This window comes from Sceloporus occidentalis, unplaced genomic scaffold (genome assembly GCF_023333645.1).
Source record: "Sceloporus occidentalis isolate IW3139 unplaced genomic scaffold, rSceOcc1.0.p SCAF_2, whole genome shotgun sequence".
Lineage (NCBI taxonomy): Eukaryota > Metazoa > Chordata > Lepidosauria > Squamata > Phrynosomatidae > Sceloporus > Sceloporus occidentalis.
The window spans coordinates 167851710-167995888 of record NW_028316982.1 but is presented as its reverse complement, the minus strand read 5'-3'; the positions used below and the strand labels follow the sequence as shown (position 1 = coordinate 167995888).

Here is a 144179-nt window from a genome sequence, read left to right as displayed (position 1 = left end):
GCATACAGTGGAGCCTTTGTATCCAGCCATCCCCCTCTCCCTGATACCAAAATTTATGGATGCTCAAGTCCCATTATATACAATGGTGTAGTAAAATAGGATCCCAAAATGGCAAAGTCAAGGTTTGCTTTTTGGAATTCTTTTCAAGTATAAGCTGTGGATGGTTGACTGTCTGCATGCAGAATCTGTGGATACAGCATGCTGACTGTAAATAGATAGCACTGAAAGTTCAGAACCAGGGTCTCTTTGTTCAGTGGTCAAGCTGATAAATAAATATGCTTACATTTGGGCAGCTTGTTTAATATTACAGTCATGTTTATTCCAATATTGGCATCTATTAGTACAAAGCCAGTATTCTGGTAAGCGGATGGGCATCAACATTTAATAATATCCATTTCTAAACCCTGACATACTGTTACCAAAGTCAGCAGTCTGAGTTTGAGGTTTGAGAAATCAATGTACTTTGCTAACTGGCTCATTGACTAATTAGGACAGTGGAAAAAGGGGAGAAACAATGTTTTTCAAATGGTGAAGGAAGATAGGCAATAGCAAAAGCAATAGCAGCTACATTTCTATACTGCTTCATACTTAACTAAGCAGTCTCTAAATGGGTTACAATGTGAAAGCTCATTGCCCCCAACAAGCTGGGTATTCATTTTCATGATCTCAGAAGGATGCCAGGTCAAGTCAGCCCTGGAGTCCCTGGCTGGAATTGAACTCACAACCTTGTGGCTTTGAATGAATGGCTGCAGCACCACCATTTAAACACTGCACCACCAGGACTCTCTTGGGTCCTGTCAATAGGTTCTCCAATGAAGAAGATCAGTAATGACTGAAAAACAGGTTTTCCTATCCTGATCTCTCCCTACAGTACGCGAAGGATATGATAGGAACATTTGATAATAACATTCTTTATTAATACAACAATTTTGCTCCACAAATCTTGAGCCCTTTCTCACTATACAGTTATAATGCTATTATTCTACTTTAACTGTCTTAGTTTCATAGTTATTAATAATCAAGTTGCCATGACTTGTTTGCTTATTTCCTCTTATCATTGTCTTTGCATGGTTTAGGGAGGAGGATACGTAGAATTCTTGGACAGTGAGTTTTAGTGTCTCATCAGGATTTCATAGGTTGACGTCATGACAGTTAAAGTGCAATTATAGTGCTGTAATAGTAGGGCCCCTGGATCATGCTCCCCCAGGCACAGGATGTAGTATAGAACACACAGTTGTTGTTATTGTGTGCCTTCAAGTTGTTTCTGACTTACGGCAACCCTATCATGGGTGTTTCTTGGCAAGATTTCTTCACCATTGCCTTCCCCTTATACCTTTTGTAATGCATAGTATTCCATGGCTCTGGGATTCCTTAGTAGGCTTTGTAAGGATTTTCTTTCTTTTTTTTTTAAGTAAGAGCTATCAAAAATTTGCACATTTCTTCACAAATATGATCAAAAGGACATTTGAAAATGTGAATGTTTATACAACACTAATGAGATTCTGTGGGAAAATTAGAGTTAAACTAGGTTTAAACCAAAAAAACTCCCAGAAATGCCCAAAATTTATCACACAACGTCGCAATTAACATGAAATAACGTGGTTAATCTGAACGCAAAGCAGAGAAAACCACAAGATTTTTCCTTTCGGAACAACCCAAAATTTTCTCTACTTCACGTTCAGATTTACTTCACATTATTTCACTTTGGTTAGTGTGATAAACTAACCAAATTTGCAAGTTTGGTTTAAATTTGGATATACTTTAAATCGTGTTTAACTCCTGTTTTCCCTCAGGATCTCCCCTAATGTGATAAAGGCCTATGAAAGGGTCAGCTAGCCCCTTCCCTGCTCTCTTTCTATCAGCAGGCTAAGACCGTTCTATTTAGGAAGGCCTTAGACTTTTAATCATATGGCAGTATTTGATCAGACATACTGGATCCAAGTTGTATAGGGGCATTGAGGTCATAACTCGCACTCTAAATTGTGCTATGAAATAGACCAGTAACCAGTGAAACTGGCATAACAAGGAATCCACTTGCTCCCTATATTAAAGTAACAAAAAGCCTAGATTTGTAATTTACCAAACTAGCTCACAGAGCATTATTCAGGAGACTGAGGCGGGTTATAGACTGCCCATTTGGGGTGGGCTGCACCCGCCCCTTTCCCCGGTGTATCGGGGCCTCAGTGTGCAGAGCAGCAGCCGCTGAGGCCCCGATCCGCCACTTTTCAGGCTGTGGGGAAGCAGCAAAATGCCGCTTCCCAGCAGCCTGAAAAGGGGTGTCCCTGGGGCTTCAAGCCCCAAGGACATCCCGCGGTGGTGGGGAGAAGGAGAAAGGGGCCGCTTGGCCCCTTTCTCCATTGCTTTGCTGGGCGCAGCCGTCTGAAGGCTGCGCCCAGCGAAGCAAAGCGCCGTCGCAAACCAGGAAGGAGCTCCGAAACGGAGCTCCTTCCTGGTTCGTGGAAAGGGCGCCCTGGCGCGGACCGACGACGTCACGTCCACGCTGCCCCATGTAGAGGCAGCGCGGTCATGACGTCGTCATGGCGGCCCCCTTGTGGAAGGGGAGCCGCCATTTTGTACGGACTCAGTCCGTACTAGGGTTAGGGGGGTGCAGAAGCACCGCACCTTTCTAACCCTAGTACGGACTGAGTCCGTACTTTAATGGCGGTTTGTAACCCGCCAATGAAATAAACAGTCTCTCAGTATTTGTTAGTAGCCACTCAAAACATTTATTTATTAGTTATTTGACTCATTGCAAATCTGTGTTAGCAATAAAAAAAATTATGGGTATGTGTACCATAGTGGTATCTTCAAATTATTATAGGGGAGCAGTTGACCTGAAATTAATTTTTGGCAAGCTCTGAACCTGAATTATTTTATTGCTCATCTAGGTCAGTTATAATGAATATAAAAAGTTAGTGTGATAACAGTTCTTCCACTTAAAGCAAAAGTGAGCATCAGTGGGTTTGCAGATATTCTTTTGCCTGCAGCTCTGAACAACAGCTTCCAAAAACTGGGTGTCACACTCTCAAAACATTTGGAGATCTACAGTTGTCTACTTGTTACTTTAATGGGTAACTTACCTTCCTTATCATGAGCTGAAACTTATCACAAAGTGCAAGTGACCAGTTAAAACATCCACTCTATCATGGGTTGGCTGAACATTTAAACATTAAATGTGAGTCAAAAGAAAACCAACCAGAGAATTTTTTTTTAAAAAGCCCTTATTACTATGCAAATGTAACATAGCATATGCTTAAATTCAGCATATGCTAATATGTTTAACAAAATGTTGATATTTTTCCAAAAGAACTGCTTACAGCAGGAACTCATGTGATTTTGTTTTTAGTAAGTGATTTTTTTTTATTTTGTCCTCCTGAAGGGAAAAAGAAGAATTCCTCCAGATAAATCACAAGGTTTATTTGTCTGAGTTTTGTTTTGTTTTGCTTTTGCTTTTTTAAAATCCAAGGGGAACATGACTGAATACTTCTTATAAGCACTGGTGTCAGTTTTCTGCATTTGAGTACAGTCCTTGGAGATTATTGATCAGAGGTTTAGGGAGGAAAGTTGGAGGCTTTCAGCTTGTAGATTCATTACTGAAAGCATGTGAGACTCCACAAGAAACATAGCTCTACCTGAACTACTGTACAACACTCAGTGTTTCCACTGGGATTCAGTCCCTTTTATTATCAAAAAACAGTAGGCATTTCCTCAATTGATAGGAAGGCTAAGGCTTGTAGGTAATGGAGCTTCAAATTGAATTCTGGATTTAATCCATGCTGAGTTGCCAATCCAACTCTTTGTATCCTTTGCCAATAGCTTTGGCACAAGTGAAAGAAACAAGCTTTGTTCTAAACTGGTGCAAATTCCTTGGTTGCTGTGATTGTAGCTTGTTCAAAGTCAGTGATCACATATGTGAGTCTTAAGTAGTGCTGTGCAGAACTTGGCAGACTCTGTTCACAAGGGGTTTACAGAAACTTTCTTTGGCTTCAGTTTGTGGATTTGGATTAGGGATACAAAACTTCAGCAATGTCAAGGAAGATATCATATGCATATATACATACTCTTTCTCTCCCTCTCACTGTCTAGTGTTCTCTCTATGAACCCTCTTTAATTTTGATATTCCTCAAGTTGCAGATTAAGTTCATAATACTAAAAATGAATGTACCATGAAACACATTATTTCAAAACGTTTGTACCCCAAGATTACATCCTTACTGTTTCTCCTTTCTGTCTTTTAGCCTTCTGACCCTACATTGCCATTTCATTTAATCAGATGAGTGGGCCTGTATGGAATTTACTACTAGTTGTAATATAATGCCAAGAAAGAGGGTCATGACATAATTGACAAGATCACATGGGGTGCCACAGCCAATAAGAGATAATGGTGGTGTGGCTGAATTTGTTGAGTGATTCTGACACCACTCTGTGGTATACACAGAAGCTGGGGAAGAGCCAGAAGAGGTGTCCACAGTATGTGGAACACTCCAAAGAGGGTCTGGGCAGCAGGTAAGATTTCTGTTGCCCTCACCCTTCTCCCTAGCAATTGTAAAAGAGAAAAAACATGGGCATGCTGGGGAATATCTGGTCCTCACATACTGTGTCTGGGCTTCACAAACACAACTGGTTGGCCATTAAAGAAACAGAATGGTGGTCTAAATTGACCTTTGATCTGATCCAATATGGTTTTCCTTATGCACTCCAGGATTCAAGCAATTATATGTGTACACTTCTACTGCTATTGCTCAGCTTCATGTCATTTCTCCTAACACAATATCTTCTTCCTCCTCCTTTTCAGCCTCTTCATTATTATTATTTGCAGGCATAGGAAAGAGGGCTGCTAAGTAAAAGTAAAATATATTTGTCTCTAATGTTTCTAGTGCACAAAGAATTCAGAGGAAGCTTGAGGTCAGTTCTGCAAATATGCTCCTTAGGTTCATGACTTGAGAGCTCTCTCATGACTGGGTCTTTACTGAGGATCTCACACCATCATCATGCCATGGAGCTTACTATAACAGCACATACCTATGTAAACACGAATGGGGTGGTGAACAAGATAACATGTAGACATCTCTGTTCCACCAGCAGTCACCCCTAGTGTCAGTTTTAAAAGCATTCATCTATCTCATATGCCCTGGCCCTGACTCTTGCAGCTCAAATTATGAACTACAAATTATAGTGAAAGTCACTCATGCAATGAGTAACTCAAGTGTGTGGATTCATGTTAATACAGAGAAATCAGTTAAATGATGATCACCTCCAACTAATGAATACACTGTCTTGCTAGATGGAACAGTGCATGCAACATCTACATCCACTAAAAAGTGAAAAAAAAGAGAAAGGGATCAATCATCATCACAACATACGTGCTGATAGTGAGTGTGTTCTGAGCTATGACAACGGTGTAACCCAAATGGCTATAAAAATGAACAGGAACCTTGACAGAACCCTGGCATTTGCAGAAGTGAAGGGGGATTTAGAGATTCAACCAACAACAGCCCAGAAGCAGCTCAATGATGACTCTGATTCAATGATGACTGAGCATGCCCAGTGCCCACAGGATTCTGAGTATCTGTTAGTGGAGGGACAGGAAGACCAGGGAGAGGATGAATGTAACAGAGCATCCTGAGAAAAGGAATTATTCACTGGCACACTGAACAAGGATTATCTGTGTTGCAACATAATAACCATCTCATGTGCATTAGTTAGCTCTCTGATTCTCCCAGGAGTTATTTGCAGTTCAGAGAAGTAATCAGTTCACTTTATTTTTAATTCACCATACTGTGTAATCATTCCATTGATATTTGTTCTACTTATAAACAGCAATGAGCTGCATCACAGTGGATAACTGATTCTTTTTTTTTTTTTAAAGAAAATATACTTGTTTATTGGCAGTGGCATCACTAGGGCTGGTGTCACTCCGTGCGTGACTTATGGTGTCATTTCTCCCATTAACTTCTTCCCATACAATACCATTCAGAATCATCTGGAATGTTTTTTTTCTCCTAATGTTACCCATAAATTGTAATTCCCATATATCACTGATTGTAAAGGCAATAGTTGTGACATAAACAATCAGCAAAATTAAAATTATACCTTTAAAATACAATATCATACACACAATGTATTTACATACACCTTGCTTTCTGTAGTTAAAGAGAAAATTTGGTGAGATGTGATATTTTTAAGGAAAAATTTAAATTATTTTTTAAAAAACTGGAGCCGATCTCTTCCCAGTGCTCCTCACACCACTCACACCACCTCTTCAATGTTTTAAAGGCACACAGGTAAACTCCACAGTCCATTTCTTCCCAAAGGCAGATGTTTGCAGAGCAGTGGTTATCACATACCCCTTAGGGCAGTGATGGCAAACCTATGGCACGCATGTCAGAGGTGGCACTCAGAGCCCTCTCTGTGGCACACGCACCATCGTTCCAACACAGACTTCACTAGAGTTTGTCATTAGAAATCCAGAGGGACGTGGCACTTTGCAATAAATAAGTGGGGTTTGGGTTGCAGTTTGGGCACTCGGTGCCTAAGGTGTCATCTGGTGTGGCCCACACTATTCACACACCCCAATGATGTCCTTGTTTATTGGAGGGGGATTCCAACCATGTAGTAAAAAATGGATGTAAACATCTCAAAGGACTGTTATTTTATGAAGAGACTTAGAAGATTTCAGAACACAACTATTACTCTGTTGCACTAGACTGAGCTCTATCTATCTAGTCCAGTCTTCTTCTGTTACTAATAGTAGACTAGTAACTTGGAAATGTTACTTTTGGACTATAACTCCCAGAATCCACTGGCCATGCTAGCTGCATGACATGGACGATGTATAACAGAAAGTATTTCTTCTTTATCCAGATGCCTCTGGAAACTCAAGCAGAAGGCCAATATTTTAAATAACGCATCATCAGGAGCAGCTTTCCAAAATCCACAAAACAGTGATACCTTTATTGAACCAACCAAATTGCACAAAATACACCATGCAAGTTATTGAAGTTTTGAGATAAAATATAGACCTGTGAAAAGCGACTCCATTTGAGAATATGCTGTCATTTCTTTGCATCTCCCAAGCTGAGACCAACTGCTTCTCTATGGTCTGATTACTTCTCCCTTTCTTCCCTTGCCTGGGGCTCATTTAGGTTTGTGTAAGTATTACACAATACCACAAAGAAAGAAAGAAAGAAAGAAAGAAAGAAAGAAAAATGCACATTTTTTTTCATGGTGGAAAAAATAGTTTTGTTTTTTTTTAAAAAAAAATTAAATGTGAATGTGGGAAAAAGCAAAACAGGCAGATATTTCCAAGCCTATTTGCAGCTGCTACCCATGCATTTCCTCCAGTGATGGTTGGATAGGATGCCGGCCATGAAAGCCTTCAACTTCACATTGTAAAAAGATTGTTTGCGTGTGGACTTGAACTACCTGCTCTTAGTGCATATGTATCTGTTCTTTGAGAGACTGAACCATGGGGTTCCCATGGCTTTGAATTCTTCTTTTGTCTATTTCCTGGGATTTCTTGTGTGTGTTGAGGCCCTAGTACTATGACTAACTTAGCCCAGCTCAGACTGAATGGAATGTCTGCCTCTATCTTTTTTAATTAATGCTTTTAGTAAATTAGAACTTTCTATGTACGTACTGTGAAAGACAACGAAGAAAGCAGATAGGAAAAAATTGTGAAATGTGGTGCTGGACATTAGTTCTATGGATCCTGTAGACTGCTAAAAATCCAGATAAATGGGTCCTAGATCAAACCAAGCATAATTTTGCCCTTGAAGCTCAGATGACTTTCATACTTGGGACATATTACAGTATATGAACACATGACTCAGTACAAAAGACAATAATGCTAGGCAAGACAGAAAACAGAAGGAAAAGAGGAAGACCACATTCTAGATGGATAGACTCTATCAAGGAAGCCATGGCTCTGAGTTTGCAAGACCTGATCAGGGTCTTACAAAAAAACAAACAAGGGGACTTGAGGTGTCTCATTCAAAGGGTTGCCATAAGTCAACATCAACTTGATGGCACTTAATAACAACAAAGCTGCCAGATGAAAATGTTATTAGATATTTATCATAAGTAGGCTTTTAAAAATGCAGTATAGTACAAATAATACTTTTTGGGTCTGGTTTAAATGGAATTATTTGAGAAATATAGAATCTAGAAATCTTGCTCTATTGTTAGGGAAATGTTTTAATTGAGTAAAAATTAAGCCAGCCTTAATCATTTTAATTCACTAGTCTCTGATGGTGTATTCCTATGATATTGCTAAGCAGTTTGATAGGTTGCTGGAAAATGTTCTATTAAATAAGTAATATTTACAAAAAAATATCCGAATCCCTGCAGGGATAATAGAACATTATAACAGTTTCCACACAGGAGAAAGCTTTCTATTTTTGAACTCCTGTTTCTGTCAAATCTAAATATCATTTTGCCTCTCTAGAAATATCAGTGTATTTATTCAGTACCAAGTGGTTATGAAACCAAGGAGGTACTCTGAGTGCTCAAAACCTGGGGTGAAGAATTGAAAGAGGAGGTAAAACTCTTTCAAGAGCCCTCATAGAACTTTCTAGACAGCATTTCTCAAGGCAATGAGGTTTATCTGCCAATTATAAAGACAGTGATACTTTTACTTTGCACTTATCATTTGAATATAGCTTAGGAAGTGTCCTAAACCACAATAGATAAAGAAGGGGGACAGATTTCAGTTAAATGCTTGGGAGGCACCTTCTATTTTATGCTATTTTAGCTTATTTGTAAAAGTATGTAAACTGGTATCACATTAGTGACTGCCAATTTATAGAGACATAGCTGGTACAAACAGCCCTAAAGGGGTGGCTTGATGCTGCCTGTTTCAGCACCGGATCGGGACTGTGGCAACCACATGCCATAGCTCTGATCTGGCATTTTTCTGGACCAGAAAATCCTTTTTGGGAAGGATAAGGGGCGGCTTTTCCGAAGCAGCGGCAGTTCTTCTGCACTCCTGCAGTGTGCGATGTATGAACACTGCACTGCTGGAGTGCTGCAACACTCCCTGCCATCTGGTCTGGTGGGCTGCGTGACACCAGCTTGGGAGTGGCATCAGGGTGTGTGTCATCTAAACATCATCACCCCATGCTGCTCCCAAGCTGGCACCTATTGCCGGTCTCTTTTGGTCCACAATCTAACATGACATTTTTAAAAAATCTACAGATGAAGATAAAAATTGAGAGATTTTCAGCTCTTCAGTGATTTGTGCACTTTGTACTTTTAAACTGAAGCACCAAACTGAACTACTTGCACGCTCCATGCTCTCCCAGCACCATTTTGGGTGCGGGTGCGTTCAAAGTTAACATCAAAAAGTTTGGTATTGTATTTATACAGAATTAGCACTCGCAACCAAAGAAGGTAGTGATGAACCACAATACAGTCTGATTTTTTTAGCAATATGTTTTCTCCATACTTGTCTCCAAATAAAAATATAGAAACAGGGTGAAAATAGATCTAATATATAAGGATAGTTGGGAAAGTGTCCTGCCTCAAATTAGCTACAGTTTAGCCTTCATTTATAGGAGGAACAAAGGCATGAAAACAGTGGAACACATTCCCTTAGAGGGTGGTGGAGTCTCCTTCTTTTGAGGTCTTTAAACAGAGCCTGGATGGCATCTGTCAAGGGTGCTTTGATTGTGAGTTCCTGCATGGCAGGGGATTGAATTGTGGTCTCTTCCAGCTCTGTGATGCTAGCCATATGCACATCATTTTTTTAATTAATCCAAGTTACCATCTTTTTTGTTCTGACTGTGCTGTTGTTGCACAACATACAGCTATATGGCAGGAGGTTGTACGTTTTCCTTCACATTGTCTATGCAGCATGAAAATCCATTTGCAGAATTTACATGTCTTACACAGTAGCTTTAAAATAAAATAGTAACTTTAACTGGAAACATTTATAATAATAATAATAATAATAATAATAATAATATGTTTTATTTATAGACCGCTATTCCGCGATGATCATAGCGGTGTACAGTAAAATCGTAATACAATACAAAATACAGTTAAAGGAGGGAGAAGTCTCGTCCTTCAGGCAGTCCCCGATGTTCCTGGGTCTGCCTGATGGCTCCCTCTGAGGCCGAGATGACAGTTGAGGAGGGAGGGGCCTCTTCCTTCAGGCAGTCCCTGATGTTGCTGGTCTGCCTGATGGCTCCCTCTGAGGCCGAGATGACAGTTGAAGAGGGAGGGGCCTCTTCCTTCAGGCAGTCCCCGATGTTGCTGGGTCTGCCTGATCTCTCCCTCTGAGGCCGAGATGACAGTTGAAGAGGGAGGGGCCTCTTCCTTCAGGCAGTCCCCGATGTTGCTGGGTCTGCCTGATGGCTCCCTCTGAGGCCGAGATGACAGTTGAGGAGGGAGGGGCCTCTTCCTTCAGGCAGTCCAAGATGTTGCTGGGTCTGCCTGATGGCTCCCTCTGAGGCCGAGATGACAGTTGAGGAGGGAGGGGCCTCTTCCTTCAGGCAGTCCAAGATGTTGCTGGGTCTGCCTGATGGCTCCCTCTGAGGCCGAGATGACAGTTGAGGAGGGAGGGGCCTCTTCCTTCAGGCAGTCCAAGATGTTGCTGGGTCTGCCTGATGGCTCCCTCTGAGGCCGAGATGACAGTTGAGGAGGGAGGGGCCTCTTCCTTCAGGCAGTCCAAGATGTTGCTGGGTCTGCCTGATGGCTCCCTCTGAGGCCGAGATGACAGTTGAGGAGGGAGGGGCCTCTTCCTTCAGGCAGTCCAAGATGTTGCTGGGTCTGCCTGATCGCTCCCTCTGAGGCCGAGATGACAGTTGAGGAGGGAGGGGCCTCTTCCTTCAGGCAGTCCAAGATGTTGCTGGGTCTGCCTGATCGCTCCCTCTGAGGCCGAGATGACAGTTGAGGAGGGAGGGGCCTCTTCCTTCAGGCAGTCCCTGATGTTGCTGGGTCTGCCTGATGGCTCCCTCTGAGGCCGAGATGACAGTTTAGGAGGGAGGGGCCTCTTCCTTTTTTTTTCACCAGTCAGAAATGATGTGAAGGTACACTACTACAGCTGCTGCTGCTACTACTAATGCTATTACCATTACTACTAGTACACATATAGTACTTTACCTGCCACAGGTCAGCCCTATGGAATCCTGGGATTTCTAGTTTGATAAGGCACTGGAGTGCTCTGACTGAGAATTCTAAATGCCCCTCCCTTAATTTCCAATCCCAGGCTTCCATAGGACAGAATCATGGCAGTTAGGGTAAAGTAATAGCACTACTGTAATGTGAGCGGGGCCCTTGCAAAGTTAATTGAAATAAGAACTATAAAGCATTTTGCATTCTAAAAAAATAATTCCTGAAATGTCTATTAATAAAAAGGAGTACAGTTGTTGTACTATCAAAGAAGATGTTAATTGTATGAATTATAGTTGTTTAACCGAAACAATCTGCCCAAATCATAGGAATAAAATCATTATGAGAAGATATATAGAAAAAATGTATATATTACCATATAATACATGCAAAGAATATGTGCATTAGATTATACATATTACAGCAGGCAATGTTTTCCTGATATTCTCTTCCATTTGTAAGACAGAATTGTATACTTCTAAGATGAATAAATTTCTGAGCTATTTTTAAAATAATACACTGTATGATTCCCGAGGGATCCCTTGATTAGAATCAAGTTATTTATTGGGTTAAATGTAAAAAAAAAAAAAAAAAAAAAAAATCAACCTGCAAGCATGTTTTGGTGACAGAGAGTAGAGCTATCAATTCACAACATGAGAAGTAGGAATCTGGATGCATACATATGCACACAAAGGGGCTGTACACACAGCCCTGAAGGGATGGACTGGAGCCATACCTGTTACAGCTGGATTGGGGCCACGGCAACCGCACGCTGTGGCTCCAATTTGGCCTTTGCAGAGTGCAAAAAGGGGGCACAAAATTGGCTCCTTTTTGCGCCCTGCAAAGGGTGTGACTGCCGTGTTACTACAGCTTGGTGGTGCTCCTTCAGTGCTGCATCATCTTTACACAGTGCTGGAGGAATGTCATTACACTGCATGCCGTGTGGTGTGTGGCGTCATGCCAGCTTGGGGGTGGAGCCAGGGCATGCATTATGGAGATGCTATGCCCCAACTCTGACCCCAAGCTGGCCCAAACTGGGGCTGGTCTGCACAGTCCCAAAGCCTCAAAGGTAGTTAAAGAATGCCCACCTTCCCCTCTAGATGGTTAGTCCTAGGTCCGAAAAAGTGCTTCCTCCATGAATACAAACCACCACAGGGAAAGAATAGGACAAATGGCCAACTGCATCCCCTAGAGCAGGGGTCGGCAATCTCCGGCCTGCGGGCCGGATGCAGGCCCGCGGAGGCCTGGCGACCGGCCCAGGCTGCTGTTGCTGCCACCGCCACGGCGGCAGCTGCCCATCACGGCTTTTTGCCGCTCTGGGCATTGAAGTAGGTCGCGCGAGAAGGTCGGGTGAAAAAATGGCGGCGCCCATAGCCCCAGAGGCCGCTATGGGCGCTGCCATTTTTTCGCCCAAAATGGCAGCGCCCAGAGCGGCGAAAAGCTGCGATGGGCGGCCGCGGCGGCAGCGGCGGCAGGCCTCTAGCAGGCCCGCTGCCGTCTCCGGAGCCCTCCAGGAGGGCTTCGAGGGCGGCAGGGGGCCTCTGGGGGGCCCGCTGCCGTCTCTGGGGCCCTCCAGGAGGGCTCCGAGGGCGGCAGGGGGCCTCTGGGGGGCCCTTTGTCGTCGCTGGGGCCCTCCAGGAGGGCTCCGAGGGTGGCAGGGGGCCTCTGGGGGGCCCGCTGCCAGCAAAGATGGGGAGGCCTCGCCCCCGGAGGGTGGAAGCTCCGCCCCTGGCATGCGGCCCCGCCCCTGGAGGGTGGAAGCTCCACCCCCTGGCACACGGCCCCGCCCCAGAGGGTGGAAGCTCCACCCCTGGCACGTGGCCCCGCCCCGGAGGGTGGAAGCTCCACCCCGGCAGGTGGCCCCGCCCCGGAGGGCCTGAGGGACAGCAACCCGGCCCCCGGCTCAAAAAGGTTGCCTACCCCTGCCCTAGAGGGTTTGATTGGATGTTTAGGGCCAACAAATGCAGTTAGGGTTCTGTAGTGGGAGCTTTGGGATTTGGATATGGCCAAGGGGCTTATTTTGTCTCCCATTTTTGAACAGTTCACATCTGGTTGAAAGACAAAAACCTAAGAGAGATCAAGGGCCTTGAGGCAGCAGTTAGTACCTGTGACCCTTTCACACTGCACAATTATAGTATTGTCATTACACATACTGCTTTATCGCACTAGGGGGCAAACAGGATTTAAATGAGAGTTAGAGTTAAACAAGAGTTAAACAGGAAATGCCGTGTGATAAACACCAGGCATTTCCTGTTTAACTCTTCTTTAACTCTAGTTTAAATCCTGTTTGCCCCCTAGTGTGATAAAGCAGTTTAACTGCTATGGCTGTATCCTGTGGAATCCTGGGATACATAACAGAGGATAGTTCTATACATTTGGTAGTTTGGTTAGAGGCACTGGAACACTGGCTGAAAATTCTAAGTATGATTCCCTAAAGCACTATTACCAGTATTCGATCAGATAGAACCATGGAAGTTAAAGTCGAATAATAGTGCTATAATTGTATTGTGTGATGAGGCTCTTGGTCAACTGGCATACAAATTACCTGCCCACAGTCTTCTTTACTAAGGTGAGATGTATGTTTCCATTTGAATTACAGTGATTTTAAAAAATCACATTTATGCTGGGGTAAGACTCACATGACCTTTCAGATGTTGCTGGAGTGCAAGTCCCAGCAGTTCTGTCCTGCATAACCAATGGTGAAGAATGTTGGAAGCTGTCATCCAACAAAATCTGGAGGGCCTCAAGCTATCTAATTGCCCATACTATGTATATGGGTATATTAGAAGATAAAATGCTCTGCAAATTCACATCTGCTTTTGTTCTCTTCTTTGATCATTAATTCCCTCTTATGTGTTGAAGTGTAGAGCAGCACTCTGTGCAGCTGGCAACCCAATGATGGAGAACGGAAACACATTTCACAAGTACTTCAGGTCTCCTACCTCGACCAAAGATCACTGGCAGGTAGAATGCATGCCTTGCTTATTGAAGTTCCCAGATTCAGTCCCATGTATAGCCAGATAAAAGAATATTAGCTTGCGCAACTGGACTAAATGGCAGGGCAGCTTCATTTTTATTATTTTGCTTATTTTGTTGTGGTGATAGCCATGGCATAGATGGCAAATTGTTTTTGTCTGTTCTGTTGACAGAATCTATTAAACTCTGTGGCACACAGCTGCCATTTAAAACAGAGAAGGCAGCTGATAAATTTTGAAAGAGAAACAACCAGTAAAACTGATGAGGCAAATTCATAGAATAGATTTTATTTTATTTTATTTTATTTTTATTTTTTATTTTTTTATTTTAGTATGAATGTGGGAGAGGGCAGTTATGTTAGTCTGTTGCAGGAAAACCAACAAAGAGCTTTATGGAACTGTACGGATCAGCAAGTTTGAGCCTGTATAAACTTTTATGAATCCCCTCCCTCCATTGGCAGAGTATTGTACTCATGCTGGAATAGGTGAGTGGGTCTGAAATACAATCTGTGGGGTGAGAAGGAATTTGTTGTTGTTGTTGTTGTTGTTGTTGAGTGCCTTGAAGTCATTTTTTTTACCAATGGCGACCCCAAGTGAACCTATTGCAGGGTTTTCTGAAACTGAGAGTGTGCAACTTGCCCAAGATCACCCAGTGGTAGGGTTGCCATAATTGTCCACTAAAACCCAGGACAAAATGTGGAACAAACTGTAGACCAAACTGTAGGACAAAACTCAGCCCAAAATGTAGGACATTTAAGGAAAATGGAGGACCTTAAACGTCCTACATTTTGGGCTGAGTTTTGTCCTGCAGTTGTCCTACAGTTTGGTCTAGAGTTTGTCCTACATTTTGTCCTGGGTTTTAGTGGACAGTTATGGCAACCCTACGCCAGTGGGTTTCCATGGCTGAGTGGGAAATTGAACCCTAGTATCCAGTTCAGTGTTCAAACTGCTTCACCACACTGATATAAACGTTCAATTTGAACAGACATCCCAAAAGTGAAAATATTCAATCAATGTTTGCACCTTTTGCTTTTCTATTCCCCTAACCTTCTACATCCCCAGTTATAACACAAATGATCTGGCATAGCGGTCAGCTACCTGCTAAAGAAAGATGCTCTCCACAAGCATCCCCCTTCTCCAAAATGGTAGTTTGTAATGTACCCTCAAGACCCTCTATTGTTCTTCACAGTGGATAGTTCTATACATTATTATAACCAAAAGGAATCTTTATGGAGAAAGTAAATAGCTCTCTGAATATAAGTCTTTGGGAACAAACATGGGGAGCTTTTGTCTTCATGCCTTTCCTTAAGCTTTCAAAAAGCAGCTGTCTGTGTACCTTTGGAATCAGATTTTTAGACTAGATGAAACATGGTCAAGCCATCCAAGGTTCTTCTGTAGGATGTGTATCTAACTTCCTAAATGCATTGAATCAGTCTGATTAAATTTTTGGAAAGGCTTTACCTGTTGTGAAAGTTAGGGATTCATGTATTGTTCTGCAAATCAAGCCACTGTCTACTGGATCACCTCTATCTTGCAGACACTTGTTGGCATGTACCTGGTGAACTTTAAAGGGCTAGTGAGGTAGTGTATTCACACTAAAAGGCACATTTCAATATATAGGCTCAATCCCAGAGCATTGAAAAGTTACTTTTCCAAGTTACTTTTTCCAAGAGAAGCTATAACACTCTGAATCTCTCAGTCAGCACAAGCACTAGACATGCTTTCTAGGAATAAATAACAAAAACAACAACACTTTTCCAGTTCTGTGCTCAAAATTACCCAGATCCCAGTATGTGGTTTCTGAATGTCTCAATATGCAGCTATCTTTTTAATTTTAAAAAAATCTGTTTTCTTCCTATTTTCTTTTGTCCTTCCTGGTCTCCTTGTTTGTCAGCTTTTTTCCCAAGTTGTGTTTGTCACTGCAGCAAGTGGGTGACATCTCCCCTTCTGCCAGTGCTTTGCTTTCTTTGAGTCTTCTGGAACATGTTTCATTCCTTCCCTCTTTCTTGTTTAGGCTAAATTAGCCAATGAACAACCTGACCCAGCTGCTCAGCTGTTCCCTGATCTGCATTTTACTTCTTAATGAGCTCAGAGTGACAAGCTATTTAGGCTGCTTGTTCCAGCATCAGTTCTGACTCCATCTGTAACTTTAGTGCCACTTCTTTGTCAGCAATGCCAATTACAAATATGTGTCTTTCTAATTTACATCATTTGCGCTATAACACCCACACTACACGCTGTATGTTCTTCCTTGCCTTGTGCTGCTTGTAGTCACTGTTGTCTCCCTTTTGGTTGTCAGTGCAAGCATCTGTTGTAGCTTTGACATTGACCATGTACTCTAGAAAGTGAGGTCCAGTTTAGGTAGTCAACTGCAAACCCTAAGAGCCTTCTGTTTTCAGTTACCCTTGATATATCTGATATAGACTTACAGTCATTTGACCAGTCGCCCTTTATACTCTGCCTCTACCTCATCATAATCCTGGAACATTTTGTGTTTTTTCCCCCTCACATTTTCTAAAGTAGTTAAAAACATGCACAGTGCTTTAGAATACATATCTCTTTAGTATCATAGAATCTGAGTTTTGGAAGAGATCACTAAGGCTATCCAGTCCAACCCTCTCCCATGCAGGAATACACAATCAAAGCACCTCCAACAGATGGCAAACTAGCCTCTGTTTAAAATCCTCCAAAGAAGGCTGCTCCTCCACACCCTGGGGCAGCATATTCCACTGTCTAACAGATCTTACTGCCAGGAAGTCCCTTCTCATGTTTAGGTGGAATCTCTTTTCCTGTAATTTAAGTCCACTGCTCCATGTCCTAGTCTCTGAAGCAGTAAAAAAACAAGCTTATTCCATATTCAGTATGAAGATATCCTTCAATCAAAACAATACTATGGAGTTTATCAGACATATAATCCAATGGCAATCTGAACGCAATCATGGGGTTTAACGTTATTGCGTGATAACCCACTACATGCAAATCCGGGCAATGGGAAGTCAGTCCAAGCGCAATCATGGGGTTTCATGTTATTGCGTGATAGACTACCACACGCAAATTCAGGCAATGGCATGTTATTTTCAGGCAATGGGAAGCCAGTTTGAACATAATTCGCATTCATGTAAATTCTCTGAACTAGCGAATTCACGTGAATGCGTTCTTGTTAGGGAAGCACCCTCAAAAGTTCATTTGAAAGGGGAACCCTTAAGTGAAGACACAGAAGACCAAAGATGTCCGAAGCAAAAAACACAGTTTATTCAGCTGAGGCGACAGCACACCAAAATAATATTAAACAAACTGCCGCCCCCTTTGGCACAGGCACAAGCATTTTATAGTCCTTTTGTTTCACAATGCCTACAGTCTACGTGTAACTTTTCTGATTAGTCTGTCCTGCTTATCAGTCCTGTCAGCAGGTAATTGGCTGCATGCAGTGTGCACACTCTGTTCCTCTTCTTACCATATATGGTGTTACCCTAAAAGCAGAAGCAATTGTACAAAAGCGGAAGGCAAAGGTTATGCCATATGTCCCTCTCATTCTGGCCCCACTTTCTTTTCATTCGAAATTAAGAGAAATTCCTCACGTGTGATAAAGTCCATTGTAATTATTCATATTTATTCTTATATCCACAGCAACATGAGCTCATCCAAGGCCACTAATTTATTAATGGTTGAGAAAATAGATGAACCAATGCAAACATGAAATACACTACATCTCTGAACTGACCACCTTTGCTACTAGACTAATATTATGGCTGACCCTTATAGGCCTGGTCCCAACATTAGGCAGAGTGAACCAGCTCCCAAGGCAGCTGATTTTGTGTAGCATGAAAAGGAAACAATGGTCCAAAACACACTGCAGAAATAATCCAGTTTGAGACCGCTTTAACTGCCCTGGCTCAGTGCTAGGGAATCCCAGGGATTGTAGTTTATCGTGACAGCCAGAGCTCACTGACAGAGAAGGCTAAATGCCTCACAGAACTACAATTCCCAGAATTACCTAACAATGAGCCAGGGCAGTTAAAGTGGTCTCAAACTGTATTATTGCTGCAGTGTGTTTTGGACCAATGTTTAATTGTATGTCTCTGGATTCTCCACTCCAACATGCATCTGAGGAAGTCGGCGTAAGTCTATGAAAGCTCGTGCTACTAGTTTCTTTCTTTCAGTTAGTCTCAAAGGTACTACCAGATCTTTTTACATAATGTTTAATTATCTAATTCATTTTTGTTGTGTTTTCATTCTCAGAGGAATAGATATTTGTAGTATTTTCTACTGCAGGTACCAAAATATGGTTAGCAATAAAGATTACTTTGAAATGCATGAGGAGCTTGTGGGATTTTGCTGCCTCAGGCAGAAAAATGTCTTGAGTTACCCATGGACCCTAACTTTAAGAAATGACTGGCCTGATTTTCTTTTTACAAAAATGACTAGCCTTGCTGTGAAATTGCTTCAATATGATGAATGGGGCAGATGAATAGAGATACATCACTTTGGCTTATGGGGAACAGAGTTTAGTTGATGAGGCTGGCCAAGAAGGGCATGTAGTCTTTGTTTTTAAATGATAATAATAAACTCATATGTTCCGTGCTTAGCTCCTCCTCCTCCTCCTCCTCCTCCTCCTCCTCTTCTTCTTCTTTGCTCTTGAATTTTTCTACTCTCACTTCCATGTCACATGGCATGCCACATGTACACCTCATGAAAAAATAGGATAGCCCTGTGTAAAATCTGAACTGATTTCTTGACTGGATATTTCACTGTGCATAAGGGCTTTTTCTTTCAAAATACTCATTCTTGGTAGTTGCTGCTTTCCACACTAGAATGTCTTGTTTCTGGGATTACCATCCATTCACTGATTTTTTACATCGAGCTGTGATTATATTCTTGCCAACCTACTCTACAGGTTCCTATTCCAGATGTGCTTGCCAACTTATTTTCTGTCATACACCTTTCTATTTCAAGATGTGTTCTGCTAATAGTCTTTCAACCTATCTTTGTCCAGTGTTGACTAGTGAACGGTCAACAGTTCGGCTTGTGGGGAAGCTCAGTTTCTTTCATCACACAAACATGTGCTGCTGCCTCCACCATCACTCTACTAACCTGAATGTACCCAATTTTATCTAATTTCAGAAGATTAGTGGGGTTAGAACAGATTAGTACTTGGATGGGGAAACAGCCAGAGAATGCCAGGCATCTCTCAATATGGATAGGAAAGACTTGTGCCTGAGAATCTGGAGAGCTATGGCTGCATGAGATATAGCTGCAAGTCAGAAATGAGAATGCTGAACCAGGAACATCTGGCAGCTTTCTATGTTACTATTCAAATGTCATTATCCAGTGACCCCTTTAAATATTTTAATAATAAAAACTGTACTACAACTACAGCTATAACTACACTTCCTCTTGTTAGTGGAGGAGCCAGTGACACATGTGCCTGTGACTAAAGGAATGCAGCCCATTTGTTAAAGTAAGATATGGTCAAAAGTACAATCTATGAAGCATCTACCAAACACTGAAATGTGCAGCCAGGTGATTGGTTGTTTAATTCAATCAGTTTGTGAAATTAACTCCTCATCCATTTATTTTAACTTTGTTTCTTCTCCTTTGTATCTTTACTCAAGGTTGTGAGGTCATAATGCCATATTGATAGTAGAAATCTTGATTGACAATTACATTGAGTGCCTTTTGCTAGTATTCTCTTCTTGGAGAAAGAATCTTAAATATGTGTTGGTGGAGAGCCTGTAGGATCTGGGAAGATGTAGAGTTGGATACTTGCTTGGAAAATGTTGCATTTTTGTGTCCTTCAGCCTCTGCAACTGTATGTTCCACCTCAATCTTAATCCTTGTCCTGTTGCAGTTCCTGTAACTTTATTTTTACTTGAACAGAAAACGAGGAAGTCTGAAACTATTCTTTGCTAGTCATATCTCCCTAGATATGTATTCCTTGAAAAGTTGGTACATTTCATGACTAGAGATTTGTCTTAGACTTGTGGTGGAGTCTCCTTCCTTGGAGGTTTTTTTAGCAGAGGCAAGATGGCCATCTGTCAGAGTGCTTTGAGTTCTTGCATGGCAGGGGGTTGGACTGAATGGCCTTTGTGGTCTCTTCCAACTCTATGATTCTATGATATGCCATTTTCATACAAATCTCCTCTCCAAACAAAAACAGAGATGGGAGTCTCAGGAAACAATTTACATATCTGTACATAGCTGACATATGCTGATGTCCCAGCTTGAACAAAACATATTTTCAACAGTGAGATACAAAACATGTTTCTTACAAAATTTGTACAAGACTAATGAGAATAAGGCAGCAACCAAAATGAAAAGAGCACTTTGCATCCTATATCCAAGACCTCCCAGTTTGAATTGTCATCCTCACATTTTACTTCCTAACACTCTGACAGAAGCCACCACAAAGGGTTGCAGTACAGCTTTAGACCAAGGTACAAGAAAAGATGTATAGAAGCCAACTGTTCACATTGTGGCAGATTTTAACTTGCTCTCCTTTGATCAGTCTTCGGTCTAAGTGTGAAAAAAAACTGTTCAGCTATTTTCCTAGACTCTCAAAAGTTGAGCAGAATTTTTTTTAAAAAAATGGTCAGGATGCCTAAAAGAAGTACAGTAAAAGAAGTATAGTTATTCACTGTCTAACTAAACTGGACTGAAGAGTACAGTGGAGCCTTGCCTTATGCGGGGATCCAATCCGGAGGGCTCTCCCTCAGGTAAGGCAAATACCGCATAAGCTCAAGCCCCATTCAATAGAACAAGGATTGTGCTTGTGGTGGTGCGGTGCGTTCGTGCCATGGGCGCACTCACCATTCAATGGGTTGCAACGTGGCTTCCACATAAACCAGAAGCCGCGTATGGTGTGCCCATGTACGGAGCAGGTGCACTGTATTCATGAGACTTCCACAAACATACCACTTGCAGTATGGGCTTGTCATGATTTCAGAAGAAGACATTATTCCACAATTGGCCTTAAGAGGAAATGGGGAGAGTTGGTTCACTCAAGAGTTTGGGGGGGAAATTAGCCCTCCTTAATTGGTAGACTTCAGGTTGGAAATATGGTCTGCTAAATACACACACATGAAATGAACAGATAGTGCTTTCCTTGGATCAAAGGACATAAAGTTGGAAAAGAGGAGCTAGGAAATGAATGGATGCATCAAACCCTTCCAAACAAACAGAGCTACTAGGGAGCTTTTCCTGCCAGTGTGTTTAGCAGGCTTAAGGCCTGTGACACATGAAGGGTATATCAGTGTGAAATGATACATCCAAACTTTTGCTGACAAGTATAATGCATGCTCAATGACAGAGAGTATAGGCAAAAAGCTGCTTTTCTCCACAATGACCACTTGAGCATATTGAATGTGCATTAGGATAAACGCAATCCTAATGTAAATCTTTGTGCTAGATGGTTTTAGAAAATAGCCAGAAATTCCTAAGAAAGCTAAAATGTATGTGGATGTAAACAAAAACATAATTTTGCCACCACTCTACTGACTGCAGCGAAGACTCCTTTGGGCCTTCATGTGCATTATATCTCTAATTTATTTTTATAATTTATGGACCACCTTCCAGCACACTCAATATACAACAGTAGAACGACAAGCTACCATCATAACCAGTCCATCATCTTTCCCTGTACTGCAATAAGCCATAACTTTTCTTTGCATAGAAAAGCACCTACATTCTCTTGTAGAAATGAAGACCCTCGACAAGTTTTCTAGAATAACCTCAAAATGGAATGTAAATAAAAGCACAAACTGTGTTCAAGTTATTAAATATATTCTAAAATCTTTAGTAGATGATTGAGGTGGTGACAAGAAGATATGAATATTTCAGTGTTAGCACGTTTAGTAACACTAATCATTAGCATTAAAAAGATCATGCCAGAAGAAAATGAATGCTCAGAGAGAGGCCAGTACATCACTGACAATATGTTGCTTACTGCCATGGCTGCTCTTGTTGCTGTCTGTTGTGATGTGAAGTGTTGTAGTAGTGTACCAGAACAGCACAGCAACATGCAGTAATAATATATAGAAAGCCACTCTATATTCTGATTTAGAGATGGGTCCATGGATATATTTTCTGAGGCTCTACCCCCGCAAATCCATGGCCTCAGGCAACATGGTACATTGCTGAGAATTTAAAAGCTGCATATTCTGATAAACTTGCAGGAATCATCTGTGGATTTAGTTGATTTGCATAGCAGAATGTTTCAGTGTTAGCGAGGCATTAGGTTCCACATTCATTCAACATCATTTTCACTACTAAATGTTTCATCTCCCCAATTGATGGCCCGGTACAGATGGGCAGGGAGCGGTGTGCCCATGCCAATTCTAGGGTCCTGGAGCATGCACCAACCACATGCTCCAGAATCTTAGTCCGTACAGACTCCATCATCATGGCAGCCTCTTGTCCACACTGCAGCTGCCATGATGACATCGCCGCAGCACAGCATCCGGATGTCACTTCCAGGAAGTGGTGTCATGGTGGCATGCTTTCCCCTTTATGGCACCGCAAAAAAGAAGCTGCTTAGAGTGGCTTCTTTTTGGCAGTGCGTCGGTGCTGCACGGTGTGGCTGCTGCAGCACTGACGAAGGAGAAAGATGGGTGGCACAGAGCTGACCATCTGTACCGGGCCGATCTCTCACAATGAAGGACTAAACCAGACAAACACTAGTATCAAAATGATATATCTGTCTAGGCAGGAAAAGAGACAGAGATGTGAGAACAGGAAATAAACAGTATTTTAAAGTTAGGTCATCATTCTTATTTTTTCTTCTTCTTGCAGGAAACAACAAGTAATTTTAGCAATTTTATTCCTGCTGGGAGAGAGACCTGAAAAACCAGTTTTCAAAGCCTATTAGCAATCTGGGATTTGTACTGTCTAAAATTCAGACATAGAATCATAGAGTTGGAAGAGACCACAAGGGCCACCCAGTCCAACCCTCTGCCATGCAGGAACTCTCCATCAAAACATACCCAACAGATGGCCATCCAGCCTCTGCTTAAAGACCTCCAAGGAAGGAGGCTCCACCACACTCCGAGGGTGGAGTGTGTTCCACTGTCGAACAGCCCTTACTGTCAGGAAGTTCCTCCAAATGTTTAGGTGGAATCTCTTTTCTTGTAACTTGCATCCATTGTTCCGGGTCCTAGTCTCTGGAGCAGCAGAAAACAAATTTGCACCATTCGTCAGTATGACATCCCTTCAAATATTTGAGGGATGGTTGAGAGTTTCTTGCACAGGAAACTATTTTTTTTCAGTGCAAAAATTATGTATGGAAATATTATTTTCTGCACAAAAAACCTTGTTTCCAGAGAGAGTGCTGTTTCCTATGTAGAAAAATCTGTGTTCAGTGTAAATCAAATATGTGAAATTTGCACAGAATAAGTCACAAACTTATTCTTATCAGAGCAGGAGTCTTCTCATCAGGGTTTCTCCATACTAAACAAACAAATAAAACATGTTTTTCAGTAATTTTGAATATTTTAAAATATGGCTTCCATCTCTAAAAATTACATACCATGGCCAACATCTAGTTAATGACTTATGGGTGAGTAAATGCAGTTTGTGTGCACATAAATGCAATTGGTATGACTCATACCAATAGAATTGGAAGGGTCCCTATGGGCATCAACTTCAACACCCTGCTCATAGAAACACAATAAATTAACTTCTGAATATTCTGTTCTTTTATGCTTCACAAAATCAGTCAGTTCTCCTTTCTAATTGGCTATCCTATCTCTCTTCAGTCCAAACTCTATCTCTGCCAAATCCAAACCCTTATCTCTCTCAGAATCCACACACACACTATCTCTCTCAAGGCCAAACCCTATCTCTGTGTCATCTTCTTCCTATCTGCTCCCTATCTGATTTCTTTCAGAAACAAGCCTATTTTGTTACAACTCTTTTCCCCAGAATCTCCCAACCTCACAGCATCCCTGAGCCATGAGTGGCTGCACTCTAGCCATGTTTGTGCAGTGTCTCCTGTACAAATACCAAGTTTCTTTAATACTTGGGATGCAGTCTGTCTGAACTAATTTCGGCTAACTAGGTGATTCCTGACTAAGAACATTGACACATGAGCCTCAAGGTGTATCCACACTGCAGTATATAATGTTATAATATAACATTATTTTAACAGCCATGGCTGAAAGCTATGGAATTCTGGGAATTGTAGTTTTATGAGTCATTTATCCTTCTCTGTCAGACAGCTCTGGTGCCACAGCTACAAGTCCCAGAATTCCATCGCATTGAGCTATGGCAGTTAAAATGGTTCAGCTTGGATCATTTTTCCAGTGCAAATGCAGCCACAGTCTCACTGCAATCTCTTTAGAAAATGTAAACATACCTTTTTAGGAGCATTCCTTATCGCACATCTCTGCAATAACATGCAAGTACTATTTTTGCCATCGATAGTACTGTAGCTCACTCTTTCTTCTTCATTCCTTCTAAACACTGCCTATGCCCTACCCAACATACCTTTCATTTTTTAAATTTAACACAATTCTGAAGTTATTCTAATTTAATTAAATTTTCAAAAGAAAAGAAAAGAAATGGAGAGGGGAGTAAAACAGCCTTCATGGGAAAAGTGAACTAAAGGGAATCATAGAATCATAGTTGGAAGAGACCACAAGGGCCATCAAGTCCAACCCCCTGCCATGCAGGAAGTCACAATCAAAGCATGCCCAACAGTATGCAAAGGAATCTTGCAGCACCATGGGACCACTAAAAGAAAGAGATTGGCAGCATGAACCTTCATGGCCTTGAGCCCAATTCATCATATGCATGATAGACCTTGTCACAATAGGCCTACCAAACCAGGGAGCAGTTGAATGGCAAGCCCATCAGCAGGCATTCTTATTTAAAAAGTAACTATCTAGACAAGGTAAGAGGTAATTGTGTTGTTATTTGTGACAGATCGCTCAAGGCTCTACAGGATGCCTGTATGGGATTTGAAGCAACCCCTTAGCAGGGGAGGACAGGGGGAAAGGAGGAGAAAATGACACCATGTGACTGCCAACATTGGAACTGCTGTGGAGTAATGGAGGAAACGGTGTGATTGGGAGCTTATTGACAGGTTTTTCCCATCAATGAAGAGAGGGATGCTCTAACGATGCTTCACAGTCACATCAGTGACGAGACAGAAATGATGATGTGCAATAACTGTTTTTGAAAGTGCTATTCTCCAATTTTGATTGCGGTTAAATAGCCTTGTGTGATAATGTCCTAACTCCTTATTAATCTTGACTTCAAATCCAGATTCCTTGCCAGATTTTTTAAGGAAAAAATTGAAGCAAAATATATATTTAGCAGATTTGCCTTTTTGTTGTGATCTATTAGTATTTTACCATCCTTGCTGGACAACACTCTAGAGAGTAAATCCTTTTTTGGATTAGGTGCATGGGACTTCTCTGTTGCCTTTGCCCCCAGACCTCTCACCACCTAGTAACTGTCAAACCCTGGAAGGAGTCCCTGCCACTTTTTCTTACTGGTGGTTTGGGGCAGGAGGAAATTTAGACTATGAAGAACTGAATGGTCTGGGCTCCTGGAGGAATGAAAAAGCACACCCTCATGTTTTCCTCCTTGATCAAACTGAGACCAGCTGCTTCTTCATGGTCTGAAAATCCTCCCCCACCTTCCCTCTCCCACAGCAGCAGGGACCCCTTCTGGAGTTTGGCTGCTGCTAAGCAATTGAGGATGTGGAACTGTATGTGTGGAACCACACACAGGTGTAGGATCTCAACCCATGTATGTATCATTTTCCTGAAATTGTCTTAGGCCCTTTCATACTACATAGTTATAGTGCTATGATTCCACTAAATGCCATAGCAACATCCTATGGAACTGCAGTTCGGGGGGGGGGGGGTTCTTGTGGAGTAGTGCCTCATCAAACTACAAACCCTATGATTGCGTAGGGTACAGCAACAATAGTTACAGAGCAATCTTAGCACTATAATCCTATAGTGTGAAAGATCTATCAATTCTGAAGGGGTGATTTATGATGGCCAAAATACTGCTGTAGTTGATGTTTTTGGGTACAAACATTATTAAAGATAGTATGGAACAATGTTGAGCATCTCTTTCTAGTAGTTGGAGTTTTCAGTGATGCCACATTAAATGGAAGCATTTAATTTATATGGGAAGGAGACAATTCCTTCTCAATTAAAGTTAGAAAATCTCAAAACAGTGCCACAGTCAAGCCAAATGTACAGACTCCTTTTTTGCTCTTCCCAATATCAAACCTCACCAGTGTTTTCTTTTAAAGACTGAAGATTGTTTCTCTTACCCCTCAGGTTTCAAACCAAGTTCCAAAAGCCACAGTCAAAACTACAGTAAGTACCAGAAACATGGATGGGAATAGGGACAGGATGGGGAATATTGCAAACATATTTTACTACAAATGAAAGTGCCTTTGGTTTTTCAGCCAGCTCTCAAAAAATAACAGTTCTTTGCATGCTAAAAGCTGGTTAAAAAACCTATTGCTTCTCAAAGAGTCTTCAATTATTTTCTATTTTGTCTCTTCTTTCTTATGTAATGCAAATGGAGAAGACAGAAGGAAGAGATTGTTTTCAAATGTGAAATACACGGTAATATATTTCTAGGACTAAAGTTAATATAGGATTTAGACTTTTTGCTTGTTAGAATCATAGAGTTGGAAGAGACTACAAGGGCCATCCAGTCCAACCCCCTGCCATGCAGGAACTCACCAGCAAAGCATCTCCGACAGCCTCTGTTTAAAGACCTTCAAAGAATGAGACTCCACCACACTCCAAGTAAGTATGTTCTACTGTTGAATAGCTCTTACTGTCAGGAAGCTCCTCCTAAGGTTAAGGTGGAATATCTTTTCCTGTAGATTGTTCTGTGTTCTAGTCTCTGGAGCAGCAGAAGACAAGCTTGCTCCATCTTCAATGTGACACCCCTTCAAATACTTAAACAGGGCTATCATATCACTTCTTAACCATCTCTTTTCCAGGCTAAACATACCCAGCTCCCTAAGTCTTTTCTCATAAGGTATGGTTTACAGGCCCTTCACCATTTTGGTGGCTCTCCTTTTGACATGCTTCAATTTGTCAACATACTTTTTGAACTGTGGTGCCCAGAACAATGAGGCCTGACCAAGGCAGAATAGAGTGGCACTCTTACTTCCCTTGATCTAGACACTATACTTCTATTGATGCAGCCTAAAATAGCATTGGCCTTTTTAGCTGCCACATCACACTTTTGACTCATGTTCAACATGTGTTCTAATAGGACTCCTAGATCCCTTTCACACATAGTCTCCTTAAGCCAGGGGTCCCCCATCCTATATCTATGCATTTCATTTTTTCTACCTAAGTGCAGTTACTTACATTTCTCCCTATTGAAGTTCATTATGTTAGTTTTAGCCCAGTTTGCTAATCTATTAAGGTCATTTTGACTTTTGATCCTGTCCTGTGGGGCATTAGCTATTCCTCCTAATTTGGTGTCATCTGCAAATTTGACAAGCATGCCCTCTATTCCTTATCCAAATCACTGATAAAGATGTTGAATAGTACTGGGCCCAGGACAGAACGCTGTGGGACTCCACAGGTCACTTCTCTCCAGGATGAAGAGGAGCCAGTTACAAATGGGTTCGGCCAGTCAGCCAATTACAAATCCACCTAACCGTTGCATTGTCAAGCCCTCTTTTACTAGTTTGTTCATAAGAATATTATGGGGGACATTGTCAAAGGTCTTATTGAAATCCAGATATGCTATATCTACAACATTTCCTTTATCTACCAAGCTGGTAATTTTATCAAAAAAGGAGATCAGAGTAGTCTGGCATGACTTGTTTCTCAGAAAACTATGTTGACTTTTGGGATTATGTACTTGTTTTCTAAATTTTCACATACTCTCTGTTTAATGATCTACTCTAGAATCTTTCCTTGTATTGATGTCAGACTAACTGGACGATAATTGTTGAGGTCATCTTTTTTTCTCTTTTTGAAGATGAGGACAATGTTTGCCCTCCTCCAGTCTGTTTGTACTACTCCTGTTCTCCAGGAGTTTTCAAAAATTATTGCCAATGGCTCTGAGATTACATTTGCCAATTCTTTTAATACTCTTGGGTGTAGGTCATCTGGTCCTGGAGACTTAAATTTGTTTAGATTAACCAGGTAGTCCTGTAATTCCTCCTTATTGTGTGCTGCATTTCTCCTGTTGTGTCCTCTGTTCCATTTTCCTCCAGCTGAACACCCTTTGGAAAATGGAGCAGAGGACAAAGAGAAACTTCAGGCAGAGTACAGGACACACAAATGCTACATATCTTAGGGGAAAGATGGGAAATGTACACACAATCCAAACTATATTTTGCATTATTTTCCAGAATCCTATGTTTGCATTAGACTCTCTGGTTTCAATGTCTTACCTGCCAGCTGATGAAATCCATAAAGTGGTAACAGCAGCCACAGAAATTAACAGCTACTGTCATAAATTGTGTGAAAGATCTGTTTTAGTTTTTTTGTGTGAAAGATCTGTTTTAGTTTTGTGCAAAACAGATCAAGGCTAGGATAATCCACAAGTTATATGAACTGAGTTATGACAGTATATCTGCAACTTGGACAGGAGGGAGGCTATAAAGGATGTAGCTACATCATTTCCTGTTGCTACCCTCCCAAGTCCTAGCTTTGAAGACTTGTATTCCTCCACCTGAATATACCAATTTCTGAGGATCTAGAGAACAGAGCCCGGAATAATGCTGTGCTCAGTCCTCTTTCAACCATGGAGTGAACTGAAACAGAAAGCCACAGAAATTTCTGCAGAATCAGCTGCCTATGTCCAGCAACCAGGAGATCACTAGACACTCATTGCTCACCTCTTTGCTCTTTAGAGCCTCAGAAATAGCAAAAGGGAGCATGAGGCTGCAAAGGTGAGGTTTGGGGGGCAAATTTAGTCACTGGGATCATGTAACAGCCATAAATGTGAAAATGCCATCCTTGAAAAGCCACAGGATAAGCCCAGGCTACAGATGGGTGAATGCGTTAAGACTCATCTTTAAAGTTAAATGCACATTTATCCCATCAGAAAAACAACAGGATAAAAGCTCGTATGATAATCTCCTTTAAATGTTGACTTTCACAAGCAACTTAAAATTTTGAATATTTTTGGAGCTGTGGTTCTTTGAATGATTATCCCAAATCATCAATTTCCAAGTTAATAAAATCAAAACATTCTCTTTCTGGCCTTAAAATTGTGCTTTTCAACTGAGCAAAGGGGGATGAATCGGAGATTGTAGAGAGGTGTAGTTAATTTCTTATTTGTGCTGTGTTTTATTTTATAAATTTAAGATTCTCAAAGTTGTTTGCAGGTCATGTACTATTGGGTGGTCTTACAATAAATTAAATAGATAAGTAGCACTTAGAAACGGAAATTAATTTTAAAAACTAGTTATTCCTATTTTGGTGAACATGGGCAAAGTCAAATAGGAAGAGGTAAGATATAGCCTCCCACAGATATAGTTGTGTTAGTCTGGTGTAGCAAAAACAACAAAGTGTCCTGTGGTGATTTCATCCATGTGTTTGGTGAACTGAGGTGCAGTTCACAAAACACTATGCCAAGTAAGATTTGTTTGTCTTTAAGGCACCACAAGACTCTTTAAGCTATAGTGTGTGCTCACCAATTATAGGGTAGTCACTTAGGCTTTAAAAAAAAGAAAAGAAAGAAAGTCAAAAGAGGTTACAACACCATAAGAATGTTATATACTAATTCATATTCCTAGATACAAATTTAGAAATAATTACATATTATAATTCAAATAGAAATAGAGCGCATTTCACCACAGTGGAGTTGGTGGTGTCTAGAAGACCTGGTTTCCTGCTCAGACAGCTGTTGTCACACTAACTGTTAGTGGAAAACGTCATGGCCCCTGCTGTCTTCTTAAGGTCCTCTGTCTTGAAAACAAACTTGAACCAGGTAGCCCTTCAAATAGAAGGATGGCACCAAATGGAAAGCTATCCTTTGTAGGGTAAAACACAGAGCCATCCTGAGCAATTTTCCAGTTGAACAAACTTTTATCTCAGATTTCAGTGATAGAGCTCTGAGGTCATGTGATGGAGATTCAGGATGTTAAAACATTTAGTTACTTTGTAGTTAGGACTACTAAATCACTGAACTATCAAAAGTTGTGCTAGAGATATCTATTTCATCACCCAGTGCTTGTTACAGTTAGCATGAGCTTAGTTTTAATTAATGGATGCACAGCATTGCTTTATTTTTATATGACCCTTTTATATTATCTGTGACAACATATATTCTTCTCTCTGGGATCACATTCTGAAAAGAGTCTTCAGAAAGAAGAAGGAAATGGAGGAGGAGGAGGAAGAGGAGGAGAAAAAGAAGGCTAGGAAGAAATTGAACGCTAGCTTAATTTGGTTTCATGCAATCAGTTTTGAAGACATGCACTCTATTAACTGTTAATTTTTAACTACACTGTTTTAATGTTCTGATCTATATTATGTTTTCTTAAATAAGAAGAATCATGGAGCAAGTATCTTAAATGTCTCTATATATGATGCATTCATTTGGCTGGCCTTCTCTTCTACTTTTCCCAAACTGTATATTATTACAGTCAGCAAGCTTTGAGGAATGTCTTTTGTGTTGTTTATAGTCCTCTTGCATTAGTCAGCTGTTCTAATAAATCAGATACAAGTTGTGACATGTTGCTAATTCGATCACTAATAACCTGCTCAAATTGCAAATCTATGTCAGCAGGTTGGTGTTGATTAAGTTGTAGTCCTCACAAGCATATTGTTTTAAATGACTGATAATTTTTATTTGCTGCTGCAATGGGCTGCCTGGCCTATTCTCTCCTCTCTCTTTCTCTCTCTCTCTTTTTCTCTTGTAAGCTTAGAAATTACACAAATGCCCCTGAGGTGGTCTGCTCTAGGCCTTTTGCTTTCTGCATTGCTGCAAATAGAGCCAGTAACCACTAGAGGGGAGGAGACTGCTGGCTTTCCCTGAGTGCCTCACGGTAGAGCGTGAAGGTGAAGAAGCTGTCACAGCACTGGTTGCCCAAGGAAAAGGTTTAAAATGTGGTATGAAGGTTAGTACAGAAAAAAGAAGTGCTTTTCTTAATGCATTCATCTATTTCTTCCTCTTAACATAGCCTCTTTTCAATAAATCCTAACACAGTACTTGCCGTAAACGTACAGCCTATAAACATTTCTTGGGGAGAAAAAAGCTCTTTGTAAGGAAATGTTTGTGTGTGTGTGTGTGTATTATATATAAGCATGTGTGTGTGTGTGTGTATATATATATATATATATATATATATACGCATGCTTCTTTCTCTGTACATATAAAACATTAAATTGAAGGGTATTTGCTTAACAGGCTGCAGTGTTTGCATTTTGGTGTGAAATGAGAACTCTTTTCCAACTGTTCATTTATATCCTCATGTCCCTCACCCAAAGCAATGGAGGAAGGGAGAATTTTGAAGCTGTGCAAAAGTAATAACTTGAAGCTGGTTAAAACTTCAGTGTCTTTTCTCAGGAATCTGATTAATCTTCTGACCTGGAGTATGCAAGACCTATCCTAAAACAGCCCAAAGATATTTTCCCCTCACTCCTGAATAGATAATTGATCTATATTTGACATTTTATATCTTTATTTGGGGGGGGGGGAGAATGTTTGTTGTTGTTGTTGCTGTTGCATTGTTAAGGAGCTATAATGTAGAACTGTGGCTTGTTACATTTACTCTCTTGAGTGTAATTGCACTAAGATCATTCCGTTTCCATTTGGAAAGCCAGTGGCAATTACTGGAATACAATGTATCATGCATTTGCTCACTGGATATAAAACGTATATACTAATTCGCAATAAAATGTAACAGCTGTCAGTGCATTTTCTGCTCTGTTACTTCAATAAATTGGAACTCTGACTAGAAAATGGGAATATTGCATTTTTACACACTCCGTAATGTGTTTGCTTTTTGCAAATACAATTTATTTTTTTCCCCTGCAACAGGGAAAAAATGTGGCTTTGTTATTACAGCTAGTGGATAAATATTCTTATATCAGAATGAATTACACATAGAATCTGTAAAGAAGTGATAATATTTTCTGTATTTTATTTCACTCTGTCTCCAGTAAACAATGCACACTTAACCCACTTCTGTCATCTGCTAGGTTTATTATGTTTATACAAAGTGACAGTGTAGAGAAAAAGTTTATTTTACCCTACTTTCACAGGTGTTATGAATAGCTAGCTAACATTTATTATATGATGTTATACTGTGTGTGTGTGTCCCTATCCATTTCTGTATAATATTTAATGTATACAATACTTAAGTACCCTAACATTAGTGTGTATATATACACCACATACATATGTATATGTAACTAGTGATACAAGTGAACCAACTACAAGACTTCAGACTCTGAAACAGTCTGAGCCTTATAGAAAATAAGGATTCCTACACATTTGTGTGATTTGGTTACTTGAGGTCAGACTTTTCACAGATAATTAGCCTTTTACACACTGTGAAATCAACCTGCATTGGTTTATTTGGCTAGACTCTTTGCTTCTGTTCTTTATTTCCTAGAAGGTTAACATGCTTAAAATCTAGCTGCAAGCTCAGAGTACTATCTCTTTGTTTTGTTAATTATCATGTTGCATAATTATTAATATCAGGAATAGGTAGAGGAGACGAGTATACCAATAGTCATGAATGCTTGTGTTCTGGCAGGAAGCAATCCCTGCATTCATAAAATGTGCTGTGCCAATATCAGAGAAGATAGGGAGTGTTCCTTGTTAAGGATCATTTATTAACTGAGATCATCTTTTAGTTCGCCTTGGGGTAATGACTAATGTCAATGGCAAATTTCACAGTTGTCTAGAGAAATGAATTAAATTTGTAATAAAAAGCCCTTCGGCTTGTTGTACATGTTCATTTATTGGAGTAGTTGAACTAGGAGAACTGTAAAGCAACCAAGAACATCGGCTAATTTTCCTTACACATAATAGTGACCTTTCCCTCTATATTGAGGGGGGGAGTTGCCTATTATTGGGTGGTAAATTAAATGAGGAGTTCCCTCTAATGCAAGATAAACTAAGTAACTGTGGTTAAGTTATACACCCCTTCAGCTTAAGATGTTGGTGCTTTGTTTTTTGTTTGTTTTTGTTTAAAACAAAATTCTCATCTTTATGTGCTTCTTTTCTCGTCTGCTAAAGTATCTTTGACATCAGGCCAAGCCAAGGGAGATCACAAAAGTATAGCTAGGGGCACATAGAAAAAAAATAGCCAATATGGATTATTTCCATTTTGTCCTAGTTTGTACACACAGACATATGTTCCTATTTCCATGTGAGGGTGTCTGTATATGTAAGAAAATAAGAGTTTCTGTATTACAGTATAGCAGAGAAAATGGTATAGCCCCATACTAATATATACAAAATGGCGATTTCACTCACTGAAGAAGTAAACATTTAATATGTGTTAAAAGGTATTCATTTAACAGGCAAATCTGTTCAGTGGAGAGTTCAGAGACAATAAAGGCAGTTCTGTAGTTACTGTAAGGTTAAAAAAAAAACCCACCATATCCCATATTTCCAATATGATTAAGGGTGAGTGACATGAGTTTTGTTTCTGATGTACATTGCAGGGGGCAGTACCATTCTATGCATGTCTACTCACTGGCACATCCCATTGTGTTTAATAGGACTTTATCTCAGGAACATGTATATAGCGTGCACAACCATAAGGCTTATGCTGCTTCTGAGAACTGTACATCAAAAGATCACTTATGTGCTGCATAGCAATGTAACAAGGATAGCAACCTTTATATTTTAAGGTTATCCATCATGATGATATACCACACCTGAATTATACGATGCTGAAAGAAGCCTATGGATTATCCTCCTAAGCAGACCAAGAAAATCTCATGGTTATGTTTAAGGGGAGAAAAGGGAGGAATTTATTTGTACTAATGTCAATACTGAAACAGATTATGATCACAGTGATTGCAAGGGTCAGGATCCAGACTATCAAACTATGCATTTTGCTCATTCCTTGAAATCTTTAAAAGCATAATGTTACATTCTGTACTTGAAAAATGCACAGTCAATTTTCCAGCACCAATGTCTTTTAATTCATTTAAATCTATTAACATTGGCAAGCAGCTGGCATCCAATAAAAGAGGCACAGAAATTTGTTAGGGTGGATTTTTAAAAAGAGTTTGTATAATGTTGCAGTCATGTATTAACTTTTTATTATTTGTACATTTTTGAGGAACTTTGACTTTAAATATCAACTACTGGTACATTCACAAAACACTTTCAGATAGTAGAGACATTCAATATTTTTCCTTTTTTTGAATATCTATAAAAGCTACATCATTTATTTAAAAATCTGTGTGGAAAACAATTTTTGTCTAAGGTAAACGGTGAGCAGGGTTGATTTTGTACTTCTTCTGAAGGTCTTTAAAAATGTAATTGTATTTGCCATTCAGGTAAAGCAGGGCAGAAGTTAATGGACCTAAAAATGCCCTGATTTTGTGTACTGAAATAAGATATTTAATGGAAAAAAAGGCAAAATAAAAGGGCAAAGTTTGCTAATGGCTATGTTTGTAACTACCAACTCATTGAATGTTAAATAACAGACTTTTCCCTAGGAAGCTAGTCTGTTGTGATACCAATTTAAGTATTAAAGGGAGTTAACTATATTTTGATACTTTTGCCCATCGGTTCTAATGTATTTGTAAGATATTCAAATGACCTAGAGTATGAAGTGTTCAAGGACTTTATTAGCTATTTAAAAGTTTAATGGTTAATAGTATATAAAAGAAGTTTCACCCGAACCCAGTTTAGCGTGGTTTCTTTTAATGCTCATTTTTGCATATTACTATAAATTGTTTTTGAAGTAAAAATGAAGGGGATGGTTTTGTTTAAATAAGCTAAAGAACTGGTGATTTTAGAAATGTATTTTTGTAATCTGACAGGACAAAAGACAAAAAAGGAATTACGTTAGGCTTACATTCTGAGTAGGCTCGAAAGAAAATAAATGGTGCTGGAACCAATGTAATATGTGCATGTATTTTTTTTTAAGGAGATGAGAATGCCACAATATAACAAGTTTCTAAAATGAATCCAAAACCGGATGCTCCATATGATCATTAATATTTAATTCAGACATTTCTTTTTTAAATGATTCCACATTTGAGTAACTGGAGATGCATTCTGGGTACATTCCCTCCCTGCCAGAATGGAACCCCCATATGCCCTGCTTTCAAAACAGACTTTGACAAAGAAAGAAAAAAACCCATCCCATCATCAGAAGTGGTGAGTTTCCTACACTTGAGTTTTTAAATATTATCCCATGCTCACATCCTGTGTCATATCTAAAACAAACGTTCCTTTTTTCCACTTAAGTGTAATTTTCACAATATTGTCTAATTTTGTTTTAAAAAATCACAGCTGCATTCATAGAAACGAAATATATTCATTCTAGATTTTAAAATAAGTTTCTGTATGTGTCTTCAGAAATGCATCTCTGTACTTCCTGCAGTGACGTTGGTTTTTCATTTACATTTTTAACCAAAATAAAAGATACAGACAAGTATACATATGCACACACTTTGTAGCCTATGCTTCCCTTTACTCCATACTCTATAATTGCTCAGTATCTGACAAATTGATTCTCAATACTTTTGCCCCTAAATTCTCTTACTCTAAATGGACTTACGTATATAGATAAATAGAGTGCTTCACATCAGATTCTTCATAATTTGCAAGCAACGTGAAATGGGGGACTCACTGAGGAGGGAGAAAGAAAAGGAAGCTTATTCATATGTACACATAGAAATAGATACATGCTTTCTCATACATATGAGTGTGCATGTAGAGCATATGCATTTTATGGTGCATACTAGACATAAGAAAATATCAAACATATGAGGGGGCTATCATCCCTGACCATTTGTGCAGTGCAATACCAATAATCCATAGTGACAGTCAAGTTCTCAGTGCTCTGCCATTCTCTTAAATTCTGTCCAAGCTTCAGATTGTGCTACCTAAAACCTGTCATTCATCTGTTTATCTGAGTTATATATTGATTTTGCCGATAGTCAGTTTTGAGTGATGCCACAATATAGTCCTAATAAAATTTTGAGTTCATTTTTTATTTCAGCAGACATAAGCCTGATTCAGTGGTATCTGTGGCAAAATTCATATTGATTTCCAAGAAGTATCTCTGTTATAGCTCTTTAGTGACAGGGGACACTAGGTATCATTTAAGGAATCTAAAGATCTTGGAAGACCATAGCCAGATAATGTCCAAGAAGGCCTATTAGATCATCTCCTTCTCCTCTCTGTCAGGGTGAAATTGTAACTGACAGCATAGCCTTAAATAGTTTGTCTATTCCAATTTTTAGTGTCATTTGCTGATGCCTCAAAAATCTGGCTTAGAAAGCAAAATGGGCCTTCCCCCTTTCTTTTCTTTTCTTTTCTTTTCTTTTTTTTCTTGTAACACTACAGCTAAAATGAGCTTTTCCTCTCAATCCATTTTCATACACTTTTAGATAAAATCCAATGCCTTGCATGAAAATTACGCATTTTCAATGCATTTCTCAGCTCAGGAAGAATCTGTATGTACAGTATCAAGCCATGAATGAAACTGAAATGGGTGGAGCCATCCCAAATGATCCTCTCTCCACCCCCCGTGCTAGTATACAATTCCCACTTATTCAGAGAGAGGCAGTTTTAGATTTTTTAAAAAAAAAAATGCAGATGTGCAATGCATTCTTAATAAGAACAGGAAAAGAGTTTGCTCCCCCTTTTAAGCACTCTCTCACCTCAGCCCTTTCAGCATGTAACCTTATTCTCTGTGGGATTACTTGGATGGAAACCAATTAGGGAACTGCTCAGACAATATAAATGCATACAGATTAGTACAGATTGAACAGTACCATTGCCAACTAATCATACAGTATATAAAGCCCTAAACAATATAGATATTAGGGAGTGATGGGGAACTGGATTTATATTGTCAGAAAACTGAGCACAAAAATGCAAGCTGTACAAACTATTTATTTAAGTAATAAATAAAGTATGGGTCTGTTTTCCTTGTTTGCTCTGTGGCAATCTTCCCATAAGTAACCAACTTTGCATTCCTCATTGGCTAATATTTCTACATGTCTCCCTGAGCAATTTCTCTGCTTTCACATTTGTTCTTCCTTTAACTGTCTGTCTGTTTCTTGATTCAAACATTAAGTTATTGGCATGCTCTGTGTGTGTGTGTGTGTGTGTGTGTGTGTGTGTGTGTGGTTGCAATCCCTGTCTGTCATTGCAAAAGTGTTACCAGATGTGTTCTGCTGTGTCCAAATTGAATCCTACTGTTGATGTGGGTTTCCTTCATCACACCATACTGATATCTTGTGGTGGTTGTCTGCATGGTTTTGAGGTATGAAGAAATTGATCATGGATTATGTGGCTCTCATGTGCTGCTGAGTCTGGCATGAGGAGCACACTCCATGACATTTAAGTTTTAGCACTGAGCTTTGCCATTGATCAATCTATAGGTTTCTTCCCAATTTCTTCAACTATCTTTGTAACATGTCTCTAAAATGGTGATCATGGAATCCTAAAATGCATAAAATATCATCTAAATGTGGATTCACTTGGTGAACTATATAATAAATCATAGGCTAATGTGTCCATTTCATTTTTCACCAGTAGGAAATCGTTAAATCTCAAGTTTAATGCAAATCTAAGTTCTTACATTTTGTAAGTTCTTGCGGAATAAAATGCCCAGCTGTAGGCACTGGCCACATTTAATTGATCTGCCTTTTATCCCATGTAGTACTGTATGTTGTGTCTGTCTGTCATGTCTCATGAAAGATGAGGAATCTGTCAGGAAAAAAGAAAAGAGCTGAGAAACCTAATTCATTACCACAACCATACCTGGATATAAAAGGACTCAGACCAGACCTGTAAGAATTAAAAACTCAAAGCCCCTCTGCCTGGATGGCTAAATCATTCATTTGTGACTTTTACCACATTTGAATTTTTTAAATGTCAAGGGCTTTTCTTCATCATGTTTATAAAGAAATTTGATAATTTTGAGAAATTCCTACATGAAAAATGTACTGAACAAAACCCTCTTATCCCTATTCTCATTGATACAAGCTTTTGGCAGTGCATAGCAGAATACAGATGAATCCATTCCAACAACTACTTGGTGCAGTGGAGGATGGTGGCTCTGAAATCAGGAGAGTGGGGAATCCACAGCAGGTTTCAAACTTGTCTACTATTCAAGGTGTTGGGTCTATTTGGGGATAGGGTATAGCTGATTTGAAGTTCAGAATAAAATCCAAACTTCACTGATATTGAAACCACTTAGCTTCACTGAGGCATCCCCTTCATATCACTAACTTGGTGTGAGTTTTGCTGTGTTGTAACATGCTTTCAGCTTGGACAACATCCATACTCTGTCCATGACACAGCACTTGTACAAGCTAGATCCTTAGAGAAGTAATTCTTACTGAACCGTCACTGAGTCTTACATGACTATCAAGATTCCTGAATCACACAGAATGCAATTGCTCCCATGCCAGCATGAATCCTCTACATACAATAGTACTGGCGTGAGAAGGGATTGCATGTATCCCTTTTATATGGCTCAGAGCTTCTTATATTAGCCTCTTGGTTTGTGAAGATATAATACTGCAACAGTTCCCATTGCATTGGAGATTAAACATTGGGTTTTTCTCTGGACATGTTGGTATAAAAGAAACAGGCAGGAAGGTAGTTTTGTTTTGTTTTGCTTTGCTTTTTTCAATACACAGCATATTTAGAAACAGCTTCTTATTGCCTAAATTCTGGGCCCTATGTCTGGGAGAATACTTATGGCAATTTCACAATACAGTGTTGTGCACATTTTGGGCTTAATTATCCTTAGAATTTGGCTTAGTATGGCCTTGTGTTATATTTCAGAGAGGACAGTATTCTCTGTGAAGCGACCTCTACTTGAAGGACTGTTCATTCCAAGTCCAATATACAGATTAAGCTTCATAAGAAGGGATACCAGGGTTTTTGAGGTTGCCCATCAGTAATTACTACTTAGGTAGCAGACTGAGCAGATAGATCTCTAGAATACTATATTCCCCACCACCATGGTTCAGTACTGTATTTCTATTCCTATTCAAATAAATATTTTAGTTTTTCTACTTAGATTTATATATTAGAACATCCAAATCCAAATCCATTGTGAAAATCCATTCTCTCTTTTCTCAGAGGGAGGTGTTTCCTCATTGTTGGTAATGCAAATTGATCTTCCTGATATGCCACTCTAATAAGCATGCTAAAGTAACATAGGTATAGTCTACACTACAGAAATAATGCAGTTCATCACTACTTTAACTGCCATGGCTCAATGCTATGGAATTCTGTGATATGTTTAGCCTTCTCTATCAGATTGCTCTGGTGCCAGGACAAACTACAAATACCAGAATTACATAGCACTGAGTCATGGCAGTTAAAGTGGGGTCAAACTACATTATTTCTGCAGCGCAGATTATTTATTTTATTTTATTTTTATCCCGCCTTTCTCCCAAAGTGGGACCCAAGGCGGCTGCATGGAACATGGTGACAACTTGGCTTTCTATATTGTCTTGTCAAGTAATACGGAGGATATGTTATTGTAGATATCTGGAAAATGATCACCCCGCCTGTACCTACACTTTTTGATTTATGTTGCGGAGACTAGTAAAGTGGACCCATCTTTCTCCTTCTAGCTACAACTGCCAAAAGAAAAGTAGTGTGAGCATAAAAATAATAGTGAAATAGAAATCATCAGGAGAGAAAATGAGCATATCCCACTCTCAAGCATTGGCCTACTAATGTTGCTAGAAGGAATTCTTGCAAGTGGTAGCATTTTTGTTCACTGTCATTGTGTTTATTTTTTAAAGCCTGAAATTCTCACTCGGTGATTTACCACCTTATTTCCACATGAGCTTGGAATTTTTTTTTTTATTTGTCTATTTCTTTATATTTTTTTGGTCAAGAAACTGTAGGCTACCCTCACATGGAAGTCAACACCTCAGAGAAAGTGTTGGGTATCAGAATTAATTTGGGATTATTTGGAATGGGAATTAAGTATAAATATACTAGCAGAATCTTTCTGGTTTCTGTGGATTTGGTGACAGCAAAAGCCTGAAACTGTGTATTAATTAACAATATGACCTCTCTTCAGATTTAATAGTGCCCCGGTTTCCTTATTTTTTTAAAAAAAAAGAAAAATAGATGTGCATAGTGTTTAATAGATAAACTTATTTTATCATGAGAAATATCAAAGTAGTAATGTTTCAGTGCATTTGTAAGTACATGTAATGAAATTTAAGGGAAGAATAATTATGTTACATGTAGTCTCAAATAATATTTTGGGCTAGTTTGGGGAGGCTGTGGTTAAGCTGCCAGAGGGCTGAAGTTTAATATTTATTATGTTCTTAACTGTTTAATTGGATCTTAACTTGAATTTTAATGGAATGCTGTAATTGTTTTTAATCTGCTGTTACCCACTGTGAGCCTTCCACATGGGTTGGGCTATAAATTTTAAAGGAGTACCATTGTGCTTGTATAGCTTTTAAAAAACATGACAAAATCTTTAAAAATTGCAAGGGTCTGTCTAAAAGGGATTCTTGCTAGCCCTTCACAATTAAAGTTTTGGGATTTTTCAAGTAACATATTGTAATTCTTTCTATTGGTATTAGTCTCGTTGATTGCTTTATAAATGAAGTTGTGCCTAAAACAGGAACTACTTTTAAAGACCCGGGTTGTACGCTTGCAAAAGAATTTTTCTTTTGCTATCAATAGCATCTGCTAAAATACTTTTAAAAGGAACATTATATAAAAATTTCACATTTCTTTGGTTTGTTTATTAGTGCAGTACTTTATCTGTAAAGGCCAAATACTGTATTCATTAATATAAGAAGTAGTAGTTTTTAAATTTAATGAGAGAGGAATATGTGAACAAAACATGAGTCATAGCACAGTGAAAATCTCTGTCATATACTGTAAGAGGGGAAAAAATCTCTTGACAGTAGCGCTTATGGGTTTTTTTTAAATCTAAAATTGTTTACTACAGCATTCAGGAAGAAGGTAATTACACATTAACTCTCTGGAGTTCTGAGCCTTTTAAAACTCCTGCTTCAAGAAAGATGGGATAAGTAACTTGTCATATAGTTAAATTGTGTATCTTTACTTGAGGCATATTTTTCATGAGAAATTAACACCTGCAATGCCTAGTTCTAAAAAAAAAATCTTCCAGCACCCTATTGTCAAAGAATGGCAATAAAATAATTAATGGATGAATCAACTATACAAGACCTAGTAAAATTGATAACTTTTTTTATTAAAAGGTAAAATCATTACAATGATAGAAGGATTTAAATAGGTCTCAAGCCATGAATGATATTTGACCTGACTTCCTCTTAAGTAAAACAGAGAATGAGGACTTCTTAGGGTGTATTCCTATATAATAGTAGAAATCGTTGCTCTTTGTGCATGGACTTTTGTTGACCCACCTGTAACACTGTACACCCATAGCATATTGTACACAACCATTTAGTAGGCCTTTGAAAGGTGAAAGTGATTGCAGCTGAGTGCTTTTATTGTTATGTGCCAAGTGTGCCTTCTACACACATATTGAGATCCAACCCTATTGTGTACATATGTGTTACAGTAGCTTATTTGAGGTTGGAGGGATTACACTGATATTCTGTACTAACTAGATAAATTATACATGGAGCCAGAAGAGAAACAATGGATTCTAGGAAGTAAAGCCTATGAAGGTCAAACACCATAATTTGGTGCACAAACAGCAATGTACTGTTTATTGCATAGATGAATATAGAAGGTCTTTGTACATAGAATTTAGAATGTTGGATGGAACAATATAATTTTAATTGAAAAGTATAATATTATCTTTAGGATTTGGAAATGTTTACAACTGAATATTGTATGCAGTGGTATAAGACTTCCACCATGCCAAAGTGCAGGCCTAAATGACTTATGATCCAACAGGACAAATGCAGAGAAGGAACCTTTATTGTGACTCAGCAAGATCCTTATTTCTAACATTCCAGGCAATTAGGCATATTGGCTTAATATAAAGGACTAACTTGTATCAGCTAATCTGCAGCAAGCCTATTTCAATTCAGTGGGGTCTACGTCCAGTAAATCAGCTGTATTTAGGATGGCAACACAGCTCATGTTATTTAAATTATTGGTCTGTTACCTGCTGTGTTGTTTTCCTGGCTTGGAAATTTGTTTTACTTGGGGAGATATTTTGTTTGTTTGAGAGTATTGCTGTATCACACTATCCTGTTGTGATTAGTTTGGCCATCTCCTTTATATGTTACCCTGGTATCAATACATTTGAAGAATGTGAGAGTAGTTTGAAAATGTATTTTAATTAATTGATTACAGGGTCGTCAGAGTTCCTATCTGGTGAAAGATCTGTTCAAGAAAATATGGTGGAAGAAAAATGGTCTGGTTTCTAGCAAACTTGAAATATAAACCATGAAAATAATACATCTGCATTCTAAATTTTTGTCATGTAATATGATGGGAAAAGATTCTCTGCAGTTCCTGTTACTATAATATAGCAGTAAATCAAACTTCACTTTTGTTTTGTTTCTAAAAAATATTAGAAAAGAAAGAACATACATACACAAATTTCGCCATATGTCTGTAGTTCCATACTCCAAGCACCACTGAACTCAATAGTGTTTACTTCTACAGAAATACATACCCAGAAAGCCTTATACAAAGATTTAGTGATGCATTCTCCAATGTCAGTGTGAAGTGTTGTGTGGCTAAAGTGCATCTGTACATGCATGACAAATCTGTCTAGGGCACAGCACCACAACTCTTGCCTTAAAAGTCAAGCATGTGGTTTTCTTTGAAACAGTCTTCCCAAATTTTGATCCTCCAACAGTTTTGGACTTCAGCTCCCAGAAACTCCAGCCAGTTTGGCCAAAAGTTTAGAAATCACTGCTTTGAATAGTCCACGGTGCTCGGGGAGTTCAGGAATGGTCCAAGGCTGTCTGGGAGCCATCTTGGGTCCCAGGTTGGGAGAAAGATGGGATATAAATTAAATGAAGACAAATGAATGGTTATGGTGAGGCACTGGTGATAATACAAGTCCATTTGCACTTTCCATGTAGAAACAGAGATGGCATATATTGTATATGCTTCCATAATGGCATCATCAGGACTAGAGATGCAATCCATAATGGACACTCTACTATGAATGCCTTAGTGGATGAAAAGGTTCCCCTTTGCTATGGCTATAAAAATGCTTCTGTACCTCAGTTTCTGTTTATACCTTGCACATGAATGGCTTAGCAGAGACATGCAGGGTGTAATATTCCACACTCTATTTAAGGATGATTGCTCAGAAGCATCTTAGCTAATAACATCCATAAAATCTAAACTATCCATATTCATATATGGTCTATATCAAAATTCCTTCCACATTTTGCACTGTCACTGATACATTTTCTCATGAAGCAGTTCCTTCTTTATTGTTACTGAAACATGGATAGTAACCTATCACCAGGGCAAAAAATTAGACATAAGAGTAACAGTTAATATAAAATCACAGCTTAATAACTATTGCTAGCCAGTGCATTTCAAGTGATGATGTTATCCATAACCTTAACTGTGCCCTTGAGTGATAACCCCCTTATTTCAGGCATACCTCTGTAAATCAAGACCAACTCTGTTAAACTGTCAAAATGATGTGAGTGCAGATTCACCCCTACACCTTCAGCATTACATACATGCTCCAGTTGTTTGAGAGAAGTTTCGTATCTTTGACAGCAAATGAGAAAGTAATATGTCCTAAACATCTGTTTCGGTATATTTCATAGACTATTGCATTTTGACATCTGTGTCTAATTTTGGTAGAGGAGACAAAGGTAAATTTGCATGTTGGATAGTGCTGTGATTGAAAAAGAATGCATGTGAGAGATAGTACTGCGAAAGAAAAAGTATGTCTCAAAAAGAGTAATTTTGGCATGCTTTCTCAATTTTTCCTGTCACATTTCATATATGTTTTTAGTAACATTGTGTAATTTTTTAAACTCCCATTTTCTTTTTCTGGAAATAGGACCAGTGTTAGAAATAACAACCCCAAAGATTTGTGTATCTAATTCTATAGACAGTATTTTTAGAAAATGTTAATGCCGCCTAATTTCTTAGAAAGTAGAAGGCAAAATTAACATTTGGAGTAATGGTAGAATACACTTCCAAAGTTGAGATACCAGTTGTAATATTTGTAGTGTTTCCCAAACAATATAATTATTGCCCAGTCTCTTATTTCAGTTCTTGAATGAAGAACGAACATTGATTATAAATTATTTATATTGATCAAAGTAAATTATGCTGTGTGTATTTGTATTTGTTGTTGTGTGCCTTCCAGTCATTTCTGACTTATGGTGTTTGGGCCTGAGAATGTGTGACTCTCCCAAGGTCCCCCAGTTAGAATAGAACCTTGGTCTCCAGTGTCGTGTGTGTGTGTGTGTGTGTGTGTGTGTAGTGAGTAGTATACTGATAGAGATGATATAGTTTATACCACATTTAGATTGTTTCCCCTATACCAAAATTTCTAGCTACTATAATTGACACACAGAATTCAGATTTATAAATATTTTCTCCAGCTTTCTGTGACATTCCTAGCATCTTTTAAGGAACTCCTCCATTTCTAATGAGAATACTAACAATAAAATTACACAATTGCATTATATGTGTGCTCAAAATATTAACATTAAATAAAAGACGAGTAATAAAGAGCTAGAAAAAATATAATCCTTAACTGATAATAAAAAGAACATTTGTGTTTATGTAGAAAGAAAAGGGTACGCCCCCCCCCCCCCCAGCCTTGTATTTTAGGCCTAATTTAACAAGTGTTAGGAAAAATGTGGGAAAAGGTTCTGATTCCTGTGTAGCTGATTTCCACCCTTGTCTGACCAGTTTTTAGCTCCCTGTTAGCTGAGAGAGAATGTTATCCATTCAGTGAACTTAGTTGGGTTTATATATTTACCTCTGGTGCCAGTGTGAATTTTAGTCATCCTAGCCACAATTTATACAAAAATAGGTAGTGCCATCATTCTCAATGGTGCAGCTAATGGCTGCTGAAAAGTCAGCCCCTGGCTAATGTAAAAGCAATAACTCCATTCAGGTGAGCCTCAAGAGCAAGTCCTCTGCTCTTTATTGGCTTGCAACCCTTGTTTGTGATTGAACTACAGCCTCACCAGGTCAGGAAATCACTAATTAAAACGTATGAGATGAGAAAAGATAGGATGGAAATGGTCAAGACTCATTGTGAACCTCTTAATCATGAGGAGCCTCTAGATGTCCTAGGAGACCAAGTCCCATTGTCCCTCACCACTGGCCATGCTCATACATGTTGCGGCGCAACAACATTTGTGCTACAGTGCTTGCTTGACAGAACGTATGGATATAGCTATATAACAGAGATGCAGTTGTCTTTAGTGTACTTGATAATTTTATTTCCAGCCCTACTGTGATCAGGTAAAACAGGCTTTGCAGTGATTCAGAAAGGGAGGGGGGATACAGGAGACTATTTTGGACCAAGTCCGATCATTCATCCATCTATCCCAGTATTATGAAAGAGTCTAACTGATAATGTCTCCCCAGTGTCTCAGAGACACAAATCAAAACTAGGATTGAACATGAGATTTTCTAAATGCAAATCATTTGGTCCACCACTGATCTGTGGTCCTTTTCCCTAGCAGAGTGAGGAATTGTTCCTTTGCTGCACTCAGTGGTGAGAAGTAGGTTTCTGGTTCATTTCATGAAGTCACTACAATACATTTCCCCAGGAATATTATTTCATCATTCCAACTCAATGAAACACAAAGCAAATTTTGGGGCTTTTTATTTGTTGGTTTTTGCAACTGCCTCTCAAGTGGCAAAAGCTGTCGATCACAGCACACAGTTTCCCTCAACTAAATATCTTGCATATAGCATGCCTTCTTTTATTATTGGTTGTTGGAAGACTAACACATGCTCAATTTGGGGAATGTATCTTTGAGAAAATTTCCTTGTTTGAATCAAAATGGGCTGATCATAGGGAATAATCATTCCCATTCAGTGACTAGCTTGATCTTGAGTTAGGTCTTTGTGATGCAATATGAGAGCTGACAAGAACAGAATGACATCATGTTTTTGATCTGGCATCTCACAATATTTTCAAACTATTTACCTAATCAACAAGACTTCAAGATAGAAAAACTCTTGCTGTGAAATTATGTTGCAACAGGCAAAGAATCAGTGGAGAACTTGATCAGTGCAGAACACCTCACAACCATGGTTGGTCATATCTACAGCTTTGTTTGCCATTCAAGAGACAAATAAGAACCAGCTCAGAAAATGAACATTTTTTTTAAAAAAAAAAGTAGACTGGTACTGTTGTGAGTACTTTTACTCTGGTACAAAACATACTGCAGAAATAATGTAGTTAGAGAATTCTTTAATTGCTCTGGCTCAATGCTAGGGAATTAGGAGAACTGTAATTTTGTGAGATATTTAGCCTTCTCTGTCAGAATGCTCTGGTACCACAATAAACTGCAATTCCCAAAACTCCGTAGCACTGGTTCAGGAGAGTTAAGCAGTCTCAAACTGGATGATTTTTGCAGTGTGGTTTGGACCTACATCTCCAAAGCTGGTTTTAGCAGCAGGTACAGTAATTCATTTACTGCTTCTGCACTGGGATATCACTTTACTGTAACCAACCATAGGGCTGAATATTGCAAAAATTGCTTTCCCTCCCTACCATTCCAGCTCCTAGGTTCAGCTAGCATGGGCCACTGAGATTTTGGCAAATGTAGTCTAAAACTGTAAAAAAAAATGTGACAAAAATGAGCAAGCTTTCAGGTTCTCTAGAATGTATACCTGAATTCTGGATATGATTTAAAAAAAAAAAAAAATTAAATCAGATGTGTGCTAAAAACAGTTTAGGGGTAGAGGGAGAGTAAAGTCCCCATTTCCATCCTGATTACAGAAGAGGTTTGGGGGATTTGCTATAACAGTACTCAGTCCACGATGCTGTGGTTGAATACACGAGTCCAGATTGTCTTTGGACTGGTTTGCACCATATTCTTAGTGCATTTAGTGGGAAAGTGAAAAGAGTAATGTTGAGGAAGTGCCTTTTTAAAGTATTTTTCTTTTATTATTGGGAGTTGTAAATCAAGTTATTGTTTGCTTGCGCATCCACTTAGGGATTTCAGGGATGGAAAATGCATGAGCGAGGTGCTCTCTGCTTCCACAGAAGACTTTGCAGGGATTTTGTATTCAATTATTTCACTTCCTCCAGCATTTCCCTTGGTGAGAATTTGGATTTAGCTAAGGATCAAATTATACTTCCTTCCCTCTGCATTTAGATTGCACAGAAGCAGGGAATGATAATTTTTGCTTCTATTCTGATACCATACAAAGTAACCTCCCGTATGAAGATGGCTTTGTCAATTTTTTTTTAAAAAATGGATTTTTTTTTAAAGTGACACACAGGTCAAAATCAATATGTATCCAAAGCCTTTGTGGCAACAAAAGAGGGAAGAAGTGCTTTGAGACAAAAAAATTAAAACAAACACTGCAATTAGCTTTTATTTAGTCTTTTTAAAAGAAAGACAATGATTTTCATTTCATATGGAAATGCAGATTTCTTCAGAGTAATTTCATGTTCTTTTTGGTTTAAAGGAACTTTTCTCCTTTGATTACTGAGATATGCAGTTCTCTCTGTTTAACACGTAATACAAAATCAACGTACTTCCTCCCCCTTTTTCTCCCCCTGCAAACAGTCAGCAAAAAATTGTCTTCCCAAATGCCCCGAGCACAATAGCATCGATCTCAACTTAACTTGAGAGTTGTTTTGTGCCACCTTCTCCTTGTCACTTTCCGCTGTCATTTGTTAAGATATCAGCTCTAAATTATTAAACCATTTTATGAGTATAAATAATTCACTAGTCAACAAATAAAAGTGACAGCTAATTAATCAGTTTCTGAACATGTGCTAAGGTGTCGTGCTTTAGTCCGGGTTGGGGTATGAATCCTGCTGAGGTCCACATGTCTGCCACCTCTTGTTTCTTTCTTTTTGCTGCATAAAAACCTTCGTACTTTTCCTGTATGCTTCCTGATTAACTGGAGGGGCCTGCACTTCCTTCTCTCTGCTCGCTGTATTTGTCATCATCTTAACATGGAGACCAGGGCTTGGGAGGAAGGGGGAGTTGAGCAAAAACTATAATTGACAGTTGGAATTCATTTAATTTTTGACATGGCTGGTGGGGGCAGAGTGGTCTTTGACAGAAAGAGAAGGGTTGGCAAGCATCGTAGGCCTTCTCCTAGAGGTGACCTTGGTGCTGTCAGGACTGAAAGAGATTTGGTGGGAGCCTCTCTAGGCCTCATGACTATATTAAGGAATGAGGAGAAAAGGAAGTAGTATAAAAGTTCTGTCCAGTTGTTCAGTTTAACAAGTGAACCTTGTTGCCTTAGGATGGCAGGATTTTTTTTAAAATCTGGTTTTATTTTTATTCTTTACTCTTTACTTTCTATTTATTCTAGATTCTAAATGCTACTTCATATACAAGGTAGTTTATGGCCTGGGACAGATCGCCTGAAAAGGGCGGCCTGCTGGTGGCCTACTTTCCTCCTAAGGGAAGCCGCAACTGCCAAACCGTGTGGCTTCCTTCTGGAGGAAAAAGAACCTGGAAAAAGTGGGTTCTTTTTCTGCTGCAGGGTGGATGTAATGAGTGCACCAATGGTACACACTTTACGTAAGTGACTCCCGGTGAAGTGCGGATGCCATGTGTTGCATACATCACAATGGCAGCGGCTGTTGTAACACCATTGTAATGCTGCCGTGGCGTATTAGATGTAGGGACTATGCAGTTCCCATGCAGTCCCTAACCCTAAAATTGGTGACGGTATGCCACTTGTTGGCGGTATGTACCATGTCTAAAATATGCATTTGCTTTTTGCATGAGTCAAACTATACACAAAAGAGGAAGTTCTCCAAAGTTATTTGTGAAATTTGTGGCTGTCCTGGGGCTTCAATTTGGCCTTCCTACAGTTTTTCCTTGTTCTAATTGCTATATAGGGTTAGTCTAAAAGTGGAAAAGATTTCTATTGCTTTCTAGTTAGTGGCAGCAAAGATTTAAAGCTAACTTCAGTGATTGCCTCTAGGTATCTCCACATCTGTGAGAGCTAGAAGCTATTTGTGGCTTACCTTAAGACTTTTGGCTTTTCCAAAATCTGACCCTGAATAATTTATTTTAACATTTATATCCTGCCTGATCTCCAGACAGTGTACATGATTCACCTATTCTCTACTTTTACCCTCACAACAATCTTGTGAGGCAGGTCAGACTGAGAAACAGTGACTGTCCTAAAGTCACCCAATGAGCTTCATGGCTCAATGTGGGCTAGAGTCCAGACATTACAACACTCTAACCGTCTTGATATCTGCACCACACTAGCTCTTACAGTATCTAAAATCTTGCAGAACATCCTACAGAACAGCTCTATTATTTTTTTAAAATAAATGGGTAAGATGCTACCTGCATTTCCAACCTGTTCTCACCCCTGGGCCAATGTGGCAATGGGCTGGGGTTCACACATCCACCTGCTGCCATGCTGTGGAGCCACCACCATGCATTCCCTTAGCTGTCACCGTGGCATTCACTCTGACCTGCTGTGGGCCATAAGGGCAGGAATTAGGCATCTGCCTTCACCCACATGGCTAGGCACCCCCTTGCAACATCACAGGCCACAACTGTAGTCTTCAGAGAAAACATGGCAGTGGCAGAGGTATGCCTGTGTGATCTGCTGGCTGTCATGGCAGAGTTTCTAGGAAACTCCACTGAAAACAGCCAGGCTTTTAAAAGGTTGAAAAAGTGTTAAGAGCCTTTTGGAACAGGGTCAGTCTGGAACCTCAGGACCAGCATCCAGATTACCTAATCCTGACCAGGGGTTATTGACCTGTGCCATCTGAATAGGACAATGCCAGACCAGGGAGAACATGGGCCTTTTGGAGCATGTATTCAGTCCCTTAGTGAACCAAATGGAGCCTGACTTGGATGGTTTTGGCGACATGTACTTCATGTTTTAGCGAACTGAGTTTCAGCTTATTTTTGGCTTTAAAAAGGCTTTGCCTAGGTCTAAAATAGCTGAAGGGAGACAAAAATACTGAAATAAAACAAAACAAAGTAGTAAAGTAAAATAAAATATGGGTGTGTTTTGAGGCCTTGGTGGTTCAGAAATGGCTTTGGCGGCTGCATAGGTCCCATGTGTCACTTTCCCCCTACCCTTGCTTGCTTGTTTGACTTAATTTATATCCTGTCTTTCTCCTATGGTGGTTATAACAAGGTCAAACAAGATACAATTAAAAACCGAATGATACAAAAGTGGAGTTTTTACAGTAAACTGTACAGTACAGTAAAAACAAAATGTAGCAGATGCACCCAATTTAAAAACTGCCCTGTACAATGTGTTAAAGCCTGTTCAAACAAAATGGTCTTTACCTGCCAGTAAGCGGAAAGTCCAGAAGTGGCCAGCCTAGCCTTCCATCGAAGAGAATTTTACAGCATAACAGCAGATATTGAGAAAGCTCTTTCGCCAGGCAGACCTGAGATGATGGCAGGATTGTGAGAAAGCTTTTCTAAAGAAGTTGTAGTTATTTGTTATACTATCTTGCTTTTGGCCAAATTATTTAAACTACTCTACAGGGTTTTCTCAACTCTAAGTTGAATCTCACAGCTTAGGGCATTCCGTGCCTCTGCAATAAGGAGAACTGTCAACTGTGTTTAACAACATAGGATCTATTGTAGCAAAAGTAATGAAGGATCTATTTAAAAAGCAAAGTATTAATTGTTTAGATAAGCAAATTTTATCAATGATTTTCAAGGCTTTCTTTTATAAGACTACTCACAATATTTCTTAACTAATCTTTGATTGCAACTTGCAAATTCTGTTTCTTACATCCTTCACTGCATGCCCATTGTGGATTATTGCCATTATTTATATATTTTGGGAACTATTTTACACATTAGTTTTAAATTGGTCTTGTGTGAGTTTTGTTAACTAATGTCAAGTAAACCTAGACTTACCACATTACCACGCTACACTCCTATAGTACTGCAGTTCCATTTTCACTGCTATGGCTACCTCCTGTTCCATTCTGGGATTTGTAGTCCAGTGAGGCCTAAGAATTCTCTGGCTGAGAATTCTAAATGCCCCTCCCTCAACTGCAAATCCCAGAATGCAACAGGAGGAAGCCAGAGCAGTTAAAGTGGAATAGCAGTGCTATAATAGTGCTGTGCGGTAATCTAGACCTTATAAATGAGAAACCTCCAGGTTACACTGTCATCAACAGCTCAGGTCTTTTAAACTCAGGGCTGTGGGTTCTTCGATTGTAATGACATCTTCCTGTTTTCCTACTGTCTTACTAAGCATTTATTGCTTTTTCTTTTGAGCCGTGTCTTCTCATGATATGTCCAAAATATGACAGTCTCAGTTTAGTCATCCTGACTTCTAGGGAGAGTTCAGGCTTGATTTGCTCTAGGGCTCATTTAGTTGTTCTTTTGGCAGTCCAGTGTATCACAAACCTCTCCTCCAGCAACATATTTCTAATGAGATTATTTTCTTCCTATCAGTTTTCTTCACTGTCTAGCTTTCACAGTCATACATGGAAAGCAGAAATATAATGCCAGGTTGAATCAACCCTGGAGTCCCTGGCTGGTATCAAACTCACAACCTTGTGATTGTGAGTGAGTGGCTGCAGTACAGGCATTTAACCACTGTGCCTTCAAGGCTCCCAAATTCCTTTATACCTGTCCTTCCAAGTCCTAGCCATCTTCTGATTTCATGACTAAATTCCCCATTTTGATTATTGACTGAGCCAAGGTATAAGTAATCTTTCACTATCTCGCTGGCGGGTTACAAACCGCCATTTAGTACGTATAGAATACGTACTAGGCTTAGGAAGGGGTGGTGCTTCCGCACCCCCCTAACCCTAGTACGTATTCAATACGTACAAGATGGCAGCGCCCTGTTCATACGGGCGCTGCCATCTTGACGTATCGGACGCTGAGCGTCCGTACGCGTCGCGGGCGTTGTGATGTAGTGAGTGCGCCCCTGGCGCCTTGCTACGTCACAAACGCGACTCAAAAAGAAGCTCCATTTTGGAGCTTCTTTATGGGTCTGCACGGGAGCCGCGCCGTGTGGAGGCTCCGGCTCCCCCGCGGACCAACCACCGGCGGCGGCAGACCGCCGCAAAGCAGCGGTCTGTAACCCGCCAATGTCTTCATTGTCTCTGTTAAAGTTATGTACATCGACTGTGGTCATTATTTTTGTTTTCTTAATATTCCATTGTAAACCTGCCTTTGTACTTTGTTCCCTGAGTTTCTTCAGTAGACTTTACAATAGTCTTTGCTATTTTCTGCAAGTACAGTGGACCCTTGTTATATGCTGGGGTTTGGTTCTGTGGATAACAAAATCCGTGGATGCTCAAGTCCCATTAAATATAATGACACAGCAAAATGGTGTCCCTTATAAAAAATGGAAAATCAAGGTTTGATATTTGACATTTATATATTTTTTTGAACATTTTCAAACCGTGGATGCTTGAATCCATGTATAAAAATTCCTTGTATAAGAAGGGCTGACTGTAGTATGTGTCATTTGCATATTTTAAATTGCTGATGTTTCTTCCTCCAGTATTCACACCTCCTTCCTTAGAGTCAAATCCAGGTTTCCTTCTGACACATTCAGCATACAAAATAGACAGATAGTATGATAAAATGTAGTCTTACCTGATGCCATTATGACATTCTTTGGTGCACTCCATTATCCAACTTAGGCCCATTCTGGACGGGCGTATAGTACATCCCCAGGATGTACTAGGGTTAGGAAGGGGTGTCACTTCTTGACACCCCTAACCCTAGTATGTACTAGGTACATACAAAATGGCGGCGCCCATCCACACGGGCGGCGCCATCTTGATGTCGCGGACGCATAGCGTCCAGATGTCATGTGGCGCTAATGACATCGCGAGTGCGCCATTGGCACCTTGCGGCATCATTAGCGCACTGCAAAAAGAAGCGCCGTTTGGGGGCTTCTTTTTGCTCCGCGAGGGAGCCGCGCAGTTTGGGCACTGCAGCTCCCTCGTGGAGCAACTGGCAGCGCTGGCAGATCGCCGCTTTTAGGTGGTCTGTAACGCGCCATACATTTGCAATATGATCCCTAATGCTTCTTCCTCTTTTAAACCCAGCTTGAACATGTGAAGGTTTGCTCTGCTTCCTACACTGTCTTAAATTCCCTCCCAGGGAGTAAGACAGAAGCAAAGGAACCCAATGCCAGCATGTGAAGGTTCTGTTTGGTTCCATTCCACTCCTCTGAACTGGATGGGACTCCTTGAGAACACCTTAATAAAAAAACAACTTGCTGCCACCACCCAATGATTAACCTGTTCACAACCCAGCAATGCATTGGGACATTGCTAGGCTTTCTATTGGTAACTTTCAATAAGAATAAATACTAGCTGGGCTAAGGCCATTAAAAGGAATTAATAAGAGGCAGAGTACTGAAGAAAAAGGTTTTATTTTAAAGAAGAAACATTAAAGAAAAGAAACTTGGAAGACAACTGGGTCCTCCAGGCATAAAACATAAAGTATCAGTTTCAAAACACAATCATGTCAGCCAAAGCTTAACATGCTGCACACCTAACTTCCCTGACTAGTAGTGAGGCAGGCCCACAAGCCAAGGGCTTGTTCTTCCTCTGGCCTTCTCACTCTCCTCTGCATTAACTGTCTTTTTCCAACCACCATCTAGAAAGTTCTTCTTTTTTTTACTGGTTGCCCTCACACCACAAGTGATGTCATCACTTTTTTACAATACCCCCCTCCCTCAGAGAAAAAAGTCCTGATAAATGGAGGAACTCCCATTTATCACAGAACATCTGCCATTTCTTGCTCCAGATATGGTAAAAGTCTTTGTTGTACAATATTTTGAGCATCACTTTACTTGCATGGGAGATTAAAGCCATGATCCTGTGGTTTCTGCAATCCCAGGTGTATATCAAGCATTTCCAATCCAAGGCCCATTCCTTTGTTTTCCATATGTATTAACCATTTTTAATTAGTTTTTGAGTGGATTCTGTTTCTGTTGTTTGAAACCTTTCTATTGGCATGGCAATAGGTCCTGGTGATTTATTTCTCCCAAGTGCACTGAGTGTAGCTTCTACTTTAGTTTCTAAAATTGTGGGTTTGTCTTCAAATGCTTCTTCCCTAAATGAATCTGTAATCCTTTCTTCTCTTTTAATATAATAATAATAGTAATAATAATAATTTATTTATACCCCGCTCTTCAACCAAGGCTATCAAAACGGCTTACAATTTGTAAATCAGACATTTTTATACATGTTTCCAGTGTATTGCTTCCATAATCTTTTTACTTCTTCTTGATCATGCACTGTATTCCCCTGGTGCCCATAGAGCATCCTTATTCTTGGTTTCAATTTCCCTTTGAATATTTGGATCTTCGGAAGAAATCTCTTGCTCTGTTGTTGTTGTTGTTGTGATCTTCCATTTTTCTGGATTGATTGTTATAGTCGTTTTCTTTGTCCCTGCACACAGGCCAATGAACAGTTGCATGGAGGATTACGTATTTTAGCTTCTCATCTGTCCTTAACTGTTTGAAAAATTTCATCTATCATTGATTGGATTTCCCACCCACCCCACCCCACCCCTTTTTTTTTTTTTTTGCTACAGATAGTGTCTTTTTGCATTCTTTTCCCCCAATGTTTCTGACTTCAGAGCAGAGTTCTTCTGGCTCCCAGTCAATTTGGCTTAATAGTGCCCCCTTTTTAAAACATTTTCTTTAAATTCTGAAGGGATGTTATCCCCTATTTGTTTAACTTTAATATGAAATTAACCATCTTATTTAACTTTGAGGATATTTCCATATGATTTTTTTTTTTTACCCTGCCACATTATTTGTTTAATGTAACAGGCAAAGTAAGCATTCTTTATTTCAGTGAAATAGTCAAACAGTGATACAATCATAGATGTTTATATATACCTAAAAAGTGGTGGAATCTTGTTATGAACAGCCATGTAGTTTCCAGCTGCAATATTGTGGCACTAATATTTCTAATAACAAAATGAAGCATGACACTACACACCAATTTCTACAATCCAGCCGGCAGAAGAAGAAAAATACTGAGCTGTAGCATTCTGAAACTAAATTGACCAAAATATAGCTAAATATGCAACAGTGACTGCTGGTGGCTTTCACATCAGAGGAATGGAAAATCCACTCCAAGTCTTAGCAAAAACTTAAAAGTGCCGTAGTTCTGAAGTTATTTTGAGAGCAGGTTTCAGCATGCTGGACAACTCCTTTAAAATCCTTACTAAAACCTAGATTTATGAATATACTGGGGCTAATATGAATGATTAAAAACTGTGGGCTTGCCATCTGCGGGTGGCTGTACTCCGTTCTCCCCAATGGCAGTGTATGCACACTGCTGCACCAGTGCAGCCATGCATATGGCATATCACCATTGGGAAGAACAGGACTTGAGGTCCCACATTTTTTACCAACCACCACAGGGTCTGGAACAGAACCACCATGGAAATGAAGGGCCGACTGTAATACAATTCCTCAGTCTTGATCTTACATAACACTGGGTTGGATCTAGACTTTACTTAGAACAGAATGCTGAAATGAATGACAACTGAGTTAGCTATGAACACTCTGAAAACTATTTTAGTATAATTTGCCTCATGATTTTTCATTGTTAAGTACAACTGACTATGTATTGCAATAGAATTCCACAGTCTCTACTTTACTGGTCTGGATCTACTCTTAGCTCTGCTTAGAACTGAGAGACTGAAATCAGTGACAACCGAGTTAGCTATGAATAACCTGTCCCATTTAATTTAATTGGTCGGCTGCACATGTCCAATAACAGAGTCTAACCCCCAAAACATACCATATGTAGGGTTTGAGAGCATACACAATCCTCTTCTGCTGACAGAAATTTCCTTGTAGGTAGAACTCTTCTGCTGATAAAATCCTCTTTCTTCTCATAGATCTGGTGGTAAGCAGAACTGTTCTGCTATGATCATGAAGCCACAAAGTTGAAAAGTGGGTAGAGAAGGTGTCTGGTGATGAAGGAGCCATGTTACACTAGATCTATTTTTTCTAGCTCTGGGACAAGTTTAAACAGAGGAAGGGTAGTCATAATTAATTCCCAACATCCCATTGTTGGCCAAGTTTTATTCACTGATTTTTCAGTTTCTTTCTTTATTCCTAAACATTTGGAATACATGTTTGCTAAAAGAAATAATAAATTAACTATTGGGAAGAGTGCCAAAGTTGAAACCATTTGTGAATTGTTTACAGCCCATTGGAAGAAAAGTTATTGGGCACAGCACAGCTCTATGTTCTATGCAGGCTCCATTGAAGTGAATAAGACTGAAGAATTTCCTGGTGAATTTTCCCAATGTGAGTTTTAAAAATCAGATTTTAATCAGATATATAGACAGGGTGAGAAATTTATTTTGCCACTTTGTGAACATGGGACTTATCTCTATAGCACAACTGGTTGCTAAATTCTTGTTTTCTGTGTATAATGAAACAACTACAGTCTGAGTCTCCTTTATTCAAAATGTCTGGAACCAGAAATGTTTCTGGATTTTGGATAATTTTGGTGGGGAGGGCAGAGGGATTTTGGAATGCTTGCATATTCATGATATGATACCTTGGAGATGGGATCCAAGTCTAAACATGAAATTCATTTATGTTTTGTATACACTGTATACACATAGCCTGAAGGTAATTTTATACACATTTTTATTTTTTTATTTTTTGCATGAAACAAAATTTGTACACTAAACTATCTGAAAGCAAAGGTGTCAATATATCAGACACCCATGTGGACAGTTTTAGATTTTTGAGTATTTTGGATATCAGAATTCTGGATAAGGACAACTCAGAGTATATCTATATACTGCCAGGGTGGTGTGTAGCACTTGAAATCACCTCTAAAACTAGTTTCTACCTTGGCATTGAATGTCAGTAACTTTATTTGTTAATTCAGGCTCTAGCACATGAGTAATAGAATGTTCATTTATTATATTTCAGACCATTTCTTTAATATATCAACATTATAGATAGCCCCTGTAATACATACAGCATGTTGCTTTTTAACTTTTATTCATTAGGCAGCCACTTTACATAAAGTAATCACACATACAGGATTCTGTCATATCCTGGTGATTTTAAGTGACTGGAAGTGCCTTGGTTGGTTAGTTTCAGTAGGCAGGGGCTGAAAGTTGCAGCTATGTTTTCTTCTAGATATAAATACAGAGTTTGTTCAATATTTTTAAGCCATGTGTTGATGAAGCACAAACATTCTTGGTTCAAGAATTCCATGGTGCCAAAGAAGAGAGAATATCATTATGTTAGAGCCATGAATACACACAGGGTTGAAACTGGGGAGTAGGGTGGGGTGGCACATAAAGTTGGTTTATCACTCACTGGAACTTAAATAAATAAAATAAAACTTTTATTTATACCCCACTTTTTGTTAAAACAATCAAAGTGGCTTACAACAGTTAAAATAGTACATCCATATATACAAAGTATCCCCCCTGAAAAAAAGATTAAGCACTATTTAGCCACATGTGGCTACCAAATCCTCCTCATAGCTTTGTATATCATCACTTAGAATAATAGAATCATAGAATAATAGAGTTGGAAGCGACCACAAGGGCCATCCAGTCCAACCCCCTGCCATGCAGGAAATCCAAATCAAAGCATCCCCGACAGATGGCCATCCAGCCTCTGTTTAAAGACCCCCAAGGAGGGAGATTCCACTACACTCCGAGGGAGTGTGTTCCACTATCAGATAGCCCTTACTGTCAGAAAGTTCTTCCTAATGTTGAGGTGGAATCTCTCTTGCTGTAGCTTGCATCCATTGTTCCAGGTCCTGTTCTCTGGAGCAGCAGAAAACAAGCTTGCTCCCTCCTCAATATGACATCCCTTCAAATATTTAAACAGGGCTATCATATCACCTCTTAACCTTCTCTTCTCCAGGCTAAACATCCCCAGCTCCCTAAGTCGTTCCTCATAGGACATGGTTTCCAGACCCTTCACCATTTTAGTCGCTCTCCTTTGGACATGCTCCAGTTTCCCCACATCTTTTTTAAATTGTGGTGCCCAGAACTGGACACAATATTCCAGGCGGGGCTTGACCAAAGCAGAATACAGTGGCACTATTACTTCTCTTGATCTAGACACTATACTTTTATTGATGCAGCCTAAAATTGCATTGGCCTTTTTACTTGCTGCATCACACTGTTGACCCATGTTCAACTTGTGGACTACTTGGACTCCCAGATCCCCTTCACATGTAGTTTCATTCAGCCAGGTGTCGCCCATCCTAGATCTGTGCATTTCATTTTTCCACCCTAAGTGCAGTACCTTAAATTTCTCTGTGTTGAATTTCATTTTGTTAGCTTTGGCCCAGCTTTCTAGTCTATTCAGCTCATCTTGAATTTTGATCCTGTCCTCTGGGGTATTAGCTACTCCCCCCTAGTTTGGTGTCATCTGCAAATTTGATAAGAATGCCTCCAATTTTGTCCTCCATGTCATTGATAAAGATGTTGGATAGCACTGGGCCCAGGACAGAGCCCTGTGGGACCCCACTGGTCACTTCTCTCCAGGATGAAAAGGAGCCATTGTTGAGCACCCTTTGGCTTCGGTCAGTCAACCAATTACAAATCCATGTAACAGTTACCTTATCTAGCCCACATTTTACAAGCTTGTTTGCAAGAATATCATGGGGAACTTTGTCAAAAGCCTTACTGAAATCAAGATATACTATATCCACAGCATTCCCTTCATTTCACTTTCTTCCAGATGCTTGGGGATGTTGGGAGGGCTAGGGCTAATGCACACACTTGTGTCCTTCTCTACTACTATGAAACACCTGAACAAGTATCAATAGAATACCACTACTATTAATCCTAGTTTTAGTATTACCATTTTGTTGTTGTGTGTCTTCAAGTTATTTCTGATTTATGGAGGCCCTAAAACAAACCTATCACAGAGTTTTGTAGGGCTGAGAGTGTGTGACTCACCCAAGGTCACTGAATGGGTTTCCATGGCTGAACAGGGAATTGAACCCCAATCACCTAGTCTTAGTCCTATACTCAAACCTCTGGCTGCCTTATTACACAGCAGGACCTGAGTTTCATCTAGGCCCATGACTGAAGCCATTTTTCTCTGCACTGATCTAACCAGTTTCATTCACTTTTCCCCTTACTGTCCTGAGAGGCAGTATGGTTACCTTAATGGGAATAGTTAGATCAAACTATTTAAATTTCATGTGGAATTCTGAAACACTGAATATATGTAACTCTTTCCTTACTGGTTAATATCATCAAGGAGCTGAATGGTAATTGGAGGAAGGCATTTTATAGTGCAGTTCATTATCTTTAAAAACATGGTCTCTGACCTTTGAAAAGTTTGTCATTGCCACAGTGCACTTGTGAATGCTTTAAAGCTGCCACACATTTCTTGCTTGCCTTATACACAAGACTAGTTTGAATGGTAGTAAAATACAGCAACTTAGGGTACTGCATTTATACTAATTTAGAGAATTTGCCAAACTGTTAAATGCAGTTCCGTAGGGCAGGTCTAATAAAGTGCTAACAGGCACTTTATTAAAAAGAACAAAAGTTCAAGCTGATTGATTGATTGATTGATTGATTGATTGATGCCCCACTCTTCTCCTGGAATGGGACCCAAGGTGACTTACAATAATTGAAAACTAGAATCAGTTGAAACTTATTTTACAAAAATTGAAAAAGAATTAAACAGTATTATTTTTTTAAAAAAATAGTTGCAAACAATTAAAAGCACATTTAAAACAAATACTAATAAAAGACTACTTCACACATGCTACTACTGTATAATTTAAGTCTGAGTAAGCTTTAGTCTTTTAAAACTCAAAGTCTTGTGCTAATGATTAAAGAAAGTGAATGATACAAGAAATACAGAAAGTGACAATGCTAAGTGAATGCTATGTTCATTCATATATACTTCTCTCTATATATCTATATTTTTCAATAGATATATATTTACCTGTGGATATAACTACACAAATATGCACCCACCCCACACAAACACATACATGTAGTGGATTCATTGTATCGTGTACTTGATAATTGCAACTATTTCTTACTTCTTACATAGTCCAGCGTTCTATAGTGAAAGTTAGAAAATTTCCACTGAAGTTACTTTCTTCTGTTGAGTTATTACACAATGAACGTAATAGGTGTTCAAAGGTGCACTTTCTCCTTTAACATGACTTTAGAACCTCAGTGCATTCTGTTTATAACTTTGGTCCTTAGTGAAATCTGGTTGGTCAAGGCTTTCATTATTGTCTTTTCCTTGACTTTATAGCCGTACTTACTCATGCAAGAAGCTTATGCTGACATCTGCAAAAAGAATTTCATAGAGAATTTTTTTTGCAAGCTGACACTGCCTTTTTCCTTCAGACCTACAATATGTGCTTTCATTGTTCCCATACCAACTTATGAATATGTTGATGCCTTTCTCTCTATCTCTCTCTCTCCCCCCTTTTTAAAAAGCTCCCATCTGAGTTCTGTTCATCACAGATGTTTAGAAACACAGCTGTCCATCTACAGTGGTTCTGCATGAAAGACCATGGTTGTTGAGTACAAAAGAGGGGATTCAGGCAAATATGCACTATAAATAGATGGCATTGTCTGCCTCCTCATTTTCCACTACAGTCCTAAATTTTGGCATCAGAAAATGTACTACAGTGTCAAAGCAGTTTGTACCTCTTCCTTGCTCGGCATCACAAAAATTGAAATACGAACCAAACCAATGTCACTGTTATTGTTCGGTGACCAATTAATCAGAACATGTGTGTTCCCTCTAAATCAAGAATATGGTCATTCTTCGGTATCTTTAAATAGCAAGTACACACAGTACGCATAATTGGCTTTTTTTTAAAAAAAGCAACGATACCAAACACAGTAGCTTCACTGACAAAGTTCAGTGATATCCTCAAACTGAAAAATCAATTTGTCCTTGAATGTGCTTCAAAATCAGGTAGCCACAAGCCTGTAATTAATAGGCTGGTTTGCCTTTTAACCTTAGCAGAAAAAATAATAATACCTTAAGCCATGACCTGCAATGATCACAGAGCTATTTTCAAAAAGCTGAGATGGCAGCATCGTTGTTTTTTCTGTCAATTTCATCAAACTCTGGCAAGATATTCTGATTTATTCATTTGAAGGATTACATTGGTTAAGATTTTTTTCCCCTGGCCCAATCTTTGAGAAGTGCTAGACTTTCACAGGGGTGGCTCCTGTGCCTAAAGGTTTCTATCCCAAGAAACAAACAGCTGCTTCCACCTGTTGTTGTTTCAGCTAAAAACATAGCCCTAAATCCTAAAAATGGGCCTAAATTTTCCTTCCTCATCCCTTCAACTTTTGATTACTTTGCTCTGCTCAAGGATGACCAGAATGAGATGCTGCTCTTCCTGGCTTTCTTTTGCTTTTAAGTACATAAAATGTCAGTTTATATGCTGCCTTGTCACTTGCATTTGTTTAAAATGAAATAATTTCTTCAATTTATTCCTGATATGGAACTATGATTTATATTTTATTAGCATATTATGTCAAAAAGCTCCAGTGCAAATGACAGACACCAGAGTTTCATTGGATGTTGCCATGGCAGCTAAAGTGGAATCATAGCACTGTAATTGTGTAGTGCGAAGGAGGCCCTAAAGGTATGGATTTTTTTTTTTTGGGGGGGGGGGAGGCTGCCAAAAAAACCCACTTAACCCATGATAATCAATACCGAGTTTTTTCCCTATTTTCTTTTTAAGATTCACATGTCGGCAGTGTAAACAATGCGAATAGACCCAGGATAATCCGGGATTAAGCTCTGCATGTCTTGAATGAGTTTCAAATACATTTGCATCATTGACTCCATGTTTATTCAAGTGCTGGTGTATGTGAGCAACCAAAATGCCAGAGATGTGCATATATGTGGTTACATATTGTGAATAACAAACCTGGAATGCATCAGTTAGGTCATTCCCATCATACTGCAAAAAAACCCAAAAAATGTCTGAATGACTCTTAAAAGATGTCCACTCTTTATCTGCTTTCTGCATATCATAAATAAGTGTATATACCTTTCAGAAAACAGTTAAATATTGTACCCTTCTTTCATAGGGCAATTATGACAGAGCCTGGTTATTATGGCTGCCTTTTTATACATCCACGCTAACTCTACCATTTTTTTAATGGTACCACCACAACACTGTATATAGCATTCCAGACATGGCTGCACATTTGTATAAAATTTATATAAGGGCATTATAGTACTATCAATTGTATTATGACATTGTTCACATGCCAAAGGCTCCAGTTATTCTCCTACATACCCGTAGTGCTAGAATGAAGAGCCTCTGTGTGAGCAGAGGACTCCACCCCTCCCACCCCTTCTCCATTTGTACCTGTATCCTAAAAGAAATGTGTCTACTACATGCACAGTTGGTCTTTGTGTTCTGAGATACTAACCTTTTCATTCCCTCCCTCTGTCCCTTCTTTCGAATGTTTAGTTCACCTAAAACCTAATCATTTGGTCAAAGGTTGGTCTCACCTATCATGGCCAGCCACGAGGAGGGCTCGAAGGACAAGGAGGAGAACTCAGCTCCTCAGGTGCAGGAGGAACCTGAGGCTCTGCCAGGCCTGAGCTCTGCCCTGCCAGCCCCAGTGGATTTGGCTCAGCCACACCTAGCTCTGTGGAAACTCCTCCAGTGGAGCCTGGGGCACAGCAGCTCAGCCTTGTCCCAGTAGAAGTGCCAGACTTGGGAGACATAGAGTAGTAGAGCATTGAGGTTCCTACGTACCTTTAGCCAGAGGAGATCAGAAAGGGTATGCCTTTGGCGTTCCAAGAGGCTTTCTGAGAAGCACTCATTAGGCAATCAGCAGCTGTGATAAGGGAGCTAGATATAAGACACCTGGCAGATGCTGAGCTCTCTTGCCAGAGACTATTAGTTCTCATTAGTGAATTCTGCTTGATCTGACTCCTGGCTTCCTAGGCCCTTGCCTGCTTTTGAATCCTTGACCTCGGGCTGGACACTTTGACCAACCCTCAGGCACTCTTGACCTTGGACTGGACTGGTAGTATTGCTCTCTGTAACCCTGAATTTTGGACTGCTTGTGGCTTGCTCTCTTCGGACTTTGTTTGGCATTGTTGCTGGAGGACTGCTTCTTGGCAGCTCAGCATGTTTACCTTTTGCCCATCAGGCTCTTATCAGCTATGTGAGTGTGTGTTGGCAGCATTCCCAGACACCCCCCAAGAAAAACTTTAAAGTACTTAGGTTGGGGGGGGGGTTGGGGGGCTATATGGCTATGTTCTAGAAGAGTTTGTTCCTGATGCTTTGCCAGCAGCTGTGACTGTCATCTTCAGAAAATGCTGGAATGGAAAACCCACAAAAAGCTATGGATGCCTGCTGTGAACACCGTCGATTTTAAAATACATTCAGCACTTTTGTCACTATAATGGGCCTGAACTTTGCCTTGATATTTCTTACTCAATCAGTCTCAAATATCCCCCTTTTGGGCAAGGTGTTGGAATGTGTGGTGGCTTCCCAGCTCTAGGGGTTCTTGGGTGAAGTGGATTATCTAGATCCATTTCGGTCTGGCATCAGGCCTGTCTATGAGAAATAGACAGCTTTGGTCGCCTTGGTGGATGACTTACATGGGGGTGAGGGTGCCCCTGTTGGTTCTGCTGGATCTCTCAGCAGCTTTTGATACCATTAAGCATGGTATCCTTCTGGGTTGCCTCTTTGAGAAGGGGCTTGGGGGAACTGTCTTACAATGGTTTCAGTCCTTCTTGGAGGGGAGCACCTAGAAGGATTTTAATCTAACCCATAGCCAAATGTGTCAGGGATGATGGGAGTTGTAGCTCTTCACCTCTGGCTCAAACTCACCACCTTGTTATGCAGCAGAGCTGACCAGCTTTGGTCAGTGGTTAGTGCTTTTCTTCCAAAGCAGCAGAGTTTCAGAGAATAGGCTGAAGACCCTGACAAACTCTCGAAGCCTTCTCACTCTTCTTCCTGAGATGTCTCCAAACTTATCCAGGATCCTGCTGGCTCTTGTATCTTCACTCAAGACACCAGACAACTCAGTAGTCTTGTATAAAAGATCTACTTTATTCTACTATATACAAAATACTATATGCCCTACAAATCACAATCTCCAAAACTCCAACTATATCTCCAAACTACCCACAAAATACATTGGCAAACAGCAATTATTATAGCCATTGTCAAACACCACCCACTAGTCAGTTTCCACCCAGTGGGCGTGTACATTCATTTTGATTGGCTCACATAGTTCAACCCATACTTAAGAATTTCATCATCTCACCTTGTACACTTAATGAATCTCAGGTGTTTCCAATTGTACATTCTATAATTCTGTCCTTGACATTCAAGACTTCTAAATTACATTAGCTTTTTCACCTGTGTGGCTTCTTAATTGCTCTTGCTTAGTCATTGTGACTTTCACATACATGTTTTATTTCCTTCACTATATGTCCCATGTTGCATTTTCCTTAACAAAATGTACACATTCCATACATTTTAGCTGTATTATAAATCTATATCCATTAAGTACTGTAGTGTAATCATGTTCAAATATTTATTCTACTATTTTTAATTTTTAATTTATTTGGTTTTGTTTTGGCCGCAGTATTTTGAGATTTAGTAATATATACTAGTCCATTATGCCTCCCTAAATACACTTTGTCTCATTTTGGAAGGTAAGCAAGACCTGTCCTGTAAAGTAATGGGAGACCATTAGGAAATGCCAGGGATACCCAGGTAGCACTGAAGAAATCTTCCCTAAACACCTGAAGAGTCACTGTTAGTCAGAGCTGAGAACACTGACATGAGTGAGCAAATGTTCTCAGACAGAGTAGGACGTTTTCTGTGCTAGTATATTTGTTGTTATCTCATATAGATTTTTTGAAATGTTTTCTTACAGTTGTAGTTGGTGGTTAATTTGTAGCATAGATGTTTTTCTTGAACTTTCATATTTACTGAATTTAGTGTACAGTATATTGAACGTTGTACTCAAATTATTGATAAGGTAGAGAATAGAAGCAACTTATGTTCATGGCTAATACTGATAATGTGATAAGATTTTGTTTAAGCAAAATAGCAATTGTTGGTAGATTTCTCTGTCTTGTGTATAGCCTATTGTATTTTCCTTTACTGTGTTAAAACATATTAATGTTAAGGTGGAAATTCCAAGAGATAGTGTGTGTCAAAATATTTCCTAGCTTTTAAAAAATGGCTGATTTGTGTATATTCCTTTTTTACTTCTCTCATTTTGCAATCTGCTTTGTCACTACCAAGCAACATGTTTGAAAGGTATTTTGCACAGCAATTGTTCCAATAAGACCCCCTTTCCCATATTATACCAGTGTTTGATAGCTGCCAACTTGGCAGCATGATCGTAAAGCTTTACATCAGAAATATACATCCTTCATTCCATGACTGGATTTTTCAGTGTTGTTAAAGATATTCATATCCTCTTTCCATTCCATATAAAATTTAATACCATTCTTTTACTATTTTTGCACAACATGTACAGAGATCTTAATCACAGAGGTGCTGGAAAAAGAATTGCTCTGAAATAAAATACATGTTGACTGTATTTATCCAGCCTGGCATGATAAAGAGATCCATTCTGCAAAGTCTCTTTGCAAAAATAATAACTGTCTATAATTGATATTTATCATTCTTTTAGCCTGTAATCTTATACTCACTTAGCTGGCAATAACTCCTTTTGAACTCAGTGGGCCTTTTTTCTGAGCATAGATGTATAGGACTGTATTGGTAAATTCCATAATGGCATATTTATATATAAATAAGTCCCTATTCAGTTATATAATCTGATTTGTGGATTAATTCCTATAGATAGGTGCTAAATTTTTCAATGCACTCATTTATCTGTTTTAAAAGGTTGATCTTAAACTAGAGACTGCATCCAAATATGAGAGAATATGTAGTAAGTGAGTATAAAATGCAATATCATACATTCATTTCATAGCTATAGGCAGGGTAGGATATCAGGATTGTGTGATATGAAATCTAGTCCCGAATTTACTAAGTTTTTGTTTCAATTATTGTTAAGCACACATAGAAACACATAAAATTGTGTGCACTGGTCAGGAGAAAACATCAGCAGAACTGGGAAGTTACCACTGCATCTTCCATGCACCTTCAAAATGTGTTCTGGATAGTTGGGAAACCTGGAGTAGATCTGCAGGTGGCAATGAGAGCTAAAGGAGGGAGGAAAGAAGGAGAAAAGCCAGTTTCATTGGTGAAACAGTTTTTGTGTGTCATTGGATCCTGTTTATTATGTTTCAAAGGTCTAAGTGTATACACTGGGCTGCACAAGCTCGGAGGAAATATTTTGACTCAACTCTTGGGGACCAGGATGGCAAAAATCAATTCCTGGTTTTGGAAAACCACTTCCAGGCTTCTGAGAGAGATTACTCCCCCCTTCCTTCCCTCCCTCCCCTCTTTCTTTTGATAGGGTCTAGGGAGTTTGAGGATCCCAAAACATGTACAACATTTGACCCATTTCTGTTTTAAATTATTATAGGCATTGAAAAGTATTATTAAAGAATTTACTGCACTGCCCTTTTCCCCAAGCTAAGTGCAGGCTGAAGCCTTCTAAGAATGGATTTTATCGCACATCTCCATGCCCAGTCAGGAGGCATCCCATACCCAATCTGGATTTCTTCTGTACTGTGCAAAGAATGGGATTTGCCCATGCCTGCCTCGGGGAAAAAGGGCAGTATGATAAACTTTTTTGATAAAAGTCTTTAAGGATCTGGTGGGCCATTTAGTTATGAAACAGCAAGAAATGTATGAGAAAAGAAAATGGCATTCCAAAGTCCATATTAGGATAGTACCCAGGGGTGTAGCTGATGGGGCAGAGGAAATAAAGGTGTTGTGCCCCAGTAAGAATTCTGTTCCCCCCCACCCCATGGCATGTTCTTTTAGGTGCTCTCCAGTCTTCCCCTAAGGGGCGGCATGCAGTCATCCCTTTACTGGCCAGATTGGGGCTGCAGCACCCTCACACCATGGCCCCGATTCGGTCTCTGGGGAGCACAAAAGGAGCTGCAAAACCCAGCTCTTTTTTGCACCTTCCAAGGGGTGCCATAGCCATGACAATGCAGCTTTATAATACCCCTTTGGCGTTGTGGATTCAGTGCTGGAGGTGCATCATGATGGCATGCGCCCTGTGGACCAGTGTGTGCCAAAATGGCACCACGGGGTGGAGTTAGGGCATCCAGCATGAGGATGCTGCACCCTGACTCACCCACAGGCCAGCACCAAGTGTCAGTCTGTATAGGCCCCAAGTCTCCAAATTTCTAGCATTCCAGTAACTTAAAACTTCAATTGTGCCTTTCAAAGAAAAGGGATATACAAATATTACTAAGGGAATACAACCACAGCAAATATAAAAGTCCTAGGTGTGAACAATATTCAGTATCTCACACTGTACAATATTAGAAATTTGGGGACTAATGGAAAATTTCATGGGGGGGGGGGAGGCACAATGCTTAAGTGGGGAGAATGCCCTCTACATGAGGGGGGATTTCCCCCAGTAAATCTACACCTGATAGTACCTTCATTAGGCCAACTTGGAAGTCACAAAATACTGATCAAACATTTTAGTTCCTATATCACTTTGTCAAATGCTTTCATTAGTGAAAAGTAAAGCCAAGAGGAAAGAAATGGTTGAGTTCTAAATAATTGGGTTCTTCCTTTATCATCAGAAGAAAATGTAGGAGAAAGCATCAGACATTTAAATGGGCTCTGCTAGGTCCTTGGATTGATTCATGTTATCACAAGAATTGTTTTGAAGAAGAAACAAATATGCAGTGGTTCATTCCCAACTTTTGAAAATGTCCAGCTAGTACTTAGAACTGTCTCTGTCCTTAGGTTCTTGTGTTGGTGAAACACATATCGTGTATACTTGTATACAAGTCAATCTCATGTTTAAGTTGAGGGAAAGTTTCAGGGTCAAAATCATGAATTTTGATATGACCTGTGAATAAATCAAGGGTAAAACTTAGGAGGTTATAATGAAGGATGGAAAGGGGAAAATACCACTTCCATCCTTCTTTCTCCTTCTGTGGGCCTCTCCCCACCACCTAACACCAATTCTCAGGTGCTGGAGGAGAGGTTTTTAACATCAGATTGAGAAGGGAAGCAAGTAATATTAAATGAGGTGTTTTTCTTCCATGGGAAGAGGAGGCTTGCAAATTGGACTGGGAACTTGTTTCACACACACATACAGAAAAATAAGTGTCTCAAGGCACCAAGAGTGGGGCTTCTGGTTTGCTTGTTTTAGGAGCTTCCTAAGCATTACCAGTTATTGACCCATATATAAATTGACCCAGGCTTTTAGGGTCAATTTTGGGGCATAGATTTCTTAATTTATAGTCAGGTATGTGCAGTAAGTAAAGAGAAATTGGACAGTTTATGTGTTATCAGAGGTGAATAACCATTTAAAATTATTGTGGTTCCCAGTCTTTTCCATAGGTCCATTTCCTATTTCAGTGTGCAGTTTTGCATAATAGATCAAACAAATAATAGGAAGAAGATGGTCTTTTTTGAAAATATTCACAGACCATTAGATAAAGTGCAACAAGACTGAGTGTAACCACAAAATAATGTGGGTAAGTCTAGGTTACCACAAAAACAGAGAGAAAAATGCAACCAGCAGCTACTCCCCAGGACAGTATGAAAAAAATATTCATTGAGCAACTACTGAGATGTTTAAAACAACAGAGCACTTTCCCAGAGGGGACTTTAACTGTCCAAACATCTGTTGAATGGCAAATAAAGCTATTGTAAATATGGATCAGCAAATAGATTCATGGCCCAAAAACAGAACCCTGAAAAAGAAATCCTGGCTCCTATTGAGGGCTTATTGTGTAGTCAGATAGTGCTACAACATGAGCAACAAAACTATTTGGGACCTTTTTTTTAATGGTAGCCAGAGGGGCTGAAAACATATCTCATTAAATACCGAAGTGAGAATCATCCATGACACAGTAATTCCAATTTCTATGTATGGTTGTGAAATCTAGACAGTAAAAAAATCAGACAGGATCAGCTCATTTGAAATGTGATGCTGGAGGAGAGGTCTGTGGATACCATGGACTGTCATAAACACAAATATGAGCAAGAGCAACACAAACCTGAACTCTACAAATGATGAAAGTAAGGCTGTTGTACTTCGAACATATTTGGATGACATGGCTCATTGAAATAGATAATAAAGCTCAGTAAAGAAGGCAACAGTAGGAAAAGAGCAAGACCATGATACAAATACATTGATTAGATCAAAAAAGCCACAGCCCCGAGGAGATTATCAGATTAGCTTCAGTGCCAGGATAGACCCAGGATGTAACATTCTTAAGGTGGATCTTATCTTATTTACCCATCGCCAAGCAACATGCAGCCCGTATGCAATCAGCCCGTATGCAATTCTCCCACATCTTTTCAAGAATGGGAAAATCCCATTCTTCAAAAGCTGCAAGAGAAGCCCAGGTTGTATATAGGCTGCATACTGCTCAGTGATGGGTGAATGCAATAAGATCTGCCTTAAGAAAATTATATCCCAGGTCTATCCCAGCTGTGAATCTAATGCAATAATTACCTAAATCTGTAAGACCTGCATCTACATTGCAGGATAAATGCAGTTTGACACGAATTTAACTGCCATGGCTCAATGCTATGGAAATCTGAGATTTGTAGTTTTGAGAAATCTTTAGACTTCTCTGTCTTACAGCTGTGGTGCCACAACAAGGTACAAATTCCAGGATTTCATAGGATGGAGCCAGGAGAGTTAAAGAAGGTGCTGTTAATGACTGGAGCTCTTGGAAGTCTCTCATTCATAGGATCAGCAGAAGTCAAAGGTGGGTTGATGGCGAATGACAATGGTATCTACTACTGCTACTAATAACTGAAAATATAAGTTAGCTTCTTTAATTCAATATGCAAAACAAATGCATGGTTTTTGTAACCTGGGTTGCTGTTAATCTGTAACAGTATTTGGGAAGCCTTTCATATTTGGTATTCTGTAGAGTTGGAGAGGGTGGGCAGTACATGGGATTTTAAAAAGATGTGGATGTAAGAAAGGTTTGCTAATCTAGCTCAGCCTGTTTCTTTCCTTCCCAGTAACATTCTAAACACCAGGCAATATATTTGGTATTTTATAAAGTCCCACAAAATAATAACATACTACTTCTTGAAGTCTGGATTGTTATGTAGCCTAAACAGCAGCATCTATACACGAGAAAAGTATTTGAAGTTTGGGAGAACCTGTACAGAAAATGCTGTTTTTGGCACAACATACCCCCTGCAAATGTAGTGCAGAATAAGTCCTGAACTGTGAACATGTGAACACACAAGAAGAAAATTGCTAAAAATTGCTCACTGCCTCCTTTCAGAAGAACACTAGCGAAGAATCAATTTCCTACTTGTTTGCAATTTGAGGTAAGGTCTGAGGAGCAGCCTGAAGTGGATTGGAGAGGATTCCTGTGTGTGCTGTCAAAAACTGGCTGTTGTAAAGTAGGAATGTCCATTCACAGCATGGCTGCTATGGTGTGTACAGCCAATCACAAATATTATAGCAGAGAACAAGCCAGAAGTGAGATTCAGACCACTACTTTAAATCCACATTTCTCTCTCTCTCAGGATCACACCTATAAATCTCCTCCCTCTGCCCATTTCCCCATTTTCTCAGCTCCCCCAAATTTTCCATACCCTCCATATTTCAATTACCTACATGCTCTTCTTGTAGAATGTGTATTTGTTCCCTTTCTAGATTACCCCTTAACTAAAAATCCCTGTTATACAGTGATTATAGGTGTTGGGCTGAGACTTGGGTGATCCACAGTAAAGTTCACACTGAGCTTTGAAAAATCAAAGGAGGATTTGAGCCAGCATCTCTCTGGATGCACCTACACTTTAGAAATAACACCATTTAACACCACTCTATGGAATCCTGGGATTTGTAGTTTAAATGTCTTTAGCCCTCTCTGCCAAAGCATGCTGGTGCCTCACAAAACTACAAATCCCATGATACTGTAGGATGGAGCCATGGCAGTTAAAGTGCTGTAAGACTACATTATTTTTGCAATGCAGATGCACTCTCTCTCTCATCCTATCTCATCACAGATTACAGTGGGATCTTGGTATCCACTAAGGTGTGGTTCCAAGAGCCCTTAGGGATACCAAAATCCATGGATGCTCAAGTCACATTAAATACAATGGCATAGAAAAATAGTGTTCCTCGTATAAAATGGCAAAAGCAAGGTTTGCTTTTTGGAATGTGTATTTTTTTAAAAATATTTTCATACTGTGGATGCTTGAATCTATGGATAAATAATGAATAAGTATTAAGTATTATTATTATAAAGAATCTGTGGGTATGGAGGGCCAACTGTATTTTGTGGGGGTGGGAGGAGGAGGAGATCTATGTATATTACCAAGCAATTATTGAAAACAAGACAGAATAAAAATGTCTTAAATTAATAATATCTTCATTTCTTTCTCTCATGCTATCTTGTATGCACATAGCTCCCACACATCCAGATTCATCCAGCCAGCAGCCATACTCTTCTGTTACACAAACATATACACATCCACTCACCCTCACCACTCCAACTTTCCTCAACCCACTCTGACACCAGATCCTCCCTAGATCTTTCCATTAACTTCCTTTCCCAGGTCACCCTACAGCTTTTCCCAATACACTCCCAAGTGTAAAGGAAACTCTGGTGCGTTACAGGTATATCCGGCCCTTTCCCCGCTGTATCGGGGCCTCAGCTGCCACAACGGCAGCCTCCGAGGCCCCGATCCGCCGCTTTCCAGGCTGCGGGGAAGCGGCAAAAGACCGCTTCCCCGCGGCCTGGAAAGGGGTGTCCTTGGGGCTTCATTCTCCCTCGCGTCCCTGGTGCAGCCGTCTAAAGGCTGCGCCAGGGACGCAAACCTCAGAAGGAGCTCCGTTTCGGAGCTCCTTCTTGTGCCGTGGAAAGGGCGCTCTAGGCGCCCTCGTGCGGCGCAACAACATCACATCTGCGCCGCCTCATTTGGAGGCGGTGCGGTGGTGACGTAATGGTGGCCCCCGTGTGGAACGGGCGCCGCCATTTTGTATGGACTGGGTCCGTAGTAGGGTTAGGCATCAAGAAGTGACACCCCTATTACGGACCCAGTCCGTACTATTAGGCCTGTCTGTAATGGGCCTCTGAAGGATAGAGTTTTGGGATGAACATGGTTGATCCCTGCTTGATTAGGCTGACTAGTTCTACCTGCTCTCAAGTGAACAGGAGTAGAACAGATGTTGTGGACTGAGACAGCAGAAAAGTAAGAAGGTGTTGATGACAGTCCTCATACTGTATAGTCAGACAAAAGTCTGAGCAAGGCTCTGCAAATACTAGGAATCGATCTTGAGGCTTTTTGTAGGGAACGTGTGATGTATGTGCACTGAAATATGAACAACTCAGCTGAAATTCTTGGAAAGATTCAGAAGGAAAATCGGACAAATAATATGTATCATTAAGTATCAATAGGGGTATAAATGTGGAACATTTGCTAGATGCATATGTGGAAGGATATACATATAGATATAGTACTTCTCTCTCTCTGTGTGTGTGTGTGTGTGTGTGTGCGGGCGTAAGTATGACTATAGCTGGAGCTGCAGATAGATGATACATACAGTAAATATATAATTTTCCCTAACACAGCTAAATGAATTCTGTCATATTTCTCCTTTGAGCCTTCCCACAAAGGTGGTTTCAAGTCAACAAGGGAAGGAATGGGAAAGTGCCTTTTAAGGTATTACTACATTACTTTTCAGTCTGTAGGGAACACTTACTGGGTTTTGCTATTGTATTTCCATTTAGAGAAATATTTACATGTGCAGAAAAAAGTGCTCTCCAGCCTCACAGATAAGAACACTAATATAACCACTTATACTGTATATTTATGCACGTATTTTGGAGAGGAAGAAAGCACTTGTCTATTATACTCGGGGTAAAAGTAAATACAGAGGGATCCCAAGTGTATGCATTTTATTTTGTTTTATTTATATGAAGTATGGGCCCTCTTCAGCTTGTCAACAGTATCCCGAATGAGATTTAAACTTGCTTTCTACAATTGTAGGAATTGTCTCAAAGTCAAAGGATGTAGGCTGCAATCCACTTACCTGGGAGTAAATGCCATTGAACTCCATGGGATTTAATTCTGCATAGACATGGCTTGATTTCTATGCTAGGTACTTAATTTAAACACAATGGCCTTAAGTCAGTGATTGCATGCACATTTGAGACTGTGTGAAGAATGCAGGGCTTTCACCCATTCATTTTTTGCAGTGTTGCCTAAACATCATGTTATAACCTGTTTTTTAAACTTGGAAGATGCAGCAAAAGACAAAAAAGAAGCAGAATCCACAGTGTACAAACAGATCTATCATGTGTGTATCAACCAGCTGGTGGTGCTAATCACCTCGGTTCAGCAGCTCTAATAGGCCCCCATAAGTGCAAAGGCTTCCCATACTTTTGAATGATGATGGTATATGGATAGGCAAATCACTTCTATTTCCAGCCCTTGTTTCACATATGTTTATCTATAAATCATGAATATGAATAGATTGGTATGTTCAGTCCTCTTTCTGTATTAATCTACAAGTTTTAGAAAATCAACAGAAAATTGAAATCTGGCTTCTAAATGTATTTCCTTCAAATGTATTCCACACGTGTAGGATTACATCTGCAACCATTTTATCTGAAAATACTGTAGATGTTGTTGCAGTTCTGCCTTATGGTGACCTTAAGGTGAACCCCTCCTGGGGTTTTCTTGGCAAGAAGCTGAGAGAGTGTGACTTGCCCAAGATTATCCAATTTCCTCGGCCAAATGACATATTGTCATTTTAAAACATTTTCTTATTCATTTTAATCTGAGAACTGTGCCAGATTATTTGAGGAATGTGAAAGTTGTTGGATAATTAAGTTCTAGTCTGTTTATTCATCCATGAAATGTAAATTCATGTTGGAATTTGCAAAAATCAAACAGCTTGCTCTCTAGGTTGACTTGCTCTACACCATCTTCATCAAAGACAGCATGGTTCTCTGCCTGCCTAATGCTTTCTAACCTTTCCACTTTGGGAAGCAATATCTTCCTTCCACCATTTATGCAAAATCTGTCTTTGTCACTGGAGGCCACCCTACTTTCCCTGGATGTTTAAAAAGCCATGGCATCAATGTTGACCATACTCTGTGATTCTGTTGCTCTCCTAGGTTTCTGATTGTTATGTTGGGCCTCTCAGCCTCCTCAGATTTACCAAGTATGTCATGTCTGTGATGTACCTGTTGATGTATCTGCCATCACCTCCTTTGTAGCCAACCTACTTGGATAAATCTCTCCTGCATGCCATTCTATGAGAGATTCCCATTCAAGAACTTTACAGAGTGGTCATCTATGTTCGGCCCTTGGTATTTAGTAAGTACAACAAACAGCTTCATTTATATACCGCTTCATACAGAACTAATAGTGTGTAACCGGTTTACAACTGTAAGCTAATTGCCCCCAACAATCTGGGTACTCATTTTAGCAATCTTAGAAGGATGCAAGCCTGAGTTGAGCTTGAGCCCTTTTGCTGGGATTGAACTCGCAACCTTATGGTTTGTGAGTGACTGGCTGCAGTACAGGCATTTAACCACTGTGCCACCAGGGCTCCTGGCTAGTCACGAAGCACAAAAAAAAGGTGTTGTATGTGAACTGGCTGTTATTTCATCTCATCTCTTTCAATGCCTGTCCAGTTTTGGTAAAACAATGGGAGATGTTGGATGACATCAGGTTTTGAACCAAACAGGCCACTAGGGAGAGTATTCCATAACTAGAGTGCCACATCAGAGAAGGCCCTTACCTTAATTGGCTCTAGAACATTCTGAACACTACACTGTATAGGGTCAGAACCCATATGTGCAAGTACAGAGATGGCCACTCAAAGGTTACAGAGAATTAACCTGCCCTTCCATTGTTTGTACACATTACAAATACAGTTGTCACTCTGTATCCATGGATTCTGCATCCACTAATTCAAGCACCCATGGTTTGAAAATATCCCTCCCTCCAAATAAATAAACAAACAAACATCCAAAAGGCAAACCTTGATTTTGCCATTTTGTATAAGGGATACCATTTTACTATGCCATTGTATATAATGGGACCTGAGCATCCATAGTGGGATCTTGGATACCAAGGGCCCACTGTAATTGCATAACCTTAAGAGATGGGTCAGTAAAATGAAGGAAACCAAACTGTGGACAAGATTTTTGACTGAAGCTACAGCTGTAGTTCTCTGACTATACATGTAAACTCAGCAAATCCCATTAATTGTAATAGGCCTGATGTTGTAAAGATTTGGAGTCCTATTTACATATTTTAAAAAAAAAAACAAATGAAAAACTTATACTCCTTGTTGAGTGATCCAAAGTGGAGCAGGGAGCTGCCTCATGTGCGACTGTCAAATTAGACACACATCTTGTCCACAAACTGCTTGTGAAACTACACAGCCTGTTCTGTTGAAACATAGACATGTGAGTCATGGTTAAGTACCAATGAAGTCATAGAGACATAACTCTATGCTCAGGTCCCTTTTTGATTTCAGTGGCTCTCCAACTTTCTCTGGTGAACACTTAATAGGATTCACAGGGTTGTTACTGGCTTCACTGTTACAATTACTGTGGTATGAGTCATAATTCGGGAGGATTTGATCCTCTGCTTTGTCAAGGAGTGATTCTCACATGAACTGGCAGGATCATAATTATATGCAACAATAATTCCCCACCACATTGATGCTCCATTCATAAATACAGCATGAATGTATTGGAGACACTGTGTATAATACTCAGGAGCAACCAGTGTAATGCAGTGAAGAATAGTTGAGAATGAAAATGCACAGAGTTTAATCTTTTTAGCTGAAGAGTTCTGTTAGTCTGATTCCTTTGGCATCCACCATATCCATAAATCATTTTTGGTCTTCTTATCTTTCTGGTCTTCTCCAATTTAGCCTTAGATTTTAAAAAGGCTGAGGCCATGTTTGGTTAGTTGTGGTATTCATAGTACAGGGAAAGGATTTCTGTTTCTTTTGTCGATGTGTAAAGGCTCCAAACATCTGCAGCTAGAGCCCAGCAGCTTAACAGAATCATCCCTGCCCTGACCGCATAATTGTTAAATTGTGCATGCAAAATGGCTTCAGGATATTCTGTGCCTCTTCCAGCAGGTTATCAGGGAAAACCTGCCAGAAAACACTGCAGTGTTTATATATCCTTTAGGTTAGGAACTCAAAGGTCAATAGTTGCCAAAAGCATTTTTGCTGGATAACTACTACTTTTCTCAAGCTTTGCAACCTGCCTGAGCAGTGATCCTTATCATTCACACACACACACATGCTTTGTAGACCTTTATAGTGTGACCAAGCAATTTTGGTTTACTCAGGTATTCTGTTCCTGTTTGGGGTACAATTAATCATGATGATTAATTAGCTGCACAAGTGGGTATTACATGTGGCTACAGCATGTCACATAACATTACTGGTGTATTTCTTTTGGCAAAAACTCTCCCAGTGGAATGCCACTCACATATTTTTATATATAATAACACAAAAATATAATTGCTTTTTGTGAGCCTTAATGATTGCAGCATTTCTATAGTGTATATTGGTTGTAGTTTTTGCTACAAACAAGACTTGTTGCTTCAGAAGGATCAGTAGAAGATGTTTGAACCTTCTCAGATTCTCAGCATGTGCCATCAGGGGCTATTGAATTGTACAGAAAGGCAGCAATAGGACTATACTGAATTATACAAATGGAGAGTTCATGCCACCCTGACTTAATGGATCCCCAAGGTATGATTAATCTTACTGCAATTGTTGTTGTTGTCATGATGAAGCTGCATGAAATTTAAGATAGTCAGTGGAGACCCTGTTGTGTGCCTCTTCACATTGAAAGAGTAAGCTGGTAAGGGCATATGATAGGGCTTTCTCTGTAGTGGCACCTTAGTGGCACCTTAATAGCTGTAACATCCCTGGCTGTATCCCTCTTGAGTTTCTAACAGGCACCTCAGACTATTATTTCATGTGGCCTTAGAGCTTAAAGAGCAGAATGTATCTACATTTGTTTGACTACAGAAGCCAGTGTGGTGTAATAGTTTGAGCATTGGACTATGACTCTGGAAACCAAGGTCTGAATATCTGCGCAACCATGGAAACCCACTGACCTTGGGCAAGGCACTCTTTCAGCCTCAGAGGAAGATAAAGTCAAACCCTCTCTGAACAAATCTTGCCAAGAAAACCCTGTGACACATTTGCCTTAGGATCACCATGAGTCAGAAACAACTAGAAGGTACACAACAACAACAACAACAACAACAACAACAACAACAATTTGATTGAAGTACGTGTGTGTTTTTTAAAACTATTTTTCAATAATTTGTTTTAGTCTGTTTTTAAATAACGTTCTTATCTGTTTGAATTTAATGTTTTATATAAAGTTTTTATCTGTTTATATTGCCTTGGTGCCCCCTAATAGGCAGAGAGATGATAAATAAACACAACAAATACTTTATAGCAAAAGTGTGTCTAGACTGCTTTTCTGCCTCTCAGAATGCTCAAAGTGATTTAAATCAGTAACACTTATCCTATTACTAGTATTAATAGGCTATTACATTATTCAAAAATGAAGGGAAATGATGGGACAATTCCATGTCATTAACAGGACAATGATGAGGTCATTTCAACGTCTTTCGTGCAATCGTGGACAATTGCACGTCACGGATGGGATAATGTCCGGATAAGAACGACGTTGTTTGAAAGTCTTTCATCAGTCACACAATAAAGATGGGGAAAGAACAGGACAAGGATATCCTTTTCCCCATGTGATAATCTCCATAACATCATCCAATGAGAATATTTCATGCCTAACAAGTTTTCACCAATATTTAATAACTGGGCATGGAGATGCCAATGTCCCTTGCAATTTTGTTGATCAGGATCAAAAAGGGTGTGTGTGTGTACATGCAGGTGTACACACACACATATATGGTTTCTATAATAAAGTCTTTAAGGCATTAATGGAAAACCTCCTGCTTCCAAAAGTTTCAGGACTCCCATCAGTTCCTGCCACAATGGCCATGGCTAAGGTTGATAGTATTTATAGCTCAACATCTGGAAGAACAAAGAATTTCACCTCTGCTCTAAGATGCCAACACACATGGTGACCTTCTGTTACTGTACACCATATTCTTCTGGGCTAAGCTCCAGTGAACTATTTTGAATGTAGCTAGTGGGAATTTATTCTTCCCAAATATCCTAAAGTCACCATATCCCACCTAATCTTGGAAGCTAAGCAAGGTCAGACCTGGCTAGTACTTGCATGGGTGACTGCCAAAGAATATGAGGTGCAGTGGCAATATTTCAGAGGAAGAAACTGGCAAAACTTCAACTGAGTTCTCCTTGCCCAAGGAAACTCTATGAAGTTCATGGGATCATCATAAATCAGCAGTCAACATGAATGTACATACAGACATACATAAGGTGGGGATTTATTTTCTTTTATTAGTATGCACATGCATGCAGGCATGCGCGCACGCACACACACCAAGGCTATATCCCAAAACTGAAAATTTCCTCTGTTTCAAAATGATTTGCAGTGTGGTACTGGGGCTTGTTATTGAAATAGCTAAATAAATAAATAGTAGAATAGAATAGAATAGAATAGAATAGAATAGAATAGAAGAAAGCCCCCCCCCCCCATTTCCCTTTTCCTAAATTCACAGAGAATAAGTTGTATATCTTTTATATCTTTTCTAAATTTTTCAGTGAAATCTAGAACATTATTATCATACCACTGGAATTACTGAAGAATATAAAAAACCTTCACATATCAAAAAGCTGATTTTTAAAAAATGTATTCCAATGAAACTTTCATTTCGAAATTACTGAATTTACTAGAATTTATGTGTCTCATATGTATTCATACTAAAGAGCATGTAGCACTGCCAGATTTTTAACTACAATGTGAACATAATTTTTAACTTTTAAAGTCATTCTCTCAGATAATGCTTTCAAAGCAAATTGTATCCCCAAGCTAACCTCCCTCCCCCCAAAATGGTTTAACATCCATACAAATTTATTGGGATTGTAGTCCTCTTAATTGCCATGATATCATCAAATCAAATAATATAGTTGATGAGCATTAAAGCAATAAAGTACAAAAGGAAGGAATTGGATTGTGATGTGAGAGCTATAGCTGAAGTTTTTTAAAAAACTAATCTTGGGAGATAAAGCAGATGAAATGCCCTTCAACTTCTAAAAGACTTTTTTTTAAAAAAAATGCCAACAGATTGTCATCAGATCTATTTGTTGTTTTTGTTGTTGTTGTTTAAAAGTTGCTATACATTTCTTTGGGGAATAGTTTAGCAAACAATACATAGTTTATGGGAAACACATCTGTAAACAGGCATGTAATTCACCTGGTTTACAATCTGCTCTCTGGTCTTTGTACATACTTTTTTAAAAAAATGTAAAGAAAAAAAATACAACTTGTAACAAAGCAGAGAGAAATAGATTCAAAGACGGGGCAGAGTCAAAGGAATTTTATGAATACATTTCATTTGTATAGCTCTGTGCCTGTGATTTTCATTCCACCTGTGCTCATTAGCTAAAGATAGACAGAAATATGTTTCTCAGTGAATACAATGCAGCCTCTTCCATGCTGAATCTGTGACATGAGTAAGCATCAACAAGTTCAATGGGACTTGCTCTCAAAGTGTGCTCTCAGCCCCAGATGGATGGATTATAGCCATCCATCTGGGGCTCCATGCACAAACATGTTAGCTTGATTTATCAGACATTGTGTTGAAGAACATTCTTCCTATATTTTTCTCTTAGGCTACAATCTCAAACATATGTAGCAGGGAACAAGGCCCATTGGACACAAAAGGACTTACATAGGAATAACCATGCACAGGTTTGTGCTGTAATTCTCTGAAGAGGAAGGGAAAGAGAAAAACAACCCCCGCAGTGGTTTCTTAAAAACAACAACACCTACAACCAATACCAAGCCTATGATTGTCTGAAGCATTAACCAACAGGTTTAGGGTTTCTTATACCCTCATTTACTGAGCACATGTTGCCCTTAGGTCTGTAACTGAGCTGCACTCAGCCTTTTATGGCTGTGGTTGTTCCCTTTCACCAAAAGGCAGTGTGCATAGCAAACTGTGGGTAACAGAAAAAGAGCGTCTTCCTGATACTGCTGTCAGAGCCTGGGAAAACAAAAATCCCATCGTTTCTATTGCCCTTGTTCCACCCCACTTCACCCATACACCATCCGTGCATGGCCACTCGTCACTGACCCCTGCCTTGTCCCATTTTCTTTTGGCTCTTTGAGGCTGCACATGTGCGACAGTGCTGAGCGGCCCCACGTTTTGAACCTGATTGTACAACATTGTCCAGCACAAACGATGCAGAAACACATTGGCTCCAAATGCAGAGAGCCAATCCTCCGGGAAGACACAAGCCTCCTTTATAGGTGGTCAGCAGCACAGAGAGGCACCGTTCTTGACAAATGTTATTGTGATTGTTTTCTGGCTACAGATTCACTGGAGTAGAAAGGCAGGCTGTAAAGCTCAGCTGATGTAGGGATGGGGGAGGGCACAAGATCAACTCTATCTTATCTGTCTTCAGGAGAGGAAAGAAGTTCACTGGATTCTCCTTTCCCTACAAAAATATCCGTAAATTACTTTCAAAGTCTGGGAATGGGACACAATTCAACTTGCCCCAAAAGTCTCAAAGTTTCCAATTGCATTTGAAGTGTTTCAACAAAAAAAAAAAAAAAAAAAAAGGGGGGGGGGATGAAATAGTATACAACCTCATGCATATGTTTGGGAAAACATGTGCAAGTCTAAACATTTGAAAATAGTGCATACAGTTAGGTCAATGGGGGAAATGATGAAAAAGGCATAGTTTAGAAGAAAGGTACATTATTTCTGTCAAAACATTAAAAAACAAGTCTTGCAAGATGAAGTAAGAATAAGAGACAGTTTTGCCCCTCTCCTAACATGTCTTTGGGGAGGCTAGGTTTGCAATCTGAGGGGAACTAAGTGAGGGCAGCATTAGAACCTCTCCCCCTGAGGACCTGGCTTTCACAGGAAGGGAGTTGTGTTTATTTGTTTTCTTAGAACACATGTCTGCATTCAGAAATACTATCCCCTCCCCACCTGCAGTCTGAAGTGGTACACCAGATCACCTTATTTTGCTGAGCGGCTGTAGCCAGCCTTAGATTTTTGTAACCACATCAACACCATTAAATGTTTAGTTTAGACTGGCACTTAGCTGCAGCCTGTGGCAATGTGGTAAAATGCTGGTGTTAGAATGTACTCCTGGCCCCATTCCCCCACCACCACCACAAAGGTTTCTGAGTTGCTATAGGAAGAAGAAGCATATAATGCTGTCCATAGATGAATCCCTAGTCTCCATACAGTCACATGATAAGACTCTAAGCAGCTGCTACCATAATTCAGACATACCTTGATAAAATCAAAGGATAGAACCTGAGTGGTGTGTTTCTCCCCCCTCCCCCAGTGTGTATGTATGTTTTTAATGATTATGGTGCTCTGCTCTGGTGCCACAATACACTACAATTCCCAGAATTAGATAACTTTTCATAGCATTGAGCCATGGAAGTTAAAGTGATGCCAAACCAGATTATTTCTGCATTGTGGATGCAGCCAAAGAGATTTGCCAATGTGGGCTAGAGGTTTTGAATTTAGCATTTAACATTTGACTCTTAGAAGTCTGGTTTTGAATATCTCTGTTTTCAGTCATGTTTGTAGTGCTGATGTAGGATGCCATCCCTGTCCAAACATACACAACAGGCTCCCCACTAACAGTAACATGCAGGCAGATACAGCATGATCCTCTCCATGCTGGGAACAGCTCTACCCATTGAGCATCTCTAGGGAAGGTGCCTGCGAATTTTGTTCAGTCTAATTTTAATGAGAACATATCATTTAATACATGATATGGGGGTTACATATATTGCATCTGGTATATCATACAGACTTCAGAGGTGGGCAGCAATATTCTTCATCACAAATTTAGACTTAGTAGACTTGGCTAAAGAGTTAAAGGGAGAAGTTAGATTTGGAATTAGCTTCAGAAAATATTGCATTTATGAATGAAAGATACAGGAGTTATAAGCTTTGGTTGATACGCCACCTGCATCCTTTCTTGGAACTGGGAGATCTAGAAATGGTAATAGACATGCTGGTAACCTCACAGCTTGAGTTCTTCAATGTGCCCTACATGGGGCTACCCTTGTGCCTAGTCCGGAAACTTCAATAAGTTCAAAATATTGCAGCCAGGTTAGTCACCAGAACAGCGTGAAGTGACCACATAACTCCGATGTCAAAATCTCTTCACTGACTGCCTAGCAGTTTCCGGGCATAGTACAAGGTGTTGGTTATGAGCTATAAAGCCTTCATGGCTTGGATCCAATGCAGGATCGCCTTCTTCTGTACAATCCACCTCACACACTCAGGTCCTCTGGGAAAAACCTATTACATCCAACTAAGACTAGGTTAGCTACAGTTACCCAAAGGACCTTTTCATCTGCCGTTCCCAAACTATGGAATGGCCTGTTGGAAAAGATCCGAAACATTAACAATCTTGACAGCTTTAAGAAGGCTGTCAAGACTGGTCTCTTCCGACAGGCCTTCCCCGATTAACCTACTTGGTCTCACGGATGCAGATTATTATGTAGAACACCCAAAAATGACCCCTCTCTCTATCATTGTCTTTGAATGTTTGTTGTCTGACTGTCTGATTGTTTTAACTAGTAGTTTTATGGTATGGTGGGAATAATGGGATATATTTTACAATTGTATGATTTATTTTATACTGTATTTTATTCTGACTCTAAGCCGCCTAGATCCGGTGGGAGAGGCAGGGTAAAAATAAATTATTATTATTATTATTATTATTGGTTCATTTTTAATGTTTTTGTTGACAATGCAATTTGAATATTATTCCATGCCAGGGTTAGCAAGTACTTTGCACATTGAATTAATGTTAAAAATAAATTAAGGCATTATCTAAATTAAAATGAATATAGTAGGACTGCATACTACAGGACCCTGCAGTATTTTGCCTTGGGCAGGATCTGATGAATGGATGTGTGTCGACATGCTTCTCTCCCTTATGCACAGCTGGAATTTGACTTTCACTCTTCCCTGTAGCAGCAGTTCCTCTAGCCAAACAGACATGCTACTGTTCAGTTAAAAAAGCAGCTTCCCTGTTCAGTAGTGGAGACTGCTGCAGAGAAAGATGAATGCAAAGCCCCAGCTGTGTGCGTGGGAGAGATGTGTATGCACACATAGCCTTATTCTTTGGATCCTAGCCTTGGTATCACACACACACATACAGAGAGAGAGAGAGAGAGAGAGAGATTTCTTCCTTGACAGAAGAACCTTCGGCCAACTTCCAGAGTAATGCATTGTTTAGCATTAAATCCCAAACTTCCTCTTTAATTGTTCAGCTCAAGTTTTGTGATAATGTTATCTCCACAACAACCATGTGAGGTGGGAAAGATATCAGTTTTATGGCTGATCAATAATCACAATACAGATGTCCTTGATCACTTCCACTATCTCATTACCCATCATTATTTTTTCCTATTCCTCTCAAGCCTCTGATCTATGCATATACCCATTTAGGTATTTGGAAAATGCATAGCAAAATTAATCACATCCTTAGACATTCAAGTTTTTTGTTTTGTTTTGTTTTTTAAAAATCAAAACCTTAAAGTGCTTTTCATCACAAATATGTGATTGGAAAATTTTGGTAAATTATTCAAAAATGAAATGAAACAAAATTCCCATGCATTTGTACCTTCCCAGTTGAAAAGATATAGTTATTCCCATCATGTAGAGAAGCACATTATACTTATCTGCCATGTAGGTGTTAAAGATGAGATGGACAAACACACTCACAGAGGTGGCCTTTCTTCCAATATAAGACCCAGGCAGCTCACGACAGAGCTTAAAACAACATGCAGTTGACAATCAATATTATGCAAAGATTAAAAAAACTATCCTATTAAAATCAGTACTAATTTAGAACAATTTAAAGGCATTCAAAACATAGAAATGAAAAAAAATGTAACCTCAAAAAATATAGCCCCGCCTTTTAAAAAAGACCACTTATTTAATATCCAGCCTATCTAATTAATTAAAAAATAAATTGTCTCCCTGAGGAAATATAGCAGAGAGGGGTGAACATGGCACCTCACGGGAAAGGGTTTCATAGCCTGGGAGCAACCACCAAGAAAAGCATCCAACGTGTCCTCATGAAATGTTCCTCTGATGGTGGTGGGAGACCCATTGGCTTCACTTTTGGATGCAACCCAGAATGATTGCACACTGCTAGAACATGAGAACAGCAAATTAAGTGTGGTGTTAATAATGTTCCATAGACACGTACCCCCCCCCCTCTCTCTCTCTCTCTATATATATATATATATATATATATATATATATATATATATATATGAGATACACACACATGCGCATATCTTGTACCCAGTGGTAGTTTTGCCATGACAGAAAGAATCTTCTTGCATAAACTAGGATACTCTAAGGTTTATGAACTGCTCTTACCAATTTAACCTTCTCTCCCTCTCTCTAAAGCACATGCCAACATGATAGTTGGGAAAATCTCCGGAACACAATAGAACAAGGTGCTCAAGTAGGTGAACAGAATCTACAGAAACTGAATGCCCAGGAAAAGACACAACTGAATTTCTCTTCCTGTGCTACATATTTCTTCTTTAAATGGTACTTCCTGTTCTTTCTTTCTGTTTCAGAAAATCTGTTCCCGCAGAAACTTATGTAGTCATAATGTTAGAGAGACCTTACATGGTTTAAAAAAAAAAACATAAACAAATATAATCAGCAAGCCATTTTAATCACTACACTAAATGTAGTTTCAATGTAAGCATTTATTAATACATGCTAAGCACTCATTACAGATTTTCATGGAAAAATGATAAAATATTATGTATGAAATGAATCATTAGCATGGACCATTAAGTCCTCTATTTTCATTTAATTGAATTTGTCAGTAGTACCCTCTTTAACTGAAAGCCAGTCATAACTACAAAATTAAATAATAATTAAAGGAAAATGTACCCAAAGAATTGCTCAGTAGCTAAGGTGGCATTTAACAAAAACAGCAATTTAATGTAGGCCCACACATACTGATGTCGTACAGGAAATTATGCATCCTTGGTTTCATATATGTTTGCTTTATGCAAAGATTTTTACTTGCCAATGCAAGTCCTCTTAAGCTGCTGTGTAAATTTAAAAAAGGATTCCTTGTAGGACACATGCATGTATATGCTCACACAATATGGTGAGTGTGGATTACTGAAGGTTTACTAATCCATGGTTTGTCATTCAAATATACTACTATGCACTCTCTATACACAATTTTTCCATTGCACACAGGTTCATGAAGTTACACTTTATAGAAATAATAATGGTGGCATAGTAGTTGAATGAGACTATGACTCTGGAGGTCAGGGTTTGATTCCCCACTTGGCTATGAAACCCATTGAGGCAAATGACATACTCTGAGACTCAGGAGAAGGCAACGGCAAACCTCTGCTGAACAAATTTTGCTAAGAAAACCCCATAATAGATTTGCCTTAGTGTTGCCACAAATCAGAAATGACTTGAAGGCACACAGCAAGAAATTATAATAAAAATAATAATTGTTATCATCCTCATCCTCATTATATCCTTCTGTTTCTCCTTAGCTGGGATTCAAGCGAGGATAGGGTTGCCATATCCCGCCCCCCGGCGGGACAATCCCGGTTTGGGCGGTGCCATCCCGGTCCCGGTCCGGTTTGGCGCCCAAACTGGGACGGCCCCGCCCACTGCGGCCACCTCCGCTGCCGCGGCGGCTCCAAGGCCTTTCTGAGGCCTGGGGCGAGGCCGGGGCGATCGCCGCCGGCCTCCTCCCCTCCTTCCTGGTCCCTGCGGGGGCCAAGAAGGAGGCGAGGCCGGGGCGATCGCCGCCGGCCTCCTCCCCTCCTTCCTGGTTCCTGCGGGGGCCAAGAAGGAGGCGAGGCCGGGGCGATCGCCGCCGGCCTCCTCCCCTCCTTCCTGGTCCCAGCCGGGGCCAAGAAGGAGGCGAGGCCGGCGCGATCGCCGCCGGCCTCCTCCCCTCCTTCCTGGTCCCTGCGGGGGCCAAGAAGGAGGCGAGGCCGGGGCGATCGCCGCCGGCCTCCTCCCCTCCTTCCTGGTCCCAGCCGGGGCCAAGAAGGAGGCGAGGCCGGGGCGATCGCCACCGGCCTCCTCCCCTCCTTCCTGGTCCCAGCCGGGGCCAAGAAGGAGGCGAGGCCGGGGCGATCGCCGCCGGCCTCCTCCCCTCCTTCCTGGTCCCAGCCGGGGCCAAGAAGGAGGCGAGGCCGGGGCGATCGCCGCCGGCCTCCTCCCCTCCTTCCTGGTCCCAGCCAGGGCCAAGAAGGAGGCGAGGCCGCGGCGATCGCCGCCGGCCTCCTCCCCTCCTTCCTGGTCCCAGCCGGGGCCAAGAAGGAGGCGAGGCCGCGGCGATCGCCGCCGGCCTCCTCCCCTCCTTCCTGGTCCCAGCCGGGGCCAAGAAGGAGGCGAGGCCGGGGCGATCGCCGCCGGCCTCCTCCCCTCCTTCCTGGTCCCAGCCGGGGCCAAGAAGGAGGCGAGGCCGCGGCGATCGCCGCAGGCCTCCTCCCCTCCTTCCTGGTCCCAGCCGGGGCCAGGAACGAGGAGAGGCCGCGGCGATCGCCGCAGGCCTCCTCCCCTCCTTCCTGGTCCCTGAGGGTCCCAGGAACGAGGAGAGGCCCCGATCCTGGCCTCCAATCATGGCGGGGCCCAGGTTGGGAGGGAAAGCCTCCTTAAGTGGAGGCTTTCCCTTGCCGCTTGGCCTCCGCTGCGATCGCGGTAAAATGTAGGACAGAATTTTCAAATGTAGGACACACTTTTTGTGTGTCCTACATTTGAAAATTTTGTCCTACATTTTTCCCGGTTTCGAGGTCCGGCACTATGGCAACCCTAAGCGAGGAAGGAGAAAACATACAACAAGTTACATTTATTTGTTCATTCATTCATTTATAGCCTGCCTTTCTTTCAACAACGAGACTCAAGGCAGCGAACAATATAGTTAAAAACAATACAGATTAAGACTATAGCAAGCCATTAATAAACAAATAAATATAAGGGTTATTTAAAAAACAAGGTTAAAAATGAAATGTTAAAAATATTACAATTCTTTAAAAAATACCATATTGCTGTTGTTGCCCTCTAGTCATTTCCAACATATAGTGACCCTAAGGTGAAACCAGCATTAGGGCTTTTCTCACAAGCTATGTTCAGAGGGAGTTTACCATTGCCCCCCTCAGAGGCTGAGAGAGTGTGACCTTTCCAGATGGTTTCCATGGTCAAGCGGGGATTCAAACCCTGGTCTCCTGGGTCTTAGCCCAATATTCAAACCACTACACCATGCTGACCCTCTAAAAGATCATATATGAAACATTAAAAGCAGCACCACACAGCATTAAAATCCCACCCCCTCAGTTTTTGAAAGCCCAACCATGTAAAAATGTTTTGCCTTGATGAAAGAAGGAGAGCAAGGATGGGGACATCCTCCCTGACTCCAGGGAGGTCCAATATCTGGAATAGCTACTCAGAAGACCCTCCCCCTTATTCCTACCAAATGAGCAGTGTTGCCAATTTCGCGACTTTCACGCAAAAATGGGGACTTTTCAGAGCTTTCCGTGTGATTTTCGCACCTGGCTCTTTTTCAGTGCCTTTCCCACGACTTTGGCCCATTTCAGCTCCAGACTGCTGCAGAGCAACCAACCCTTTGGAGCGTAACAGTTTTCAGCCAAGAGGGCTGGAGAAAAATCTCTCTCTCTCTCTCTCTCTCTCTCTCTCTCTCTCTAATGACTCCCTCTGAGAGCCAGGACGGAGCAAGCCCAACCAACCCCAACTGTTTGGAGGAATAGTTCAGCCAATCAGAGAGAGGACAGTGATTGCCCCCCCCCCTCAGGCATTCTCAGGCTCCAGGGGCAAAGCAAAGGGGCTGCAGTGCTGGAGAGAGGCAGGGAGTGAGGGATCTTGGCTGGCTTCCCAATTGCCTTGGATTTCCAAGTCAGAAATAAGTTTTAAGGCACACAAAGGCATTACTTGATCATGGTATCATGGCTTGATGTTGTGGACTTCTGTGTCTGCCTGAGAGTGACATTTGAATTTCTGAATTCCTGAGCTTGGGCAGAGTGCCCCAAGCCTACCTCTCAGGGTCGTTGTTGTACTGTGAGGACCATTTGGGTTGTGTGATGTGAATGTGATATCCCTGTGTGTGTGTGTGTTAGTGATTAAATATGCCTCTGAGCATGGGCAGAGCACCTGATAAGTTGGCATCCCTGCCCTGTCTTCCCAGAATTTTGTTTTGTGGCTCTCTTTTTTGTTCTCTTTTCCATCGCCATCCATACTGCAGAAATAATCCAGTTTGGCACTGCTTCTAACTGCAAGGCTCCCTGCGATGATGGGATTCTGGGCACAACAAACCACCAAGCTCAGAATTTCATGCATGGAGCCCTGGCTGCCGGTAAAAGCAGAGTCTCAACATGTCACAACAAACTACAATTCCCAGGATTCCCTGGTTGAACAAAGGAATTGCCTGCACGCTTCCCTATCACAGCCCCAGAGAATGAGTCTACAGGATATCAGTGTTGCCAGTTTAAGTCCAGTTCTTCAGCTGCATTTGGATTTAATAATGATAATAATGGTGATGATGATGATAGAGAGACTGATCTTGTAGCACCTTTGAGTCTCACTGAAAGAAAAGTTGGCAGCATGAGCTTTCCTATACTTAAGCGTATTTCCTCAGATGCATGGGAATTGTAGTTCATTGTGGCACCAGAGCTCTTTCTCACAAAACTACAATTCCCAGGGTTCTCTAGCACTGAGCCAGGGCAGTTAAAGCAGTCTCAAACTGGATTATTTCTGCAGTGTGTTTTGGACCCAACTCAGGCTGCATTTTCACTCCAGACTCCAGAGACAATCCAGTTTCATACCGTTTTTACTGCCATGGCCCAGTGCTATGAAATCCTGGGAATTGTAGTTTGTTGTCACACCAGAGTTTGCTGAGAGAGAAGATTAAATGTCTCTGAAAACTAGAATTCCCAGGATTCCATAACACTGAGCCATGGCAATTAAAAGGGTGTCAAACTGGATTTATTTCTGCAGTGCGGTTGCAGCCGAACACATTTCTATTTGGCACAAAGCTTCCTGAACCCCCTTCATGTCAAAATAAATATCTTAAAAGGACTGAAAGATTCTTTGTTTGGTTCAATGGTGATTTTGAGAGTTGAAATAAGTTACAATTATTTTTATTCAATTATGTTTACGTTTATTTGCAAAACATCCGCCATTTTAACATTATGGGAATTTTCCGGGAATTGTGACTGAAAATTCCGTGTGATGTGGGGGGATTCAGCGTGTTTTGGACAAACATTTTCGGGAATTATCTTCGAGGCTTGTTGGCAACACTGCAAATGAGCCTGAGAAGTTGGTGGGACAGAGATAAGGACCTCTCCAGATGATAATAGAGCTCTAAAGTGCTCATAAAAGGATACAGAACATACTATTGTCAAAGATAGTTCTATTAAAATATAATTAAACTATATAAACATATTCATCTGTAGAACATCTGACAGTCAGCATGGCATAGTGGTTTGAGTGTTGAACTATGACTCTGGAGACAAGGGTTCAATTTGCAGCTCAGCCATGAAACCCACTGGGTGACCTTGGGCAAGTCACATACTCTCATCCTTAGGGGAAGGCAAGGGCAAACCTCCACTGAACAAATCTTGCCAAGAAAACCTCATGATAGGTTCACCATCTTAGGGTCTTCATAAGCCAGAAATGTCTTGAAGGCACAATTCAACAACAACAAAGAACAGAACAATATTAAAAGCTTTTGCAAACAGTTTTCAAAAGCCTGTTGGAACAGAAAAGTTTTCAACATGACAACAAGAAGAGAGCCATCCCAACCTCTTTAGGACGTCTTTGGGGGCATCAACCAATAAAGCTTTCACCCTCCTATGCTGTAGCTGGAATAAAGTCAGGAATTTATATAATCTCAGGCTATAGTCTTCAGCTGATAGAAAACCTCTACTCATTTCTTCCTCTCACCTCTCTAACACTTACTTTTCCTTTAGGGTTACCATACGTCCCAGAAAACTGGGACAGTTCCAGATTGGAGAGTTTGAGAAATGTCCCAGCCCGGCTGGGCATTTTAGACCCACAAATCCCAGATTCCTCCCTTGTTCCAGGCCACATTTTGTCAATCTCCAGTTGGACAAAATGTGCCCAGAACAAGGCAGGAATAGTCAGCTGAATTCGGCTCCTTCCCTCCTCACATGATGTGAGTCACATCTCCTCCTCAGACAGCAGGTGGTGGGCAAAATGGCAGCTGCTGCCAACCCTGAGCACTCCACTGCTGGGAAGCATTGCTATTGGCTTCAGCCATCCTGAGCATTCCACCATGCAGAGTCAGCTCCTCTACGGGTGCTGGGAGGTGCAGCTGTGTGGGGTCTCAGCTGAGAAAATCTGGTGTGGGCCATGCCCGCACAGAAAATCCTCCCTCCGAGTCCAGCTGCACTGTGCAGAGCCAGGCCGCATGGAGGAGGCCACTGACCACTTCCAGGTATGGGATGCCACTCCTCCAGCTGGCAGAAAGCTGGCAGGGGAAGCTCAAGGAGGGAGGGTAAGGGGGCTGGTAGAAGCACAGACTCTCAGGGGAGAGGACTGATGGAGGTTTTATGTTGTTGTTCTTGTTGTGTGCCTTCAAGTCTTTTCCGACTTATGGTGACCCTATCATGAGTTTTCTTGGTAAGTTTCTTCAGGGAGGGTTGCCTTTACCTTCCCCTGAGAGGCTGAGAGAGTGTGACTTGCCCAAGGTCACCCAGTGGGTTTCCATGGCTGAGTAAATTACCAAAATTCCAACAGGTAATTACTGAGTCCTAGTCCAACACAAAAAGCACACAAATCTACATCTCAATCTTCTGTCCAGGCAGAATGTCAAAATCTCCATTTTGAGCATGACTGAGAAGCATGAATTTTTATTAATTGTTTTTGTTTGTTTTATTAATGTTTTTGGTCCTACATTTTGTCCCGGTTTTATGGAAGAGAATTATGGCAACCCTATCCCCCTTCCATTATGTATGTTGTTGGATGTTTTCTTTACTTTCTACATGCAGAATAGTGCTCAAGGTGTCTTACAACACCTTATATCATAAAACAGTAGATAGTATATGCTGCTGAGTAAATACATCCTAGATTTAGATGCCCATGCATTTGCACACACATGAATTCATGAGGAGAGCCAGTAAAAGTGAAATGAAGGGAGGAATTATTAATAATTTTAGGAAAGAAACCCTTGGATTGAAAACTGCATTCCATTTCCTTTTAAACCCAATAGATAGAGTATGGCACATTCTACTCAGTCTGCACCATGTTCTTCAGAGAGGAAACCTGTGATCCTTCAAACACTGTTGAATTGCAACTTCCATCATACTTCTCTATTGGCAGGCTGACCAATACTGATGGGAATAAGGTCCAACAATTTCTGGAGTGCTGTAGGTCACCGAATTATGAAATAATATGTGGCAAATCCTACTTCATTCCCTTCTTCTGTTACACATTTCTGGAACCTCCATGATTTATCAACTGTTCCTGTTAGTGCAGAATCAAGAAAGAAAGAAAGAAAGAAAGAAAGAAAGAAAGAAAGAAAGAAGAGAGAACATATTTTGTAAATATTACTGCTTCTTCCCCATGGAACAAACAAAAACTTAAGGGCTTTTTTCTTATTCAAGACTATTGTAATACGATGGGCTACAGATCTCATGATCTCCTTCCTTCAATGCCCCTTCCTGCATGCAACTAGAAGTTCAAAACTAACTACAGCCAGCTGAGTTTTCTGGTTTCCTTTCTAACCATATCCAGCTGGGTTTCCTCAGTCCTCCAGATTGGCTTTGGCTACCCACAGTTCTCAGAAAATAGAAACAGGAAGATCTTCCCAGTCCATTTTCTCATTAATAGTATCTATTATGAAAGTTAGCATTTTGCTAGTTTCTGCATTGTCAAAAGCTCTACTGCCAAGTTATGTTTTCTAGCAACATTTCATGGTGAACTTACTCATTGTGAGTCATAGATCAATGATGCAATATTATCACTTCACTGTGCTGCCATGTTGAGTGGTGCCAAATACACCAGATCCCTAATCCAATAGGATGAGGCCTACCTTTGGTCACACTGAAGCAGGAGTTCTTACAATAGACATCACAGTCCCAATGAATCAAAATAGGCTGTGCAGCGTGTTGAGACAATTTTTTTCCTTTTGTACAAGATTGTGAGATTAAATGGATGATTTCTATTAAACAGCACACTTGTAAAATATTGACCTGGAACTGTAATCTGAAGCTCTACTGATGGTGGTGATTTCAACTGTTTGTTGGGATGCCAACTGACAAACTCCTTAACCAGCAATCTTTATGAATTCCAGTTGTCCTTAATAAATAAGTTCATGCGGTACACTAGGGATGGAAAAAATATTTTTAAATGGCCAAAAATGTTTCTCTCTTTTTTTAAAAAAAAAAAAACTCACTTTTTATTAACAGATAAATTTTAATAATATAAAAATATATACCGAAAACTACACCTACAAAGTAACACACCTACAAAGCATACACAAACTAACACATTACACAAAATAATATAACGAAAAAAGGTAACTTACTATCTGTTGTTATCAAAACACATTTCTCAAGAAACTGACAAGAATTCTGGACTGACAAGAATCTTTGCAGTTACATTTTTATTCTATGCAAAATTCAAAAGTGCTTATTTTGCATAGAAGACAAGGATGTTCTGACAAGAAACAGCACTTTCTGTACAGAAAATAATATCTCTGCACAAAAATATTGTTTTGTGTGCATAAAATGCTATTTCCTGTACATCACCAGAACAGAAGAATGCTGTTTTCAATGTCAAAACACCATGTATGAATTTTGTAAAGAATAAATCCTGTATTTTGAACTGTCTTTGAAAACTGCAGGTTCTGAAGACTTCCTTGCAGTGGGTACAAAATTACTAAAATTATTTCCTTTGAAAAGAAAATTAGTAAAGAATTACATCACTATTTTGCATGTGTTCTTTTCTAAGAACAGCACTGGGAATGTGAAAAGATCCACATATCTACAAAAGACCACTGATGTCAATAATACCCAAGCTATAGGTAGTTAACAACAAGGCCTCAGTCAGAAAGCTAGTAATGAAGGAGTTTATCGCATCACTTCTGGCTTTGCAAATTGGCCGGCTGAGCGTGGCCTTTACCCGGACTTTATCTGGGATTCACCTGGCCAGCGGCATCAGTGGCAAAATGCATGTGATAAAACCCAGCTGCATCCCAAATTAGAATTCAAAATGGAAAAGGTAAGGTGGGTTTTTTTAGCAATGCGATAAACTCCTAAATCAGAGAGTACTCTTGATACTTTGGCTACAGCAATCCAAAATAGTAAATCTATGAATATAAACAATGTAATCCACCAAGGAGTAAGAAAAGCCCCAAACAGCAAACTAGCTTCCACTTGTTTGTGGAATTCCTTTTAAATCCTTGCTAGTTATTTAGAATAACTCAGTTTGAAAGCATATGCAATGGTAGCCTTGTTGGCCATATAGCAAAGTGCAATAACATTCAAAATTCACAAAATAACAAAACTTTTATTGGGCCAACCAAAATGCACAAAATATATGATATAAGCTTTCAAAGCTCCACTGGCTTCTTTATCAGGCAGACATATTAAAAATCAAACAGGAGAAAGAGAGAGAGAGAGCGAATTGATAGTGTTGGAGTCACAGGACTACATTTTGTCAAGATGTTGCTATAGTTATTATAAGTTAAGCTGATATAGTATCCTACATGATATCCGTGTAGGCTGAGGCCTTTCCTCTTTTTTGGCCTTGTGGGTTCTGGGAGACAAAGAGTCATAAAGTCCAGGAAGTAAAATGTAGGGTCCATACAGACAGGCCAAAATAAAGCTGCTTCGGGTCACTTTGGAGGTATGTTGTTTAAATGATGCCAGAAGATGTGCCAAAACCACGTTACAGTCCTTAGCAGCGTGGCTTTGGCATGGCTTCTGGACTCTTAGGACGCATGTATCATTTAAACAACATGCTTCCAAAGTGACCCAAAGCAGCTTTATATTGGCCTGTCTGTACAGGGCCTTAAACTCCATTAGCAACTCAAAATAAATCTTCTTTGCGATCCAGGTTGTCTATGATCTGTGAGGGCCCAGACAGACAGGCCAAAATAATGCTGCTTCGGGTCACTTTGGAGGTTTACTGTTTAAATGGCACATGTATTTTAAGAGACCAGAAGCTGCGCCAAAGCTGCGCTCCAGTTCTTAGGACTGGGGCATGGCTTTGGCATGGCTTCCGGCCTCTTAGGATGCATGTGTCATTTAAACAGCACACTTCCAAAGTCTGTTTGGGCCCCAAGTCTACCCACCCCTTTCTTTGTTAGAAAACTTTGAATTTTTCAAGAAGTCCCTGTGTTGTTGCATTTGGAATAATTTAGATGCTTTTCAGGTAAAACACACCACATACAGCCCCAAATTAAGGAGCTTATCACACAGGCCCTACGGAACGGGCCTGGTGCATAACAGAAAGGGTGGGAATGGAATGGAATGGGGATATCGCCTATTTTACCTCATGAGGGAATGCCATGAGAATGCTGCTGATGCCGCCAGAAGTCCCTGTTCCATCCCACAGAGGCTGAACAGTTCTTGAAAATCAGCCTCTGTGAGATAGATGGGGAACGGAACAGGGACATCCGGTGGCATCAGTGGCATTTTTCCCATGCAGTAAAATGGGTAATATCCCCATTCCATTCCCTCCCTGCCCCATTCCGTTCCGCACTGGGCCCATTCCCCAGGGCCCATGCAATAAGCTCCTAAAAGAGGTTTTATCAGTCTCTTCCAGTCTCCACTCAGACTGGAGAGTTCCAGTCTCTTGGTTCCCGCTTTAGGGTTCTCCTGTTGCAACTAAAATACAGTATCTCGTCTCCTAGTTTCAGAGTGTTATAATCTATTTCCATGCTCTTTGCAAGGTCATCCTAGAAGTATGTGCTTCTAGGCATATTAAGAGGCCATTTTCAGGATGATCCCTAAGGAGTACTACTGACACTTTCTTCACATGGTGTTCTCCATAACTTCTGGGCTACAACTCCCATTAGCCCTATCCAATGCTAATCAATGATTGGTAGTCCAAAATATCTAGATAGGGGTAATAATGATGCAAATGTCCTTTTCTTGCTGAACTGTAAGTCCCATCAGTGTTAACCAGCATAGCCAATGATGAGAATTGCTGGAAGTTGCAATTTGATAACAAGATGTGGAGGGCTGAACAATTTACAACCTTGGTCCAGCAAGAGTGACACTGAGAGGGCTGTTTAACTAGGGTCCAAAACACACTGCAGAAATAATCCAGTTTGAGACCGCTTTAACTGTCAATGCTAGGGTATTCTGGCAACTGTCATTTTGTGAGACATTTAGCCTTCTCTGTTAGAGATAGCTGTGGTGCCACAATGAACTACAATTCCCAGTATTCCCTAGCATTGAGCCAGGTCAGTTAAAGTGGTTTCAAACTGGATTATTTCTACAGTGTGCTTTGAACCTAGGTGATCACAGGCTCCATTAATGAGGATATTTTGACTGATGCTGGAGAAAAGCCTTCTTGCACAACCAGCAGGGGGAGACAAGATGTAAGGAAACATATTTAAAATCTCATTGCAGTGATATATATGTGTGTGTGTGTGTGTGTGTGTGTATAGTCAACCAACCTATTTAAGGTATGATATGAAATATGTTTATGTTTAACTTCATATTTTGGCTCTCTGTATAATATCAGTTAATTATCCCAGCTGTGAACACAAAACTTCAGTGAGCATTCATTCAAAGTAAGTTAAACATGATAAAAGGATAACAATTTCAATTCAAAACAGGTCTCAGCATTATCAAGAAAATTCTTTATTTTAAAACCTCCTCCAAAAATATCCTCACTGTCATCATAACTGAGCACTTGGTGATAAGAGACAGAGAAGGAAATTTGGGTCTGAAATCCAAGAGTCCAAATTAGTTTCAGGTTGATATATTTCCCTGTTTGTTTGTTTTCTTTGGTCCTCAATAGCCTGGTTTATTGTTCCTTCATTGGTTATATAGCACACGGTCCACTAATACTCAAGCTTTCAAGAATTTAATGAGGGCTTGCACACTACTAGGAGTTTTTTTTTTTCCAAGGATATTTGGGAGCTATTTCTAGGCATAGGGATAAATGCTTGTGAGTGATGCAAAGCATTTTGTTAAATTAGAATGATTAAAACATCAGAGTCTACTTTAATAATATGCAATAACAGTTTTTAAAATGCAGTTTGAAACTTAGAGCAAGTCTTTATCAGCCACAACATTCACTGGATGGAGAGGAGCTACTCTTTGGCATCAAAAGGAATTTCTTTCAAATGTTGATTCTTCACAGAAGTATCCTTTTTGCATATATCATGACTCATTGCAAGACAAAGTGCAGCTTGGCCCCAGAAATTCTCATATATGTGAGCCTTATGTGATATACCCAGGGAACAAAAATGTGTGCAAGCATATGTATATTTCATAAATATGAACAGCTAAAATTGTTTATAGTTTAAAAAATGTAGACCCATTAGTCAAAACAATCCATATATCAGGAAGAACATGTATGAAAAATGTATAGAGATTTCCTAATTAAAAATAAAATCTCCAAATTTGATAAGAGCAACTGATGGATGACAGTGAGTGAGGAAAATACAGCAAAATCGCAGCTTAGAGTTTGACTGACCTTAATATATCTCAGGCTTCTTTTGAAGATAAAATGAGAGCAGGGAAGGGAAAATCTTGATTCCTTGAGGAACATATGAATATACGGCCATATGCTCTGCGAGGCAAGGGTGTAATGAAGTAGAAACACATAGCTATTACTAGGTGGATACTGGTGTTCTATTACTTGAAATAGTGACAAATAAGTTTTCTCTCACACCAAGGTTGGCATTACCTGCTGAATTTTGTCAATCGATTCTGTTACACAGGCACACCACTGTGGGACCCTCCTGAAGTGCAATTCTCAACAGCCCTAACCAGCACAGCCTTTTCTTGGGAATTATGTAGTTGTAGTTCAGCATGTTTGGAAGATTTTTGCTGCCACATCTAGATCCTTTTGAAATATCTGACTGTGAAGCTCAAAGTGATCTAGCCTGTGTTTTTGCATCCTATTTTTACTACACAGATGTAGTATATTATATTTATGTATGGGGAAATTCATTTGGTTATTTTTGGCCCAGCTCTCCAAACCCATAAACTCAACTAATTCTGCAGCATTGATAAGTCTTCCCTCTACATCTTCATTCAAGTCATTTATAGTAATGTTGAACAATTCCAAGCCCAGGACAGAACACTGCAGTATCCTTCTGGTGACTTCTGTTTGGGATAATGAAGAATCTTTGATTAGCATGCTTTTGTTCATCAATCAGGTAAAAATCCACCTAACAGTCTAGCCCATCTTTTACTTGCTTTTGTGCAAGAATAGGATGGGAGTCCTTCTTGAAAATCTTACTGAATTCAAGATAGTCCACATTTTCAGTAGTGCCTTGATCTTCAAAATATGCAATTCTATCAGGGGGTGGAAAGAAAATTATCTGAAATGGCCATTTGCAGGGGGGGGGGATTCTTGTGTGTATGTGACTTCAAGTCACCTGTTGACTTATCATGACTCCATGAATTTCATTCACAAAGAATTTTTAGAAGTGGCTTGTCACTGCCTTCCTCTGAATAATATTCTTTTCTAACTCCTCACAGGTTACTTAGATGTGTTTTGGAAATTTTTCCTTATATCAGTGTCAAGCCATCCAGATCTTCCTTTTTTTCTTTCTTGGAACTTGGATTGCTTCCTCAAGTTTGCAGGGTCTTCACATGTTCTCCTAGAATTCTGAAATATTGTAGACAGAGGCTGTGATTACATCTGCAAATTCCGGTGGTATTTTGAAGCACATCTTATCTGTCCTTGGGAACCTGCATTCATTGAAATCACCTTGTCACCTATCTTGAGCTACAGCCCCACCTCATCCCACACCTCACTTTACTGTATCATTTATTCTGTTTTCATAAGGTTGAGCACCACTTGCGTTTTGGAAGAAAACAAAGGCAAATTAGGTGGTGAGCAGTTTTCACCTTCTCCCTGTCATCCATGAGCACTTCTTCATCCTCCCCAAGAACTAAACCTACACTTCCTTGTTCCGTCTTTTGCTTTGAATGTAACTATAAAACCATGTTGTTGTTGTTTTAAATTTTTTTTTTTTTTTTGAAGGCCTAAGATTATTCTGAGCTACAGTCTTTATCATTTCCCCCTGCAAAACACTGGCTATTTGTATATGTACCCTTCCTTCCTAACTTGCTCCTCCTTCTATTTGTTATGCATGCATCCAGGTTTATTTAGCTACCACCTCCCCCCCCCACACACACACACACACATTGAAATCATTGCTAATATTTGTGTATTCAGCCATATTTGTGGTGCTGAATTAGAAATGACTCTTTGTTTCTTTTGACAGGCTGCTTACCTATGACATCTAATGGTGGGTAGGTACATCCTCTCTCTGTTGTAAATAGTTGTACCTTGTTGGTAGCTACCATCAAGTCAACTTTGAGTTATGACAGCCCAATGAATGAGATACCTCCCAGTCACCCTATAATCAACCATCTTGCTTAACTCAAACTCAGAGCCATGGCTTCCTTGAGTGGGTCTATCCATTTGTAATGTGTTTTGTGGAGGGAAATAATGGATGAAAGGCCAGAGCAGTCATATATAGAAGTACAATGGGATATCTCCCTCAAGAGTGAATCCTGCTGATGCATGAGCATTTGATCCAGTAAACCAAATGCACCAAATGTAGACACTCATCAGAACTATTAACACTTATCAAGATGTGAATAATAAAGAGGCAAATCCTCAGTAGGTGTGTTTGAGCAATTCAGTTCTTGTGAATTATGATGTGAAATGACCTGCTCTGTACCACTCAACCTAACATGCATATTGGAATTTAGCTCTCTGTTGGATTACCTGCTTCTCAGTAGGTCAAATATATCACAATATTCCTTCAGTGCATATTTTCAGGGAAAATGCATATTCAGATCAAACGTGGTGAGAAATTGTGCTCTCAGAAAATGTTCCAATAATTTAAGGGAAAATACTTTTGTGGAAAGGATCCTCTGCCACCTTTCATTTCAGAAAATATCCTGGATTCCTCATTACATTTACTTGGAAGTAGCTCCCATCACACTTCTTTTATTATTAGTGTGTGTCCACACTGTAGAACTAATGCAGATGGACCCTGTTTACATGGGCCTTTTAGTACGTCCTGACAACGTACTAGGGTTGCCCGGGAGCATAGTTTTTAGACGCTCCCTAAGCCTAGTACGTCACCAGGATGTCAAAATGGCGGCGCCCTGTCTACATGGGTGCAGCCATTTTGATGTGATGGATGCCTAGCGTCGACACTTCCCAGCGTGCTTGTGATGCCACAAGTGCGCCATTGGCGCATTGCAGAATAACAAGCGCGCCACATAAAGAACCCATCTTTTAAGGGTTCTTTTTGCTTTGCGGGGAAGTCTGGAGGCTGAGGCTTCCCCACAGAGCAAACTAGAGTGGCGGGAGACTGCCCGCTTTGGGCTGTCTGTATCCTGCCATTGATACCTTTTTAACTGGCATTGCTCCATCCTATGGAACCCTGGGATTTGTAGTTTTGTGAGGCATCAGCACTCTTTGGCAGAGAAGGTGAAACACCTTGTAAAATTACGAATCCCAGGGTTCCATAGGATGGAGCTGCATCCTTTAAAGTGGTATCAAACTGCATTATTTCTATAGTATAGATGTACCCTTAGACTTGCATAGGATTACATTATCTTTCAAGCCTTTTTGAAGCCTTTTTTTGGGGGGGGAGGTTATCAAAACATCTTAATTTTTTTAAGAATGTGAATACATCTGACTGTAATAAGGTGTTTTTATAGTCATTCATGTTTTCAAAGCAGAGTTGCATGGAATACCACAGTGGGATTTTATATATTTTTAAAAGCCCTGCTACAATCACTATCCTTTAACCTTGCTCTTCTCAAATAAAATGAGCTACTGGAAGCATGCTCTGCCCACTTGTAAAAAAGTTGTGTTTTTTTTTTTTGGGGGGGGTGGGGGTCAGATAAGGTGGGGTTCTGTAGATACTCAACTGCTCTAATAGTGCTTCCAGGGTATGTCCAAGGAGGCTGTCAGTTATATGGCAGCCAGTTTAAATTTTCTTAACTTCCGAAAGCACCTTAGAAAAATGGTCTTTGCCTGGGAGGCCGGCACTATAAACCACATGAAACCAGGTTGGATGAAAAGCCACAACTTTATTAGCAACAGCAAACCAGAACAGAAGGGTTGGCACAAAGCATAAGGTTAGGATCTGAAGCATCGACTAACCCCACGGTTAATCGATAAGCAGCATGCCTGGTGACCGCCAGGCGTTGGGATGACCTAGGGGCTAAGGAACGCCAACTGGCCGCCATCGCACCAGGTGCTCTCTTGTTCTCAAAGCCCCTAGTCACCGGGTGGCTTTACCATGTTGTGGCCCCCGCAATGGCTACAACGCATGCCCAGCTCGCCCCCAGGTCCCTATTGACTCCCAAACCAGTGCTCCATAGCCCTGGTATCCAAACCAACCAGATCCTGGCCTATGCTGCCGCCCCAAGTTGTGACAAAAAAACCAAGCGCCCTAGCGGAGGGTGGGTGGGAGAGCCGAGCGGCAAAGGCTGCGGGGCCTGGCCGTATGGCCTTTTTATAGGCCAAGGCCCCGCCTCCTCACCCCATGGTGAGGCTCCTCCTCCAGGGCAGCCCCAACCAATGAGCTGCCCTGGAGGACTGAAGCCTCACTACAGAGACTTCCTCCCCCCTACCAGAGTGACACAGGCGGAAGGGGCAGTCCCTTCCACCCTGCGCCACCAATCAGGGTGGAGGGCGGCCCCAACCCGGAAGTTGGGGCTAGGGAGCCGCTTTTTGTGTGGGAAAAACAAACCAAAAGGGCAGCCACACTAATGCTTCCCCCCTCAACAGAATGTTGCTTCATCCCTGAACAACAGCAAAATGGTTGCAAAGTGATTCCTTTCATGTTGTTGTTGTGTGCCTTCAAACCAAATTTCTCATTTATGGCAACTCTATCATGGGATTTTCTTGGCAAGTTTCTCCAGAGGCAGTTTACCACTGCCATCCTCTGAGTCTGAGAGTGTGTGAGTTGTCCAAGATCACCCAGTGGGTTTTTACATGGCTGAGCCAGGATTCAAACCCTGGTCTCCAAAGTTGTAGTCCAATGCTCAAACCACTACACCACACTGGCTTTCCATTCAGTTATAGCCTGCCTTTACCCTGATAATTGGACTCTGTTTGATCCAGTCATTGATTCAGAAACATGTTTTTGAGCCACATATTTTGAAAAATGCTAGCATACATGTTAGCATACATTTATTTGTGAAAAGTTGTGAATTCATGCAGAAATTGAACAGAAGAATAAGCATGGAACTGATTCATGGACCAGAGATAGACAGCATTGTTTACTTCTCATCTAAAGCAGTAGCATGCACCTAGAATGGCTTCTCCCTTGCATTTTGGGTAAATGGACTCATGCACAGTACTAAAATTTCCATCAGTGTTTTTGGCTTCTAGCTATGTTCACTTAGCAAGCCCCTGAGGAACAGCTTCTACCTGATGACATAGAATCTGATCATGTGATTTTCCTTAGCAAACATTTCCCCTGCCTAATTAATTCACCAAAACTCAAAACAGCCTTATTTTTTTCCTGTGTATCCTAGAAATATCTCACTACATGATCCTAAACCATGCCATTTACTAAATTTATGCACATAAATATAACATAAAGTAATCAAATGCTATTATATATTCCCTTTGTTCCTTTATGTTGATACATTCTATACAAAAATATTTAATACACTTCTGAAAAGTACGATGCCAGTGATAAAATCAGTTTACAGCTTCATAGATAATTTATGAAAGTTTTTAACAGTGATCTTTAATGTCATAACAATATGACAATGTGAACATTCATGTTTGCATAGTGTCCACATACAATATGAATACTGAATATTAATATGAAATGAGAATTTGATTCCTTTCCCTCCCCAAAAATTCAGAGTGGAGAAAAAGTTACAACTTGCTACATTGCCTAGGCATATTATTCTATGAAAAGCGACAGCACTTGTTTTATTGTAAATTTTTATATATTTTAAACCACAAATCTTGACATACTTCCAGTGCACATGGGATCATAGTTATCGTGTTGTTGTTTTGTGTATCTACTTTAATCAGGGAGAAAAAAAGAAAGACATGGAAATGGTTCATTATTGACTGCACTGAAAGAATTTCCATTACAAGGACTGAGTTGGGAAGGAGTACAGAGCCAGAGATTATCATGCTTGAGGGCTAGGCCTTGTATTACTTGAAGCACATGTTATATACATGTTTATAACTGTCTACTACAGAGGTAAGAATATTTGGTAATTTGTCATCCTCAAATTATTATTTTTAAAAAGGGTGCAAGATTTTATTTGTACAAAAAGTGCTAGATTGTGAAAAAAAAAATATTGGCCATAATTCTGTGTGACCTACTTAGCTGTGTAATCACCTGACAGGTTATTTAGACAGTGAAAATAATCCCAGTAGAATATGGGTTGAATCTTTGTCCTTCACATACATTTCAAATACACCTAGGTAAGTTTTTTTGGGGGGAGCATTTGCCAAAAGCCCCACTTAACCCAGGACAATCAATCTTGTCTCTCCTCCCCCACCCCATTTTCCTAAACGATTTGCATTGTCAGCTGTGTGAATAACCAATGCAAACAGACCCGAGATAAAACTCTGCATGTCTTGAACATGTTTCAAATACATCTCCGTCATCAGCTCCATCCTTGTTTGCAGTGCTGACACGTGTGAGCAACAGAACTCAAAGAGATGTACATAGATGAGGTTCTGATAAAAATAGTGTGAACAACAAAACTGGGATGCATGAATGAGATTATTCACATAGTTGTGCTAACAAAAACAATGTCTGAACAACTGATTAGTTTAATAGTTAAAGAGGGTCTCCTAGCCTGATCCCCTCAATCCCCACTTACCAAGAAGAAGTTGCTCTGAGCAACAGGAGTCTGTTTTCCTGTTAACTGGGAAGCAGCTGATTGCCATTGTCCAGTCATCTCCAGTGATCTCCAGTGCAAGAGGCAGAAACTCATGCAAGCAGAATTGAGACCATAATTCAGTTGCTTCTTAGTTGACAGGGGAACCGAGCCCTGTCACTCACAGTGTCAACTGTCCAGTAAATGGGGATAGGGGAACTGCCATAGTCCCTACATACTCCCTAAACTACGAGATATATGGGGTTCATGAATACCAACCAGTTACCAATGTGTAACTGCTTTGTGAATGACAAATCTTTCTCAGATTTCTGATTTTTCATGTGAGCAAAGTGTTAATGCAAAAGGCAAGGCCAGATACTCCCTTCTTTGTGTGTTAGTTCAAATTGGGCAAGTAATGCCCAATACAATACCTTTTTTTCCTCAATGTTATGATATTATTAATCTACTAATGCTATACAACTTCAGGGTTTAGTGTTGTTGAACTGTTAGATGTGATGGTCATGTTGGATGAGATGTAGTGGGACAAAAATGGGACTCAAAGCAGCTATTCTTTTATTGCCACCACTCTTCACCATTTAAAAAGACTTAAGCTGGTTTTCAGACATCATAACTATCAGTACCTGCACCTCCTTTGGAAACTGTGTGATTTCTTGCCTAAGGACACCTCTGTGCTATGTGTCATTTTCATGTAAATTTCCCCAAAACTAGGAGAGGAATAGGAAAATGAATAATTCTTACGCCCCCGCCCCCTCCACTAAAATTGAAGCTTTTCCTTACTTTGCCACAAACAACTGCACATATTTTTCTTCAGTTTTGTTATTCAGGGATTCTTTTATTTTTATTTTATTTCTGTCAGAACAATGGTCCACAATGAACCTTAGGCAAAGTTTGTCCTTTTTTTTTTTCTGGAATCTCTCAAAATGTAAAAGCTGCTTTGTACAAAAATAGCTGTGCTTATTAATATGAAGCTTGACAGCCTTGAATTTATCTGAAGAAGGTAACTGAAATTTCTTCCAGTTCTGTCAAGAAACAAAAAAGGTTGTTGGCAATTCCATGTTTTTAATAAATAGATTTTAAAGGTGTGTAGTATGTGTGGGGGAGGGGAAGGGGAGCCTAATGTCTATTAGTTTGCAATTTGGCATGCATAATGTTCTCCTTGGGGGATACCATGCCTCCAAATTTCATCCAGATCTGACAAAGGATGGGGTGCAGAAATGTTATAGCTGTTTCTTTGATTTCCAGTGATAGTCAATGAGAGGTATCATGTTTTAATTTAGGAATCTTATGACTTGGGTTTGGGACTTGAGTTAAGTCAGGCAGCCTTTCAGTCCATCTAAAACTAATCAGGGCATTCTCTGAAGCACCAGATCAGAATGGCTGACAGCCACATGCACAAGTTTTATATGCCCACAAAATCACATTAGAAGTCTCAGATTTCCAGTCTTGCAAGATTTTCCCTGGGACTTGGTGTGTAATTTAGGCCAGGACCACCACCACCTGAGCCATCACAAGACAGAGCCATCGCAAGACTTTGGGTATAAAGGACTCTGAGCAGCCACTCAGGAGACCAGGGAAAATCCAGTTTAGGCATTGAGAATGCCCAGAACCACCACAAACCCTCCATACAACATTGAGGTAAGTCTCTGAAACACCAAATCAGGATCCAGGCTGAATCAGTCAATTGGTGCATGTCATTAAAAAACTAATTTCTATTAGTTTTTGATGGATAGTTAGCTCACATGGCACAGTCTTTCTTTGTATATTCTTAATTAAGCAAATAGTGACCTCTTTACTGACCTTTGCATCACATCTTTCTTTACTTAAACACAATGCCAAAAGTACATATCACTATCTGATAAAGAGAAAGCAATTCCAGTTGCAAGACTAGTAAGAGCTGCTATCTTAAAAAACAAACAAAAACAAACAAACAAAAAATAAAACTGGTTCTGCTCCAGATAGATGCTAGAAGAAGATTCACCTACTAAATGCTTGGATGTTAGTCTGATGCTCCAAACTGACTAGGGTTCACCAACTGCAAAAATTGACAACCCTAATTTAAAGCAAACTGTTTTTTCCCCGCTTGGACAAAGCATATTTAATTTTGTATTGGCTCATGGCTGTCCACTGATTTTATGGAACTTAAATGCAAAGTTGCAATCATTTCCACCTTCATCTCAGCATCATGCAAGCATTCCCAAACTGTTTTGTGTCAACAGAAGACCTCCATCGAGATCTGTTTTTTCAGTGTTTCTAGCCCTCCAACTGTACTCCAGGAACATTCAAAACGACCTGAAAATAAAACTTCCCTTGTTATGCTGGAGATGAACTGCGAATGAAGAAGTAAGGTGAAGACACCATCACCCTTCTCAAGATTCCAGGGTGCAAAATTGCATTTGACTGCTTTGAAAAATGGAACTGTTATAACCTGAGAAGGGTTCATGCCAAATAAAATATAGACAAGAGGATTTATAGCAAAAGCTTAAGGAAGGGGCCTTGGAGTCTCCTGTTTCTTAATGCTGCATGTGTACTTGATTTGCCTTATTTATTTTTTGCAGCTGCAGACTGAACATCAGTACCCAGGTAGGCACTCAAAGACCCTGACTCGTTCTTTGCTAGTTGGCATACTGAAAGAGAAAACAACCATGCATACTGGCTGAGATGGAGAAGAATATTTAGGTGTTTTCAATATATCTTGTTCAACATACTACCACATGCAGTGTCTTCAACTTAAAGGTGATACTTACATTCACCTTAGACAGCAAAGAATGAATAGATGAAATCTGAGTATCCCACTGAGATTAAAATCCTTCTGACTTGCCGATGTTAAGTTCTGAAAGCAGGGGTCTTTATTCAGATCTTCAGTAGAGTCATGGTAGAGAATTCTGTATGTCTTAAAGTATGGATCATATCCTCTTAATGTTCATTTTTATTGGCTTTCTCCCTCTATTCATACATTTAATTGTCCAGTTTTTTAAAAAAGTAGTTCAGCCTGAAAAGGCCATTTTATAGCTTATCTGAATGTCAAAATTCTTTCCACTGGGAGCTGTCCTTTCAACTGAATATGGTACTATTTGGTCATAGAGTCGGTATTTATTTAACATGCAGAGAAAAGTGTCCTCTTTCTGAATGGGTTAGGGAACATTTAAAAATGTGCAGATAATTAGAAGTTCAGATAAATTACACTGCTATAGGGGTACATGAAGGACACAGCAAATTGGGAGATAAGTTTTCTTGAGCATCATTCACTTATTACTGGCGTTTTATAATAGTGAAGTTTTTGTGAAGTCAGACAGGGCAAATTGTGAAGCCAATGACAAGTCCAAAGTCAATGCTACTGGTTGATCACCATGAATCCTTATGGGTGGGTTAAGTAGGTTAAAAAAATAGATTTTGGAAAAGTTAGGTCCTAAACACACAGCAGAAATAATCCAGTTTGAGACTGCTTTCACTGCCCTGTTTCAGTGCTAGGGAATCCTGGGAACTGTAGTTTATTGTGGTACCAGAGCTGTCTTTGACAGAGAAGGCTAAATGCCTTATAAAACTACAGTTCCCAGAATTTACTAGCATCGAGCCAGGGCAGTGAAAGCAGTCTCAAACTGGATTATTTCTCAGTGTGTTTGGGACCTTACTTTGTTTGAACTACAACCTCCATGCTGTGTTTTGGTAGCTGTAGTCCAAAAAAGGAAGAGCATTTCCAAGCTCGGGGGGGGGGGAGAGAACCCCTACTTTTGGGGGGCATTGCAATGTTTTTAACATACTGATTTTCATGTTATTTAATATCCTAATACCCAAAACTCCAATAGAGCTTTCATCATTACCTCATATTTGTATCAATAAAACCAACATCTGCTCAGTTTTTGCATTACAGGAACTTCATCTCTGCCAATATTTGTCCCATGTGGACAAACCTTACACTGTATGTTAAAGCTTTCTTTCAACCAAGGATCTTTCAATCACTTTCTTTCAACCAAGGATCACACAGTATATATGCTTCACTCACTTCCATGCCAGCATTCTCTGAAGATGCCAGCCACAGATGCTGGCGAAACATCAGGAATAAAATCTTCCAGAACACAGCCACATAGTCTGAAAAACCCACAAAAAAATCTTTTATTTAGTATTATCTAGATCCTCCACATGTCGATCAATGTGACTTTCCCATGAGAATCTTCCTACTGTTCCAAAGTTCATCATAACCTCTTAAAACATGCCTGGTTCTAGACATAAAAATATGAAAATATGATACAATAATCATATCTTTGAATGTATCTGATGTGCCAACACTATAGGTAGAATGCCCTGTTTTTCTTTCTCTATATAAGGCTATCTGAAGGCTATCGAGGCAAAAGTAGCCCATTAGCCATTTATCTTGATTTTGTGGCTGCCTGTCATCACATCTCATGTACAGGCAACACATACAAGTTGTCATGTCATAGAAAGCAAAATGAAGTTGCCAAAGTCAATTAGGTACATATATAATTAAAGAAAACTCTCCAGTGTATATCTTTATCAAAGAAGGTGTCACAGAGTCACAAAGCTCTCTAAAGAGGCAATATCTAAAGACTCTAATTTCAATTTCAATGTCTCATCTTTCCAATCACAAGTTTCTGGTGTTCTTTTTCCCCATTTTTTCCCCTGTCACTTAATTTTTGTTTGGTTTAGGCTGAAATCCTATGAACCCTTCAAAAAAAAAAAAAAAACCTGGATGCTCCCTCTGATTTCAGTTTTAAATTTTTGTAAAGTCCACAGAGAAACTCCTTCTATGCACATTACACTTAATATACACATATACTGTACATACAGTACACTTTTCCACATTTGCAAATCAATTTCCGTTATAATATTGCATTTTCTAGAATATAATAATATGCATGTGTATATAATACACAATTTTGTGAGCCCTTTACCATGAAATATACATTTGTGTATTCTTTTTAAATAAAATTGACAATTGTATGACCAAAGTTGCACATATGCCAATACTGAAGAACCGTGTTTCTGTTGCTTTATTGGTTTCAGTGAATGAGTTTGCTTCCAGTTTGCATTGGATGCATGTTGAAGATATTTCTCTTTTATTCAAAACGTTGTATCCAACTATGGTTAAACAGAGATACAATGCCGTGAAAATTATTCTTTAAAGTATATTTTCACCATCTTGGCATTTCCTGGCACAGTTTTTCCCTTCCTTTCTTTTTGAGCCCATAAAAAAAGGTAATGGTTTCCCCTTTGACATGTTGTCAAGTTGTGTCCAACTGTAGCTCATCTCCTTTACTTAGACGAGGGACCCAGTATTATCAAAGATGATTCCGTTATTATGTGACCAGAATGACTGTACAGAATGCTGTTACCTTCCCACTGAAGTGGTACCTTTTTATCCACTTGCACTTTTACATGCTTTCGAACTGCAAGCTTGCCAGAAGCTGGGACTAGTAACAGGAGCTCACTCCATCATGTGGGACTTGTCTCTCAAACTGGTGGCCTGATGACCATGCAGTCATCAGAGTCAGCATCTTAACCACTGAGCCACTGTGTCCCTGTTTGAGTACATAGCAAATGCCTAAAAGCCAGAAATGCATTGAGGTCTGCTCTAAACAATGAGTGCTTGAAGTATAATGTTTAATGCAAGTTTTAGAAAGAACTTAATCTGTAGAATATTTTGTTATAGCTTTGAAAGATTAATGGGTGGAGTTGAGATAAAAAAAAAAACCACCAAGACAAATATGTTATTGTAACAGGGAATGAAAATTGGCTATTAGTTAAATAGCCACCTATTTAAATACTATTATTGAGCTGTGACTTAGACAAATAGAAATTAAAACTATGTATTTATTTATTTATTTATTTATTTATTCATTCATTCATTCATTCAAAAGCCTCCAAAATGATAATACTTTACTGAAATGTCTCAGAAAAGAAGATTTTCTGTTCAGTTTTTCAATACTTAAAAAAACACATTTGAATTGGGGGGAAATTTAAATCCTTCCCAATTTTTCTCCTATTGTTGCCACAAATGTTGTAACCTGTGAATGCAGTAAAATTACAATTGTGATCTTTAAGCATGTTCATCATTATTTAAGATTGTTGAAGGCAATCATAAAAATTGCTGGACATTACTGTACATATTGTATTGTGGTTCAAGGTACTGTATGACCTGGTTATTTTGAGATCACCCAGCCCTCTCCCCCAGTGTTGGCAGAATGTGGATTTTTTCTTCCTCGGCATATCTGTAATATTCAATTGTAGCACTATACAGTGGACCCTTGTCTTATGCAGGGGATCCATTCCAGACCCTCCCGCGTAAGGCGAATTCTACCTATGCTTGAGCGCTCGTGCGCACAGTGGTGCGGCAGACCACGGGTGCATGCTCCGTTCATCTGAATGGGATGCACCACCCCTTACACCCCATGTGCTCCCCACAGCTTGAGCGCGTGTGCTCAAAGCCGTGTATAGTGTGCCTGTGTAAAACACGGGTGCACTGTTATTCCATGTTGCGGAAATCTGCGATTTGCTGTTTAGGGAATTAGCTGCCAAAGAGACTACTATGAAGTACTATGTTACAGAGTACTCTACAGGGTACTGTATAGAGTACTACACTGTTCTGGCAGAGTTTTTATGAATGATGATGCGATATCTTCACTATTAGCTAGTAGTATATTTTCCCCTCTTGTCCTGGGGTGGGCATGTGTAGGATACAATGGATGTTTTGCTTTCATAGTGACAGTATTTGCCTACCACCACCTCACCCCACACTGTGTAACTGAGTATAGGATTGCTCTGTTGGTCTTTCTTTCTTTCTTTCTTTCTTTCTTTCTTTCTTTCTTTCTTTCTTTCATAGCATCAGGAGTGTACGTTTACATTAAATAAATGTCTAATCAAGTTAATTTAATAGCAGGATAAAATCTTTCTTTCAGTCAGGGTCACAGGATTTTCAGATTTCTGCAGGGTACAAGTAGCCTTGAGGGTTTTACACACACACACACACACACACACACACACACACACACAGCATTTGTACTCTTGGCCTTATAGAGGGAGTTACTGGCACACATCCAGTTCACCACATGAAAATCTAAGCTGCCCGTAGTATAAGTGCAGACTTTAGCATTGCTTCTTAAGGTTTTGTTTGGCACGTTGCCAAAGATGTTATGTCTTTAGCTGGGAAAATTGCCTAGGAGTTAATTGAGAGGAAAACACTAATATACATCCACCCCCAACAGAAAGTGGAGGGGGAGGGGGAAATGATATGGATATGCCTATGTTGTCAGGTCCTTGATGAGAGAACAGGCACGCCATCACAAGTTACTAAGCAATGGCTTCCAAGTATGAATAAACCAAGTTCTATAGTTTAAAAACTTGCAGCAGTGGAGGTCTTCCCATTTTTATTCTGCTTTTCTAGCCTCCTATGTCATAGTTCTCTTGAACTATCTTCTCCCCATCCATTGGAAGGATATCATGACAGGTAAAAACCTATCTGGCCTAGAAGAGATGCACACAGAGCCTGGTGAGCTGCTACTATTTCTGTCTCAATAGCTGAGATCCCACATCTACACATAGCCCTGTGTACATAGTTCTGCATCTTCCTGGGAGGATCTCAGCTCAGTTGTGGCAAAGAAATGAGGCTGTGCTGTCAAATGGAGCACACCCACCTTTTTCCTTCCTCAGAGCAACTAGATCTTCATGGTCTGACTCTTCTACTTTCTCTTGTCATCCCCACCAATAAGCAACAGCAGCAACAACAGTCTTGCACAGGGCTGGGTGCCAGCTGCTGGGTGCCAGGAAGCTTGTGGACAAAGCGCAAAGACAAAAAAATGAACTCCCTAGGCCCTGTCCCAAAAAGGGACTTAGGCTTGCATTAGCTGCACTTACTTGTGTACAAGTCACTAAAAGGAGACTAACCAATGGTGGCTGCTCTCACCCCAACAGGTTGCCCAGAGGAATCAAACTTTGTCTCACCATAGCACCTTGGGATCCTCAGGAGAGACCCTTCTGTCCACCCCACCACCCTCACATGTAGGGACATGAGATGGGGCTTTATCCATGGCTATCCCCTAGGCTGTGGATCACCTTTCTTAGCTGATGTCCTTCTGTCAGCAGATAAGACTTTTTTTATATTTTTGCAGGCTTTGAAGAACTGAATATGTCCAAAGAAAGGGCTTTTAAGAAGTTTATTTTAATTGTGCTTTTTGTTTTGCTGTTAAACTATTTTTTCCTTAGGAATTATTTATTTTTTAAAAAATTGAAGAGTAGAGTAAACATTTTGAAATAAATAAAACTCAATATGCACCTAATTATTTTGCAGGATTTTTATTCATAGTGTTATATGAATGATGTTATGATTCAGATAATGCTTATGGGCAGTGATGACAATAGTAATCGTAACTGTTATAATTTATCAGGTTTTACGTTGCTATGTACCCATGAACTCACAGGTACAGAATTCTTCTATTCCCTCTTCTACTTCTATCATGATACATTCTATGGACGAGTCCTTAAGACATATTGAAAAGGACCGGGATAAACCAATCCTGGTCATCTCAACTGGCAAATAACAATAGCTTGAAGATCAAAGCCCAAACATTAGTTTTGGCCCATAACTCCCAGATTCCCTAGCCAACATTGCCAATGGTCATGCTGGCTTGGAAAATCTGGGAAATGTAGTCCAAAAAGTAACTTTACTGACCTCTGATTAAGATGATATTTTATCTGCTTCTTGTCACCCTTCGGACTAGACATTTGGATTTTTCTAAAGATGGTGATGTAGTGGTGGGTGCAGATGCTTTGCAGCCTTCACTGGCAAATAGTGCCAGTCACAGAAGAATTAAACCAGGCCTAAATCATATCAAAGATTCTGAAAAATCTTGATCTTTTTTCTTGGTTGACAGTGCTTGAGCATCATGGGAGAGAGACAAAACTCCATAGAACACTGCACTAAAGTAGCTTGACACTAGCTGCCATAGCTCAGTGCTATGGAATTCTGGGATTCATAGTTTTGTGAGATATTTAGCCTTCTCTGTCACAGAACTCTGGTGCCACAACAAACTACAAATTCCAGAATTCCATAGGATGGAGTCATGACCATTAAACTGGTGGCAGAGTGCATTAATTCTGCAATGTGACAGCAGCATTTATCTTCCTGAACCTTTTTGTTAAGGCATACTATGATGGGGTACACTTCCTTTGTGTATGCACACAGCTTAGCAGTCTGAAGCAAATTGTCTGATGATGTCTGTATTATGTCTATAAAAGGGTCGCTGTGTGCTTCTTCTTAAAAGTTCTAGAGCAATTGCTGTCATGCTCATCCAGTTAGCTAAATATTATGAATGGCAAGACTGCAAATCTTTCTTTAGTTTTCTTCTCCCCACACCACCCATCCACTGCTCAGATGATCAATGGAACACTGTAGCAGCTGAAAAGAAACTGAGGAGATGGAGATGAGGCTTTGGAAACAAGGGAACCAAATGGCTGGAACCTGCAGGCCTTACATTTACCTGCATTAATGTTTTTGATTTTTGTTATGATCTGAATAAATTAAAATTGACCAGTAGCATATACATTCTTTAATATTTGTTCCACAACTAGTTACTTGCAAAGTGGAACCCATTTTTTTCTTTAAAATGCTGAAGTGTTTTGACTGGTCCCAAATCTCCCTGAAAAAGTGTGGGTTGACACTCAAAGTCTCAGTGCCACATTGGTCAAAAACAGTTCTTAAATGTGGCATCTACAGCAAAGTTAAATAAAATACAGAAATGTTTGTTTGGGAGGTACTTGAAGTCACTGATGAACAGGTCCAAAACCTTACTACAGTCTTAATTTTTGTCCCACCAGACTCAGTTAATTCTTCTATGCGTGGATTGACACACAATAACAGTCAGAGAGACAAATATTTCTGAATTACAGTATATCTGCATATAAGTACAAAGAGGCTAAAAGAGGACCAGTGAGTTCACAATAGAGAAAGGATTCTCATCCAGTTTATCATAGAATGAACACTACCATATTCACTGAACCATACTGAGTCTAAGAAAATATCAAGCAAGCTAGCTCTATCCCTTACCCTAATAAAAAGCCTGTTGCTCTGTTATATTTAGAGGTCCAAGAAAGTTAGTTTTAATATGTAATTGGTTACAGTTGTGAGATTCAAAACAGTTAATCCCTGTTACAGTTATATGTTTTAGAAAGTAACTCCTACTTTCCTGTTTCTCAAGAGCAACTGAATTAGGGCATGTCTACACAGCAGAAATAATGAAGTTTGGCACCACTTTAACTGCCATGGTTCCATCCTACAGTATCCTAGAATTTGGATTTTTGTGCACTCAGCATTCTTTGGTAACACTCCTTGGCAAAGAAAGCTGTAAAACTACAAATCCCAGGATGCCATAGGGTGGAGCTACAGCACTTACAGTGGTGTCAGACTTCGTTATTTCTACAATGTAGATGCACATCTAGTTACTTTTGGTTACTTTTTAAAAAATGTCAGTTCTACTAGCCAACGGACTGTGATACAAAATATACTCTCTTCCTGCCTACTTTGTCACTCGCTCGGCACCCACAACACAGTGCAAGGCAGTGAGATGACACAAGACACCAGTATGTGGGCCATGTAATAATTTCCTCCATCACCAAACAAATCAGACTCCAGGGGGAAAAAACCACCATTCACTACAAAACAAGTGAGGTTATTTCCCACCAAGTTTTGGTTTAAATGTAATCACCAAATCTTCATTATTGGAAAGGGGAATGGATTCCTTAAAATGTATTATACTTAAGGAAAGGGACAATGTATAACTAGTTACCTCCAAGCTCTTGAGTGAATGCAAGGAGGAAAGTGAACCAATATGCATGAGATGTCTGAAAAGGTTTGTCCAGCACGATGCACAATATGCTCTAAGCACAAAATAGAATGGGGCTGTGCTTCAATGCAGGCCCACTGTGCAGATTATAATTAATTGTAGATGTGTGCCTGAGCAAGGACTGGTAGCAGTGGCCACCTATTCTACTCCTCTTTTTCACACTCCTGCAAACCAAGTATAACATTAAATAGAAGAGATGATGTATAACTTCAACATGCAGTTCACCATAGGACTTATACAGGGTGAATCAAGTCCTTATTTTGGATTTAAGTACCATTTTAACTTTCTTGTCTCCAGCAACCCTCTCTCTCTCCCTCTCAGTAAGAATTTATTTAAGCTTGGTAAGCAGCACTGAGCCAGCCTGCAGCAGCAAAGACTTAGTGGCTAATGACTAAGCACATCTGTAAAAGGGGATCATTTTGTGTAGCAGCTATTGTTTTCTCCCAGTGTAAGAGACTTGAGAGCCTGGGGATATGAAGAAATAAAATTGGGAGGACATGACATTATTCTTATTAGCGCTTATCTTTCCTCGCGACCAACTGTCTTTTGCACAAGGAAGGTGCTTCTCCAGCATCCCCACATTTCCCCCCACCCCTGCCTTTTTGTCTTTTGGATACAACCAAGGTTAAGAAGACATGATCAAAGCTGAAACAATGATATTTTGCTACTGTATGAATTCTCCCTCCATCCGCCTAATCCTCTTCTTATGGAGACCTGGTGCTGAAAGCCAATCATTTAGGTGGGCTCTAAATAAAGCCAGGAGTTTGAATTCCTGCCACCAGCCCTTTTATAATGAAAAGGCCCTAATGAATGCTGGTAAGTGGTAGGAATGTGTGACCAGCTGCATCAAGGCAGGTAATGCAGCTTGGATTTAATTGGGAGCAGGTATGGGAAGGCTGTATTATTTTAATTGGTGAGGGGGGTTTTCTAAATGGAAAGGAGAAAGTATAATGGATAAATTGTGCTGTACAATAGCACTTAAGCTGGGATTGTATGCATTCGTTAATCTGTTGAGGAATGAGGCAATTCTAAACAATTTTCTCAGTGAAACCAACTCCAGAAAGCTTGTCCTTTTTTTCTTTCTTCTTTCTTTCTTTCTTTCTTTTTTTCTTTCTTATTTTTCTGCTTCTTCTTTTTTTTCTTTCTTTTTTTTGTTCTCCCTTGGGAAAATGCAAGATTGAAACAGAAAATACCTTTACTGAGGCAATCATTTGCCACGTGTGGAAAGCGGATACAGCTGTAAAGTACGAAAAAAGGATCTTTGTAGTACAATAAAGGATGGAAAAAGAGATAAAGTTAGGGATAAGAGAGGGCCTGTCATTGCATCCAAAGGAGGAATAAAATGATGACATTTACAGTGACAGATGAGCCTGTAAAGAGAACTCAGGACAATTTAGAGAGGGGGAATTTGATATTTAAAAGAAAGGGCTCTGATAATTAAAAGTAGCGTTACATTAAACTGTAACGCATGTCATTAGTGACAGAAGGGAACTGGTGCCTTTTGAAAAGTTAATGATTCGCAAAGACCTGCTCATGAAACTCTGTATTTATAGTAAAGTTCATTTGCACAAAGAATACATAGAAGCTGGTTTCTTTTTTTAAAAAAAAATCAGAACGGGAAGTAAGGAAAGGCCTACGAAATGTCTTCTGTCATTTCTGATATAGATGAGGTGTGTGAATGTGGATGAGTATATTTACAGGGCCATATACATCTATCGATGATATGAAGACACAGCCCACTGGGAGGTTCAGCTGTGTATGATTCATTGATTGGGATGCTTTTGTATAGTCTTTAGTTAATTTAAGTAAGTCATGTGCAGAAACAGACCTTGTCACAAGTGAAACAAAATTACTAGAACCAGGAATCCCAAATTATTTGTCTCCTAACTACATAGCATTTTGGAGATTACAGACTGGAAATTTTGTATACAACATCAATCTTTCGAGTGTTGAGATGAATAGTCCTGTGGTTTTCTTAGAAGATACAGTATGGAATTCAGAACTGGGTTTTATGACTCTTCTGTAATAATAAATTAAGGAACTGGTTGTAACTGAGGTTCTCTAATGGGGCTTTTGCTCCTGTATATTTCATTACAGGTGGGGAAACCAGGAGGATTGGATGTCCATCAGAGTTCATGTAGGCCTGGCAATGGGAGGAGGAAACAAAACAAAGCATAAAGTGAGTGCTGAGTGAGTTTTTCCCAGGATCCCCAAGTGGGTTTCATGTATTGCTTAATGCTGAAAGTGAGACAGATTCAGCTTTCTCTACAGGTTGTAAAGGCTGAATTATCTTACCATTGCTATTGTTTGTGGCTACAAGTAAATGCACAAAGCTGCAGCCTATTTCAGACATTCTTTATCTGAAGATCTATTTTGTTGTCTTAAAACCTTTTCTGGAAAAAAAAACTTTAGCTCATTTCAGGGCAGGGCACATTAGACTGTCATACAATGACATTTACTTTAATTAAAGAGGTAGCAACTTGTCCTATAGAACAAACACAAGTATTTCCTGTTTATTTTGAGATTTTAGACAAACAGGTCGAATAAACATGTTACTGTACATTTTAGAAAGTCTTTCGGAAGACTTTTGTCAGAATGATTATGGTATACAATGAAAACAGGCATATCTTGGACTCAGAATCTAAAGAAATGCCTTACATTTAAAATTCATTGCTGGAGGAAATTAAAGTAAAATACATGCTATGAACTGTGAAGTAAAATGTTTAGAAATGGTTGATCATGTTTAGAACTAGGTAATTAAATTGATCCTCGACACCTATTAAAGAGGTTATTGTATTTTTAAAGAGGTGTGTCAAACACATGAAGAAAAACAGTGCAATTTGAACTTTTCTTGCTCTTTTTAATGTACATGCCTACTCAGAAATAACTCTCAATAAAGTAACTGAGTTTAATGGAAACTATCCCAGTTAAGGATGTATAAGATGACATAGTCTGTGACAGAGAAAAAGTTCTTCTCTGCCATATCCACATTGTATATAATGTCTTTATCTCTTTCTGGTAACATTTCCACAGACAGACATTCAGATGTGGCCTCATCTGTTGGATTCCTTTCAGTATTGTAGCCGTTAAAAGATACAGAAGACACAATAAGGATGAAAAAAATGTTTGGAAAGTTATTTTTCTGTTACTCACTATATTGTTGAAAAAGTAATTTGCTTCTGCTGCTTATTATGATGATACAGTTAGCTCACTCTCTTTGTTGCATGATTTTCCAATTGCTGGGATGGGATTAGTAAGGAGAAAGCTTATAATTGATAAGAGAAAGATATAAAACTTGAAGCTTTCTCTCAAAATACTTCTGAAGGAAAATTTGGAAAAATAAACCCCTTGACACTGTTATTCATGATATCAGTGAAGTAAAGTTGGTCTTACTCATTATACTGATAGCTTAGGCTTCCATATTCCTTTTTTAAAGCTTTTTTTAAACAAAGCATTTTGTTGTAGTTGTGTGCTTCAAGCTGTTTCTGACTTATGATGACCCTAGGGCTAACCTATCATGGGGTTTTCTGGAGCTGAGTGAGTGTGACTTGCCAAGGTCACCCAGTGGGTTTCCGTGACTGAGTGGGGAATTGTACCCTGATTCCCAGAGTTATAGTCCAACACGCAAACCACTACACCACACTGGCTCCCCAATGGAGAACAGTACCATGTAAAAGCTAAGACTGCAGGAGACTGCATTCTAGATAGATAGACTCAATCAAGGAAGCCATGGCCTTCAGTTTAAAAGATCTGAGCAGGGCTGTTGATGATAAGATGATTTGGAAGTCTCTTTCATTTGGCTGCCATATGCCAATGTTGACTTGATGGCAGTTAACAAAAAGTTTGATCCCATCATCTGAAGAGATGACAGTGGTCACTAGAAACAGAACTTTCTCAGTGATGATGCCACTAGGGATGCCACTAACCTTATTGTCATCCTGATGCCCTTTTAAAAATAAAATAAAACATTTTCTCATATTATATTAAAATAAAGGCTAACATCCATTGCATGGGAAATTACATCTTAAACTGATTTATGTTTGTGTAAAGTCAACTGTGCCATTATGTAACATTTTTATTCCCAGGAGGTTAACACCACTGAGACCATTGTACAAGTGGAACCAGCTGTATGGCTATTCCACAATGTGGTGCATGATGTGTCCTGTTGCACAATGACAGCTGCAAAGTGGACCTCTTGTATGGTGCCTCATTGTGCATCATCACAATTCACTAGCATGCTTATGCACCATGTCAGCAACAGAACTCTGCCATCATAAAGTTACTCATCACAGCCTCTGATGCAGGATCTCAGCCATCCTCTTAGTGGTTCTTGAGCTCTTGTTCTGTATTTATTATTTGTGCCTTTGGCGGGGTGTCTGTCAGTTTGGGTTTCCATTCTAATGGGTTTTAATATTTTTATGAGCTGCTTTGCCACCTATCTTTTGAAGAGAAATAGTGATATTTTTTTCTTGCCATGGAACCAAACTAGACACCTGTAAACATCTGTCTTTTATGCTGTGAGAGCCAGTATAGTTAGTGCCAGAGTCTTGAATTGGAAGACTGAGGTTATATTCCCCGCTGTACTCTGAAAGTCACTTTCTCTTTTCAGACGCAAAGGGGCAAGTATAGTTTGTAGGAAATGTGGAGGTTTGGACACTATGTGGGTAAAGTCTGCTTTGGTTTATTCCAGGTATTTACTTACTTACTTACTTACTTACAAACAATCTTTGGGAGTTTAAAAGAAGTGCCATGACACTCGTTTATCACATGACACCTTTGCATGGCTGGTAGGAGTACATTCTATCATTGGATACAAAAGTCTGTACAAGGAGCCTTGGAGGCCTCATGCAACCAACCCATAATGCACATTTTACTCACTCATGTAAATACATTTTGGAACCACAAGCCAACAGAGTATTTCACTGATGGAAATGGGTGGAATACTTTCATTTTTTTCTTTTGTTACACTTCCAAAACTTCTCAAGAAGTTCCCGTAGCCTTCCCATGGAGTCCTTCTCTTTTCACCCTGCTATTCTGCTTGTGGGAATGTCCCATAACAAGAGCTATGCTTCTCCCAGCAAGCAGCCTCATTCCATTCCATTGTCGAACAGCTCTTACTGTCAGAATGTTCTTCCTAATGTTTAGGTGGAATCTCTTTTCTTGTAGTTTAAATCCAAGGCTCTATGTGCTGGAACAGCAGAAAACAAGCTTGCTATATCCACAATATGACACTCCTTCAATTATTTAAAATGTCTATCATGTCTGTCACCTCTTATCCTTCTCTTCCCCAGGCTAAACATACCCATCTCCCTAAGTCCCTCCTCATAGGTTATGGTTTCTAGACCTTTCACTAGTCATTCGCCTCTAGGCGTGTTCCATATTGTGGTGCTTGAATTGTGGTGCCCAGAGCTGGACCCATTATTCTAGATGAGGTCCAACCAAAGTAGAATGGATACTATTACTTCCTTCAGTCAGGACACTATACTCCTATTGATGCAATCTAGGATTTTATTGTTTTTTAAGCTGCCACAACACATTGTTGGTTCATGTTTGGCTTGTCGTTGACTAGATCCCTTTCACATGTACTGTTTTCAAGCCAGGTGTCTCCCATCCTATATCTGTTTTCTCCCTGTTGAAATTCATTTTTTTTAGTTTTGACCCAGCTCCCTAATCTGTTATGGTCATTTTGAATTATGATCCTGTCCTCTGGGATATTAGCTTCTAGTCCTAATTTGGTGCGATCTGCAAATGAGATAAGCATGCCTCTATTCCATCATCCATGTCATTGATAAATATGTTGAATAGCACAGGGCCCAGGACAGCAACCTGTGGCACTCTAGTAGTCATTTTTTCTCTGGGATGAAGAGTAGCTATTGGTGAGCATCCTTGGGTTTTGTCAGATCCACCCAACAGTAGCATAGTCTAGCCCAATTTTTACTAACTGTTTTGCAAGGATATCATAGGGGATCTTGTCAAAAACCTTACTGAAATCAAGATAAACTACTTCCACTATTCCAGATGGGTATCTGAGCATCTCTGCCAAATCAAGGGTGAGGTTGGAGCATCCTCAGCAGGGCTCCAGGGTCTCAGGCTTTGAGCCATGTGCTGTGCCTGGCTCCTCCTCAACATGCCCTGAGCCGCTAGATCCCAGAGCATTTGAACAATTCACCTTCTAAAACAGAATTGAGGCCATGTTCCAAGGCAAAAGTCTTGAAGAATGTGATTCCTTATTTTTTTATGTTTTCATGCAGTACATTCATGTTTCAGATGAATAACCCAAGCCCATTTTCCTAGAATGGGGTGGGTGGGAGGATGTAAAACAGGCCCCTACCCAGTCTTAACCTCTGATACATTAATGAATGCACCTGCAACATTCAATATGGGAAAAAGTAAAACTGAAAGATTTCTCCCATCATCCATTCATCCTCACTACATGGCAAGTTGTTGCAAAATGATCCTGTGCAAATTGTGAATAGCTGTACCTATTGCATTTCACCAGTGTAGAAGACTGAGAATTTCTTTAGGTCCTAATTTTTTTAATGCTAAAAAATTACTCAAACCTTAAGCAAGAAGTAAAGAATTAAGAATTAAAAAATAGGAGAAAATGAAAAAAAAGAGGAGAAAATGAAACTGATGGATTCATTCAGTCCCATTAACACTGTCTTTAAACCCCACTTACCTCACTTCAGTCTGTCATCAACACCCCAGAATGAATGCACACTCCAGTGCGATCCCTCCAGTGGTGGAATACTCTCCCTGGAAAGGCTGGCCCAGAGCTTATGTTATTGTCCTTTTTATTTTCCTGAGCTTTCCTAGATTCAAGTGTAATCCCATTTTATGTTGGTTTCATAATTTTGTCCCCCACCCCCATTATACATTTACATTTTAACTGGACCTGGCTGCTCTCTGTGAACTGCCCAGGGACTGTGATTGAGGGGTGGTTTAAAGTACTTATAAGAAGGAAAGAAAGAGCAGATGCATTCTCAAAGTGGAAACTGAAACCTCTGTGATTAGAAGATGAAAGTATTAACACATACATTGGATGGCTTCTGTGGCTGTGAACTAGTAAATACTTTCATCCGATTTGCTTTGTAGCATTTTCTTCCCCTCCTGCGTTTATCCCTCTTTGCACTTGTGTGAAATGCTGCTTGTGCTATGTTATACTTTGTCATAAGCCCCTGAAACCCCCCTCTAATGTCGGGAACCTTTTGGCATCACCTCTTTAGTTTTTGTGGGCACAGAAGACCTCTGAGTTTGAGCCGCTGTCATTCATGAAATGTAGTTTCAGCTGGGAAAATGTGGGGACAGAATTTTCCCAGTGAAAAACAACTGAGGGCTCACAGCCAACAGCATTTGTTTATTGCTTTAGGGTTTTGTTTTGTTTTGTTTTTTGAAATATACTTTCTCACTTCTTTTGACTTTTGTTTTTATCTAATGTGAGGAAAGTCCTAAAGAGAATATTTTCTTCTGCGATGGAGGCTTAAAAACAAAAGTTGTTCAACCAGCACATGCAACAATGCAAGAAGGTAGAGTTATTTGTGCTACACACCACTAATGACACCTATACGTTTGAGCATAAACCTGAAAAAAAATGTCACATGGTTTCCAATCTGCTAGTCTGAAAAATATTTGATGCTTTGAAATATTCTGGAGGATACCCAACTGTCTGTCAAGAAGGCAAGCGGTAGTTGTAGATAGACTGCATTCCTCAGACTTTCTAATGGAGGGGGGAAAGTTATGGGGGGTGAAGTGCCTGCCACCGGACCTAATTAGTTAGGAAGCAAATTTGGAAGATATGAATTCAACAGGATGCCAATGTCCTTTTCTACCTACTACCAAAGAAATTTGTGACTCCTTGAAAGGGAATATTTCATTCACAATTTAATGCCCATTGTAAAAGCATATGGACTTTAATTTGTTTCCTCTTTGTTTGTTTTTTAAAAAAATGCTAGTGCTGAAGCACACCAGGCTACGTATGATTTGAAACAGTTGACACAGCAGATTGAAAAACCAAGATTTGTTGCCTGAATACTAATAGCTAGTAAATTTATGTTGAGATACACACACTCACACATACACACACCTATCCCTGAAGAGCTGAGAAGGATCCTTGGATAGCTGTGCTGTTGTTTTTCTGGGTTAAAAAAATGTAATTATGCTGTTTCCTTCAAAAACGTATCAGAATGTGCCTTGCCTTTAGTGGGCTGAGCTTTTATTAAACAACAACAACAACTAGCGCACTGCAGTTTATTAACAGTTAACACATCATCTTTCCAAATGGGGCTTGTTGCAAGTGGCAATGTGCCCTGCACGAAGCTAATGAGCAAGCCCCGGCCTAATATTGACAATTAATCAAGCATAAAAGCTTCTAGGATCAGGACCCATTGCCAAGCAAAGGAAGCTTATAGAGACTTCAGTGAACCAAGATAGGTGAACAAATTTGTCTAATTATACATCCGTCTCATGAAGAAATTTCCCACCAAAACACTTAATTATCTATAGCATAAGCTGCTATGCACTGGTCCTGCTAGCAGAACAAGACTTTTTTTTCCTTGAGGGTTGCTTTTTTTTTGGTAACCAGCTACCGTGAGTAATAAATTGAAGGAAGTGCTATTATGTTTCCTAGCAGTCTTCCTCTTTTAATTGGGCTTGTATAATGAAGCCAAAGTTTTAGCTGTGGCTCAACTCAACGAATAATGGTTACAGAATTAAGAAAGTGCTCTTCAAGATATGATGTGAAATTATGTAATTATCATTAGAGTTCTCATAGTGTTTTATCTTGGTAAACTCAGGACAAAGGTTACGAATATAAAACAGCATTGCTAGGGTAGATGTTTAAAAGCCAGTTCAACAGGGATGCTTTTATGGGTATTTCAAGATCCTGTTGCTGCATACTGTTGAAGAGAAAAGGCTTCCCTCCCCTTCTCGATCTGGAAGAAATAAAAGAGTGGCCCTTTCTAGTGAAAATCATAGTGGCTTATTGTCCTTCTCTGGAATTGTCAGTACAAATTCTGTTATGACAAGAAAGGGAGCAAAGAATACTTTTCAACATAGCTGCTGTTGTGCAAAGACAAGACAGTTTGGCCTTGAATCTCTCACAAGTAAATTGGATGACTTTCCTAAGAAACATTCTTGTTGACTGTTCCCACCAACACCCAGATGTATCTGTTGACAACATGAAATTTATAGTAGATTTGTTGGAACTTTTGTGTGATATAACACAACAAAGCCTACTTTACATTCTCAGTTGTGCTGTTTACATGTCACACTTTTCAAAGTAGTGTTTTAAAAATCCTGAACATACAAAGCAGCCTATGCCTAGATATATCTGTATGTTATAAAGGTTTCAGTTATAAGGGATAACTTTAAATAAATAATAATAAATAAAACTTTTATTTATATCCCGCTCTTCTACCATAAGGCAATCAGAGCGGCTTACAGTATAAAAACATACAATACACAATACAATATATCATAACCCTCCCTTAAAAAAGGATTAAACGTATTACTACTAAAATCACTCTATTAAATAAACTATTAAAACCAATAACAACAGGCAAGAGTAGCATAATATAAAATATGCAGCATAAACGGGGGGTTCTTTCATGCTGGGTGGAAACTATTCTGGAAAGGCCTGCTTTTAATCCAGTTCCAGATCATCATGAACATTAATAAGTCAGTTAAAGTTGAAAATTTGTATTTAAACCAAATAGTTCCATCTAATAAATGTCTGTTCAGATTTTTCTGCCTTTTCTCTCAACAGGAGACAAAGTAAGTGGGTATTCAATGGTACATTATACAATCCAGTGCATAATGTACTTTGAATGAAGACTCTTTAACTTCATTGGAACTTACTTACATTTAAGTGTCATACAATTGCAGCTTTAGTCTTATTAATTTCATTGTTAAAAGTATAGCTAAGGAGGATGTGGCACTGTGCACATCACTGGTTTTTGTATGACTTTGGTTTTCATTCTAGTGGAACCACATTCTACCATGCGGTGGTCGCAGTTCAAATCAAGAGTGAGTGTGTCTCCTACAAGGCCTGGGATGAAAGCATCCAGTGGTGCAATCAGCCATCAAATAAGGCAGTTCAGACTGGGAATATGTTGGGAACAAATAGTTAAGTCCCTTTCCCCCATGCCATGGTTCTGATCTGATTTATTCCCTGTCGTTACTATTTACTAACACGACAGTCATTCCAGGATTGATGAGGAATTACCATCACATCAAGGTTGACCTAAATCACTTTTTACTCCAGATATGTGAAATTCTCATGAAACTCATAAGCAATTGGCTTGCTGCACTAAGATGGAGATCAGTTCTGAGAGCACAGGCAAGCCAAAGTCTGAGATGGCCAAGATGAAGGAAGACCACTTGGTGAATGAATAACCTATAACTTATTGATTGCATGGTCAAAATATGAAGGAAATGTGGCGTATAGACGATAAATGGAAGAGGAGGAGGAAGAGCAGCAGCATCAACAACAACAACAGCTTGCACAACAGTACAATATCCCTTAGTTCATCAGGGGATCAAATCCCCTCAACTGTTGAGCAGTAAAAATGCCATATAGGACATGTTGTATGTTTGTTTCTGATTCCCTTTCAATAATTTGCTCTCTGTGGAGATTATCAGACTGGGGGAAAAGCTGGGAGTAAAAGACATACTCCTGGCAAAGTCACGCAATTGTGCTGAAGATTTTCATTGTGCTTATCCAGGACTTAACTCATGAAGATCCATGAATGCCCCACGAACAAACCATTCACAGGGATGTCCCAGGAATGGTTTGCTGCTGGAGCATTCCTGGATCTGGATGGATTAAGTCCTCGATAAGCGTGTCGACATCTGAAAAATCTTCAGCACGATCACTCAACTTTACCAGGAGTATGCCTTTTTCTTCCACGATTTCCACCTGTCTAACAATCTCCTCTGCCTCCCTCTCATCCTACACAAACAAAGGCTGCATTTGCAGTGAAGAAATAATGCAGTTTGATACTGTTTTAATTGCTATGACTTAATGCTATCGAATCCTGGGATTTACAATTTGCTGTGGAATCAGGTCACTCTGATAGAGAAGGCTAAATATCTCATATTTATGAGTTCTGTAGTTTTGTGAGATATTTAGCCTTCTCTATCAGTGCAACCTGGTGCCACAACAAATTACAAATCCTAGGATACCATAGCATTTAGCCATGCAGTTAACATGGTATCATACTGTATTATTTCTGCAGTGCTGATGCAGCCAAATAGGGCTGTGTTAATGAAAAGGTGGTTTAAAGCATTCATGGAGGATTGGTCATTGGCAATGGCTTTTTGTCATGATAGTGTATGGAACTCCAGTTTCACAGGCTACAATTAAACCGTAACTCCTGGAATTGGTGAAAAGGAGCTGTTGTCTCACACCCTACTGATGCACTTTGTGGTAGTAAGAATATTTATTTGGCTGTTTTTTAACAAATCTGGAAAAGTTCAGTGCTGGCCCAGACCTCTGGCTTATACAGTTAGACACGTCTGAGAGACATATACACTGGACTTTGATATCCGCTTGTGTTTGGTTCCAGAACCATCCATGGATACCAAAATCCATGGATGCTCAAGTCTTATTATATACAATGATGTAGTGACATGGTATGGACAAAGGGTTTTGTTCCTGCACGGGCCGAAGATGTACATGAACCAGGAAACAACAGTGAGTACCTCGTCAGTTTTAAAGTAAAAAGGCTCAGTTATAGGCAGCATGTATGTATCTATTAAATTGTCAGTTTTTCAGCTGCCTAATCAAGAGTTGTGAAAAATTCAGTGCAAAAAATGTTAACTAGAGGCTCTGATGAATTGTGTTATTGATGATAAAAAAAGAAATAGCTCATTAGTAACACATCAGATTTCAAACAATTACCTGTCCTAGATATGAGATTTTTTAAGATATTATTTTAGTTCTGTAATTCTGTGCAGCCAGTAAAAACATTTTAAAATAAAATACCTAGAAAGAGTATAGAGACCACATAAATAATATTAAAAGAGACTGAAGCAGAAATGTAGTGATATAAAATGAAAAAATTAGACATGTAAGAGCTGTGCTACAAAACTCTATTTCATTTATCAGAAACGAAGTCCAAAACAGAGCAGTGTTATTGTAGCAGAGAGATTCAATCAATAAAATTCCTTGTCTGTTGGATGGCTTGCAGGGCTGGTATTTCTAGAGAGTTGAGGGGAGGAGAAATAACAGGTTTACTATTTGCTGTGTCGTTGTGTCCTCTTTCCTTTTTAATTTAAATCTCTTTTTTGTTTTGTTTTCAACTACCTCACTACTTTTGTGCCAGTTTTTTCTGTACCAGGAGTTTCATATTTTCAGAACTTGGTCAAAAAAATAACTGATACCCCTCACTTTGAGAACTGTGTTTTGCAGGTGTCCAGGGGAAGTTCATTGCCTTTACAATGACATAGTCCATCATAACTATGCCAATGAGTCTTTTTATTCTGCTTACAATAAATTGGACTTGAACTGCTGTTTCTGTTTTTACTGTTGTTTATTTTTAGAAATTATTATTATTATTATTATTATTATTATTATTATTATTATTACTGCAGCTTTAGTTGCTCTTTTTCTAATAGAAATGTAGAGACGATTAACAATGTTAATAAATAATCTAGATAAATTGCATATTTATGATGGTAATACAAGCAACCATATTAAATGTATTATAAATATTAATGATGCTACATATAAAGTTCTTTCACTGCGGTCCAAAATAAACATAACAGTTAGGCTTGTTACTGAGAACCTCTGTCTGAAAAAAACACTCATAAGATTCTAAAGTTTTATACTTTTTCAGGGCTGAGAAAGCTTTTGAAAGAGTAGTGTGGGTTTACTTCTTTCTGTGTCAGCGGACTTTGGGAATAATACTGTTTTGTGACGTGAACAGAAATAACAGAAAAGACTTCTCCCCTATTAAAAGATTTTGAATGTCAAAGGACAATAATGCAAGGTATGGTTTTTTTTCATTTATTCTTTATTTACTGAATTTATACCCCACCTTTCTCCCAAGATGGGATCCAAGGCAGCTTAAATTGATTAAAATAAGAAGATTAAGTTAAAATTTTATTTTGTTGTTGTTGTGTGCCTTCAAGTTGTATCCAGCTTATGGAGACCTGAAAATGAAACTGTCATGAGGTTTTCTGGACAAGGTTTGTGCACATTGTGGTACCTTTGTCCTCCTCACAGGCTGAGAGCATGTGACTTGCCCAAAGTCGCCCAGTGGGTTTCCTTAGCCAAGCATATCTTTGGGCCCTGGTCTCCAGAGTCATAGACCAATGGTCAAACCAGTACGGTTAAAAATGTTTAAAACATAATTATTAACAGCAAGTTTATTTTAAAAAAAAACAGCTTACAATTTTATAAAAACTACAGCTACCTAATTTAAACCTCAAAGGCCTACCTGGTCTTCACCTGCAGGCAAAAAGAGAGCAGAAAAGGGCGAAGCAAATGTCACTTATAGTTTTGCAGCCTAGGTTCACAAGGAGGCTCTCTCTCATGTTCTCACCAAACGTGCTTGTGAAGGTGGTAGGACTGACAGAAAGCCCCCCCCCCCCCCCCAAAATCTTATAGCTCAATCTGGTTTATACCAGCTCATCAATGTACTGGTAATGCTGAACCCAAAAACTCCAGATAACCTTTTCTAACAGTTTCATGTAATCATCAAACAGAACCAAATGCTGAGACACACCACAAACAATGGTGAGGGCCAGGGTGCCAACTGGAGCCATTGTAAAACAGTGCCCCCGAATCCTATCCCAGAGAAGAAAGCCAGAAAGGTCACCACAGTCAATGATATTAATATCTTTCCTTCTCAAAAGAGAGGCAAATTGCCTTTATTTTCTTGCCTTTTTCTTATTGTATATCATTCACTCTTTAAATTAGGGGTAGGCAACTGCATTCTACATGGGGCTGCCGTTGGGAACTGTCCTATGGTTCACATGGACTACTGAAAAATCAATCAATCAAACAAACAAACCACAGTGGCTGAAAATCCATTACTGTTTCTCAGAATGTGTGTTTTTTAATGCTAAAGGGTATAGAGAAATCTTTAAAACTATTTAAAAAGTAAATTGTTGTGCCTTGGGGATTTCAGCAATCCCCCTCTATTTGGTTAAAAAAGATCAGGGACTTCAATTCTGCAAGCCATGGCTGCGCTTCATCATTGTTGTGAAGTCTCCTGAAATTTGAACCTGACAAGGAACGTTTTCATTACTCTAGGATCAAACTAAAATTGGGAATAATACTTTTCAAAGTGTGGAAGAATCAGTATATTTCAAGTCTGTGTTACTTTGTCATAGCCACTGGAAATGGAATCATAAGTCCACCCTGTTTCCACATCAGTATGCATCTCTTTACAAATGTAGAATAATTAACATTTTTATTTGTACCCAAGAGTCCCCTAATATATGCCTTTTAGTACGCAACATTTCCTAATATGTACATCTTTGCATGTAACTTTTCTATGCATTTTGGAACTGAGAATAGCATCACAACTTCAGAAAATTGTGTAGTGTGCAGGATAATCCATATATTCATCTGGGAAATGCAGATCATCAAGTCAAATCATTTAAAAATGCAGACCACACCAAATTCTTTCTCATTCCTAATTTATCACATGTCAGATTTCCTAAATATTATAAATATTCAATGTTTTAAGTACACTGTTTATTTCATGTATTCGTTTATTTAACAATCTTTTGTTATTTATATTATATTATATTATTTATATACCACCTTTCTTTCAGGATGGGACCCAAGTCATCTTCCATGACCGCAAATTAAAAACATTTATTAAAATTTTAAAACCAATTTAAAGTCAACATTTTTAAAACATTATAAAACTGATGTAAAATTATACAAAAATTTAAAAAGATAACACTATATTATCTACATTAAGAACCTTCCCTGCTTAACCATTAACAGTAAGCATATCATCTGTCTGTTTGCCTCCACAAATAACCACAGGCATTGGGTGACCTATGTAACCCTGGACACGCTGTAAGTGGAAGGTCAAAATATAAAACAAAAATGAAAAAAAGATGAGGTAAATAACCCTTAATATTCTTGCCAACCACAGCAATGACAGGAACTTGCAAGAGATTTTTCAAACAATGTGCTTTGCTCTATAGAAAAGGAGAGATGCTGTAAAGCCTTTTTAACTAAAAGTGGTCTCACTTACATAAAGAGACCACTAAACAGAAATGTTAAAGATTGTATTAAGAATTACAAGTGTTTATCAGACTGAGGCTTCAAAGTGACTGATTTAACAAGTGGTTTCAGAAGCATGTTCTAGAGCACACTGAATAGAAAGATCTTCCAATCTATTTTATCAACTACAGCTTTGTGGGATAGAGCCACCACTGCAGTTGTGCACCATCCTCCTGACTTGGTAGACATGTATGCGAAGCAAGCCTGGGCCAAGATATGTTTCTGCTTATGCTGAATGTTCCCATTTCACTTATAGAAGACAAAATAATGGAATAATGCCCTCCACCACAACTGAGGCAGCAGGCTAATTTAAGGGGGCAACACCGGGGTGAATCTGCACTGCAGAAATAATGCAGCTTGATATCACTTTAATTGCTACAGGACCATCCTATGAAATTTTGGAATTTGTAGTTTCTTCTAGCATCAGCGCTCTCTGACAGAGAAGGCTAAATATCTCACAAAACTACACATCCCAAAATTGCATAGCACTAAGCCACGACAGTTAAAATGGTATCAAACTGCATTATGTTATTTCTGCTGAGCAGATTCAGCCCCAATTATGTGACATAATAGTGCTGTCCTCCAACAGAGGGGAACAAATAGGGAATCCAGTAGGAACAGCTCAAACCCACTGCATCAAAACCTCTCAACTAGAAACAATCATCTCAGCCTACCTAATGGTAGGATTGTCACTGATAAAACTGCATTTTTAAAAATTTTCCTTTCCATATTTAAAAGGCATTACTTTTGAATTCTGTTTTGATAGACAGGGGAATAATTATTCTCCTTCTTTGTAGATCCTCTTAAATACATGCCTCATAATCTGCTAAGTAATATCTTTTAGCCAAAATTTATTATTTTAAACAAGATTCTTTTCAGCATCTAAATCTTGCTTTGTCTTGGCTGAACATGGCCTTGTTCACTCAGCCTGTCCTTTGTAGGATTTACCCTTATCATCTTCTTAGTTCTTTGAATCCTTTCCAGCTTGTCAACATCCCTCTTGAACTGTGGTGTTCAGGGTAAATATACAAACCTCCTAGCAGCAAAACTGGGCAAATATGAAGTTTCAAAGGTGTGATAAATGTTTGAATAGAATAACGTGGCTGATAAAGGGCATAAATCAAAGTCCTTTGTGGAGAGCTGTGTCATATTAAATAACCACACTCACTAAAAGATGTTGCAACATCAGGATTGAATATAGTATAAAAGTAATAATCATTTATATCTCTTGGGAGCTTAGCACCATTTTGAAATAACTGTATGGCTTGCACATAATGACAAAGAAATAAGACTGGCATCATATGGTTTGATCCATAAGTAGTCACTGGCTATATTTGGGGCATAAGCACAAGAAACACCTGTCCACCGTTGTAATTCTCTACTCATTCATGTGGGGAGAAATCCAATTGAACAATTTTGAAAAGATTATATACAAGGGGGTGCTGAAAAGTTCTCAGCCCAACTAAGAAGGAAATGATCTAGAGCCATGAAACTCACATGGTAACTCCAAAGTTGAATGCACTTGGCACATCTTTCTCAAGTTTATTTAATCCTTCAAAAAAAAAAAAATTGATGCTTGGTCACTGAAATGATGCTCTGCTACTGCAATCACTTCTGAATCCTTAAAAAAACCCCTTCCTTTCAATCCCTTTTTAAGGTTTGGAAACAGGAAATAGTCAAATGGAGCAAAATCTGGTGAGTAGGGTGAACGGTCTCTTCACCCAATTCCCAAATTCTTCAAAACATTCACTGTCTTGCCAGGCCTGTGAGCAGCTGCATTGTCCTGTGAAAAGAGAAGACCTTCCTGTAGTTTCCCTTGTCCTTTCCCCTTCAACACTACATTTAATCAGCACAACAAGTTAGAGTAGTATTCTGCATTAACTGTTTGGCCTTTCTGAAGTTAGCTAGTCATCCAAATGCCTTCCTTATCCCCCAAAATTGTGGCCATGATCTTTCCTAATAACCTTTGAGTAGACAGGATTTCTCATATATAGGATAGGAGTCCAAGAGGAAACACAAGAAGTAAAATAATTTTTAAAGAAGATGTACTATTTTTTTAACTTTCAGAACTATTTTCTTGTTCCAAGAGAGATAGTATAACTGATAGGCTAACAAACAACCATTTCCAGGTATGCTTTCAAGCTGAAGGAAAAGAATATACTCTCAGTATTACTTTCTTCATTGTGATCAGGAGATTTAGCTAACACTGGAAATTAATGAAGCTTTAACTGCAGTGTATTTCATATAACCAACTAAATGCATGACCAGTCCTGGAAAAATCTCAGGTATGAAAACTTGGTTTGCTGGCCCACTTTTCAAATAATTATTGTCTTTTAAAGTGGCTCAAATCAATACAAGGAGAGAGAGAGACCCTGCCAACTATTTACAAACTAAAAGGACAAGATTTACAAGGGAAGGAATAGGGATGGAAATGGAAGAAGAAGGAGGTCAGTTCTTCAATGCAAAAAGTGGTGTCCTATAAGAAAACATTTCTATCCAGTTTCACCCAAACTGACCTTCACTTGTTGTTGCTCTCGCTTAAAGAGAAGTTGGTGGCTCTTTCTTAAACCAATGTCCTAAATTAATCTGGAATGTTTCAGGAATTTCTTTCATCTTTCTTCTTTAGCAGTTGAAGGTACCAGTGTTCTTACTAGTAGGAATGGAAAAATGAATTTCCTTCAGTTTCTCCTTCTGTGCCAAATAAATGATGCTAGATTGGTTTCCTCAGTCATTCCTCTGATTTTATTCCTAGATGGTAGAGATGCTCTGGCTGATGGCAGAAGCCTTATGCTCTCCTTCTTAGAGGGCACCTCTGTCTTCTTTCAATTTGCATTGAGAAAGTAATTTTGAAGAGAGCCTTCTTAACTTATAGCCAGTTGGGTTATGAAAGTTAATTTTACAGCTTTTGGGAGCACATGAAAGCAATTATCAAATACAAAGCTATGTGCAAAATTGCTTAACAAAAATACCAGCAAAACCACCAAACTCCTGCAAGGGTTTTATAAGAAGCATAGATATGATGAATGTTGCAGCTATCTGGGTAATGCAACTTGGTCTTCTAGAACCAAATCCAGTGCTATAGCTGCTCTATCACGCTGACTCTTAATCTTGTTAAGCAATATGTCTGCAATTCTTTGTTCTATATTGCCAAACCAAATAAATGCAATTACTGTATAAAAACTTCAGTGATAACTTTCTTCATATAATAAGGAAGAGTTTTTCCCCCCAACTCACTTATTTAAAAAATGGCTAAGCCAAGTTAGTTCACACTCTTCCTTCTTTCCCTTTTTCTTTTAAAGTCATCTTTTGGGTTGAGATAAGAAATGTAAAAATCTAGCCCCTGAGGAATGGATGGAGAAAGTTAGCAACTGGAAATGGAAGATAGAAACCAACTTTAACTAGAGCTTCCCTGGTCTTTGAGCGTATATATAGAAAGAGATATGCTTCTCTATATGTCTATATATAGCCTCTGAAGATATCAGAATAGTCATGTCACATCTACTTAGCCTCTCTTTATAGGAAAAAATATTACGGAAACACTAAATGGTAGGGTACACAAAATATAGAACTCCTAGCCTAATGCAGATTAATTTTTAACAAGAATTCCTATGCAGTAGGCAGATAGTTCCCACATTCCATTGTGATTGACAAGGCTGACATATGGAATAGTTCACAAATTCCCAGGTGACTGACAGATGGAGAATAGAAAGGCGGATAAAGTTGCCTAGAGAGCTGAGGACGATTTCATATTCAGCGGTTTTGATCAAAAGGATTCCAGATCTCACACTAAATTTAGCACCGCTGGCAATTAGTGCTTGATTTATTCAGTCCTTTCATTTGCTGGTTGACAAATGGAAAACAAGCACAAAATTAAAAATAAGTTTATTTCCAGCATTTTGGATATTTAAAAAGTGTGTGTCTTTGTTTGTACATAAATTAACATGAGATGAATTTATAGTGAAATTAAATCTGAAATGGAGATGCAAGCAATAAATAAGAGCTTTTTATGTATCTTTTGGGCAGAACAGGTGTTTGAATTAAGGAATACTAATATGTTTAGCAGCATGGCTCCACCTTTAGCATTAGGGAGTTAATGCTTCCCTAAATTTAGAATAATCTTTCCACAATTTAGGATTATTTCATGTGCTTCCAGCATAGGTGACCATCTGTAAGAAAACACTAATGCCTTTACTCCAATAATGATAAAAAATCAGTCAGGCCCTACTATCATGTTTTTCTAAACTGTAGCAAGGCAGACACTAGTTATGCATGCACATCAAAACCTGGATTTATTCCCCAAGACATTCTGATAGAGATCAGCTACCAACCCGATACAGATTTAGATGGGCTGTTCTTAAGCAGTCTGAGGTCAGATTTTAGCACAGTATGTACACAGAGATTAATATTCGGAAGCTTAAAACAAGCACCTATTCTGCAATAAGTTTATTTTATGTGATGATGAACAGTGAGTGTCACCACAGAAATATATAATGTGAGATAACATTATTATTAGAAAGTGTGTGCGTGGGTCTTCAAGTCACCTCTAGGCTTTCTATGGTGACTTTGTATCATGAGTTTCCCAGGGTTTTCTTAGACAGCACATACTCAGTGCTGGTTTAACCCTTAATGTCACCTGAAGGAGAGATACACGTGTAAGCAAATCTAAGAAATGCTAATTTTTCAGCCTCCATCTCCCCTAGTTCCAAAGCCATCATGTTCCAAGTATGTATGTTATTAGCAGAGCTTGTGTTGTAAGCTGCCTCAATCCTGCGGGAGAGGTGGGATAAAAAATTATTATTATTATTATTATTATTATTATTACCAAGTGACAGCAGAAACCTGGATGTTCATTGTGATCTGAAACAGGAAGGTGGCATATACATGCTAGTCCCACACCTATCATCCATGTTCCCACCAACTGCAGCCTCTTGCTTTTATATGCCAAATCGGACAGTCTAAAGGACAAAGAACAGCAGACACTTTGGCGGGTTACAGACCGCTGAAAAGCAGCGGTCTGCTGCCGCCGCTGGTTGCAACATCCGGGAACCGCAGCAGCCAAACGGCGCGGTTCCCGGACACTGCAAAGAAAGAGCGCGAAAATCATGCTCCTTCCTGCGCCCTGGAAGAGACGCCGCAAGTGCCAAAGCGCGCACTCGCGGTGTCATTTCCAGGGTGCGACGTGTGGCTGCAGTGCGTCCGCTACATCAAGATGGCGGCAGCCGTGTGGAATGGCCGCCACCATTTCGTATGGACTCAGTCCGTGCTAGGGTTAGGGGCATCTGGAAGAGACGCCCCTTTCTAACCCTAGCACGGACTGAGTCCATCCTAGGGTGCCCGTCTGTAACGGGCCTTAGAATCCCCCAGTCTGCAGTCCTAACTGTACAGAATTCCACGTCACATAGAGCATTTTAAAAAAGGCCATCTCTTCAGACCTTCTGCCAACATGTTAATCCACTGAGACCTTGGCAATGGGTGTCATCTTTGCTGCACACATTCTAAGAATGCATGCAGGCAAATGCCTAAAAGAGGGACACATTTCCCAAGAAATTCTGAGGAAGAACCAAAATAAAAATCTGAATAACTATAGAAAGATAGAAAGCCCTATCAAAAGGAAATTTGAATAAATGCTCCATGTCCCTCCTTCTAGGGTAAAGCACAACCTTCTGTTATAATACAGAATCACCATTCAGGATAACATTTTCAACCCAACGGAAGACAAAGTAAAATACACAGCAAACATATTTGTCACATATGTGCCCACGTTGACTCAAGATATTTTACTATCTGAATACACAGAGAAAAACTTGGATGTCTCTCATTCATGGGATTGTCATGAGTAGTCAACTCAAAGGCAGCTAACAACAACAAACAACAAACTATCTTTCTACATTTATGAGCTAGTGAGAGATAACAGAATATTTGTTTAACTGACCTCTCACAAACTGATATTTTCTTGCCTTTATCTTTTTTCCTGAGCAGTATATTAACTGGCAGGAATCATAATTCATTTGTTATGCTATAGTTATTACTTTACCAGCCACTGGAAGTCTGCTAACTGCAAAACTCAGTCACAAAGTAACGATTAAGCGTCCCTAGAGATAATATTTTCATCTTTCCCAAATAACCTTTACAATTGTAACTGTAAAATAACCTTTACAATTGTGCTACCTTACATATATTTATTTGCAATCTTTACACAACATTGTAATAGTTTTATTTTAGAATTTTTATAATGTCTCATACCCGCCAACCTTTCACAAATGAAAACTGGGACACATAAGGCCAAGCAACATGAGAATGGGGTCAAGATGACAATATGTTATTAATAAGGAAGAACATATAAGCTAGGAGAGGCTGCAGCATTTTGTTTTTGTCTAAGCCTGCAGGGAAGGGACATATTCTGCCCCCATCTTCTGTCATCTTCCCTTCCAAGCTAATTGAGGGAAAGCTACTTTTACATTTTGGGCTCAATTTCAGCATCTGGAGTAAGCTGAGGACCAAAGGGGAAAGTGAAAAGAGGAGAAAGAAACTGACATTAAAAAGCAGCTGAAAAAGTGAGGCAACCGGGGATTAATTGGATTGTCCCTGTCAAATCAGGATAGTTGGAAGGTGTGATCTCAGTATGGTTGAAATCATTTGTATGATCCTAATGTTTTAAAAACAGTCTCAGCTAAACTGGAATCATTTTTTAGCCTATGTAAAGAAGAGAATTTATTTATTGAGTGAGATGGAATTGTCATAGAGGCTTCATCTTTTACATTGTTTATTAAGTCCTAGTGTACGTTAATTAACTGGGGAAGGAAGACACCAATAGTTCACTGCTATACATGAACAACTTCATGGGGGGAAAAACGATTGCAACAAATTCTACATATATTGTACAATATTCTACAGAATTTTCAATATGTTCTCCAGTAACTTCTACATATTTTTGACTACTCAGGTGGGAGTTTTACTGACTCATCCACAGCTGAATGAAGACAAAGAAGGAAAGTAAAATAATTGTCTTTAAAAGGTCTGATTCTTAGTTATATTAGCCATTGCGGTTATTACTTTTTAAATGCACTTAATAGATTACTCATCTTTTTGACATAATCTTTCTATATGCATATCCCCTCTTGTTTTTCACAGTTGGTTTTGATTGTGAGACTTTTCTCTTGCCCATTTATCTTTCTTCTGTTTTTTCTTCTCCTTTATTTGTTTTCTTATTTTCCAAGACTTGGCTATAAATTCAGGAATAAACATAGAACCATAGAATGGTATAGCTGAAAAGGACTTCAAGGTTAAGCTAGGGCTGGAACAGACCAGCACAATATGCCAGCTTCCTGTCACATATGTGCCCAGGTAATGATGATGTCATTACCTGGGCACATATGCCCCAAAGCTAGTGTCACACTGCCTTGCTGCCCACATGGGAGACAGCTTTTCAGTGCTCCAGCAGCAAGGCATATAGATGCTGCACACCACAGGAGTGCCAAAAGGCCATGGTGGTAGTGGAAAGGGTGGCTTTTTTCCTGAACAAAAAGAAGCAGCATTTTGCTGCTTCTTTTTGGGCTGGAAAAATGGCCGATCAGGGCCATGCCGTGTGATTCCCATGGCCCCAAACTGGCAATCAAAGGGGTGGTGTCAAGCTGCCCCTTTAGGGCCATCTGTTTCAGTTCCTAGATTTAGTCCCAGCCAATGCTGAAAATCTACAACTGAGGTCATATCTGAAAAATATATATACTATTTTTAATATCCTACCAAGGGTTCATCTTCTAAGGCTGTGCTTCTTAAACTATCTGATATAGAAAACCAACAACTATTTCTTTCCAATGTGCTAGGGACCAGTAGAGCTATTTGTCTTCATTGACTACAGTTGTTTCTTTCTTCCTTGGAAGCTTTCTAGGAACCAGCAGTTTAGGGATTTGTGAGTTTATAAACCAGCCCCTAAGGGTCCTTAGGGACCACTTTTACTAACATTCTTCTAAAGCAGTCTGCCCCTCTGTCAAATAGCTTTTACCACTAGGAAGTGGTAGCTAGTTGAAATCCTACTTCTTGACTATGAACCCACTGGAACAGGAGAAACAGATTTGTACCACTTTCTATATAAGAGCTCTCCATATCAGAGGGCTATCATATCACCTCTCAAATCTCTGGTCAAATCTCCTCTGGAAGATTTCAGTCTAAAATCCAGTTCCACATTCAATTTGTACAAATATATTTGTTCTCCTTGACATACCTTATGTGCATCTGCTGAGAAACTCAATATATTTTGAGTTTTATATTGCAAATTATAATGCAATATCTGTGGACCCATTATAGCAAATTTGACAGAAAAGGAAAACAACACTTGGCACAAACCTGTTGGGAGTGGAACATAAAAGGCCAGAGAAACTTCCATTTCTTTAAGAAAGTCCAACTCCATAGAGTTGATTTATCAGGTCTGAAGAACCTTGGCATTTGACTATTTATGTGTGCCAAATAAGGATTGTTTAAAGAACTGGAAGGCAGAAAGTAATGTGAGAAGTGTTTCTTCAGGGGTAAAAAAAAAAACCTTTCCTGTATTAACTTGTGTTAGGCCTGGCACATACAATACCACTCTCCACATAATTTTAGAACGTCATACCTTAAGAGAATTCTCTGCTATCATTGGCATTTCAGTATGATCACAAGAACCAACAATGTCACTTGTGTGCAGTTTTTGATGTATGATTAGCCACTTTCCGGATGGTTGAAAAGGGGAAGAAGAGTGAATATGGAATAACAATATTACAGTCCATTTCTAGAAACAAATCCGTTTTGAGTCAGATCATTAATCTGTTTTTCATTATTCAACCAGCTGGCATTTATAGCAATTCCTACCCAAGCTTCTACTGATTCCCACGGCTTCCCTTTGTTTTGGCTAAACTCAGGAATCCTTGCTAGGCGATCAGATATTTTGTTATCAGTTATGTCAATAGAAACCTGGCAGAGCGCCATTAAAGGTACAGCATTTCTACCATGAAAAAAGAGAAAGTGAGGTTTTGGCTCCTGCACACATTTCTGTGCCTTCTATCTGCTTTCATAGTTTTTGTGATTGTTTGCAGCCATCTCACTGGTCTCTTTGAGAAGCTACTTTTCCTACTTGCACTTTGATTAAGAGCAGAGAGAAAAAAGAAAGGAAAGGAAAGGTTATTGTCCAGGCTCTTTCTTACACCTTAGCCTTTGCATTTATCCTTCTAGATATTATATTGCCAGTTTAAATGCTTAATATAATTTCCTCCCTGATGATCCATCTGTTTATTTTACTTGCTTTTTCTTCTCTGCAGGAAGTATACACTTTTGTATAGACTTTCCCCATATGCTTGCTGTGAATTTGAATGAATATGAATAACTATCATTCATATCCCACCCCCACCCTGCACAATGCAAGGCTACAAAGTTGGTTGTTGTTTGCTTTGGAATTTCTGTGTACAGAATATTTTAATCCAGGTTTTTCTTGAATGATATATGAATGACATTCATCACAAATGTGCAGAAGCAGTATAGCTAAATTCTGTGCTGAAGAGAGAGGTTCCTGTGATCTGTGACTAAAATAAGGCAGCATTTCTTTCTTATAGTGATTTGTTTGTTTTTGTTTGTTTTATAAATATGAATATGAAATGTTAAACATGCAATACCCATTGATCCTTATGGACACATGTCTTTGCACATAGGGAGATCCTCAGAAAGAAGGCCTGCATTTGTGTGTGTGTGTGAGAGAGAGATGTTTCATGTCTAAAACAGTGTTGAACAGTGCTACTCAATGGACTCAGGTGTAAAAAAATCCCCTAGACATTGGATTCTCCAGCAATGAAAATACCAAACTGGAAAGCTTAAAAGCTTCCAATTTGCTTCTGAACTCAAATCAAGGTGCTGGCATTGACCTACAAATCCCTAAATGACTTGGGGCCAAAATATCTGGAACACTGTTTCTTGCCATGTGAGCCTGGTAAATGTTTTAGATCTTCACAGGAGGCCCAGTTATATGTCTGAACACCTTGTGAAGTTAGGCTGGTGGGTACATGTAACAGGACTTTCTCTATTTCTAACAGTGCCTCAACTGTGGAATGCCCTTCCCAAGGATGTTAGGCTGGCCCCATCTCTTTCAAGCTTCAGGAGGAGAGCCAAGACAGTTCTGTTCCTTATGGCAGTCAATGTTTGAAATTGCTGTTTTAACAGTTTCAAAACTGGGTTCTAGGATTGTTTTTAAACTGGTTTTAGAAGTTTTAAAGTGTATTTTAATGTGTTTTAAAACTGTTTTTATCTTTGTATTGTTTTTTTAATTTGTTCATCACCTTGAGGCTCCTTCTCGGCTGGGGAGCATACATAAATACTATAAATAAATAAATAAATAAATGCATCGGCTAAGGATAATGTGTCTCTGAATGTAATCCTGGGGGAGATAGTGGGCTGAATGAAAATAAGAAGATGAAGTTGCTTCCTGTCAAGGGTCCTAATCTGGGATTGAAGGTGTGCCAACCAGTCCTTGATGGGGTTACACTCCCCCATTGGTAGCTTGGAGGTGTTTCTGGATACACTGCTCCAAATGACAGTCCACATGGATGCAGCACCAAGGAATGCTTTCTATTCAGCTTTGGTTGTTACACCACCTGCACCCCTTCCTAGAGGTGGAGAATGATAGCCCATGGCTGGTAAGCTCAGAGATGGACTTTTGCAATGCACTGCACATTTGGATACCTCTGTATCAAGTTCAAAACATGGCAGCCACATTGGTTTCTAATGCATCTAGGAGTGATCACATTATTCCAATATTAAAATCATTCCACTGGTTGGCAAGCAGTAATACAGTTAACCATAATATCCTATTGGGAAGAACTTGCAGTTCAGCATCCCATTGGAGCCATTATCCTTTGATTTTCCTTTAGGCACTAAAGATTTTTGAGAGCTTGAGTTGCATAAGCAATAAAATCAACAACTCTTAAGTTGTAACCTTTAACTACTGGCATTGTTAATGCATAGATTGTTTCCTAATCAAACATACAAAAATGTTTTGCTTTCCTAACAGCCAGCCCACAGAGTGTTAAGTCCAGCAGTTGCTTAAGACACACATTCCCCTGCTATGAATATACTAAAATGTATGTTTTGATGGCTATGGCGCTATACAGATGGGCACAATGGGGCACTGTCGTCACATGTGAGGGGCAGCACTTCCAGATGCCCCTTGCCCCTTGCACATGATGAGGGTGTCAAATGGTGGCGCCCTGTATAGTTGGATGCCCCCATTTTGACACAACAGACACTTAGTGTCCACACGTCGCAATGCCATTGTGATGTCGCAAGTGCATCATTGGTGCACTGCGGCATCACAATGGCACCGCAATTGCGGGTTCTTTTTGCTATGCGAGGAAGCTGTGCGGTTTGTCTGCTGCAGCTTCCTCATGCAACAAAACAAGGCGCGGGCAGACCGCCCTTTATGGGCGGTCTATAACCCGCCTATATTAACACATAGAAACATTTGGTACTCCTGTTCATTTTGTTGTGTCATGTGGCATGTGCCTTCAACCCAACATGCATATGAGATTGGCAAATGCAACAAGGGAACATCCCCAGATCATCATGATGTATCAAATAAATGGAGATAGCAGCTAATTGCTAACATGGTGTACTTAGTTCTACACTAAATCATTGCAATCAGGTTTTCTTAATATACACTTCCAAGGATGTAAATGATGGATGTGCAAATTATGTAAATGAGTAAATTTTGGATCTCAGTTCATCTTAATCACTGAGAACCAATGAGGAAATAATCTACATCAGACTTTGGCCAGGATCCAAAAAGCTACTTTAGACACACCTAAGTGTTTGGGCATCCCTGATGGGATTTTGACTCTTTTTACATATCATACTTTCTTGCTATAGCACAAACAATTTTGCAATGTTTCCTCAATTAAAAAGTGACTTGCCATTTGGTATGAAAATCTGTTATTTCTGGAAACAAAATTCCCTAGCCTCCTGGATACATACAGTTCTTTGGATCTTGACCTTTGAATAGCTAAACAAACAAACCAACTGGCTGCATATTTTGCATCTTTGCATATCTTATGCTACCATTCTCATTTTAACTGATTTCCCTGGAAGTAATTCCTGCTGATCATAATGACATAGTACAGTATGAAAGATTAAGGCATTCAGTTTATATGTGTGAAGTTTGTATGCCTATCTTTCAGTGGTAAACAACATTCTACAATGTAAAAATAGTGTCATGTTCAGTCTGTGACATTGTAAATCAAAAGCTAGTAAGCTTTTCACTAACATTTTGAATAGCATCAGCTCCTCATTGTGTCACAGTAAATCCTAGGCAGTACAGTACAGTACAGTACAGGCCAGAGGGATATTTAGCAATTTGGATCATGCCTCAGTCTGATCTGGATTGATCTAGACTTTACCTGGACTCTTGATCTGGATTGTGTTTTGGGTATATGGATTGCAGGTTGTCCCATTCACTTTCGTTTGAAAACATTTGTTGTTATTATTAACTGTCTTCGAGTCAGCCCCAGCTCATGGTGATCCTGTTGATGAGATATCTCCAAGTGCCTCCTCCATCATCCATTGCTTTGCTCAGGTTCTGTAAATTCATACCTGTATCCTCCCTAATTGAGTCTATCCGTCTAGCATATGGTCTTCTTCTTTTTCTACTACCCTCCACCTTTCCTAGCATTATTGTCTTTTCCAATGAGCCTTGCCTACTCTCAATTTGATCACCTTAGTTTCCAGAGAGAGTTCAGACTTGATCCATTTGAGGACCCATTTGTTTATCTTTTGGGCTCTCCCTCAGCACTCTTCCCCAGCCCCACATTGCAAACAAATTGATTTTCTTCTTGTCTGCTTTCTTCACCATCCAATTCTTGCATCCATACATGGTGATAGGGAATGCAATGGCTTGGACAAGTCTAACATTTGTGCTCAGTTATATATCTTTACCCTTTAGGATCTTGTCTAGTTTTTTCATAGCTGCCCTTCTGCTTTCTAGTCTTCTTATTTCTTAACTGCACTCTCCAGTTTGGTTAATGTAAATGGCTATATTTTTTCTGTTTTTTCACATGATGAAACATGCTAAAGAATGCTAAAGAAGTGCTAAAGACAAATGCTAAAGAAGTGACTAACTCTGGCAAACTGTGGACATGTGGTTTGGGAGGTATTTGTGGCAGCTTTGACGTTCTCTTTGTTTTATTTTTAAACTGAATCACAGAATCTTTCATTTGGAAGGGACCACAAAGGCCATGTAATTCATCCCCTTGCCAGTGAAGGAATGCACAGCTAAAGCACTCCTAAGAGGTGGGCATCCAACCTCTGTTTAAAGTAATTCAGAGAAGTAGAGTCCACCACCCTCTTACACAGCTCCTACCATTAAGATGTTCTAACGTTCGGGTGGAATTTCTTTTCTTGTAATTTGAACACATTGGTTCATGTTCTAGTCTCTGGGGCAACATGAAGCAAGCTTGTTTCAACTTCTACATGACATCCCTTTAAATATTTAAAGATGGCTATCATATCACCTCACAATCTTCTCTTCTCAAGGGTAAACTTCTGTTGTTTTCATTGAAAAACGTTTTGTTTAAATGCACATTACCACCAATGTTTCTGTATTGTTGCATTAATCCAGAATTAACACAGAATTATTTAGTCACTAAATTTCTAGAAGAACAAAGAGATATCAGACCAACAGAGTCTGGTAAATAACAGAGTAACATGGCTAGAAAGGTTTGACCATATCCCAAACAACTAAGCAGTGCATTATTGGTAGGGTATAAAAAGTTTAAAATGGTGCAAGAAGATTAAGATGAAAATCCAGTTGTTAGACCTAACTAGAGTAGTCCCATTAAATACAGTGGGCCCTTGGTACACTGGGGTTTGGTTCCAAGCCACACATGCAGACATATGGATACCAAAATCAGTGGATGCTCAAGTCCCCTTATGTACAATGGTTTAGTAAAATGGTGTCCCTTATATAAGGTTTGCTTTTTGGAATTTCAGTGTGGGTGGTTGAATCCTTGGATTAAAAAATCTGTGGATCGGGACAACCAACGGTAAATGCAAAGTCAGCACTTGCATGTAAGCTCTACTTCAATGACTCTTATTCTATTTGAGACTATGATCAAGAGCTATAGGACTAAAGAATTAACACTATACACACATTATGTGGGAGTAAGTCCCATTGAATTGATAGACCTTTCATAGTTATTTATAAAATATATTTGTATGGCATCTCCATAATTTGGAGTAAAACAGAAACATACTTAAGGCTCATATAAAATCCTGAAACATTAAAATATAAAATTGGATTACTTACATATATTTAGAGACAAAGTATATAACATGTGTGTGTTTATTCTGTATGTGTCTATATACAAAATTTCCAAAAAATGT

General features: G+C 39.6%; 1 long non-coding RNA gene across 1 annotated transcript; it reads left to right on the top strand.

The window, feature by feature from the left end:
- Positions 1-31087: 31087 nt before the first annotated feature.
- LOC149319262 (uncharacterized) lies at positions 31088-117796 on the top strand. Its single transcript, XR_016279854.1, has 3 exons — positions 31088-31149; positions 116639-116720; positions 117575-117796. It is a non-coding gene; the product is annotated as an uncharacterized LOC149319262 (long non-coding RNA).
- The last annotated feature ends 26383 nt before the right edge of the window (positions 117797-144179 follow it).